Source organism: Mauremys mutica, chromosome 2 (genome assembly GCF_020497125.1).
Source record: "Mauremys mutica isolate MM-2020 ecotype Southern chromosome 2, ASM2049712v1, whole genome shotgun sequence".
In the NCBI taxonomy this organism is placed as follows: domain Eukaryota; kingdom Metazoa; phylum Chordata; order Testudines; family Geoemydidae; genus Mauremys; species Mauremys mutica.
The window spans coordinates 84,061,552-84,205,730 of record NC_059073.1 but is presented as its reverse complement, the minus strand read 5'-3'; the positions used below and the strand labels follow the sequence as shown (position 1 = coordinate 84,205,730).

Here is a 144,179-nt window from a genome sequence, read left to right as displayed (position 1 = left end):
AGGAAAACACAGGCAATTAAAAGCACTGTAACCAGTGCACGTCACTCCTGGGCAAGGCAAAAAACACTACTGTTGGCTTTCAGCCTCAAATTCCTCCCTCAAGGCATCCCTAATCCTTGTTGCCCTGTGGTGGGCGTCTCTAGTAGCCCTGCTGTCTGGCTGTGCAAATTCAGGCTCCAGGACTTGTACCTCGTTGTTCCATGCCTGGCTGAATGTTTCACCCTTCCCTTCACAAATATTATGGAGGGTACAGCACGCGGATATAACCACAGGGATGCTGCTTTCCCCCAAGTCTAGCTTCCCATAAAGCGCCCGCCAGCATCCTTTTAAACGCCCGAAAGCACATTCCACAGTCATTCGGCACCGGCTCAGCCTGTAGTTGAAATGGTCCTGGCTCCTGTCCAGCTTCCCTGTATAGGGTTTCATGAGCCAAGGCATTAATGGGTAAGCGGGGTCCCCAAGGATCACAATGGGCATTTCAACGTCCCCTACTGTGATCTTTCGGTCTGGGAAAAATGTCCCTTCCTGCATCTTCCTGAACAGGCCACTGTTCCGAAAGATGCGTGCATCATGCACCTTTCCAGGCCAGCCTGTGTAAATGTCAATGAAACGCCCACGGTGATCCACAAGCGCCTGGAGAACCATAGAGAAATACCCCTTGCGATTAATGTACTCATAGGCTAGGTGGGGTGGTGCCAGAATAGGAATATGCATCCCATTTATTGCCCCTCCACAGTTAGGGAAACCCATTTCTGCAAAGCCATCCACAATGTCCTGCACGTTCCCCACAGCCACGGTTCTCCTTAGCAGGATGCGATTAATGGCCCTGCAAACTTGCATCAAAACGATTCCCACGGTCGACTTTCCCACTCCAAACTGGTTCCCGACCGATCGGTAGCTGTCTGGAGTTGCCAGCTTCCAGATTGCAATAGCCACCCGCTTTTCCACCGTCAGGGCAGCTCTCAATCTCATGTCCTTGCGCCGCAGGGTGGGGGCGAGCTCAGCACACAGTCCCATGAAAGTGGCTTTTCTCATACGAAAGTTCTGCAGCCACTGCTCGTCATCCCAGACTTCCATGACAATGTGATCCCACCACTCACTGCTTGTTTCATGAGCCCAAAAGCGGCGTTCCACGGTGCTGAGCATTTCCATTACCGCCATAAGCAATTTCATGTCACCCGCATTAGGCAAATCCAGATCATCGTCGGACTCCTCACTGTCACTTTGGAGCTGAAGGAATAGCTCAACTGCCAAACGTGATGTACTGGCGACAGTCATCAACAAAGTCCTCAGCAGCTCAGGCTCCATTTCACACAGAAAGCGTGCTGCACTCACAATGGCTAGAAACGTGGACGGGGAAACTGTACTGCTGGGAAGTGAAGCGATGCACCACGGGGCGTTGGAACAGGAAGCGGAATGACCCACACACTTTCTTCCCCTTCCCACAATACACAGCGCCAAAATGGGACGAGGTGCTCTGTGGGATAGCTGCCCACAATGCACCTCTCAGTACAGCGCTGCAAATGCTGCAAGTGTGGCCACACTGCAGCGCTGGTAGCTGTCAGTGTGGCCACACTGCAGCGCTGGCCCTGCACAGCTGGACGACCAGCGCTGCAAACTACCAGCGCTGCAACTCGTCAGTGTAGCCATACCCAAAGATAGCACTGGAAGCAGAAAGAACACAGGAGTCAAACCTGTCAGGATCAGAGTTCAAAATTCTTATTTTAAATTGCAAAAGAGGGAAAACAAAGTGAAAATCAGAATGGAGAAGGATCATCAGTTTGTTTTTCATCAGTTTGTTTAATAAAGGAGCACTTGGAGTTGATGTCTTGCAAATGGCAGTGGCTTGATCTGGGTAAATCAGTCACAGGACTAATTCCTCATGGCTAATCTGATCTTTGTTTTTCTGCAGCCTCTAGATCAGCACAGGTTCTTATTATAGAAAACCATAGCATGTGCTTCACCTAGTGTGGTTTTTAAACTAACAGCCGGGAGTAGAAGTTTCTTGGGTTCCAGCATTCTCTTGGACTAATTAGTGTCCTGTTTGTATTTTTGTGGTTTGCTTAATTGTTCACAGGTCTATATAATGTATCGTTATATACGTGAGTTGTCTGACTAAAATATAATTATGCCCACAGTTGTTGCTACCACTGTTATATATTGCAATGAATCTTGTACAAAGTGGAATATATGGCCAGAAAGGGTTAAGCAGCTTGCAGGCTAACCCAGAACCAATTTGTAGAGACATGTTAGAAATGGTCATTAGGGCCATTCTAGGATACATAGGCTAGAACTTTGAGATGCAAACCTATATTGTTAGCATCACCCCTAACTTCTAATTGTATATGTATACTCATAAATGCCAACAATGTAATCAAACAGTCCCTGTCTATGCTGTATTCTGTTCATTCAGATCAAAAGAACATCTTAACACTTAAATGAACTGTAAACCTAGGATGTCACTGTATACATCTCTCCACCATTCACAGATTTGCTATACATTTTCAAAGAAAGACAGGCAATTGCCTTATGTTAATTCATGTACCTAAGTACCAGTGATGGATCTACTTCAAAGTTGCTCTGATTGCCTATTGTAAGCCAAGGGACTGACCTGTCAAAGAAGGCCTGAAATTGTATAAAATATCTTTAGGTCCTGATCCTGTAATCTCAGAGCTGCTTAAGTTTCATCAGGGGATGTTTGAGTCACAAGACTGAGATACCAGTTAAGGTGGAATACCTTGAATATGATATTGGACTATAACCATGGACTATTTCTAAAAACTCTTTGCAACTACAGTTTTGCTATGAATCTGAACCTCCAGAATTGAACTCGTGTCTTTATGTATACTGATCTTATAACCATACACTCTCTCTCCTTTTTTTAATTTTAGTTTAGTTACTAAGAATTGGCTGTAATGTGTATTTGGGTAAGATCTGGAATATTCATTAACCTAGGTGGGTAATGTGTCCAGTCCTTTGGGATTGAAGAACCTTTTTTGATTTAAGATTTTCATTAATCCTCATCATATCTGACTTGGGTGCCTAAGTGGAAGCCTGAGGCTGGGTTACTTTAAGGGAACTGTGTTGTCGGCTTCTTAGGCCTGGTCTACACTAGGACTTTAAATCGAATTTAGCAGCGTTAATTCGAATTAACCGCTCAACCGTCCACACCAGGAAGCCGTTTAATTTGACCTAGAGGGCTCTTTAGTTCGAATTCGGTACTCCACCCCGACGAGGGGAGTAGCGCTAAATTCGACATGGCTATCTCGAATTAGGCTATGTGTGGATGCAAATCGAACTTAGTAGCTAAGGGAGCTATCCCACAGTGCACCACTCTGTTGACACTCTGGACAGCAGTCCAAGCTTGGATTCTCTGACCAGCCACACAGGAAACGACCCAGGAAAATTTGAATTCCTTTTCCTGTCTGGGCACTTTGAATCTGATGTCCTGGTTGGACATTGGGGCGAGCTCAGCAGCACCTGCAACGATGCAGAGCTCTCCAGCAGAGGAGTCCATGCAATCCCAGAATAGAAAGAGGTCCCCAGCATGGACAGACCGGGAAGTCCTGGATCTGATCGCTGTGTGGGGTGATGAGTCTGTGCTTTCGGAGCTGCGCTCCAACAAACGGAATGCAAAGACCTACGAGAAGGTCTCCAAAGCCATGGCACTCAGAGGATACAGCCGGGATACAACGCAGTGCCGCGTGAAAATCAAGGACCTGAGACAAGGCTACCAAAAAGTCAGAGCGGCAAACGGACGCTCCGGAGCCCAGCCCCAGACATGCCGCTTCTACGAGGCACTGCTTGCCATTCTAGGTGGGTCTGCCACCACTGCCCCACCAGTGACCGTGGACTCTGAGGATGGCATAGTGTCGACGGGCAGTTCCTCGGCAATGTTCGCCGATGGGGAAGATGAGGAAGGGTTTGTGGAGGACGACGCAGGCGACAGCGCTTACAATACCGCTTTCCCCGACAGCCAGGATCTCTTCATCACCCTCACAGAGATCCCCTACCAACCCTCCCCGGCCGTTAACCCGGACTCAGAATCAGGGGAAGGATCAGTCGGTAAGTGCTATAAACATGGAAACATTTATTTTTTAAAAAACAGGAATAAAAAATGTATAAAAACTATATAAAAACTTTTCCCTATAAAACTATATAAAAAGAAGGTCCACACATATAGGGATGGAACAGAAATCCTCCTGGGACACTTCCACGAAGCTCTCGTAGAGCAGCTCGAAAAATCTCCGCAGGAGGTTCCTGGGGAGAGGTGCCTTATTTGGTGCTCCGTGGAAGCACACTCTTCCGCGCCAGGCCATCCTAATGTACAGCGGAATCATTGCCTCCACCAGCATGGCAGCATACGGTCCTGGTCTGTGCAGGGATTCTCGCAGCATCCTCTCTCTCTCTCTCCGAGTGACCCGCCTCAGGGTAATCTCGTTCGGCGACTGCTGCATCTAATTAGGGCAATTAGTGTACTGTTACTATTGTGAATGCTTGACTTTTACTTTGCATAGCAATGACCTTCGTTTAACAGCCACGTGTTGGAGGCCACAGAGGAAAAGCATACAGTGATCTTTCCCGGGCACAGCCGCGAGGGGCTGGAACAGGGTCAGATTTTATGCTTTCCAGATTGCCTTCAGCGGGAGGGCACAGCTATCCATTAACTGTTAAGCAGCCTATAGTGTAGTGCTTACCAGGCCTGGCTGCTACACGGATTCAGCTGTACCGCCCCGCTTGTCCGATCTCCTGTGCAAGACCGCAGCCAATGAAAGCGTATTCCGAAATCTCGAACTTGTCCTGAGAGCTCGTGAGACTAGGTGCCCTGTATGGTCTTGTTCACAGAAACTGACTAGACTGTGTTCAGTGTTCGCAAACATGTATCTTTTCAAGGAAATCACTTCCTTTTTCCCATCACACAGCTGCGGCTCTTTCACGAACTGCCCCGGCTTCCCCCTCACAGAGGCTGGCGCAGATTAGGCGGCGAAAGAAAAAGACTAGGGACGACATGTTCTCGGAACTGATGGCCTGCTCCAGAGCCGAGGCGGCTGAGCAGAGACAGTGGAGGGAGACCCTACGTCAGCACCAGCGCTCACACAGCGAACGGGAGGACAGGTGGCGGCAGGAAGACCAGCAGGTGACTCAAACGCTGCTTGGGCTAATGAGGGAGCAAACGGACACGCTCCGGCGCTTTGTAGATGTTCTGCAGGACCGCAGGCAGGAGGAGAGAGCCCCCCTGAACTGTATCTGCAACCGCCCTCCCCCGCCACAAAGTCCTGTCCCCCCCTCACCCAAAATAACAAGAAGGAGGGGCGCTAGGGGCCGTGAAAACTGTCACTCCACCCCAGCAGAGCGCTCATGTACCAAACAGCTCTCAAGCCATAAATTTTGAGAAGTGCTTCCCTTCCTGGATCACCCAGTCCCAAATCCAAGTTTCATCCCCCCACTGTGTAGTTGAGTATTAAGAGTAGTTTGTTGTTATTCACTGTTTCCGTCATGTTTTCCTTGTCAGAAGACTTTGTGTGAAGGGGGGGGAGGGGTTTTTTAATTGCATAGGACAGCCTCCATTACCAGGGTACAGACTTGGGGGCAGGATCAACAGCAGGACACACACAGACTGCAGTCACTAGACACCAGGGTCAGTCTGGGAGGTGTATGCTGCCCCAGGGTCCTAGCGCCTGCCATCCACAAATGGCAAGGCAGGCTGCCCTTACCATGCCCTTCCACCCTGAGCCCCAGCAAGAGCCCTCATCCACGGACACATACTCACCCTTCCCACACACCCCTCACCCCTTCCTACGCCCCAACCCCCAGCCCAGAGCCTGCATCCAAACTCCGTCCCAAAGATGGCACCCCTCACCCCTTCCTGAAAACCCACCCCTTCCTGCACACCCACCTGCAACCGTCCTCCCCCCAGAGACCGCTGTAGGAGCAGGAGCCTGTCATTCCTCTAGTGTAGAAGCGGTCTGTACATCAGTGCACACCGTACCCACCACAGTCTGCGTCCATGTTTCAACCCTTGAACAGGAATTCATAATTAAAGAAAACTTTGTTAATAATCAGTGTTCCATTAAATTTATTTTAAAACGTGTGTTGGAAGGGGGGAAACCTGGAGAACGGGGTATGTAACCGCAGATCGAAGTCAACAGTCACTGAAACAGGCTCAGGTTCAGCTTCTCTGTAAATCAACTGGAGAGTCATAGGTTACCCTGCTCTCCGAGGAACCTAGCTTTCAAAGCCTCCCGGATGCACAGCGCTTCCCGCTGGGATCTTCTATCGGCACGGCTGTCTGGCTGAGCGTAATCAGCAGCCAGGCGATTTGCCTCAACCTCCCATCCCGCCATAAAGGTCTCCCCCTTGCTCTCACAGAGATTGTGGAGCACACAGCAAGCAGCAATAACAACGGGGATATTTTTTTCGCTGAGGTCCGAGCGAGTCAGTAAGCTCCGCCATCTCCCCTTGAGACGTCCGAAAGCACACTCCACCACCTTTCTGCACTTGCTTAGCCAGTAGTTGAAGAGTTCCTTCTCACTGTCCAAGGCGCCTGTATAGGGCTTCATGAGCCAGGGCATTAGCGGGTAGGCTGGGTCCCCGAGGATCACTGTAGGCATCTGCACATCCCCAACCGTTATTTTGTGGTCCGGGAAGAAAATACCTGCCTGGAGGCGTCTAAACAGACCAGAGTTCCTGAACACACGCGCGTCATGAACCTTGCCCGGCCACCCGACGTAGATGTTGGTAAAACGTCCCCTATGGTCCACCAGTGCTTGCAGCACCATAGAAAAGTAGCCCTTTCGGTTAATGTAATGGCTGGCCTGGTGGGCTGGTCCCAGGATAGGGATGTGAGTCCCATCTATAGCCCCACCGCAGTTTGGGAATCCCATTGTGGCAAAGCCATCTCTGACGACCTGGACGTTTCCTAGAGTCACTACCTTTGAGAGCAGTTGCTCAACGATTGCGTGGGCTACTTGAATCACAGCAAGCCCTACGGTAGATTTGCCCACGCCAAAGTGGTTCGCTACTGACTGGTAGCTGTCTGGCATTGCAAGTTTCCAGAGGGCTATGGCCACTCGCTTCTGCACAGTCAGGGCTGCTCGCATCCGGGTGTCCTGGCGCTTCAGGGCAGGGGACAGCAAGTCACAGAGTTCAAGGAAAGTGCCCTTACGCATTCTGAAGTTTCGCAGCCACTGTGATTCATCCCAGACCTGCAGCACTATGCGGTCCCACCAGTCCGTGCTTGTTTCCCGGGCCCAGAATCGCTGTTCCACACCATGAACTTGACCCATTGCCACCATGATCTCCACTGCGCGGCGTACCCTGCTTTGTGAGAGGTCTGCGCCACTCTGTGACTTCCTGTCCTCACCGCGCTGACGGAGCCTCCTCGCCCGATTTCTCAGCAGCTGACTGTGGAAGAGGTGGACGATAAGGTGCGAGGAGTTGACAACGGCCATAAGTGCAGCGATGATTGCAGCGGGCTCCATGCTCGCAGTGCTGTGGCGTCCGAGCTGTAACCGACCAGAGAAGGGCGCGAACAGATTTCCCGCCGGCGCTTTCAAGGAGAGAGGGCGGGAGTGACGGTTGAATGATGACAGTTACCCAAAACCACCCTCGACACATTTTTTCCCCCAGCAGGCATTGGGGGCTCTACCCAGCATTCCAGTGGGCAGTGGGGACTGCGGGAACTGTGGGATAGCTTCCCACAGTGCACCGCTTCCAAAGTCGACGCTGGCCCCGTTACTGTGGACTCAGACAGTCGAATTAGTGTATTTAGTGTGGATACACAAATTCGACTTCATAAGGTCGATTCCACAAATTCGAATTAAGTAGATTCGAAATAGTCTTGTAGTGTAGACGTACCCTTAGTAACCAGTAAGGTAATAAAGAAGCTGTTTTGTGTTGGCTTGATAAATCTAAGTATTGGAATATCCACCATCTTTGGGGATTATCTGCCTCATTCTTTGCAGTTCACCCTAATTGAGTGACCTCAGCTGGCTTCCCTGGGAATCTGGTCACAATATATCTGCCTTCCAGTGCATTTGTACCCCTACCACCTTGTCTACTGGAAGAAAGACCCACTCAACCAATGTGCAATCCTATTTTCCCCAGGGGCTAAATAATAGTATGGAAGCTAAACTCTGTGTGAGCTCTCATTAGCTTTTCCTGCCAGCATGGCTGTAGCCTCGGGGGTAGAGCTGGAGAAGGCTCTGCTCCTCCAGTGAGTTCTCTGGGTGTAATGGTGGGCTAGTTTGAAGACTGTTTCTGTAGTCTGAAGTTACTTAGCACAGACAGGTTCCACCAGTCTGTGCAATCAGTTGGTTTGGCAACTGATGTTATGAGCCTCATTCCTGGGGTTCCTGCAGGCTTGTTCCTCCAGGCTGAAGGTACTTTAAGTAGGGAAGCCAGCCTGGGAAATGTGGTGGAGATCAGGGAGAGAGATGGTGTGAAGGGCCAGGCGACAGTAGTACACATTGTTCAAAAGAAAATGTTGTTTTTCAGCTCCCTGCAGTTGGGGAGCAGCTGCTAGAGGGGCTCCTGGTACAGATGTGGTAAAACTTGGTTCTCTCACTCTAGGAAACAGTTTTCAGGGTGTGTCCTCCATGTCAGACTCTTCAAGGCATAGGCTCTGAATTCATGGGTGCTCCAGGGCTCAAGCACGCATGGAAAAAATAGGGGGTGCTGAGCACCAACTAGCCGCAGGTGGCAGGAGGAACTCATGGGAGGGTGTGGGCAGGGTGGGGCCTTGGGACAGGGTGGAGGTGGAGCACCCACCAGGAAAAATAAATCACTGCCTGTGTTTCAAGGGGTCTCAAGAAGGGGCAAGAATACCATGGAGCTATGCCACAGTTGAGGTGTACCAGAAACACACACAGGTAGTGGGCAGTTTAGCTGCTTCCCCTTCCCTATAAGTGAAGGGGGAGGGGTCATACTAGGCTCTTCTCGGTGACAGGGGTTCCATTCAATTTAAGGGATTCCACTCAGGGGATGATTAAGTGTGCGGGGTGACTGGAGGGAAAAGTGCCCCCCTGACACCCCCCCACACACACACACACAAAAGCCTCTCTTAAGAATCTGAAGTCGAGTTCTTTGTTTTTCTTGAGCCTGAGGTCTTGGCAATAGAAAGGGAAGCCCCAGTGCTGATGAGGGAGCACAGATGCCTGAGTATGTGAGGGGGAAATGACAATAAGGAAGGACCTGAGGGGTGTTTCCAGCCAGGGGTTTCCCAAGGGGCCACCAAGGAAGAAATCCTATGAAGCAGTCGCTGATCTAGATCAAGCCTCTAGCATGATTCTTCACAGTGGAAGCACTTTCCTTGGCTAGACTTTTGCCGAGTATCTTCTTTGAGACCCTCACAGTTAAAAGCCGTAGTTTTATATTGCCTGTGGCAGAGCCACAGTTTGGCCTGTTTTCAGGAACAGGATGACTCATCTGAAAGCTGAGTTTGAACTATCTGTGTGGTTGTTCATTTGCTAGTGATGGCTGAGAAAAAAAACAAATGAGTTTGGCAAAATGGCAGTTGGCACAGGGGGCTGTTATATCAAATTGATTTTAGCTCTCAAGATAATGGTTTTTAGAGTGTGGAGGATTGGGGTGGGGGCTGCATTTGTGTACTGTCCCCTTTGTAATTTCTGGTTACTATTCTGAAGCTTTCATTTCATAAACCTGAACACAGAGCAATCATGTTCCCCTCTTTTGGAAACAGTCAAAGAATATAAATCTCTTACTTTGCTTTGAGGTAAGCTTTTAACTCTTGCCATCAATCATTTTGTGGGGTTTACATACACTATCAGAGGAGAGGGGGAATAGAACTGAATGAATAGTGGGGGAGGGGAGCAGAAATGTCCAAAAACATCTGAATCCAAAATCAAATTTCAGTTCAACCATATTCACAACCTTTTTGTGTTTGCTTTCTAAGAACACTTCAGGAGTTGTTTGTAGTAGCATGAATACTTTTGAGAAGTGAATATTAAGCTTGAAAATTTGCCAAAAGCAAACTTGTCTATTTACTGTAAAATTCAGCATTTGAAATTTTTACTTTGGCTAGCTATCCACTCCAAGAACAGAACCAGACTTGTCTGTCGAACCAGACTTGTCTGTCTAACCAATACAATGCTAATTGAATAGTTTCAATATCAAATATTCATTATGAATTGTTTGCAAGCTGTTCATAGAAGGACAGTTTTCATGAAGGCATTCATGAATAATTTCAAACAATTCTGTGATCTGCCTTAGATTTTGCTTACTGAGAAATTACTCAAAATTAGTTATGAATTTTCTCAGCTGTGGTAGGGAAATGTGATCACTAAAACTGGGTTATCTGTTTCCTATTGCCTGTTTTTTTTCCCTGCGTTGGTAGTCAAGATGATAAAACCTCAAGGCAGAAATGAACTATTAGATGACCGAGTCCATTCCTCTGCAAGCACAAAACAGTCCTGCAACAAAAGATGCATCAGATATTGTGCCTAGCGCAAAGGTTTCCTGGTCCATGACTAGGGCTCCTATGCATGATAATACAAAACATAAACTGACTCCACACTTCATTTCAGTAATATCTATAGATTTCATTATTTTTACTGACTACCAATTCAACAAACTGCTGTTTATATAGAATTGGATCCTTTTGCCTGTAATGTAAATAAAATCCCGTTTCTTTTAGATACACGAATTACAAAGTAGTAGTAGTGGCAGTAGTAATGACATATAGCAGACCTAGATCTCTTTTTACACCAGTAATGCACCATTGATTTTTCAATAGTTATTCCCAATTCCCACCAGTGTAAGTGGGATCAGAATCTGGCTCAATCAATGTTCAATATGTAGAATGTTATGCAACTACCAAGTGGCGAACCAAGGGTAAATAGAGTTAGACAGCTGAAGATGTTAAGCTAGATGTTTTTTGAAGGGGAAAAGAGGGAAGCAGAGTTTATAGATTAAAATTCTCAACAGCACTTTAAAGCATTAACTCTTCAAACCTAATGCTCTATCAACAAGATTATTCACTTGTTTTTATTCCATTTAATGTTCTCTTTAAATTCAGCTTTTAATATTTGTAATTCATTTTAATATCCTCCATGATAATTTAAAAACAATCTACTCTGTAAAAACTGAATTAGTGTTTGTTAAGCTAAAGATACATTTTAAGACCCAGTTTTATGACTTAATGAATCATAAGAACAATGCAAGGTCCTTTAATTAAAAATGTTAACTGTTTAAATATTTTATAAAGAACAATCACGGTTTCATTAATGTTCCAGAATGGGATTTGTTATTGATATGTGCAAAACCAAATGTGTAATTTAATATTGTCTTTCTTGGACAGTTGGATTTCCATGCTAACTTCTTACATTTTTCCTTGAGCAGCAGAGACAGCCAGTGCTCCCTTCTAAGAAGGGATTCTACCCTATTCTATCCTAAAGAACATACACATTGGTCTAATCAATAATAGCTATTGTTTGGTGATCTTGCTAGCTATCACCCTGAACTGAACCTCCCTTTTCTAAGCAAGCTAATATCTTAGAATATGAGGGTTGGAAGGGACCTCAGGAGATCTAGTCCAACCCCCTGCTCAAAGAAGGACAAATTCCCCAGACAGTTGTTTGGTTTTTTTATCTCAGTTCCCTAAATGCCCCCCCAAAGATTGAACTTACAACCCTGGGTTTAGCAGGCCAATGTTCAAACCAGTCATCTGCTATTCCAGGAGTGGCTAAACCACATGCAGCTCTTTTACAGTTAAAATGCAGCTCGCAGAGCACCCCACCCTATTCCCAACTAACCAGACTGGGGCAGGGGGAGCTTGGGGCTTTGGGCCCTGTGGGGGAAGGGTCTTGGGGGTTGGGGCTTCAGAAGGAGTGAAGCTGAAGCCCCAGTAAGTGTGCCCAGCTCTTGAACTTCTGAAGATTATCGTATGCGGCTTGGAGGGCCATTAAGTTTGGCCACCCCTGTGCTATGCCCTTGATCCCTTTCACTCAGGGTTCAGGCCCGGAGGTGGTACAGAGACAACACTTATTGTTCCTTTAGGTGGCCTCCTGTCTATAGACCAGGATAACACATCCATGGTCATCCTGGATTACCATTTATGACATTTCAATACTGTTGATCACTAAACTCTCTTATTTCAGTTCTATGAAATAAGGATGCATAGAAATACACCAAAATGGCTTGAGTCCTTCAAGACCAAACTCAGAGGGCTAGTGCACTCACTGGCGGACTCCCATCAGCTCTAATTATTCTTATAGTGGCTTCATATAGTTAACTAGATGTCATGGGCTCAACTATCAGTGATATACAAACGATATCCAACTGCATACATCTCTTTGACATCCAATGCAAATAGCACCCTGCTCCCAGCTTTCCCAATACCTGAGAGAGCAGCTGCTCGATGCAATTGGACCCAGGCAAGACCAAAGTAATATTGATAGGTATAGGAAAGCACTTTGAGAAACTTCTTCATAACAATCCTTTGATCAAAAGCATCTTCCTATTGATTGTAAGGTTGGTTTAGAGCATCAGGGACATTTTGTATTCCTCAGTGCTTTGGAATGCCAAAATAACCACAACTGTTGAAAACTTGTGAACATGGGAGTTTTTCTAACATTGATCCGACCATAGTGATTCACAACCTCTAGGCTCAATTAGTACAACTTACTCTATTTGGGAGTGAAACCAGACTGAGAGCACTTTGACTGGTACAAAATAATATAGTAGCTCCTCGCTATTTCATTAGGATGCGTCTATAGAGTATAACTAAGGGAATATTGTTGTGTAACTTTAGCCCATCCCTCAATGCTTTCCAAAAATCTGATTATAAAGGATATATAGATATAGAGCCATGACTGACCTCCTGGCATTAGCCACTGTCGGAAGACAGGATATTGGGCTAGATGGACCTTTAGTCTGACCCAGTATGGCCATTCTTAGGGCACTTTAAAACTTATGCCCACTTATTAACACAAATCACCATCTCAGTCACCCAAATGCTCCTCTCAGACCCATACTATTCCAAACCCAGTCTGTAAAGTTGCATCAGTGTACCTGTGATAGGATTTGGCCCAATGTGTCAGTAAGTCTATAATACACAAGGAAACTAAGGGCACTGGAAAAACATAATTTTTTTCCTGTCTCTTAAACAGTGGAAAATTAAAATGTCTTTTGTCCCAGAGTGAAAGTTTTCACCTCCTCCAAATAAAAAAATCTGTACCCAATCAACTGGGCTACAGATCTGAATCCAGATCCAAACCAAAACAAATTCTGTGCAAATCCGATTCAAGGCCCTGATTCAGTAAAGCATTAAGCATGTGCTGAACTTTAATCATACAAATAATTGGGCTGGATTGGGGGCTGCTAATTTCCTGGATTGAGGCCATAGATAGTTAACTGCCCAATAACTAACAAGTGAGTTTTACTTTTTTTCTTAAGCAATTTATAGTATGTTGGTCTTTTTTATCATTACTGCATTTTTTTGGATAGGAGTTTTGCTGTTGATTTAAACAGGTTTGTGCATGGCATAGGTCTTCCATTTTTACCTTAAGTAAATAGATTAATCTATGCAAAAATGAAAGCTGCTGTGTTCAGGCTTTTTTACTCTAACTTAGGTGTAACTTGTTGGCAGCTCAGAGACAAGAAAGGACAGGTGACAACAATCCCAGCTCAGCACTATTGTATTCTACCAAGTTATGTTGCCCTAGTCACAACACTTGGAGGAAGTTCCACACAAACAGAGGAAGCAGAATTTGTTCTGAGAAGAAATTAGTAGCTGCATTACTACCCTCTCAGCACTGATGCCTACAGAAGATAAAACCTGGGAAAAGTCCTCAGGTTCCTATTCTTTATTGTTGCTGCCTGGGATTTAACTTGTATGTCTGAACTATGTACATATTTCACTGACTTTGGTGGGGCGCCATTAGTGCATTTACATGGGCTGAGACAGTGACAGGACTGCTGATGTTTACAGTAACAGGTTAGGCCTACTTTATGCCAAAGTATTCTTATTTCTTAAAATAATTGGTGCAACCTGACCCCTTTCCCCCTCTCTATTGTTTTGTCTGCTGGGGTTGTGGAAGAAGGAAGCAGTAAATTACTAAAGAAAATAGCTTTTATCTTGCCAGGACGTGTTGCTTTGAACTTGGATGATATCAACATATCAATCAGATTCGCTGATGTGTTAAACAAGGTTGTCCCTGGTTTATGGCTCGCTGAGGTTGGAAGTTGAAATGAGGGCTTGACTGCATTAGGAACCCTTGCTACAAGTGTAACTATGCCAGTGTAACTCTCTCTCTCACAGTGTAAATACATTGCACTATTAAGTGGGGCACCTGGTTTCCTTTTCCTTAGTCACACTGGTACAAGCCCATTTTACAGAAGTGCCGCACATCAACACTGGGAATTTGCTCCAGTGTAGTTGTTCGGTATAGCTACAGCAATGCAAAAATCCCTAATGGGGACAAACCCAGAAATCAGAAGATACTTGTTCCCCCATATAAAATGCCCTTTAGAGTGCACTTACAAAAGGCAGTATTCTGAGACTAGCTGTCCAGGGCACATCCAAGTCTTGGCCAATGAGGTGGAAAACGAACTAAATAGCTGGCATTGGTTGGACTTTAGTGAAGTTACTAATTCCAAGCCTTTATGTGGCTTCAAAGAATTGCCAGCTCTGTTTTTTTTTTCTCTGTGGTATGGTATTTGCATTAGTTCATGACATTTTAGGCCTGGGGTGGCTTGTTTAAGTGCATTAAATGCTATTGCTTTCTTTGTGAATGACAGCAAATTGTTTTGTTTTTTAAATGCCGAGTAGCTGAACTAAAGTGGCTACTCAGTTGAATTGGTCCAGATTTGCCATGCAGAGAAGTGACATGCAGGGATCAAATTGGTTTAAAAAAAAAAAAAGTGGAGGTACTAATCCAAGCTCCTCCCATTTGTAACGTCAAAATAACATGCCTAGGTCTGCCAATTTTGGCTGGATGTGTTGCTGGGGGTTTCATCACATGACAATCTTTAAAGATTAATCTATAATTCCTGGAGTCTCCAAGACAACCTGGACGGTAGGCAACCCCATGGACATGCCACTCGGAGTAGATTGTACTGACCTTCAAAGTACGATTGCCTTCTTCCTTCTTGCATATTTTGATAAGCAGTAAAATAATTAAGAATGCTGATATAATTAGGCTTCAGAGTCAACATCCCAGTGAGAGAGAGGGAAGTGTATAGGTCTGGCAGAGCTATTTCAGGCTGTCTGTAGACAGCACAGTGATTTATGTTCATATTCCATTTTAAAGCTCCTTTCTCAATTGACAGCATTAGAGACTTTGGGCCAGATCCTCCTTTAGGATAATTCAGTGTAGCATACTTCAATTCAGGGGAACTATGACCATTTATAAAAACCAATACTACAGTTTTTTAATGAAAACTCAGCTTCTGGAGCACTATGCAGTCAGCCACCAAGGAAAATTCAGTGCAGGAGGTCATCTAGTCCAACTCCCTTTTCAAATCAGGACCAACCCCAACTAAATCATCCCAGCCAGGACTTTGTCAAGCCGGGCCTTAAACCTCTGAGGATGGAGAATTCCACCACCTCTCTAGGTAACCCATTCCAGTGCTTTACCACCCTCCTAATCTCCAACCTAGACCTTCCCCTCTGCAACTTGAGACCATTGTTTCTTGTTCTGTCATCTGCCACCACTGAGAACAGCCTAGCTCCATCCTCTTTGGAACCCCCTTCAGGTAGTTGAAGGCTGCTATCAAATCCCCCTCATTCTTCTCTTTTGCAGACTGAATAATCCCAGTTCCCTCAGCCTCGCCTCGTAAGTCGTGTGCCCCAGCCCCCTAATCAGTTCTGTTGCCCGCCGCTGGACTCGCTCCAATTTGTCAACATCCTTTCTGTAACAGGGGCCCCAAAACTGGACACAATACTCCAGATGTGGCCTCACCAGTGCCGAGTAGAGAGGAATAATCACTTCTTGATCTGCTGGCAATGCTCCTATTAATACAGCCCAATATGCCATTAGCCTCCTTGGGAATAAGGGCACGCTGTTGCCTTATATCCAGCATCTTGTCCACTGTAATCCCCAGGTCCTTTTCTGCAAAACTGCCGCTTAGTCAGTCAGTCCCCAGCCTGTAGCAGTGCATGGGATTCTTCCGTCCTAAGTGCAGGACTCTGCACTTGTCCTTGTTGAACCTCATCAGATTTCTTTTGGCCCAATTCTCCAATTTGTCTAGGTCACTCTGGACCCTATGCCTACCCTCCAGCATATCTACCTCTCCCCCCAGTTTAACATCATCCACAGACTTGGTGAGGATGCAATCCATTCCATCATCCAGATCATTAATGAAGATGTTGAACAAAACCGGCCCCAGGACTGATCCCTGGGGCACTCTGCTTGATACCAGCTGCCAACTAGACATCGAGCCATTAATCACTACCCATTGAGCCCTGACGATCTAGCCATCTTTCTATCCATTTTATAGTCCATTCATCCAATCCATACTTTTTTTAACTTATTGTCAAGAATACTGTGGGAGACCATATCAAAAGCTTTGCTAAGGTAAAGTTATATCACATCCACTGCTTTCCCTATATCCACAGAGCCAGTTATCCCTTCATGGAAGGCAATCGGGTTGGTCAGGCATGTTGACTGTTCCTGATCACCTTCCTTCCTCTCCTCCAAGTGCTTCAAAATGGATTCCTTGAGGACCTGCTCCATGATTTTTCCAGGGACTGAAGTGAGGCTCACTGGTCCATAGTTCCCCAGATTCTTCTCCTTCCCTTTTTTAAAGATGGGCACTATATTTGTCTTTTTCCAATCTGGGACCTCCCCTGATCACCATGAATTTTCAAAGATAATGGCCAATGGCTTTGCAATCACATCAGTCAACTCCCTGAGCACCCTCAGCTGCACTAGATCCAGACCCATGGACTTTTGCATGTGCAGCTTTTCTAAATAGTCCTTAACCTGTTCTTTCACCACTGAGGGCTGCTCACCGCCTCCCCATACTGTGCTGCCCAGTGCAGCAGTCTGGGAGCTGACCTTGTCTGTGAAGACTGAGGCAAAAAAGCATTGAGTACTTGAGCTTTATCCACATCTGTCACTAGGTTGCCTCCCCCATTCAGTAAGGGTCCCACACTTTCCCTGCCATTCTTCTTGTTGCTAACATACCTGTAGCAACCCTTCTTGTTACCCTTCACATCCCTTGCTAGCTGCAACTCCAATTATGCTTTGGCCTTCCTGTTTATACCCCTGCATGCTCGAGCACTATTTTTATACTCCTCCCTAGTCATCTGACCAAGTTTCCATCCTGTTTAGGAAGCCAACCAGGGATTGCCAAAGGGCTATCTAGCAAAACCAGACCAGGGATTCCTGTGATGTGTTGAACCCCCCTCTTCTGGGCAGGGCCGCCCAGAGGATTCCGGGGGCCTGGGGTCTTCGGCGGCGGGGGGCCCTTCCATTCCGGGACCTGCCGCCGAAGTGCCCCGAAGACCCGCGGCGGGGACCCCCCGCCGCCGAATTACCGCCGAAGCGGGACCCGCCGCTGAAGTGCAGCCCGGTCTTCGGCGGTAATTTGGCGGCGGGGGGCCCCCACCACGGGTCTTCGGGGCACTTCGGCAGCGGGTCCCGGAACGGAAGGGCCCCCCGCCGCCGAAGACCGGGCTGCGCTTCGGCGGCGGGTCCTGCTTCCCCCCCGCCCCGGCCCCAGCCTCTTACCCCCGGCTCCCTCCTCAGCCGGAGTCTCAGTGCCTCGCCGGAACAGCCGCAGCCTGTGGCCGGCGGGGCCTGAGCTCCGTCCCGCTCAGAGCCGCGTGGGGAGGGGGCGGGGCTGGGAGCTCCACGCCGAGCGGAGGAGCTCCCAGCCCCACCCCCTCCCCACGCGGCTCTGAGCGGGGCGGGGCTCAGGCCCTGGCGGAGACTCGGCGCTTGATGCGCTGAGGCTCCAGGAGGGGGACGGAGGCGGGAGCCTCCGCTGTTCTCTTGGGGGCCCCTGCGGAGCCCGGGGCCTGGGGCAAATTGCCCACTTTACCCCCCCCCCTCTGGGCGGCCCTGCTTCTGGGATGCCACCTGATTTACTGGGATTTCACTGAGCCTGCCTGCTCCATTAGCCTGGGCTCCTGCTCCCTGTTTTGCTGAATCAGGTCCTCTGGCAGCACAAACACACAGGTAGGGATGCACCAGCTGTAGAATCAGTCTGCAAACAGCTCTCTATGAGGAGATTCAGCTAGGAAATCACCCAGCACTCAAGTGCAGCTCTCTTCTGGGAAGTACACACAAAATAATATTGTCTTGCACTGTAGAGAAAGCTATACAGTGTAACCTCATACATTTGTCCCCTCCCTCATTGTGGGGGAAAATATATACAACTTCTTCTCTTCTCCCCGCCCCCCCAGTTATAAATTGCATAAACTGGGTTTAATAAACAAAAACAAGTTTAACTATAAAAGGCAGATTTTAAGTGACTATAAGGGACAGCAAACAGAACAAGTCAGGTTACTAAGCAAATAAAACAAAACACGCATACTAAGCTTAAGATCTTAAAGAGACTGGCTTAAAGAGGTAATTTCTCACCCTAAATGTTTTAGGCAAGTTGCAGAGTTTCTGTAGCTTAGAGTTCCAGGTATTTCTCTTTACAGACTAGACTCTTGTCTTAGTCTGGACTCAGCCCTTGCCTTTCCCACAGCTCAGTTCCTTTGTCTCTTCAGGGACTTTCAGCTGCCTTTCTTCTTGGGCAGGAAGACAATGGAGAAGAGTCCTGTTTGCCTTACTCCCCAGCCTTAAATAAGATTTACATAAGTCAGGAATCATTTGTTTCACAGTCTTGACCTCCCCCTCCTTTTAGTGCAAAATTACTAGAAGTCTAAGATGGTGTTTAGTGTCAGGTGACAGGACCACCTGACCTGGTAGTACAGCTACATCCCAGGACACTAATCTCTCTCTCCTTCCTGAGAGATCTTCAACATCTTACTGTTTCTTCCTACTGGCTCATCAAGGCTGATGGCCTGTTCTCTGGTGGGTGTTGCTCAAATACACACAGATATAACTGTTACATAGTCAATATTCCTAACTTTAGATACAGAAATGGTACATGAATACACATTGGAAAGGTTATGATTTACTGAATGCAATTAGCCAATGATACCTTACAAGACCCATCTTGCATAAAATATCTGTTATGCCATATCCATATAAGCATATTTCCATAAAGAATAGGGGGTGTAACGTCACAGTTCCCTCCTTAGTAATAGTAGTAAAGACAAATAAATCCAAGAACTGCTAAATCAGGACAGACAATAATAAACCAATGAGATTGCATTACACTCTGAAATGCACACAATTCCCTTCCCAGTTTACACATCCCCACCTCACCCACATTCATGATGGTACCATTGGACAGAGTATGAAAAAACAGGAAATGCACAGTAAAATATCCTGTAGAAGGGACAAGACCAAAATAAGGCAATCTGGAGTTCTAGACACATGCCCTGCCCTCCCCCATGACCCGCCTCCTGTACCTTTTAAATTGCTGCCTCTTGGGCTTTCAGGGGGCACCCATACAAGAGCTATCAGTTAGGCAGATGGGAGACCCACCATTCCTGTTTTAGTGGGATGGGCCTCCCCCTTCTCAGACCACTGCTTCTTGTCTGACGTTAGGAAGGGGCCTGCTCTTGAAGGAGAGAGCGGGGACATTGCCCAGATGAGTGGAGCCAAGAATTCTGTGTGGAAGGACACCTACTGACACCAGCCCAGCAGAGCCATGATAGGAAGGCAACAGAGGCCTCTTCTCCCACAGACACTGTCTGGTGTGGTATTCATGATGACTCCAAGGCCAATGGATTTCCATATTAGCAACCCACTGAGGTTTCACTTCTTAAAGCTATTGTTTCAAGCACACATCACTGTATTGATTGCACTGGGGTCAGCTTTTCACAACTACAAGGGCTGGAAACATTTGTTTGTTTGTTTTTTAATAAAAAGAGAAGACTCCGCTTAAGGGACTTGTCCCAGCACTCAGGTGTCCACCTCCCTTGGAGTGCAGACCCATAGGTATATTGTCTTGCGCTGCAGTGAAATCTATATAACATAAGCTTGTACATTTGCCCTTTCCCTCAATGTGCAGGAAGATGTGCACAACTTCTTCCCCACCACTTCCCCATTTAGAAATTACAGAAACTGGGTTTAATAATAAACAAAACAAATTTTATGAACTGTAAAAGGCAGATTTTAAGTGGTTAAAGGGATAGCAAACAGAACAAAGCAGATTACTGAGAAAATAAAACAAAACACACAAACAAAACTTGATTGACTGAAGAAACAGGTTACAAAATGCAGAATTTCTGTAGCTCAGAGTTCCAGTTATTTTTACAAACTGGACTCCTGTCTCAGTCTGGATTCACCCCTGCCTTTCCCTTCAGGTTAGTTCCTTTGTCCTTTCAGGTTCTTTCAGCAGGCCTTCTTGGGTAGCCATTGAGGAGAGTGGAATGCCTTCCTCCCAACCTTAAACAGAATTTACATAAGGTGGGAAGCTTTGTTTCCCAAACTTGACCTCCCCATCCTTTTTAGGAGAAAGTGACGAAGTCCAAGGCCTTGTCTACACTACAAGACTATTTCGAATCTACTTAAGTCGAATTTGTGGATTCGACCTTATGAAGTCTAATTTGTATATCCACAGTAAATACACTAATTCGAATTTCTGAGTCCACAGTAACGGGGCTGGCGTCGACTTTGGAAGCGGTGCACTGTGGGAAGCTATCCCACAGTTCCCACAGTCCCCGCTGCCCATTGGAATGCTGGGTAGAGCTCCCAATGCCTCCTGGGGGAAAAATGTGTTGAGGGTGCTTTTGGGTAACTGTTGTCATTGAACCGTCAATCACGCCCTCCCTCCCTCCCTGAAAGCTCCGGCGGGAAATCTGTTCGCGCCCTTCTCTTGTCGGTTACAGCGCGTACGCCACAGCACTGCAAGCATGGAGCCCGCTGTGATCATCGCTGCACTTATGGCCATTGTCAACTCCTCGCACCTTATCGTCCACCTCTTCCACAGTCAGCTGCTGAGAAATCGGGCGAGGAGGCTCCGTCAGCGCGGTGAGGACAGGAATTCACAGAGTGGCGCAGACCTCTCACAAAGCAGGGTACACCGCGCAGTGGAGATCATGGTGGCAATGGGTCAAGTTCATGGTGTGGAACAGCGATTCTGGGCCCGGGAAACAAGCACGGACTGGTGGGACCGCATAGTGCTGCAGGTCTGGGATGAATCACAGTGGCTGCGAAACTTCAGGATGCGTAAGGGCACTTTCCTTGAACTCTGTGACTTGCTGTCCCCTGCCCTGAAGCGCCAGGACACCCGGATGCGAGCAGCCTTGAGTGTGCAGAAGCGAGTGGCCATAGCCCTCTGGAAACTTGCAACGCCAGACAGCTACCGGTCAGTAGCGAACCACTTTGGCGTGGGCAAATCTACCGTGGGGGTTGCTGTGATTGAAGTAGCCCACGCAATCGTTGAGCAACTGCTCTCAAAGGTAGTGACTCTCGGAAACGTCCAGGACATCATAGATGGCTTCGCCGCGATGGGATTCCCAAACTGCGGTGGGGCTATAGATGGGACTCACATCCCTATCCTGGCACCAGCCCACCAGGCCAGCGAGTACATTAACCGAAAGGGCTACTTTTCAATGGTGCTGCAAGCACTGGTAGACCATAGGGGACGTTTTACCAACATCTTCGTTGGGTGGGCGGGCAAGGTTCATGACGCGCGTGTGTTCAGGAACTCTGGTCTGTTTAAACGCCTCCAGGCAGGTACTTTCTTCCCGGACCACAAAATAACGGTTGGGGATGTGCAGATGCCTACAGTGATCCTCGGGGACCCAGCCTACCCGCTAATGCCCTGGCTCATGAAGCCCTATACAGGCGCCTTGGACAGAGAGAAGGAACTCTTCAACTACCGGCTGAGCAAGTGCAGAATGGTGGTGGAGTGTGCTTTCGGACGTCTCAAGGGGAGATGGCAGAGCTTACTGACTCGCTCGGACATCAGCGAAAAGAATATCCCCGTAGTTATTGCTGCTTGCTGTGTGCTACACAATCTCTGTGAGAGCAAGGGCGAGACCTTTCTGTCCGGATGGGAGGTTGAGGCAAATCGCCTGGCTGCAGTTTACGCTCAGCCAGACACCCATGCCGAGAGAATATCCCAGCGGGAAGCGCTGTGTATCCGGGAGGCTTTGAAAGCAAGTTTCCTCGGAGAGCAGGGTAACCTATGACTCTCCACTTGCTTTCAAGAGAAACTGACCCTGGGCCTGTGTCTGTATGTGTCGATTTCGATCTGCGGTTACATACCCCGTTCTCCAAGTTTCCCCCACTTCCAAAGCACGTTTTAAAGCAAATTAATTGTAACACTCATTATTAATAAATCTTTGTTTTACTTTGCATTTCTGTTCAGGTGTTGAAACATGGACGCATACTGTGCTGGGCACGGTGTGCACTGATGTACAGACCGCTTGTTCCATAGAGGAATGACATCCTCCTGCTCCTACATAGGTCTCTGGGGTGGGGGACGGTTGCAAGTGGTTGTGCATGAAGGGGAGGGTTTGCAAGAAGGGGTGGGTTTGCAGGAAGGGGCGAGTGGTGCCTTCTTTGGATAGGGGTTTGGATGACGGCAGTGGGCTGCGGGTTTGGGCGTAGGAAGGGGTGAGGGGTGTGGGGGAAGGGTGAGTATCTGTCCGTGGATGAGGGCTCTTGTTGGGGCTCAGGGCAGCGGAGAGGCTCGTTGCTACGGTGGAAGTGCATGGTAAGGGCAGCATGCCTTAACATTAAGGGGGTGGCAGGCGCTAGGACCCTGGACAAGCATACACATCACAGAATGACCCGGGGCAGCATACACCACACAGAGTGACCCTGGTGCCTACTGACTGCAGTGTGTGTGTGCCCTGCAGTTGATCATGGCCCCAAGTCTGTACCCTGGTAATGTAGGCTATACCGTGCAATTATAAATCCCCTCCCCCCCCATACACAAAAAAATCCTCTGACACGAAAGACGTGACCGAAACAGTGAATAACAGCAAACAGCTTTTAATAATCTAATACACACTGGGGGGATGAAACTTGGATTTGGGACTGGGTGAGCCTGTAAGGGAAGCACTTCTACAAATTTATAGCGTGAGAGGTATGTGGTACATTAGCGCTATGCAGTGGTGCAGTGACAGTTCTCATGGCCCCTACTGCCCCGCCGTCTTGTACTTTTGGGTGAGGGGGGGGCAGGACTTCTTGGCGGGGGAGGGCGGTTGCAGATACACTGCAGGGGGGCTCTGTCCTCCTGCCTGCGGTCCTGCAGAACATCAACAAGGCGCCGGAGCGTGTCCGTTTGCTCCCTCATTAGCCCAAGCAGCGTTTGGGTCGCCTGCTGGTCTTCCTGCCGCCACCTGTCCTCCCGTTCGATGTGTGTGCGATGCTGTTGACATAGGGTCTCCCTCCACTGTCTCTGCTCTGCCGCCTCGGCTCTGGAGCAGGCCATCAGTTCCGCGAACATCTCGTCCCTAGTCTTTTTCTTTCGCCGCCTAATCTGCGCCAGCCTCTGCGAGGGGGATGCCGGGGCAGTCCGGGAAAGAGCCGAAGCTGTGTGATGGGAAAAGTAACTGATTTCCTTGAACAGATACATGTTTGCGAACAGTGAACACAGTCTAGTCAGTTTCTCTGAACAAGACCATACAGGGCAACAAGTCTCACGAGATCTCAGGACAAGTTCGAGATTTCGGAATATGCTCTCATTGGCTGCGGCATTGCACAGGAGAGCGGACAAGTGGGGAGAGACAGCTGAATCCGTCTAGCAGACAGTCCTGGTAAGCCTTACAGTACATTCTGCTTATCAGTTAATGGATAGCTGTGCCCTCCCGCTAAAGGCAATCTGGAAATCATATACTCTGACCCTTTTCCATCCACTCCCGCCAGTGCACGGGAAAGATCAATGTATGCTTTTCCTATGTGGCCTACAACACGTGGCTGTTAAGCGAGGGTCATTGTTATGCAAAGTAAAAGTCAACCATTCACAACAGTAACAATACACTAATTGCCCTAATTAGATGCAGCATTTCATGAACGAGATCACCCTGATGGGGGTCCCTCGGAGTCACAAAGAGCGGATGCTAAGGGAAGCCCTGCAGAGACCAGGACCATATGCGGCCATGCTTGTGGAGGCGATGATTCCCATCTACATAAGGATGTCCTGGCGCGGAAGAGTGTGCTTCCACGGAGCACCCAACAAGGCACCTCTCCCCAGGAACCTCCTGCGGAGGCTTTTTGAGGACCTAAATGAGACCTTTCTTGAATTGTCCCTGGAGGATTATTGTTCAATCCCTATATGTGTGGACCTACTTTTCATATAGTTTTTCATTGAAAATTTTATATATAGTATTTCTATTTTTTTATACCTGTTTTATAAAAAATAAATGTTTACATGTTTATAGCACTTACCGCCTGATCCTTCCCCTGATTCAGAGTCCGGGTTAACGGCCGGGGAGGGTTGGTAGGGGATCTCTGTGAGGGTGATGAAGAGATCCTGGCTGTCAGGGAAAGCGGTATTGTGTTGGCTGTCGCCTGCGCCGTCCTCCACAGACCCTTCCTCATCTTCCACATCGGCGAACATCGAGGAGGAACTGTCCAGGTTCACTATGCCATCCACTGAGTCCACGGTCACTGGTGGGGCAGTGGTGGCAGACCCACCTAGAATGGCATGCAGTGCCTCGTAGAAGCGGCATGTCTGGGGCAGGGCTCCGGAGCGTCCGTTTGCCGCTCTGACTTTTTGGTAGCCTTGTCTCAGGTCCTTGATTTTCACGCGGCACTGCATTGCATCCCGGCTGTATCCTTTCTCTATCATTGCTTTGGAGACCTTCTCGAAGGTCTTTGCATTCCGCTTGCTGGAGCGCAGCTCCGACAGCACAGACTCCTCGCCCCACACACCGATCAGATCCATGACTTCCCGGTCAGTCCATGCTGGGGACCTCTTTCTATTCTTGGATTGGCCGGACTCCTCTGCTGGAGAGCTCTGCATTGTTGCAGGTGCTGCGGAGCTCGCCCCGATGTCCAGCCAGGACGTCAGATTCAAAGTGCCCAGACAGGAAAATGAATTCAAATTTTCCCGGGTCATTTCCTGTGTGGCTGGTCAGAGAATCCAAGCTCCGACTGCTGTCCAGAGCGTCAACAGAGTGGTGCACTGTGGGATAGCTCCCGGAGCTACTAAGTTCGATTTGCATCCACACCTAGCCTAATTCGAGCTAGCCATGTCGAATTTAGCGTTACTGTCGGGGTGGAGTACCAAATTCGAACTAAAGAGCCCTCTAGTTCGAATTAAATGGCTTCCTGGTGTGGACGGTTGAGCGGTTAGTTTGAATTAACGCTGCTAAATTCGAATTAAAGTCCTAGTGTAGACCAGGCCCAAGATAATGTTTAGTATCAGGTGCCAAGTCCACCTGATCTAGTAGTCTCACAGTTACGTCCCAGGATGCCTCTCAGGAAGCAGAGAGATTAGTATCTTCAGTCTTGTTGCTTCTTCCTAATAGCTCATCAAATTTGATAGCTTGTTGGCTGGTGGGTGTCTTCCTAATACACACCCAGTTGTAATTGTTACATAGTTCAGATTCCTAATTTTAGATACAGAAATGATACATGCATACAAATTGGATAATCACATTCAGTAAATCATAACCTTTCCAATGATATCTCACATGAGCCATCTTGCTTAAAATATCTGTTATGCCATATCCATATCATAAGTATATTTTCGTAAAGAATATGGAGTGTAATGTCACAATGATGTAAGGCTTTTGACAGAGACCCACATGACAGTCTCACAAGAAAATAAAGGAAATGTGTTCTAGATGAAATTACTATAAGGTGGGTGCACAACTGAAAAGTAATTATCAGTGGTTCACTGTCAGATGGGGAGAGTGTACCTACTATGGTCCCAAAGGGATCTATCATGGGTCAGATACTATTCAATATTTTCATTCGATATTGAAGTGGAGAGTATGCTTATAAAATTTGCAGATGACACCAAGTTGGGACAGTTGCTAGTACTTTAGAGGACAGGCTTAGAATTCAAAACAACCTTGACAAATTGGAGAATTGATCTGAGTTCAACAAGATGAAGTTCAATAAAGATGTGGAAACTACTTCACTTAGGAAAAAAATCAAATGCAAAACTACTAAATTAGGAGTAACTGGCTAGGTGGTAGAACTGCTGCAAAGGATCTCAGGGGGTTATAGTCAATCACAAATGGAATATGAGTCATCAATGTGATTCAGCTGCGAAAAAAGCAAATATCATTCTGGGGTGTATTACCAGGAATGTCATATGTAAGACAGGGGAGGTAATTGTCCTGCTCTAATCAGCACTGGTTATAAAGGGTTTAGAAAACCTTACCCATGAGGAAAGGTTAAAAAAACAACTGGGCATATTTAGTCTTGAGAAAAGAAGACTGGTGGATGACCTAATAACAGTCTTCAAATATGTTAAAGGCTATTATAAAGTGGACAGTGATCAATTGTTCTCTATGTCCAGTGAAGGTAGGACAAGAAGTAATGGGCTTAATCTACAGCAAGGGAGAGTTAGAAAGTTTTCCAAAAACCCTAACCTAACTATAAGGGTAGTAATGCAGTAGAGGGGGTGTTATGTGACCTACCCAGTGCTAATCGGGCATGTGCTTCACAGTTAAACCCTCCAAAGAATTTGAAGATTTACTCATATCAGGGGAGGCTAATTCTTACTGTGGAGATTCTGAAACATACCTGCAGGAGCGTCCCTGTGCCCAGGGCAGCATAACTATCTCCAGGAGGACAGGAATTGGGGGTCACTATCCTGTCATCCTCCAACTTTGAATGGGAGGGTGGTCCAGTCACCATCCACTCTTAGCCTGGCAGGTTATGGCACTAATCATCTCTTGCCACAAGGAAAAGGGATCCCCAGAGTACAACCGGAAACTGGGGTACTGCAGTGCCCCCTTAATTCTCCAGTCTGGGCTGTCTCACAATGCTTTGCTAGTGACAAGCAGTGAACCCCTCCAGGTGCTGTTATCACTGAGCCCCAGCATGTGGAGCCCCACACCCAGTTAAATTACGTGAATGCTCCCTGAGCCACTCACAAATGTCCCAAGCCCCCAGCCTGGCACCTCAGAACTATACTATTTTGCCCTGGTCAGAAGCCTTGTTACCCAGTCTGCTCCTCCCTTGATGTGGCGAGGACACACACACTAGCCTTTTTTAAACTGAGCTGAGATTTCCCAAGTGCTTCAACCAAAACACACTGTTTTAGGTAAAATATAAAACAGATTTATTAACTACAGAGAGGTTTTGTCATAAGTGATAGTTACCAAAGAAAATAAAAGGTAAGCAGACAATCTAAATCTTAAACCTTATTAAATTAGGCAGTATTTGGATCAAGCAGTTTTCCTCACCCCATTGGATGTTGAAGGTAGGCTAGTGATTTTAATACACAGGCTTCTCCTTTAAACCTGGGACTAGTCTCCTTGGCTCAAGTCTTTTTGTCTTCTCTGTGTTGCTTCCAGCATAGGTGGGGGAGGAGAAGTCCAAAGCATGATCCCATTGTCCCCTATTTATATCCTCAGTCCAAGTGCCTGAAAAACACTATCGCAGATTTGTCCTGGTGGATTTTGCTGAGGCATAGTTGAACAATCCGCCATTGTGTCATGCTTACACAACCCCAGGGTGGATAAAAATCAATGCTATTTTTTTTATTTATTTAAATTGGATGTTTTTGATAAGTTTTTTCCTCAAAAAGCATTTTATCTAAAGATAGTTTGTTTAAGATATCTTATAGCTCAAAGATATCTCATCATGGAATAGGGGTTATAAATTCTAATTCTATAGTATGAAACAATATATTCATGTAATGTTTAAGAAAAGTTTTGTAAATGAGTTCCAATAGTTCATGGATTAGGGACTCAATCTTACGGGATTCCAGGGGCTTCTGTATAGATTTAGGTTAATCTTTCTATCTATCTGGGTAGATAGAAAGTTTAACCTAAATCTATACAGAAGGGACTCAGTGCTCAGTCTAGAAGATACTATCAGAGATGCTTAGTTTTGCAGTTCTCAAACTGTGGATTTGTGTCTCCAGAGACGACATGCTTGTTAACAGCAAAACTGTTTTAAAATAAAATATAGAGGTGAGAAATAATAGACCTCAACCCTGTTGTTCCTCTGCAAATTTGTGTACATAGTCAATCCCTTACCTCTCTCTAAAAGTGCAAAGGTTCAAAAAGTAAATGAATAGAAGATTGTTGGGGGCGGAATAGATCTGGACAAGGAGAAGACATCTGGAGATAAATGTAGGAAGGGAGAGACAGGCAGTAGAAACAAAAGTGAAACTGCTTGAGCAGCATATTCCAGAAGTCTGGAGGTCTTTCTGAGTGTAGCCTTCATTGATTTGAGATCTACCATACCATTCTCTCACTAGAAGGGAAAACCTATAATGGCAGCAGGCCATAAAAGAGACCCAGTTTGGGAATATTTTAATGAAGTTCCTCTACCTGTAGGTAAGACAGGCATGCGTGCAAAATGCAAACAGTGCAACAAAGAAATGCAAGACCTGGTTGCCCAAATGAAACAACATCATGAGAAGTGTTCCTTCTCAGGAGGAAGCTGCATGATGGAAAGGAACATGATGATGGAAAGGAACATGCAGGATCTTCAGGTTGGTAAACTTTTTTTATTTCATACTTCTTTCTTAAGGACTGCTTGTCTTCCTTCTGGACTATTCTTGAATTCTGCTTTTTGAGCGAAAAATATTGTTACTCTATGGTACTATCATTTTAGATGCAGTTGTGATAAAATAAATAGCTGAAATAAGCAGATCTTCCTTTTTACAATTTCATCTTTAAAGTAGTATTGGGTGTCAGTGAATGCAATGAGTAATACTAAATGAGCAGTATGGTAATAACTTATTTTGTTTAGGAGAATCCATCCTCAACATACAGGATTCTGAAGACTATCCACCTTCAAGACCACCATTTTCTATAGTTTCAGAGTTATCTGCCAATGATAGTGTTTCAGTCACATCATGTATGTCACATAGCCACAGTATATCACCTGTCGCAGAAAGGGAAAAAAAATCTCCATCTTCCAGAAACAACCATAGATAAGTTTGTGATAAGAATGAGCAGATTACAAAAAGAGGTACTTGATGAAAAAATTGCCTGGTTTGTTTATGCAACAAACTCTCCTTTTGGTAGGTATGATTGAGAACCCACACTTCATTAACATGGTTCAGTCATTAAGACCAGGATACAGTCCATCCAACAGAGCAGATGTCACAGGCAAATTGCTGGATAAAGTGTGTGAAAGAGAAATTGAGCAGTGTGCAAAAGGTCTAGAGAGTAAAATTGTTAACCTGATTCTTGATGAGTGGAGCAATGTCCACAATGATTCTGCGACAACAGACGAAGAGAATGTCTTCCATACAGAAACAATTGATACATCAAGAAATGCACATGCAGCAGAATACTTAAAGAAGTAGCAGTAAAAGCTATAACAAACTGTGGGGGGAAAAATCAAATGTCTAGTGCGCAGCTTGGTCACAGACAATGCTGCAAATGTATCCAAGATGAGAAGAAATTCATTAGAGAATGGAGCATCTCAAGCTAATAGCATACAGTTGGAGTGCTCATTTGATGCACCTTCTAGCCAAAGACTTTAGTGTTCTAGAAATAAAGGCTAATGTTGAAATTGCAAAATACTTCCATAACAACCACTTTGCAGCAGCTGCACTAAAAAAAGTGGGAGGAACCAAGCTAACTCTCCCACAAGACATGCGATGGAACTCAGTAGTGAACTGTTTTGAGCACTATATCAAGAACTGGCCTAATCTTTTGACAGTTTGTGAACACAGTTGTGAAAAAATAGATGGCACTGTCACAGCCAAAGTTCTCAACGTTGGGCTTCAAAGAAATGTTGAATGTATGCTGAGTACCCTGAAGCCTATTTCTGTAGCCTTGAACAAAATGCAGGGAAAAAGCTGTTTTATTGCTGATGCTGTCGAAATTTGGAAGGATCTGAGTGAGATCTCAAAAAGAGAAATATGCAATGACAGTTAAATTACAAGCATTAAAAAAAGAATGAGACAAGCACTATGTCCAGCTCATTTTCTTGCAAATATTCTCAATATTTGGTACAACAGTCAAACCTTAACTGCTGAAGAAGAGGAGTTGGCTATGACATGGACATTCAGCAATCATCCCTCCATAATGCCAACTATAATAAACTTCAGAGCTAAGGGTGAACCGTTCAAGAAACCTATGTTTACTGATGTTTTAAAGAAAGTCACACCAGTGAACTGGTGGAAGTCACTTAAGCACTTGGATTCAGAGACTGTTGAAGTGATAATCCCACTTTTAACAGCAGTAGCTTCTTCTGCCGGTGTAGAACGAATATTTCTTCCTTTGGAGTAATTCATTCCAAATTGAGAGATCGTTTAGGACCTGAAAAAGCAGGAAAGCTTGTTTTTCTTTTCCAGATTATGAACAAACAGGAAAATGAAGGTGAAGACAACTGAGTTAGCAGCAGAAGCCAATATTAAATTGACCTGGCTGACATAGTTGATTTGATTTTTGTTTCTGTTTTTTTTTTTAATATTTCATTTAACTATTAGTTAAAATCAGGTTTGTTTTTGTTAATTGTTTTTAAAGAACTTGAATGTTCAATTACATTCAAAAATTCATATGCTTGTTTTGTTAAATATTTGCTGTTAAAGAAAATCCAGAATGCATAACATTGTTTTAGTTTCCCTTGATGGTGTTCCTTGAATAGATATGCGGACAGAGTTGGCACCAGGGTTTGTTGTAGAGTTTGGTTTCTGGATTAGTGTTTTTGTTGTATGGTGTGTAGTTGCTGGTGTAGTTGCTTCAGGTTGGGGCGGCTGTCTGTAAGCGAGGACTGGCCTGTCTCCCAAGGTCTGTGAGTGAGGGATCGTCCTTCAGGATAGATCTTGTAGATCTTTGATGCACTGGAGAAGTTTTAGTTGCTGTCCCCGCGGCCCCCCCCCCCCATGGCTCCTCTGGCCGTGCCACCCCCCCTTGCCTGCAGGAGCCTAGCGCCGGCCCGGCAAGCAGAGCATGGACCCTGCCCGCTGGCGCCATGGTAAGCCCTAACTAAGGCGCCGCTTTTGGAAAATGTGCTGAGGGGAAGCAGCTGCTTCCCCTGCACCCCCCTAGCTATGCTACTGCTTCCCATTGGTCCAGATGGTGTCATCAATCTAGCGCAAGTAGGGGAGGGGCACAAGGGGATTAGAGCTGAGGAAGTGTTCTAAATCAGCCATAAAAATGTTGGCGTACTGTGGGGCCATGCGGGTACCCATAGCAGTTCTTCACATTTAAAAAAAAAGTATCTGTCCCCAGGGACCCTTTTTTTTTCTCTTCCCATGTTGCCTGCTAAATATCTTGTTTATATTTTTTAATTTCTATTTTTTTCTCTCTCTCCCTGACTATCCCTTGTGTGTCTCCATGGCTATGGTCATGAAACTGTGCACTTAATCACTCTGATCTCACTCTGCTCTACTGCTGTGTCTCTTCTGCCAGGCTTTATCCCCTCCCCTAGGTACAGTGCTGATCTTATCCCTGACTTTGCAGTGCTGGGCTTTATGCTGATAGCATAACATCACAGATTCCTTCTCTCAGGGAAGAAAATAGTCTAACACTCACTTTCATTTGAAGTCTTTTTCTAACAGATAATGCAAAGAAGTCACTTCCTCACTCCCTGCATTCTGGAGCAGGGGAGCAGACAATGTCTCTAATATTTTTTCCTCTGTCGCCTTAGTCTCACAATTGTCTTACTCTGGGTTTCCACTACATGTTGTCTCCCAAGTTTTTCCAGTCTGTGTGTGGTTCTGCTTTCTTTTCCATATCTCACTGTGATGAGAATCTTCTTGTAGGAAAATTCAGGTTAGGGACTTGTAGAGATCTCACTTCTTGTGATTTCTGATCTTTTCCATGATGAGCCAAGATGGGCGAGGTAATATCTTTTATTCAACCAACTTCTGTTGGTGAGAGAGAAGCTTTTGGGCTTAGAGACCTGAAGAAGCGCTCTGAATGACTCAAAAGCTTGTCTCTTTCACCAACAGAAAGTTGGTCCAATAAAAGTTATTACCTCATCCCCTCCACACACACACAGTTATCTCTCGGATATCCTAGGACCAACACGGCTACAACAGAGCTACCTACAACTTTTCCACAATGGTTATTTTATTTTCTTTTTTTATATTTGATTAGTATTTTGAAAATTGTTTAATTCTGAGGTTTGAGTGCTGCAGAAACTGACATGTCCTATCTTAGCATCAATCCCATCACCCACAGCCTCAGCAGTGGGACAAATCTTCATCAGCTTACTGATTTAGGATTTCCCCAATTTAGCTCCCCTGTTTGCACACACATGGACAGTGAGAATCCCATGTCAGTTGTTCAGCAGAGGAATTGGCACTTACTATATCTGTTCTCAGGAACGCAATGACTTTGTCCCTACGCCACATGTTGCCTCTTGAATCCTTCTTTTTATTTTCTCTTTTCTTTCCCTCTCTCTTTCCTCCTGGTGCACCACTGGTCATGAGGACTGTATCTGGCTACTTTGTCCCTTATATGAACACTGAACAGTCCCTTCTGGAAGGGTGCTAGGCTTCAGCTCCCATTAAGGTACAATGCCAACCTCTGGATGTGAGTGCGCCGCAAAAATTTAATGAATCTTCACAGCACCCTTGTCAGGTGAGGGGATATCGTTAGTCCTACATGGGAAACAGAGGCACAGAGATTAAGGCCAAAAATGCCAAAAGTTCCCACAAAGTTCCTGGGTGCCCAATTTGAGATACTTTGAAAAATCAGGCCATAGGTACTTGACATTTTTATAACATTGGATGCTCAAAGCACAGCTCCCATAAATTGCAGTTGTGAATGCTCAGCGCTTCTGCAAGTCTGGACCCAGGTGTCTCAAATCAAGCATTCATAAATTGGTTAGGGGCCACCTGTGACTTACCCAGTATCACACAGGAACTCTATGGCAGAGGCAGGGATAGAATCCAGTTATCCAGGCAGGGGCGGCTCTAGCAATTTCGCCACCCCAAGCACGGCGGCACGCCACGGGGGGCGCTCTGGCGGTCGCTGGTCCCACGGCTCCGGTGGACCTCCTGCAGACGTGCCTGCGGAGGGTCTGCTGGTCCCGCAGCTCTGGTGGAGCATCTGCAGGCATGCCTGCGGGAGGTCCACCAGAGCCGCGGGACCAGCAGACCCTCCGCAGGCACGCCTGCGGGAGGTCCACCGGAGCCGCCTGCCACCCTCCCGGCGACCGGCGGAGCGCCCCCCGCAGCATGCCGCCCCAAGCACGCGCTTGGCGTGCTGGGGCCTGGAGCTGGCCCTGTATCCAGGTCAGCATTCAACTGCCTTAACCATGAAACTATCCTTTCTCCTCTGGTCGTTCCCTGATTTATTCACTACTCATCCATCTTCCAACTTCCTCAACAAATGAGGCAGGGATCTTACAGACACCAGCCTCCTTTGCTACACGACCCTGATTCATTGCCAGTGCACAGTCGTTCAGGTGGAGACGGGTCACTTCCTGTTGGGGTGGGGGACGGTAGTGGGAGGAAAGTAAAGTAATTAAAGACTGTTTTATAATATACAAACAAGGGGACTGACATAAGATTGCACAGACAACCTTAATTCTGGTATTTTGTAATTTTCTTGTGCTTGATTTTTGCAATGTAAATGATCTTTTAATGTAATTTTCATATGTAATTTCCTACTTTTTTTTTAAATCGGATTGCTTTCAAAACTCTATGATGAGGGACCATATTGACCCCAGTATGGATCATCAGCAAAGTTCAGACTTTTAGATCCACAGCACAGACCTTTGACTCAAGTTAATGGAGTAACTAGTAGCCGAAGAATGCTCTCTGTATGGACCAGCCACAAGACGGTGATAAGAGGCACATTTACCAGTATATTTCACAGCTATTTCCTAGACAGCAGAGGAATGTTAGAGTCAGAAAACCTGGGTTCAATTCGAGCCAGGCTCTGGAGGGGACTGTGGATAGTGGTTATAGCCCCGGAAGCCTCTGTTCCCTTGACTCCTGCCTCTACTCCTATTTCTCCTCTGCTCCAATTCCCCAATCTTACAATAGGAGGTCTTAGGTAATCCTAACTACAGGTGTAGCTACCAGTTGCGCCTCTATTCAAGAGGATAAATTCTCAATAAAGATTGTATTATACTTGATTTATGTTCTTGTACTACCGGTACATCCATCACTGATATATCTGAGGCTTCTAGTCAGCAAAGCATTTAAACATGTGATTAACTTTATAGTGGCTTAAGTCCATCCTTATTCAACAAAGCACATGCTTAATTTTAAGAATTCATTAAGCCCCAATGAAGTTGAGGAGACTAATTGCATATCTACACGTTTCCCTGAACCAAGGCCTGACTGCCTAATACTACATGTATATTTGACAGAGCCAATAGCTGTACATAAAAAATATAGTAATTGTATAATAGATACTATTTCCTTTTTTCTTTTCTTTTTAATGCAGGGAGGTTTTCTTTTCCATTTTGTTACACCTTCAGAAGTCAAATAAGCTCAAATTGTTGAATGCTGGTGTATTCAGACACATAATAGTTACTTGTGTGCCAGGTCCCCTCCTCTGTAAACTCTACAGTTTCCATGCACACACAGTGGAGGATGGCCTAAAAAAGTGTCCACTGCTTTGTGCAGGCTTTGTGCATTTGGTACACTAGATGGCACAAGTATCCTTTTGTGAACTGACAATAACATAACCAACATAACGTACATCTATACTACCCGCTGGATCGGCGGGTAGTGTTCGATGTATCGGGGATCTATTTATCGCGTCTCGTCTGGAAGTGATAAATCGATCCGCGAATTGATGCCCGTACTCCACCTCAGCAGGAGGAGTAAGCGAAGTCGACAGGGGAGCCGCAGCAGTCGACTCGCTGCCATGAGGACAGCCAGGTAAGTCGAACTAAGATACTTCGACTTCAGCTACACGAATAGTGTAGCTGAAGTTGCGTATCTTAGTTCAAACCCCACCCCCGCTAGTGTAGCCCAGGCCCTAGAAACAAAGCTGAAAATACACCACCCATAGCTGTCTATTGCTTCCTTGTTTAAAGATAGTGGTCCATGGGAGAAATATAGATCTGTCATGGTTGGGGGAACAAAAGATGAAGGCACAGCAGTTCAAAATAATAACCTAATCATAGTTAATGCCTGCAGTATTTATTGTATTACTATCAATCCTGATGAATTCTTTAGGTATTAATTTGAACATTGGTAGCGATTCTATAGGATTTCAACTAGACTTCAGCATTAATTGCATGCATATTTTGAAGTGTTAGCAACAAGTACTATCCAGCATGCAATGCCTACTAACCATGGAGAATTCCAATTTGGAACAGTTCAGACTTTTGAGGAGCTGAGAAAAGGAGCTGACACAGCAGGGCAGGACACTTTCCAAAAGAACATGCATGCTCAGGCAGGCTGAGAGGACTACACTATGCAGGCAGCTGCTGGGAGATGAGCAAGTCCCCTCCTTTCAGAGATGAAGCAGCCAATGATTTCCTCAAGACACTAATGTAAAAATTGCCAGGCCCACTCCTCTCACTTCATCCTCTTTGATAGTCACTTTGAAATTTTACCCCTCGAGATACCCATCAACAGGTAACTAGCTATTAAAATAAGGAGCAAATAAATATAGTTTGGGGATTTGTTACCCAGAACTAATACCAGAAAATGATGACCAGGAAGAGTTCTCTTCCATGTTCACCACTATCACTGCAGCATGAGAGGGAGAAATAAAGGAAGAAACAGAAGGAGAAATAAATGGAGAGCAGGCCTGGCTAGTAAATTGAATTAAGTGGCATTTCATCCAGCTAACAACCTACATTACGTCTATTAGGTCATGCAAATGCCACACCCCGTGGTATCCTAGAACAGATTTCCAGTACGGATTAAGGCAATCATCTTTAAAAATACAAGGTTCTGTGCTGTTATGTTTAGATTCTTCTACTGTAGATTCTTCATCATGGTATCAGAGTTCCACACTGAAAACATACAAGGTGACTTGCACTAACAATGTACCTTACAAGTAAGTTCTTCCATTCAAAATATGTTTTTTCTATATCCAGCAATGGAAACAAGCCATTAAAGTCTTAGCATCAGCTTAGTTCTTCTGTAAGAGGCTATCTACTCCAATCAATTTAATTTCAGCAGCACTATATCCTCTCTGTAGCTGATAGTAATGAACATATCTGGGAATTAGATCAAGAGGACATGTTACAAACCCTCAAATTTCAAGCCCATAGAAACTAAAATGCTAGTGAAAAAGGTAATAAATTGCTACCAGTTGCTCTGTGATATTGGATACTTGCAGAATCAAGTAAAGTAAGATCCTGAACCTCAATAGTGCATGAGTACTTTACAGAGCAGGATGCGTCAGGGGGCAGTGGAGTTAACCAGAGGAGCAGGTGATTTTTCTTTGTATTTTTCATATCTGTTGACCAAACATAATTTCTAAGAAATAGACAAACCTCAACCAATATTTGTTCTGCACAATGGAGACGGCATAAGAAGAGGTGAGGTTTGTGAAAGGATTCACCAAATGAAGCCAAAGCAAAGGAGAGCATGAACTAATTTATGTGACTGGCTGCTGGGAAGAAGATACTGTAGATTTCTCCTGGGCTAATCTGACTTGTCTGGAAAAATGTTCAAACTTTTCATTTCTGTATCAGGAATTTATGTATTTACTTTTAGTTTCACCCCTAGCCCCAGTATTCCTGTCAGGGAGACTTCTAATTGGAGTCCGCTCATCTAATTAGGGTGACCAGACAGCAAGCGTGAAAAATTGGGACGGGGGTGGGGGGTAATAGAAGCCTATATAAGAGAGAGACCCAAAAATCGGGACTCTCTCTATAAAATTGGGACATCTGGTCACCCTACGATGATCTAATGCTAACTCTTCTGTTTGTTCAGCAGCCCCAGCCACACACAGAATGGTCTCAACTTCTTGCAGAGTATGCCAAGATGAGCCTCCTGCACAGGATTATTCTGCAAATTGTGTGTGCTATTGTCTCAAACAGAAGAATGATGTATTCAGAGAGGTGTTTCATTATATGCTGCTTTTAATCTTTCCATGCATTTTTTTGTAATGGCCCGGGTCTTAGGAGCCATACACACAAAACACATATACCAGCACTGTCCATACACATTTTAACTAACCTTGGTTGTCTTCTCTTGTACAACTGAGCTAGGATGAACTGTATAAGGTAAACTGCTGTTATAGCAATACCACTGATATGATGGTCTGTTGCTTTGTTTGTTTGTTTTTTAATAGGTAGCTGTTTTGAGGTGGTTGGGTCTCTTACCTTATGCTGCAAAGTTTCTCCTCTTAATGTGAGTGAAAATAAATGCCCACATGGGGAAGGATAGACTTGGGGCTAGAGCCCAGGGAGGGGGGTCAGGACATTTGCTTTCTACTCCTGGCTCTGGCGTGGCCTTCCTGTCTGACTTTGGACAAATAGCTTAGCAATCCTGTGCTTCCATTATCCTATTTGTACAATGGAGCTAATACTTTCCTCCCTTCCAGGGTACTGTGAGGCATAGTGTAAACTCTTTGGGCCAGGGAACATCTTTTGGGTCTATGTTTGTACAGTGCCTACCATGATGGGCTCCTGGTCCATGCCTGGGGCTCCTAAGCATTATGGTAATAGTCCTACTACTAATAATAATGAATAATTACTTCATTTCTGTTTGCAAAGTGCTCTGAGACACTTTCACGGAAGGGTGGTCTAGTGTGAATAAAACACATTTATTTCCTCCACCTCCCACACCTGGTTTCAGGAAATAAAACCACTCTAGAGATCATTATTATTCATGATGATGATTTGATTTGCATGGTTAAAAGCAAATAATTTTGAGGATGCAAATCTAATCACTCATACTGGTAGGTGGTCTTGTAGCTTTAGCTGTCCCAGGATATTAGAGACACAAGGTGGGTGAGGTAATATCTTTGATTGGACCAACTTCTGCTGGTGAGTGAGACAAGCTTTCAAGCTTACACAGAGCTCTTCAGGTCTTATTTGTCTGAAGTAGAAACTTAGCTCATGTCACTAGAGGGTGCTAGAAGTACTGAAACACACACACTTTACTACTGTTTTATAAATACTTTACTAACCCTGTGGGACTATTCTAGGCAGCTCCATGTTTTCATAGTTTTGAATTTTAAAGTAAATTTTAACTAGAAGGTCACCCACTTCAGAGTGGTTGTAGGCTGAGCACATGGCACACACCAGTGGCTCCTGGCACCCATTCACTCCACACCACAATCTCCCCCTCCTACAGCATCCTCTCATCTCTATTTCAGGGACTCACTGCAACTCTCCTCCCTCATGCCTGGGGCTCTGTGTGTGTCTCTTCACATCTCCTCTCCCCATCCATGGCCCGGGCTCTATGTTCCCCCATTTGCCTCTTCCTGTACAAGGGTCCCCCTATCATCCCACCGTCCCAGGGGTTCTGTCTGCTTCCCATTCCAACCTTCCCCATGCTGGATACTCTGTGTGCCTCCTTTCTCCCCTCTCCACATACCAGGGTCCCACAATCTCCCCTGCTCCTGTCCTGGTGTTCTATATGTCCCATTTTCCCCCTTCTCCTACTAGGATCCCCCATGCCAGAGGCTGTTTGCACACCTCCTTTTCCCCACTTCTACCACCTCCCCACCATTATTCTGTTGTCATTGTCTTGTGCCACAGTAATCCCATCGGGCCATGAAGCTTGAGAATCAATTCGGCAACTCTTGTGAGGTCCTCTGTAAGGGCTTGATCCAAGGAATCAAAACCAATGAGCATCGTTTGACTTACAATATTACATTAAAAAGTGTGGGCAGATGTTAGCCTGCTCCCAACGCATCTTGCAGAGTGGCTATATCTTGGTCTCCTCTCTATTGATTTTCATTCCTGCATGTGCCCTGTCTGCAATCCTACGATAGTAAGATTTATTAGTATAGATAGTATTTTCCAAGATGTTTTGATATCGATCAGAGGCTCTTTTATCTTTCAACCATTTATGTCAGCTAATATTTCCTTTGATAGAGTGTCAAAATCCTCAACTGTTGTCGTTCCTACCCGAATTTCCAATCCTCCACCTTTGGTTAGATCATCAGCAACCTCACTTCCATATATGCCAATGTGCAGTGGAATTATTGTGAAGTCAATTGCCTTGCTCTCAGATCCTCTGAGCATCCTTATGAACTGCATTGTTGATAGAATTCTGATTTCCTTAAAAAGCTCTGAGGATTGCCACCTGTGAGTCAACAAACAGCACAACATCCGTCGCTATTTCTGCTCTGTTTATTTCTTGCAGTGCAGTGAGAATAGCTTTCATTTCAGATATATCCCTGACTAATGCGCTTTCTTGTACTCTCTCCATTAGGCCATGGGGTAAAGACACCACCACCACCATTCCTGAAGGATTTTGAGCCATCAGTGTACACATGAATCTGTTTGCCGTGTGACCCCCACTGTGGTAGTGGGGTGTTCCTAAAGGAACTCTCTGGCTACCATATTCCCACCATATTCTGAAGCTGCAGAAGAGATTTTGGAAACATGAGCACCCTTATCCTTCCTTTTGTCTGGGATAAGTCATTCAGGGTATCAACATGTTCTGTATTGGGAAGCTAGACAGAGATGATATGGGATATTGTTATCATGGAAGTCATTAATGGGTGCCATCAACCAGTTAGTTGATTTATAGACCATTGCAGAAATGCTTGAGCATGAAGCTATACTAAAGAGCTTACAGAAACTTTGTGTGTCCTATGGATTTTCCAGTTTTTCCCCAAATCAATAGGGTTCTGGCCATTGATCTCTAGAACCTTCCCTGAAATTTTGGAATTGATCAGAGGTCACATTCCAAAGTTATCACACGAAAGGCAGATAAATACCCATGCTGTTGAGTGTAAAGGCAGCAAGTTATTGGGCAGCAAGCTAGGGTGTGACTCTACAGTAAGCACTGCAGTAGGGGCCATGTGGCAAGTTACTGCACAGCAAGCTAGTGCTACAGTAGAATCATACTCTGGTTTGCCATGAAGTAAGTCGCTGCATGGACAAGCCCTAAAGCCTTTGCAAGCTTGATCACTAGTTAAGTGAGGGGTTTTTTTTCATTATTGTTCAATGTGCTGCCCAGGAGAGGTGCAAATATGCAATGAGTTTACCTATACTCAATTATTTTTGCCAGAAAACTAACACTTAAAGCTAGTTAAAAGCAAGCTGTCTTGGAGAAATCCATGTGAGACGTGCTTAGAGGTTTATTTCTGGCTGTAGCATCACCATCTTTGGATGCTTTTCTCATTCAATGGGCAGGAGCAATCTGCTTACCCCATTGAAGTTTCATACTGAAAATTCAACCAAAATGGGATGACAAACTAGAGAGACTATCTATGAAGGCAAGTACAAAAAGGAAATCAAACTATCCCAGTGGCAGACTCGTTTTCTTACAACAGGCAGAACTTATTACTGTTTGGAGAGAGTAGGAGATTGATTGATTCTCTGCAATATACCCAGCAAAATCAGGGACAGTATATAATCATTGCACAGAATGCTAGACAAGAAAACATGCCATCTGCCAGCTAATTTTCTCCCATTGAAGTCAATTGCAAAACTCCCAGTTTCAGTTTTTTATTCTATCATTCAGTTTGCTCACAAAGTTATCTTACATTTAGATAGCACTTTTCATCCTTCAGGATACAGAAGTGCTTAATTACTTATGCACTTACAGGTATCACTTTGCCAATCGCTGACATGCAGCCACTTCTGGGATTGAAAGCAGCATATAATAGGTACACAGTGTGTCGCACAGCAGAGCTCTGTGTTTGGCTCACATTTGGAACTATAGTAATGGCTGGAATCTTTAGTTTCAGTGCAAACAAGACTGAAGTTAACAGGACTCATTAATTTCAGTGGCAGCATTTGCAAGGTCACAGATCTTCTGTTATTTGGCATCTGACAGTTTAAATTTAGCATAAACTAATGGGGACACTAGAAAACTATCATTATGGCATAACAGTGAGTATTGGCTCTGATCCCTGGCTGTGCATTTGACTTCACCCAAATTACTGTGGGTTTAAAATCTGCAAAGGAAACTGTAGAGAATTCCATTTATCTAGTTTTGGAAGGATGAAGGGCCCAACAGTTCTTTATGGGATTAGAACCTGTGGCATGCCAAATCTGAAGCTTAAACTATCCTTGGATAACTTGCCAACAGTTCATCATTTTAAAGTGTTGTGCTGTTATCATCTGCTGAGGAAAAATGTGTGTGTACATATAATAATGTATAATAAGCACCTGTGCAAAGCATAACCTAGACCAAGTAGGCTATTTTGTAATATTTGGAAGTAGGCACAAGAAATAGGTACCTTACAGGTAGAGTCCCATGCACAAAATAACTATAGACTATGCATTAAAAATTCTCACTTCTGTTTGCAGAGGAGAATTTTGCCCTTAGGGGCAAAGCCACTCCCTAGCACCCAGCCTGAGCGTCTCCCTAATGCCCAGCCAAGATCCTCCCCCTCACGGGGAAGAATCCTCCCCCTGAGGCTGATAAGCAGGAGTGAAGCAACTCTGGGAAGGCTTTCTTTTTATTATTATTATTTTTAATTTACTGAAACATCCTTGTGGTAGGATACGTTGCAGAGCTTTACGATATGTTACTTTTGGATAGAATGATCAAAATGAAAACTTTGATAAAGTTCATGTCTTTAAAAAAAAAAAAAAAGAGACACACAACTGTGTTTCAGAAATCCCTTATTCTGTTTCTGTGAGTCTGATCATGCCACTCCTTGATTCATTAATATAACATTACCTGGAGCCATGTCATACCATCAGCTTTTAAGCAGAAATCCTTTCTGAAGCCAATAAGGAATTCTGCCTACAAAGCAATACTATAATATGACTCATAAAAATAAATTTATGCTAGGTCAAGCAAAGCCATTTTAAATAACAGCTGTAATGATCTGCATTCAAACTGAAAAACATTCACTCCACTGAAGTATATTACTATTTTTTATTTAAATATGTTTTGTTTAAGGCCAAATGTAAGAGTTTTCCAGCACAGAACAAAAGAAATATATGCTACATAGTATAAAAAGTGCATCATGCCATTTTGCATATTGTAACTAGCGATATACCAACAAAATACAGGTGAAAACTTCTTTGCATATAAGTGTGTGTGTGTAATATACATTTTTCTGCACAAATTACTCAGCAGAAACTCCAAAGCCCTGTATCTCTCCTTGCTTTCCCCATTCAGTGTTTTCCGTGTCAGACAGTGTACGACTTATCCCTTTACAGTACATCATTTTTTTTCCCCATGCCATTTTTTGTAAGCTGCCGATTGAGCCATAAACATAAATCATCCCTAAGAGAAGCCCCATTAGAAAATGTATAATTTTATAAGAGATGTGAATGTTTTACTTGGCAGTTTGGTCCACTTCCTAAATATTGCTCTCTTTATTGTTTATTAGCCTGCTGCAAACTGTAAAGTGAATTCATCCTCTGAAAAATGACTCTAAAAATAGTACTGTGGGTTTTCATGTTTATGATCTCCCAGTGACTCCAAAACAGACTCAGTTTAAAAGTAAAAAAAATTATTTTTCTAACTATCAGTGTTGCAAGCTCAGTCTGGGATCTGAAAGTCAAGCTGTGTTCTTTTCTGGCTCATGTATTCTCATCTCAAGTAAAAAATTATATTGACAATCAGAGAACCAGACTGGGATACTCTCATTCAAACTGAATAGTGGCAATTTACATCATGAGTAGTGACATTCAGTGGAACTTCTTGTGATGTAAGATACTGGTCAGCATGGGTAAGGGGATCACAGTCTGTCCCAGAATTTTTAGATGATGTATTAGCCAGAAAAGAATCCAGCTCCCTCTCCCATAGCTGGTCAAGGTTGCAATACTTGCTGGAGAAAAATGAAGCAAAAATGTATTTTTTGTCAGAAAACTAAACACCAATTAGTCTGATCATGACACAAGATTTCTTAAGTAAGAAAGTACCAATTTTATTTAATCACTTGCTTAACACCTATTCCGTTCTATTCCATATAGGTTTTTATGCCACACATCATAATATTTGAGTACCTTCCAATAGTGCATTAAGTGATTCCACCTCTATCATATGTTGTTTGTTCTTTCATCCTCTCCCCAGAGGGAGAAGCATTTAGAGAGGAGTGTCTTGCTTTGCTAGTTTGTTTGTTAAATATACTTGTTGATATGTGTTTATATTAGAGAAGGCAAGGTCAAAGAAATGCTCCTTGCACTTGGAGCAGAAAATGATGAGGCTTGTGGTAGTTCTTAGTTCATTCCTCAGTCTCAGAACACTCCCAGAGAAGGTGCTGTCTCCCACACAGACAAGCTTTACTTCTACTGTTGGGAGTTCCATTGTGTCAGAGGAGCGAAATTGTCAACCATGGTCTTCATTCCAGAGCTTTAAATAGTCTTGTAGGTGTCCTGGGCCCAGGACATGGAACACTTTGAAGATAAAGACTGAGACCTTGAACTTGATTTGAAAATCTATAGGAAGTCAGTGTAGACAGCAGAGGACAGGTGTGATGTGCTCATGGTAGCCTGGGTTGCTGGGCAGACATGCTGCAGCATTGTATAGTAATTGGAGTTTACTAAGTGCTGAAGGTTTTATACCCAGGTATATTGCATTGCTGTAGTCCAGCCAAGAGGTGATGAAGATACAAATAACTGAAGCTAGGTCCTCCTCTGCCAGGATGGAATGAAATCTCCTAGACCGCCAGACAGTAGAAAGCATTATACACGGCCATTGTGATATGAGAGCTTAGCAGTAGCAGCAAGGAATCCAGGACTATGGAGTGAACTGACCAATTGTGCATGTGTATCTTCAGTCAAGAGACTGCACCATAGCTGCATATTCCTCAAAATACTTTCCTCTATTTGGCTTGAGTTCAGCTTCAGCCAGCTGTTCTTCATCCGCCATGATAAGACTTTTCCCCTTCCCTTAATACAGCACAATTTATAAGATCTGAAAGAGGTCCCCCAGCCAGGAGAAAAAAAGGACTTGACCAGTCTGCTTTTGCTCATGTTTTCTTGATTGTTCTCAGATATTGAGTAATATGCCAACACTTTTTTCATTTTTACTCAGAAAGCAAAGTGGCCTTGAGCCATACCGATGACAGATAAAAATTGTGTTAACTACACTTAACCCATAATATTTACTGTTAGCAATGGGTAAAATCATGCATTGGTCTTCATTTGGTACCATCTCCTGACTGTGTTGGTCAGATTATTTTCTTTTGCCGTAAGTTACTTTTTGTTTTCAGCTAATTGTCTTCAAGGTGCTTTGCACAGGGTAACTAAATAGGAATCTTGTGAGGTCTATTGCGATAGGTAAATAAGTAATATTTACACTGTTCTATAGCTGGGAACACTGAGGTGGAAAGATTATGGGTCAGACGGTGACCTTCTTACACAAATCGGTGAGCAGCTATTCACATAGGTCATCCCATTGACCTTAACTTGGATCTAAATGAGTCACCATAAAGAGAATCAGGATCAGAGCTGTGATTTAGAATTATGGGATTCTTTGCTGAGACCACTAGCTTCCCTCTTAGTCCATATCTCTCTTCCAACTCTCGTGCATACCTCTACTCACACACAAATTCTCATCTCTTTTCCCCAGCAGCATCCCTTCACCACTATTTACTGTCTTTTTTACAGCAAACGTACCACTGCAATACAAAGAGGTCAGATTTGTTAAAGGTTTATGCTACTTCTTACCACCATGCTGCCGCAATTCAATGACTCTAGACAGGCCTAGAGTCCTAGTGTTAAGGAATGCAATTTGAGCCTTTGCGGGCACAGGCATGTCACTGATGCTACTAAAAGAAAACTTGAGCTAAAATTCACTTCAAGTCTTCACTTGCTTGCAGTGGAAAGTTTGCTGGCAGCTGTTGTCCTCATTAGCCTTCTGGCTATGTTTTTTTTCTGAAGTGTCTTGTGTCTCATTGCAGCTTAAAGCTTGTTAAATTGGGAGGGGACTTTGGTCATCTGCCAACAGCAAACAATAAAGTGTTCTTTTCTCCTGTTGTAACAGAGCTGTAAGTTTTGGTTTATGGATAATGGAGGCTACATACAGTAAATTAACAAAAAACATAGAAGAAAACAGGTGGTCTTCTAAGCAGTCCTCTTAGCCCATCATAGATGCTCCCAGAATTTTAAATATAGTAAAAAAAAAAACCCAAAAAACCCTATTTTTTCACCATTAAATATTTTATTTTCCTGTTGTTCTCTCTGTGGGATATGGATTTCTCCCTTCCTGGGGCCTTTGCTGGGATTTATATATGCCTCTTTGTCCTTAAGGAGGGTTTAGATACATTGTAATTTTACACAGCCCAATTATTTTATTAGGAACACCACCACCTGAGGAGCCAGAGCCCTGAGACCTTCTGGCATAAAACATACCCCATGGCTGAATCAGGCCATCAGCTAATTATGACTGGGGTATATGTCCTTTGGTGCCCCCTGAAGAGGGTCCCTGGGAGACATGCTGCAGCATTGTGCTCCTAGTGGGAGTCTCCACCAAGTCAGACTGTGGCTTGGGGATTTTGAGATTAAATTCCAGCTTCCTACTGTATCTGAGATAATAGTTGGGCTGAGAACCTCAAGAAGTAACTGGGCTCCTTTCAGGAAAAAGAGACAGGGTGTGCTGACTAGAAGCCAGGACAAGGAGTGATGTGCATTGCTCTGCATAGTGTTGTTTGCAGTGCCGTCATAGCTGTCGTGTTGGTTGCAGGATATTAAAGAGACAAGGTGGGTGAGGAATTATCTTTTATTGGACCAACTTCTGCTGGTGAAAGACAAGCTTTCAAGCTACACAGAGCTCTTCCTCAGATCTTGTTGCTCTGCATATGTCATTTTCATTGGAGGTTAGCTTGTTTGTCTGGATTTTTAAAGATGATCAAGCTGCAAGCTGAAGGGATTGTGGCCAGGTATTCTGGTTGGTGACGGATCTCTGGCCCAGTATGGGATGTAAGATTAGGAAGCCAGGGGAAGGTGGTGGGGGTGGGGAAGGCAGATGGGGAGAGGGTCCCCTGCCACAGGGGGTGGAGAAGACCAGGAGAGGATTGCCAGGGACAGCTGTAGGGAAGCTCCTTATCAAAATTAATCTCTTTACTCTGTTAGAATGTGTTTCTCCTAGCTAGACTAGATTCACTGATCCTCCCTAGCAGGGGCGGCTCCAGGCCCCAGCATGCCAAGCGCGTGCTTGGGGCAGCAAGCCGCAGGGGGCGCTCTGCCAGTGCCCCGAGGGCCTGCGGGAGGTCCTCTGAAGCCACGGGACCAGCGGACCCTCCGCAGGCAAGCCGCCGAAGGCAGCCTGCCTGCCGTGCTTGAGGCGGCAAAATGCCTAGAGCTGCCCCTGCACCCTAGCTCCTATGCAACGTTTTGACTGTGGGAAACCATTGTCAGACTGACCTGACCAGCCAGTTACATTGGGTTTATGGAGTGGTCCAAAAGTAGCTGGAGCGTACCACTGAATCTTTATGGGGTAAGAGCAAACCCTATCTGAATAGTGTGTGCATCTTAGAGGCACTTAGAAATGTCATCTGTAACATCTTCAATGATATAGAAGCAGACATACTATAAGTGCCCGATGCAGTAATGTAAAATGGACTAGGTATCATGATCTTTGAAAAGTGCTGAGGATGTAGCCTGTTCTTTTTGTTTCCTTTCTTTATGCCTGGCAGTACAGAGCCTTGTGTTTGGTTTCTGTGACAGAGACCCACATTTTCAAGAGTGGTCTGTACATTTCTGACAACTCTTGTTTGCATTCAATGCCCAACCATGGTGAATGCAAAGCAAATGTTTTTGTGCTCAAATCGCAAAGTTTTCCATGGGAAAAAAAATGTGGGTTCATATACAAAGATTTTAGGCTTGATTTCCCCATTGCATTACTCCACTTTCTCCATTCATTTAGTTCCAGGAGATGCACCAACTTGAAACTGGAGCAACATAGTGGTGACTCAAGCCCCCAGCCTTTTTGACTAATTACATGTGTGCTTGGACGTGCCTTGCTACTTAGTTTAAAGTTTGGCATATAAAAGCTGCATTACACGTGTTTTATGTTGATACTAATATGTGTATGTATTTCTAATGTTTGAAGTCTCATAACTAGTGTTGCACCCATCACACGCACCCATCAATTAGATAAAATTTACTGGTAAAATGTTAGGTTTGGAATATGGGTGCATTATTGTATGATGACACCACACACAAGATAGATTTTGGAGACTCTCATGCGTGACAGAATTACCAACTTGGGATCATTTCTGCAGGGCTCCTATACTATGAAATTTAGCACTACATCACTTCCAGTGAACATTTTGCATAAATGTGTAACTAAAACTTTTCAGTGTGTAGATAGCTTGCATATTGTGTTTGTGTATTTACAGATAAGCTGGATATATTCTGATGGGAAAGGTAAGTACAATTTTAGATTTCAGACTTGGAAAGGAGGTCCCTAACCTATTCTTGCCTTGCTGGGCCTTGCTACACCCCTGTTCAGGAAGGCAGAATGTAATTAACCAGTTGGAATTTGGCCATGACTCCAGATTTAGTACAGATTACCCCTCAGCTATAAGACACGTAACTACCATTTTATTTCCATTGTATGCTTCAAAGTATAGGAGAGGGAAAACGTCTCTCTGGAACAGACAAGATGAAGGACTCTGCTAGGCCAAATTCTTTTTCCCCTTATACTTCCATTTTTTTAGATAACATTCTCCCCTTGATTATGCAGCACATAAAAATCTTAACTTCCATGTTGGTTTCTGACAGCAGTACTCATGCCACAAGCAATGGCATATTTATGGGCTACATGTGGGCATAAATTCTTCTCAGTCATGATATAATAGCCTTTATATAACAAAGCAAAATTTGTCCATGTCATGAACCAATTTAAGTAACCCTCTCATGGTAATCCTGAAATCTCAGATCTACCGGAGAGCAGTCTAAGTTATCTGATTTTTTTTTCAAAATTGTAGTCTTCTATCAATATCTTTGCATTCATATTGGTTCCGATATGTTTTAATTCTGGAAATACTTCACCTGATATTCCCATCCTGGAAAAACACATCACCAATTTAAAAAAAATTAATTGTTTGTCCAATTATATTTATTTCTTCATAACAATGAAGAAATGTTATGTATCCTTCCCTGGGAGGATGGGAATTCCTATCTTGTGGTCTACTTATGCAGCACCAGCAAACTCACACTTGAAGTCAATGGGATGTGGGGTTGGGTTCTCATGACTTTAATCAGACAGTTCAATCAATGTGTATAGTCTAATTTTTTACTAAAGCCAGGATTTTTCAAACACAGGTGCCTAAAGCTAGGCTCCTGCATCCATACTTAGATGCCTAAATAAGTGGCCTGATTTTCAGAAGTGTGGAGCACCCAGAGCTCCCACAGAAGCCAACTGACCCCTTGAAGCCAATGGGAGTTATTGAGTACTCAGCACTTTTGAGGCACCCAAATATGGATTTAGGAGTATGATGTCTTAAAATCCTGGCCTTTTAGGTAGGGGCAATGGCCTTTCTACTTTTGAAGTTTATCTGCGGCTCAGATGACTTTATTCTGGTGCTAACAATCTGTAGGCAGCAGTTAACATATGGATTTCAAACATCAGTCAGTGCTGTAAACACAATGAACAAAGAGCCATCAGAAAAGGAGGAAAGAACTCTGAGCCAAACTCTTTCAGGTCATATGCCAGGTGGGATGACAGTAGTTCAGACTGTTCACTTGTCCAAAAGCCCTGCTACCATCTGCCCACATATTTCCATCTTTCCGGTGTCGTTGCCACAGCAAGCCCTTTATTCTTTCAGCAAGCAGCCACCTGAACTATTGTATGTGTATGGATTTGGTTCATTTGCTACCTGTATGATTCAGAGCATCATTAATCTGATACAGAGAGCACTGTTTGAAATGCTTTGACTGTGTACAATATCAAATGTCACACTGGGCTCTTGAGTACAAAAAGTACAGCTAGCACAAACTAAAGGGCCGATTCACCCCTGGTCTAACTCTAGAGACTTCACTAGCATAGTTATAAGGTGACTTCACAGGAGTTAGACCAGGGAAGAATTTGGCCCATAAGTTTAGTAGTAAGAGAAATGAGAACAAGCTGCTTGGTTCCCTAATTAGGATGTTTTTAGGATTTTTAACACTCTACTTAACTGATAACATTGCAAACTGCGGTGATTTAAGAAATGCTGATATATACAGTTTTAGATACTTGATTTGTTTGACTTCTCTGAAGCATGTAACATTTTTAGCAGAGGGTGACCATCACTTCCTCTACACAGACAAAATGAATTTGTCTTTTGAAACTGAACCCATAAGCTGCTTATGATCAGTGAATTGCTGCTTCTGTTAGCACTTTTTAGGGAACGAAATAAACACCCATGAAAGCTGTTGTATTTTTTTAAAATCATGGAGCAATGACCATTTTCAGTCTTGGGAAGAAAAGCTTAAATCTTAATTTGGACTGCCAAGCCCCTTTGTTCAGGCTGTCATCATCTCATGCTGCCCTCAACTTCTGTAATTTCCTCCTCCTTCCCCCCAAGTCCAAACCCTGCTGCTAGGATCAGCTTTCTGGCCTTTCAAGTAGTGGCCTCACCAACACTCATTAAAGGATGGCTGGTAACCTTCTATCACTGATGCCACTGTGAAGTGTTGCTGTGATTGTTGTGGTACACCAGTCCCCTGCAGATATCTGGCAGTATGTTTTGTGCACCACAAGCTCAGAGGTAAACACTGTCAGTGCTTCAAGCACTAGGCTCTGTCCCTTCATGGCTTCCCATTACACAGTCACACACTCCTAGTAAGGAAAGGAGGATTATTTTACTGTGGCTGTAAGAAAAGAGAAGATGTCAATAGCTGAGGCACAAGGGCTTGAACAGTTACAACAAAGATCAAGAAAGACATTTCTGACCTAGCCCATAAGCAAAGCAATAGAGGGAGAACTGGGACAACAAGCCCCAGCAGAGCCCCTCAGGCTATTATCTGGGCTGCTCCTTCTTCATGTCCTGACTAGGGCAATTTAAATGCTGACCCATAGGTCCTACCATCTGGAGCTCAGTCCCATACTCTATGATGATATTATGAGTCTCTCTGCACTGTCCTCATGGAACATGCAGCCACCTCATGCTACCTGCTTGCAGGCCGATGGCAAGTGTAATAACAAGACAATAAAATACAATTTAATACCCTAAGCTGATGTCATCACCAAAGGGAATCCCCTCCCGTCCCCCCCGCCCTAAGAAGTAACATCAAGAGGATGAGAAATACACTAACAATTTTTTGATATATCTAGGCAGACCCTGCTGAGACAGCAAACGCTGGATATGCTTAAACCAAAGTTCATTCCCTACTGTGTGCAAGCTGCTGCCATATCTTTTCCTGCAGAACAGCAAATTATCCAGGGTGGGGTGAAATATTTTATGACTATGATGAAGCTAAATATTATTTGAATTCCATATTAATTGCCTTCCTGCCCCTAGGGTCCTGATGGAGAGCTTGATGCATCTTCCAAAGAAGAGATTATTACAGACAGTTCCTACTGAGGTTTTGCTAGTGGTGTCTCTTACATAAGAACAGCCATACTGGGTCAGACCAAAGGTCCATCTAGCCCAGTATCCTGTCTTCCGACAGTGGCCAGTGCCAGGTGTTTCAGTGAGAATGAACGGAACAGGCAAGCACTGAGTGATCCATCCCCTGTTGTTCACTCCCAGCTTCCTCCCTGAGGAAGTCAGAGGTTTAGGGACACCCAGAGTATGGGGCTGCATCCCTGACCATCTTGGCCAAGAGCCATTGATAGGCCTATCCTCCATGAACTTATCTAGTTCTTTTTTGAACCCAGTTATAGATTTGGCCTTGAAAAGCTTATGTTAGGGACTACCTCAGAAGGCTTAATTTCATTTATTACACTGTGATTCCCACTAATTTACTCATTTTTATATTAAATGGGACATTTATATTTGAATATAGAGTGTGGGCCAGATTCTGCCTAGCCCTTTTGCAAGTGTGTAGTGCACCAAGAGCCTGCCACCTCTTGCACAGCCCATATATGGGTCAGGCATAATTCTAAAAATGACTGTTCAGAACAGTGGTCCCCAAACAATGGGGCGTACACCCCTAAAGGGGTGCAGAGGAGCACTCATTGGGCTGCAGCAAGGCCTGGGCCAACCCCCACCAACCAGCCCTGTTCTGCCCCCAGCTCCACTCTGGCCCTGCTCCCAACCCCAGCTATAGGTCCAGGCCCGGTCTTGGCCACTGGCTCCCAGCCCTGCTCCCGACCACAGACCTGCTCCCAGACACAACCCCCAGCTTCTAGCCCCAACAGCAGCCCCAGCTCCTGACTGTGTCTCCCAGGGGAGTGCAGACCAGGTAAGGGGGAGAGGTGCAGACAAAAAAGTTTGGGGATGACTGGTTCAGAGTAACTTTCTCTATTACTTTCCAACAGAACAAGAGTCCTACAGCAACATGTTGGGTGATTTTAAGCATTGCTCTAATGCTAAAGTGTGAAAGAATGTTTACATGGGGGAATATATACCTTCTTTGACACCTTGTCATTAGTTTCTCGTTGTTGTAACTTAGGGGAAAAGATAACAGAAATGTTAAACCCAACATCTATAATACATTAGAGCATCTTCCTGGAATCTCTAAGGTCTTAATGTTTACAGCTGCTCATGGCCATTAGCACAACCTTGAATCTGCCAAGTAATATTGCAACAAAGATTGTGCAGTTTTAAATTACACTAATTTTCTGGGAAGAAACTCAGCAATATACTGACTGCTTTTATTTCATGGCCTGAAGGAAACAAATTAGTAGATGCATTGAGGGGAAAAAATTGAGACATCAGCTCCAGTTCTGATCTAACTCTAGCATTATACTGATATAATTCCACTGACTTGAATGGCATTATTCCTGAATTTACACCTATGTATGATGATTCTGACTAGAGCTGGTTGAGAAAAGGGGGATATTTTCATGCTCTTTTAAAAAAAATCTTTCTTTTCCACCCAATATCATTCCATAAGTCAGAACCAGGCCTCTGATTTTTTGGGCAAACATGTACTAGTTACTGTGTCCTACCTCTTGAGATGTTAAAACTACAAATGGATGTACTGAACTGGTTTAGACTATATTTTTGATGGACACACAGAAGACCATGGGCTCTATTCACACATACATACATCCCACTAGTGGTAGAAAGTCTTGCCTGGGTGGGACCCTCACGACGGTGCAATTTGCCCTAAACCCTGCTGCCAGGAAGTGGTTAGGGAGCAGGTATCACTAGCGTGATTAGAGGATGTGGTATGGTGCCATGACTGTACATTAAAGCTGCCCTCCCCTGGCAGAATAGTTAGGTACAGGGAAATACCACTCATGTTTTGAATTCGTAAGTGTGAGTATTCACACTAGAAACTTGATTCTAAAAGTCACACTTATCCAGTAGGGGAGCAGAATCATACCACTGGTGTAAGCAGGTAACTCAGGGAATTGGGCCCAGAAAGAAGCAGTATCTCCATGGCATGGTCCCACTTCCCTTGGATTTCTCAGAAGCTCATGCATACCTGAGGAAATAACGATACTCACATTGTGACTGTCTTGCACTTGATTTTTTGATTATTAGAGTATTGAAAACATTTAGTGTTATGCACACCACGGTAACCAAAGAGCATAAAAATACTTGACTAGCAACATGTAATAAAGAATCACTTCAAGTTAATTTAAGTTAATTCTTTCAAGTGCAGGTGAGAGTTTATATTTTAACCATCCAGCTTTCCTCAGGGAGGAAAATAAATCAGACCCATAAGGAAGAGTTAAATTGCAAATACTTTTGTGTGTGTATATTTTAACTGATCTGGCCTCTTTAGTGAACTTAGATAAATAAGCTGGGGAGGGGGAAAAAAGTATATTATACCATTTATATATGTAACCAAATGGTGCATCTACATTGTTTCTACACAACGTCTTTGAGTAGATAAGGCCTAAGCAACATCAGAATCACAATTTTAAAAGAGCTGGCTGAGGAGCTCGCTAGACCAGTAGTGTTGATTTTTAATAAGTCTTGGAGCACTGGGGAAGTTCCAGAAGACTGGATGAAAGCTAATGGGATGCCAGTTATTAAAAAGGGTAAACAGGATGACATGGGTAATTACAAGCCTGTCAGCCTGACATCAGTCCCAGGCAAGATAAGGGAGCAGCTGATCTGGGACTTGATTAATTAAGAATTAAAGGAGGATAATGTAATTAATGCTAATTACATGGGTTTATGGAAAATAGATCCTGTCAAACTAACTTGATATCTCCTTTGATGAGATTACAAGTTTGGTTGATAGAGGTAAATGTTGATGTAATACACTAAGATTCTGTAAAGCATTTGACTTGGTACCATATGACATGTAGATTAAAATCCTGAGACGCAATGAGACTGAAAAAGATTTGGGGCTTATGGTGAATAATCAGATGCACGTGAGTTCTCAGGGTGATTCTGTGGCCAAAAGAGCTAATGCAATCCTGGATGTATAACAGGGAATCTTGAGTAGGAATAGAGAGGTTATTTGGCACAGGTGCATCCACTGCTGGAATACTGTGTCTAGTTCTGGTGTCCACAATTCAAGAAGGAAGTTGATAATTTGGAGAGGGTTCAGAGAAGTGCCATGAGAATGATTAAAGGATTAGAAAACATGCTTTATAGTGATAGACTCAAAGAGCTCAATCTGTTTAGTTTAACAAAGAGAAGTTAAGAGGTAATTTGATTACAGTCTATAAGTACCTACATGGGGAACAAATATTTAACAATGGGCTTTTTAGTGAAGCAAAGACATTTATAGCGTGATCCAATGGCTTAAAATTGAAGCTAGACAAATTCAGTCTGGAAATAAGGTGTACATTTTTAATGGTGAGAGTAATTAACCATTGGAACAATTTACCAAAGGTCATGGTGGATTCTCCATCACTGACAATTTTAAAATCAAGATTGGCTGTTTTTCTTTAAGATATGCTCTAGGAATTATTTGGGGGAAGTTCTATGGCCAGTATTATACAGGAAGTCAGACTAGATGATCACTGTGGTCCCTTCCAGCCTGGGGAATGTATGAACAGGAAATATACTTCTAATTATTGTTTAAGATCAAGATTTTCAAAAGAAGTCAACTCCCATTTATGAAGTGGACAGATCTTCAAAAGTGCCCAGCATAGAGCAGCTCCCACTGAGCCTTTTATTTTTAAATGAAAACTTAGGTTCTGAATCTACCCTCTGTGGCCACATAAATACATCAAGTGACTGGGATTTGGCTCATGGATTGCTTGTTTGACACCTCTGCTCTAGTAAGATCTTGAATAAGCAATAGCACTCTTTCTTTCCTGCCCTGGACAGTCTGCAATTAATCTAAGCAAGTGTCATTTGTCCTTATAACATGGTAGTTTGAACAATGATTTGACCATTGTGTCCTCAGCATACTCCAGAGAAATATACAAAAGTGGTAGTTTGAAAATCAACAACAGGTTCACAAACTTACATGTACGACAGCTAATCTGTTTATCTGACACTCAGTGTAATTCATGGAAGTTGGTTTTCCAGATCCACTGCTCAGAATAGAAACACTCAGATGTAAATTTTCTGTGTTTTTATTTAATTACACTGCACATTAGGGAATTTAATTTCCTATGCAATTTATTTGCTGCTCTCTCCAGCTTGATAGATACTGGTAGTTAACTGATACCTGAAGCAGGATGTAGAAGGAAAATAGTAGCAGGTTGTTAAGTCAAAAGAACAAGCTGCCCCATTCAACCTATTTCAGTGACAGAAGTTCTGGTCAGAATGTCTTTCTTTAAAAGTTATCCTGAGACAGTTGAAAGCTAGATACAGATTTTTCAGTGAAGACAAAACTATATTACAGTTGCTAAATAAAAATGGTTAATAATAAATGACTGAATAAGTAGGAGTGGGGGGGAGGTAGGGAAAAATAGCCCAAATTCATTCCTGGTTTAACTCCACTAAATATAATGGTGTTACTTGAAAGATTAATTGAGCCCACTATGACAATGCCAAGGCTTAGGTTATGGTCCATGTAGTAAAATAGGACTAGTGAGTGCCCAATGAAGAGGTGACCAAACTAAATTCACTGTGTGTGAGGCACAAGGATAGACTAGATTTATTGTGAAATAAATAATGGCCACCAAAACATAAATATACCTCACTCTCCAAGCAAAGAGCAAAAGTTAATGTTGTGCAAGCAGAGCCTGTTTCTTTTTAATTTCCATGAGAAATACAAAGAGCATTGTTCAGGAATGGAACATATGAGCTAGGGAAATGCCAGTTTCTCCAAGTCTTGTCTGGGTTACTGTTTTGTTCTGAGAGTGACGTGTTTTTGAAACAACGGTGATTAGCTGTGGGTTTAACAAGCCCCACTTGTAATGACCTATAATTTAAAAATATTAGATTGTGACTTGCAAGGTTGGTTAAAAGCAGATTAGCAGCTTTACAGATACGGTACAAATACTGCTTCACTAAACTTATTTTTACTACTGGATATATATTTATTAATCCTTGACAAATTACTTCCATTTAGCCCTACAGAAATGGTCATTGAAAAGCAGAAGACAAAAAGCAGAAAACAAAATAGAGAAATAAATTATCAAATTTCAACATGGCAAAAGGCTAGCAGTGGGATTCCTCAAGGTTCCATACTAGGACCATTGTTACTTAATATATTAATGATCTGGAAAAAGGGGTAAACAGTGAGGTAGCCAATTTGTAGGCAACACAAAAATATTTGTTAGTCTAGAGTAGAAGACAAATAATAGCCAGTTATTAACCTTGATCATTTTTATAACAAATACCTGGCTTTCCTGTAAAGATGAATTATTACAAGGAGAAGATAAATCTTATAAGCAACAAGTTTTAAAAATCTAGAGAAGGGAGCACTAGTAACTGCAATCATATCACTGCATAATAAGAGTTGGGGTGCTCTGATAAACTAAGGAAGGTCAGATCTGGTCACCACTTGGATAGGAGACCCTCAAGAAGATCTCATCTCCTTTGAAGGTGGAAAGGGCCTTGGAATCTCACTGAAGTAAATCATACAGCCCTGCTTCTCCCCCATTCCAAATCTGCCTTCTCAACAGCCCACAGGAACTCCATGCTAAGCAGGGCTTGATATCACACAACAGTGCATAAACTCCCCAGACCCTAATTTCCTCCCTTTGATAGATAAACTGCACTGGTTCTGCTACAAGAGGGCCCTTTGCATCTGTGGAGGAAGAGGCAGAACTGGAATGCAAAGGAATAACATTTCAAAGTTTGTTTCTCTGAGAGGAAAAATTCCCCCATTTTTGTTTCAAACTCACTCCTGTGTTGAGAGTAGTGAAAATGATAGTTCTCTTTTTCTGACTTGGCTTGATATGCTACCACTGTCCAGCCCTGCAATACCTGCTCAGGAAATACTTGAGAAATGGTCATCAGCAAATTATCCGCAGTAGCAAATGCTAACCAGGACCCAACCCAGTTCCTGCTTAGAGGAGCACCAAAGTATATTCATTCCCTGGCCTACCTTGAGGAATCCCCTGGCTGGCAAGATTTCCTGTAGCAAAGGGTTAGATCCACTTCATTGCATCACCCAGGCTAGGGCTTGGCCCATTTATCAGGTTATTCTCTATGCTGCAGTTTGCATCAAAATTCTCTTTGCCCTTACCCTGCCACATAACCTGTCATGAAGAGAGATATATTAGCTAATTCCGATAGGGGTATTTGTGTGTGTTATCTGAATTTGTTCATGAAAGTACTGAGCAGCTTTTGATAGCTACAGGGAGGTATGTTGTAAACTCTCTGTAATGAATACTTGCAGATATGAATGTGCATACTTTTACTATAAGAGCAAGTTTGCGCCTGCACCATTTAGGTTGTTTTACTTTATATTTGTGTCACTTTTTGAGTCTTTTATCTGTGAATGTTACATAAACTGGAAGAGCTTACAGATGATCATTAGTGTGGCTTTTAAGGAGTGAAGCTGAAGGGTCATAAACAATTGAAGGTAATTTTTTTTTCAGTTGCAAAGAAACATAGCAGTGTGTTCAAGTTGAAGCAGTGTATCTCTGTGATGTTCCCTTACAGTAGCCTTCTTTATTCAAAGTTCATCAAAACTGACCGACTGGCTAAGCAGCAGTTCTGCGGAAAAGGACCTGGGGATTATAGTGGACGAGAAGCTGGAGATGAGTCAGCAGTGTACCCTTGTTGCCAAGAAGGCCAGTGGTATATTGGGCTGTATTGGTAGGAGCATTGCCAGCAGATTGAGGAAAGTGATTATTCCCCTCTATACTGGTGAGGTCATGTCTGGAGTATTGTGTCCAGTTTTGGTCCCCCCACTAAGAAGGGATGTGGACAAATTGGAGAGAGTCCAGTGGAGACAACAAAAATGATTAGGGGGCTGGGGCACATGACTTACGAGGAGAGGCTGAGGGAACTGGAGTTATTTAGTCTGCAGAAGAGAAGAGTGAGGGGGGATTTGATAGCTGCTTTCAACTACCTGAAGAGGGTTCCAGAGAGGATGGGGCTAGGCTATTCTCAGTGGTGGCAGATGAAAGAACAAGAAGCAGTGGTCTCAAGTTGCAGTTGGGGAGGTCTAGGTTGGATATTAGGAAACACTATTTCATAAGGAGGGTGGTGAAGCACTGGAATGAGTTACCTAGGGAGGTGGTGGAACCTCCATCCTTAGAGGTTTTTAAGGCCTGGCTTGCTAAAGCCCTGGCTGGAATGATTTAGTTCATGTTGATCCTGCTTTGAGCAGGGGATTGGACTAGATGACCTCCTGAGGTCTCTTCCAATCATAATATTCTATGAAAAGTGACTATCTGAAACAAGAGAGGGGAGATCTTAGATTTCTGTGTTTTCAGGATGAAGCAATTGTGTTGCCTTCTTTAGTAGGGAAAAAAAAATCAAAATCTGCATCAAAGAGAACCAAAAGCACAATGTAACTTTGTAACATTGATTTCTAACAGTATATTTTGGAGACCTGTTGTAAATTAGTGGGCTCAGAGGAAAAATCAGGTCATTGATTTCACAGTTTGTCTTTAATAATCACAATCTGCCATGACCTCTGTTTTATGTTTTGACTGAAATATGGCAGCACCCAATGCCCCTATCATATATGGCATTGATTCGTTACTACTCAGTGAATCACTAAATCACCAAAACCACTTCCTGCAGCAGATTTACTTGTAAACCTCTTATCCAAGTACTGACCAAGCCCAGCCCTGCTTAGCTGTATGAAATCATAGCCTGAGGTTGTGTGACTGCAAGCATAAACAGTGCACAGCTGTCATTTCAGCTGAAATGTACCAATCTGGTTGCTTTCTTCACAGTTAGCTCCTACTTTCCAAATCCTTCACAAAACATAGTCTCACATTCTGCTTCACCGTCTCACATGAAAACAAATATTTTCATGGGTCTCGTGCTAACACGTCTGTTCCTTTGTCTTAGCTATCCTGGTCTATGATAAAAACGCGAGGGAGGGTAATTTCTTCTGCACTTTGCACTAGATCTCTAATAGCTGTAATTAAAATTGATAAAAATGGGGATCTATGGCAGTATAAAAAATAGCAGGGTTAGATCACATCATGAACAAACACACATCTGTTTCTAACCTAGGCCAACATTTTTGTCAGAAAGAATAGGGTGACATTTTTCAAGCCAGGATGCCTAATGTTAGGCTCCTAAATTAAAGGAGCCTAAGTATGTGCTTAGAAGTCTAACTTTAGGTACCAGTGGGATAATTTTCAAGGGTGCTGAGACCCACAATTCTCATTGATTTCTGTGGTAGTTGAGGGTGCTCAGCACTTCTGAAAATCACGCCACCAGATTTGAAAATTATGACCCGTGTTCTTACATGGAAGAAAATACAGGTTTATAAGGACAAGATTCTATTGAGGAAAATCCTGGTTCCTTCCTGCAGCTTGAATAAATATGATGTGCTCAGGGCAATTCCCAAAAGATCCTTGGTCCCAGGCCATGAAGTGCCTGGCAGCAGTGCAACAGGCCATGAGCTACAGTAGCACTGTCGGAGTCTGTGCCCCCTATATGGAAGGAGGGTTGTGTTTGGCAAGTAGTTCTGGATAGTTGTGGACACGCTGCCCATACCTTGCCCCTCCTCTGACCTGCCTCACCTCCAAAAAAACCCTGCAGTGAGGCAGAAGAAACCCAGCAGACACAGCTCACCAGACCCCTGTGCAGGCTCTGAGCATCATGTCCCCCATGTGCAAAGGAACTACTTTGGTTCCAGTACACAGGGTAGAACTCATGAAGGGGTCTGCAGAGTAGGGCAGGACTTGACTTTAGCATTTTGTTTGTGCTAAAACTTTACTGTCATTTAATTACAATTAGCCTGTGTTACTTTTGCTTTAAAATAAATGGTTTTCTTCCCTGTTTCTCTGTGTTGATGCCAGTGAAAGGCAAACCTTTTAGACTAGTGCATCTACATATGTAATGAAGGAGAATTTACAATAGGATCTTGCTGTATGTGACACGGATATATCATACCCCACCCCTTGGTAAATTATTTTGCTGGAGGCTACATCATTCTATCAAAGTAGTAAGTTGGGAGTTGATGGAGGCGTGAATGATTCACCATGTACAAAGCCTAGCTCCTGTTTTTTTAGCTGAACTGAGTTAAGCTGCAGCATGTTGGGCTGGCCTTTGATGCAGACTGGTTGGACAGGTTCCTGGTCTGCTGAGAAACCGGTTTGACAGGCCTGTTATGCCAACAAATTCTGGTATGATTCCATGTTCTACAGAATGTAGAAACCTGCCCAGCCAGTTAAATGAAAGGCATATTAGGTTATCCATTGCACATTGTATGTATCTTAGGTGCAGCAGATCTCTTCTCAGCATTCTCTAGTGTGGTCCACAGCAGCTTCCTCATTTCATTTATGCCTGCGGTTTATAGCTTGAGAGAAAATCAGCAGGAAATATTCATCATCCCTGATCGAGAACAGAACTTTTCACACTTAAAACAAAAGGGTGAGTTTTAAAAATCTTTCTTTAAATATTGAACTTGTTTAAGAAACCCACCATAGAAAATCAATGTTACCACACTTAAAGATGTAGAGTATCTGTTTCTTTAATTTATCTATTTATTAAATAACATTAATTCCAGCTTCTGTGGTTGTTGGTGACATCATTTTTGAACGTAGAACTTTTGACACTTCTGTATCTAGCTGAACATCAACTATTCTGTCTATAATAATATTAGATGGGGAGCATAGTCTACTAGACTAAGCACAGGAGTGGGAGATGGGTACTCCTGAATTCTAGTCTAGGCTCTGACATTGACTTGGTGGGCGAACTTGGGAAAGTCTCAACTTTTCTGCCTTAGTTTTCTTATTTGTAAATGTGATAATATCTAACTCAGGGGGCTGTTATGGCAAAGTAAAGTGCTATACAAGCACAAAGTGCTACTACTGTTATATTTCTTCTTAGACCAACTTTTAAAAACATATTCAGTTTTATGGAGGGTTGTTAATTCACAAACCTTGAGTTAGCATAACCATAATTGACTTAATGGTCAATGTTAGGAAGCCTGCTGTTTCTTAGATGTAAGAAGCTTACTTTAAATATGTTTTGATGTGTAATAAGTAATTCACAGTTACAATATGAGTAAAGCCCAAATCAGAACCCCAGATTCATACAGCCCTGAAAATTGTGTGTGTCTGGAATCTGAGTATATTCACATGTACAGTGTCAAATAAGAATAAAATAGTATAGAAAACAAAGGCTATGGAATTTGGTAACTGATTAACTACTGGCGCTCAGAAGTACTTGAGCTGAATAGAAAGGAATGAAGACAGGTTTTATCATGCCTGTTAGAACAAATAACTCTTAATCTGAAGTAAATGTGAATCTTCCTGTCATCTATGTAACTATACTTTTGAAAACAATCCTATAACCACTTCCCTCTCCCCAGGAAGCTTATTTAAGTGTATCTTTAGAGAAAATAATTACAGGTCTTCTGTGAGATGTAGAGAAACATTCTGTACCTAGTGGGTTATGTTTTAGAGCAGCTTGTGGGAATGATGATCTATACAGAGTATAGGAGAATTTAAGATAACCTCACAACAGGAAGTCTCATCCCAGTGATTGCTTACTAGATTGGCACTCCAGGTTGATGTAAAAGTGAACAGTTATCTTTATTACTCTCTGATAGAATGCCAGTAAATAGGCCTCCTGAACATCATAAAAATGCTGTGAATGACAGGCTGAACTGACCTTCTCATTGGCAGCACTGTGTCTGCTTGATAAAAGAAGATGTTTTCTTCAAAGTGTGGGGAAAAGGAAAAGAACAAAAGGAAAGGTTTTTCACTCTCCTGGAGACTAAGAATACAGTTCAGAAAACTTGGTTCATTTTTAGGGGCTAAAATCTGATTGTCCTTTGCTGCTGAAAATTGTAAAATATTAACAATCTACATATTTTAAAGAATAAATATTTTTCCCAAAAAAGGAAATATAAATATACCTATTGTGTCAGATGATATGTTTCATTCACAAAAATGTTTCCTGTATCAGTATTTGGAAAAGTGCATTTGTGTATACAGACAGGTAGATCAAATGTGTTTGACCCAGCATTCTAATTTATGGGAATTGTGTGGCATTGTTTTCTAGTAGACACACACCATGGTGATGGGTGCTATAGACAAACCAAAATCAGAGAGTTAGGGAATAAGAGTTAAGACTCCTGGGCCTCCAACTCTGGCAGTGGCTTGCTTGTGACACTTTGGACAAGTCAGGGCCCAAGCTTGCAAAGGGCTGAGTGCCTTTTGTGTAGTACTGAGCATGCTCAACTTACATTACAGTCAGGATCTAGCCTTTGTCTCTTTGTGCTTAAGTTCCCCATCTGTTAAATAAAGGTGGTAATACTTTGCAGGGTTGTTCCAAGGCTTAATTAATATCTCCCAAGCATTTTCAGATCCTTAGACGACAACCACAATAGAAGTTTAAAGTATTATGATTATTATTGTGTTCTTATCATAGCAGTGTATTACTTGTATATGCCTACAGCCCTGCTATATTGAAAGGGATATTGTCAAGCAGTGTAAGTCCAGAGTTTGCTCTAATTTATAATATACTGTACAGTCTGGCAGGGGACATGTTGTAGATTATAAATTACTCCAGTAGCCCTTTGTTTTCTAAATCTAGAGCACTGGAACACAGTACATTTTTAAAATTCCAACTATATAAATCGGACTTTCAAATACTACTTGCCCACTCACCCAGAGTGACTTTTTTGTTTGGTTGAGTTGGGTTTTTTGGAAGGTGGGATTAGAGTGGGGGGTGGACAGGTCAGTATTACATGAGGGTTTTGTTTGTGTTTCTGTTAAAGTCCCATCATTCATCACAGTAAAGGATGATGGTAAATGTTCATGATGATTTTGCAAAGCTGGAGTAAATCAAATCTGCCATTAAAACAGCTACACAATAACGTATTTTGCACTTTTGGTTCCTCTCTCTGATCTGTCACTGATATTAACATACACTATTCCCAAATCTGTTACTAGGCATGCTTGCCAAATATTCCAAGTTAAGCTCCAGTGGTAAGACAGAGGTATAATAACTGTGTAATAAAGGAAGAGGATCAAACTGATAGGGAAAAAGAATTTTTTTTAAAAGGGCTGATCTACCCTACCGCTTAAGTCGATGCAACTTACACCGCTCATGGGTGTGAAAACGACACCTCCCTGAGCAATGTAAGTTACATCGACCTAAAGCAGTGTCCATACCACGCTATGTCAGCAGGAGATGCTCCCCCTCCGACATAGATTCCACCTCTCACGGAGGTAGAGTAATTATGCTGATGAGAGAGCGCTCTCCCGTTGGCATAGCGTGTCTTCACCAGATGCACTACAGTGGCACAGCTGTAGTGCGGTAGTGTCAACTTGCCCTTTGTTTTGGAAGTAACTATGGAGCTGGTCCTTCTAGCAAGTGTAGTTATTACTATCTTAAGTAGTCCCACTGAAACAACTGTAATAAGCTCTACAATTGGTAGCCAGTATGTGCAGAACTGGGTGCTATCTAACTGTAGGACTGGGATGCTATCAGAGCTAGTATCACAGTCCTATGGCTCATGTTCCTTAAACTGGCATGATAATAACCCTAAGCAATCTGGAGAGGGAGCCCATTCAGCCTTCTCTCTCTCCAGGTTTCTCCACTGTGCTAGAAGGGAAGAATTGATGCTGACTAGGCTTCAAAAGTGGTTGGGGAAACTGGTTTAAGGAGTGTTCCTCTGAGCAGAACTAGAAGGAAGTGTTGGTGGAGTTAGTCCTCCCACCAGGAGTAACTGTTTTCAGCACCACAGAGCTGTAGCAAACTCTATCTGCTCCCCAGCAGAGGGGATTGGGTGGCTCAGAGAATTGCCAGTTTCTAGGCTGTTCGTTCAAATGCCATCTAGTGTTTCCATCTCTTTGTGGTTTGGTGATCTCAGTCCAGTGCCCTGTGGCCCCTGTGGCAAAAGACCTAGTTACAAAAGCATCATTACAGCTGAGGATAACTGACATCCTTACTGGCTGTCAACAGACAGACCAAAGAATTAATGGGCTTGGACTACACATTTACCCAGGAGGTGGATCTTCCAGAGTTCAGAGAGGTCATAAACACACTGGCCATGCAGTGGGGAGAAATGTACTTTACTTGTTATGTGGATAAATGGGGATTTCACTTGCTAGAGCGGTTGAGCCAGTAGCTTTCATGAGCACAAAAATGCATACACACGGTTTTTAGAGTAAAAAGGAAGCATTTTCCTCATCCTTTTGATAATATGGCAAAATAAAATTCAAATGTAGATTTTCTAGGTGATTTTTAAGATATGTAACTCAACGTTGTTTTTAATCTTTGCATCTAAATTAAGCTAATAAAATCACAGGATTCTGAGTTATCTGCCCTAGCCCTATTGCACTCATGTATATGATCTATAGGATCACTTAATGTTCTAAGAATGCCTACTAGACATTGATGCAGCACCTAAGCTTCTGGTGCAATAACAGGCTTTTCATTATATCTGTTCTTCTGGGAGCACTGCAATAATAGTAATTCAATCAATAGCTTGACAAAATTACTGGTAAATAATCCAGGTCACTCAGTAACAAGGACGTTAATATTAGCCTATAATTGATAACTAACAGTTCCATACTAACAGCAACCCTTACATCGATTTAACTAGACTCCACCTCCTGTTTCAGAGTTGTTTTTAGATAAGTATTCTAACACCAAGGTTAATGTGTCAGGTAAAGGGCTCCTCTGAAATCTGGCTATGAGCCATGAGTCTACAGAAACTTTTGAATTTGTTCAGAACAATGCCAGAGTCTTTTCCCACAGTTTTATTGTCTAGGTGTGGATATTTACTCCTGTTAAATGAATGATATGGTGTTCCAGTTCAATTAGTAAACTTAAACATCTAGTGTAAATGAATTTGGAATAGCATGCTTTTCAGTAGTTCATTAGTACATTTAATTAGTCAGGTAACTCAGTAAGTTGTGGCCAAGTTTGTCACCATGGGTCAGGTTTTTCTGCAGAAATTCAAATAAATGACTCTAGTGGAAAGTAGGTACGGGAGGAAAAGTTCACTGTAATATGATTTTCAAACACTATTATACTTATACTTGTATCAATTACTGCAGTTTAAATTAGGAGTATCTCCAACGAAGTCAGTGGAGTTACATTGCCTTAAAAACCAATGAGAGAATTGGGATCATGCAGTTTATAGGGAAAAAAATTGCAGAAGTGTTTGTAATTACCAATACTAATAAAGTAGTGATTTGTTCTGTGTGTATTGCAATGCTTTTTGCATACTGCCATATCATACTTCTCATCATAAATTTAGCAGATCAATTTATTTTATTTTTGTTTTTAAATCTTCTACTGGATCACCTAGATTCCTCATTGCAGTGTTAGCTCATTAGCTATAAATATATATTTGGAAGTAAAATTACTTATGAAATATGAAAATTCAGAATTAACTTTGATGAACTTTACAGCTCACACCATGTAACTGAACTATAAGATTAATGGCTATTAGCCAGGATGGGTAAAGTTTGGTGTCCCTAGCCTCTGTTTGTCAGAGGGTGGTGATGGACGGCAGGAGAGAGATCGCTTGATCATTACCTGTTAGATTCACTCCCTCTGGGACACCTGGAATTGGTCACTGTCGGTAGACAGGATACTGGGCTGGATGGACCTTTGGTCTGACCCAGTATGGCCATTCTTATGTTCTAAGATGTAGGGTTTTGTGCAAATATACTAGGACAGTCCTATTTCCACAAACTTTGAGATGCATTGAAACTTGACTACCTGTGAGAAAAAAGTTATTTTCTCATGCTTAAGAGAACCAAGACATAATTAATTTTACTAAGCAGTTAATTCCTAAGAAATCTGAGTCCAAGCATGGTGATGTGTATAATCTCTCCTAGAGCAGCTTTATAGACCAAAACATGAGTTTGATTCATGGTAGCATTACTAACCTAGCAACTTAGGGTGATTTTTACTGTTACTTATCAGAGTTTAGCATAACTTCAAGGACAGCTTTCCTTCTTCAGTATGAGAAAGCTGCAAGCAAAGTCTTCTTAGTCCTGAACTCTCAAAGCTTGAAGGCTTCAAAAGAAAAACGTAGGAGCATATTTTCGGTTTTCAGATGATATGGAAGTCACAAAAATCTCTACAGTAACTAACTGCACTTCTGCTTTAGCTGTTGCGCTAAAGTCAAGTTTATTTTTGTTAAAAAGTGATTAAACAAACAATATTGAGGAGTGAGAAGGAAAATGGGCTACAAAGATTTTCAAAGCCCTTGTTAGTTATAGGTATGTACCTAACTGAGACTTGTAAAATCTTCAAAATAGTTAAAGTGTATGCACAAGTCCACCTTGATTCTAATCTGACCATATTTCAGAAAGCTTTTCTTTATATTTTAGATCTAGTTGTGATTTAGAAACGGTTTATCTCTATCTTTACTTTCTAGTGCAGTGATACTCAGACTGAGATTCCTGAGCTGCAAGTGGCTCTTTAATGTATCCTTTGCAGCACATACAATAAAACAGTGTGAATTAATTATTAACCAACGTTATTAACCAATCAAGATGCTTTTACTATGTTATTAACTCATTTTGTAGTTGATAAAATAATACTTGTTCAATCATGTTGCTGTATTTTATTTATATATACAATTTTCCCTGCATCATACTGTTTAATTATGAATACATAGTACTATAGTAAGAGAAACAATGAATTCACACTCCTATGGCTCTTTTGGGTAATGTTGATCACTAATTTGGTTCCAGCACAACTGAGGTCTGAGTATCACTGTTCTAGTTACTTAAGCTTTCAAGTATGTGACTAAACTGAATAATCTAACAAGGGAAAGGTGAAATAGCAATTAAGACCTGATATGGTAAACATTAAAACATATAACTCATTTACTAATGTGAGTAAAATAGCATGTGTTTGAAGGACGGGCCCACAGCCAAGCAAGGGCATGTCTTCCAAGCTCATAACTAAGCCGTATCTACAACATTCTTGATGTTTTTGTGTGTGTACAATGGAGCACTGAAAAGGAAGAATATAGTTAGTAGAAAGTTGGATCTGATCCTTTGGTTTATACATACGTAAACTTCCAAATTAAAGTCCCTTAGTTTTGCTTCCCTGCAGAGAACAGGTTTGGACTCAATAAGTGTTTCCCTGTAGTTTGGGTGAAGATGTTCTATGGGCTAGTTCCTCAATAAAGGTTAGTAAGTATAGAACAGACTGCAGTAGAGTTTACAAGGAGAATCCAGCCCTACATGTTTATACCCTTATATAAAACATAAGAATGTACCTTTCCTGAGCTCTAGGCACTTCTGCTATACTAACCATAAATACAGAGCCTCCCCCAAATCAGGAAGGGAAAGAAAAAATACTCTCAAACAACAGCCTCAACTGTCATTATACAGATCCCAGCCTTCAATGCACCTTTCCCTCCCCAAAAGTCTGGGGAAAAGATGGATTTTTCAGCATGACCTGATGAGAAACAGATTAAGGCTCTAGCAGCCAAGGGAATTCCAAAGCTTGGGGCCAATAAATTCCAAAGCTCAGGGCCTTTTATGTTGGATACCACAGGGGTGAATTTGTTCCCTTTTCAGGTAGGGCCTTTTCTCGTGGATTACATTTTTCAATTAAGGTTAGGCTCCCAAACTGCAACCTCATTTTCCCACCAGGATGGATTTACACGAGCGGCACTCAGCGCTGTCTTGAGCTAGGCGCAGGCTCCTGTTCTGGGGTTTCATGATGGTTCCCGCGCCGCCAGCTCCGTGATTCTTCGCTCGCTATATGGTGTTGTCCTTTAAGCCCACGGGTCTGGAATGCAGAGCCCCTCACGTGGGGATCTCACAAACGCAGGGGGAAATCCAGAGGCCGCGTGGGGCGCTAGGGGACCCGCGGCTAGGAGCGGGCGTGGGGTGCTCTGGGACTAGGAGCCGGGCACGGCGTGGGGCGCTATAGGACCCGCGGCTGGGAGCCGGCGTGGGGCGCTCTGGGTCCGGGAGCAGGAGGCGGCGTGGGGCGCTCTAGGACCCGGGACTTTATAACAAGTAGGTTGTGGGGAACATGAGCGGCGCCCTCCAGGCCGGTGCCAAGACCCCACCACTCACGTGCTGGCTATTGCACCCCATGATGACGTTTAGCGGGCTGGGGCAAGGGGGTTCTGCTATTCGCCCCGCGACACGCGCGCGCCACGCCGCTCCGCAGAGTATCACCAATTATCACTCCCCAAAAGCCTCCTGACCCAGGGGCCAGGAATTCTCGCGAGAGTGCGAGGGGAGTCTCGCGAGAAGTCGCCGGCCGACCGGCCGGCCGCCGGCGGTCTCCGGCCAGGGGCAGCTCCTGAGGCGCCCGGCAGGGGGCGCAGCGCAGCGCTTTGCTCCGCCCGCCTTTCTCTTTCCCGCCGTGTGCGCCGAGCCGCCGGAGACCAACCAGCCGCCGCCAGGTAACCGCCCCCGTCCCTCGCTGGTAGCGCGACCCGCGCGCAGCTCCCGTCACCGTGTCGCTGCCGGGGCGTCTCGCCCGCCGCCGAGACCCGGGCGGGGCAGCCCTGCCGCGCGGCCGGCGGGCTCGGGGGAGACGCGCGGTGAGGCGGGGCCTGGGCGGCCCCTTCCCAGAAACAGCCCCTCTGTGCCGGCCCCGAACAACCGCCCCCAGGTGCCCCCCTGGGCTCCCCGGCCCCGCCCCACAAGAACACGCGCCCCCGCCCGCCCCCCAGCAGCCAGCTCAGAATACCGCCCTGGGGTCCCTGAATCAGCCCCTCGGTACTGCCCCATGCTCGCACCCTCCCCCCCCCCCCGCTGTGACACTGCAGTCCGCCCTGCTCCCCGCTCAGACCGGTGTGCTGCTCGTTTGTTACTGACAGTGACAGTCACTGTAAGGAAGTGAAGATGAAATTGGGCCCTCTCAGCCCATGGACAGGGCTGCAAACACAGCTGTCCCTTTGGGGCTCCTGCGAAGCGCACACACCTCTCAGCCTGGAGAAGAAGTGATGCATCCTCTCTGGGCAACCTTGGTGGCTCTAAAGGCTGCATGTGGCCTTAAAGCTGATGCACTCAGACTAAGGCTGTGCCTGTTCTGCAAAAATACCTACTTCTGGGAGTCCTTGTATAGACAGTTTTTTTGTGGCTGTCTGCAATTTTAATAGTTGTCTAACTGCTGGAGTGTCAACAGTATCATGGTGTTATGAATGTTACTGGCTGCAAGAGCTTTTCTTAAGCTAAAGCAGGAAAGAGTCCTGTGGCACATTATAGACTAACAGACGTATTGGAGCATGAGCTTTCGTGAGTGAATACCCACTTCCTCGGATGCATCCCATGCAAGCTCATGCTCCAATACGTCTGTTAGTCTGTAAGGTGCCACAGGACTCTTTGCTGCTTTTACAGATCCAGACTAACACAGCTACCCCTCTGATACTTTCTTAAGCTAGTGCACCCAACGTTGGTAACAAACAGAGAGCAGCACCAATACAGCTGAGTGAAGGAACTGCCCTGTTAATCTCAGTGAAGTGTTAACACAGACATCTAGTTACAGTAATTAAATTGTCAATCTAGTAACTGCTACTGTTGATGGGAAACATGTAAGAGAAGAGATGGACAATATCTTACAAAATCCTGCGCAGCGTACTGGGAAAGACCTCTCATTTTGATGCCAAAATGGATAGTGTTTAAGGGAAGAAAAATTATCCCAATTTGAGCTATAAAGACAATGGGCTAGAGGAAAGGGTTGGAACCCCAAGCATTAGGCCTTTTCTTCTTTAGAGCAGTGGGTAATCAGGCAGCTTTCTCCTGCTCCTCCCTCTGCTGGAGGCAGTCATGCATTCATATACATTCAGTTCAGTGTTTCAAGCTCTTTTTCAGAGCCATGAAGGCTGTTTTAGAATCAGTTCTTAATATCCAGACTCAGCTTTTTTCATTTTTATCATGTGCCCATCGTGCTTATGGAACTGCCCAGCTTTGTCCAGGGATATTCCTGTACACTGACTGCTAGAGGCAGGAGAGTAAGCAGAGTATGCATGATCATGTGTTGAACATTTGCCATGAGTGGCATCTCGTTTTGGGGTCACAAAGCTGATGGAGCTTAGGACAATTCCACTACTTTTATTCTTTTAATTTCAGCATTATGTACCACTGAAGATAAATGTGGTGGGAAACTTGTGCAGAACAACCTTAGAGACAATCCCCAAAAGTAGAAGAAAATTCTAGAATCATGTGCCCTCCAACTGAAAATGACAGACCCTAGATGTTCACATTTAAGTCTGTAAGCAAGGGCACATCATCTGAGCTCCACTGTCCTGACTGCTCATAGAGAGAGAGGTGATTTGTCAGGCAGCTCTATTAAAAAGCTAATGAAAACAAATGTCTAAAAGACATTCCTAATGTTATTAGGCAATGGGTTCCACAAAGAAGCATTGTATGATGGCTCAAAGTGAAGCATTTCAGCTGTGAAGATGTATGGAGACCTCTATCACGACTTCAGTTGGTGACCATTAGTTATTCCTAATTCTAAAAGGTAACTTGTTTTCTGATGAGCTGTGTTTAATATGAGAACCGTCGCTAACTTGAAACTTATAGCCAGTGCAATAAGTCACATAATTCAATCTGCAAGAGCCAAAGCAGATTCAAGCATATTTGGGGCTGTCTGATGTCTGTTTTATGTAAGGTGCACGTTTTGAGCCTCCACACAGTCTCTTTTATATGTATTTATCCTCAAACACTGCTGTAAAATAAAGTACTACTAATATCCCATTTTAGTGATGGGGAAGTGAGGCACAGAGAGGTTAAGTGGCTTGCCCAAAGTCATACAGGAAGTATGTGTTAGAGCAAAGACTTGGAGCCAGGTATTCCATGTCCTAAGTTAGCCCTCAAACCATTGAACAATCCTTTCTAATATGAAGAGTTTAGGAGACCTATTGTTTGTGAGAGAGGTTGCAGCCTCAATACATATGTTTAGGTAGCTCATGGACTTGTACATTAGGAAGTACAGCTGCTTGGTTACTCCTAGGTCTTGCTGGGTATGAGGAGAAGCTTTGCATTTTACCTCAGAAACTCAAGGAGCCCTGGCCCCTTCCAGTTGCAGGTCTTAAAAGTCAGTCTCCAGCATGCTTGGTCAGAATCGTTGTTTAAGAGTATCTCAAAAGGGCTGGGGGATTATTCATGTACTTATTTATTATTTGTACTACAGAACAATAACCATCAAGATCAGGACCAATTGTGGGTAGGTGCAGTGCAAGCATATAAGAAGAAACAGTCCCTGACCCCAAAAGTTTACAATGTAAAGAGACTGGGAGAGAGGAAAGATAATTAACCACAGTTTCACAACTGAGGGACAGATTGCATGGCTTTTGCAATGTCACACATCTGTGTCAGCACCAGGAATTAATCCAGTTCAGATTTCCAATGCAGTGCCCTAACCACAGCACCTTGCTTCCTCTTAGATTACCTGAGGAGATCCTCTGCACTGTGGAACCCCTCATAAGGCTGCAGGACCAGCAGTAGGTGGGGAATTTCCTTGCAGTGTGACTCCATCTGAGTCATATTGCTGGAGTCTGAGAGGAATCCGATTCAATGCAGAGACACAGGACTCTGTGACTTTGATGGATCCAAGATCCTTATGGATTTTGGGGGATCTGCAAGTTCTGGGACCAACCTCCTATTCTGTGATGAGACAATCCCATTCCTGGTGACAGAATTTAGAGGAAAACTACCAGGGGAACCTGAGTGTTCATCTTCATCTGATTTTCTCTTTTAGGAATGAGCATTCTTGGCCTGTGTCTAGAATTATATGCATAAAGAAATACATGTGCACACCCTGCGGGGTTTTTTTAAGCCAGTTGGCCCCTTGTACAAAATTGTATTGAGGCATTTTCAAATTGTAAAATGTGGGAATCATAAGGTAATTTTGGTAATCAGGAATTAGATTAAAATGTTTTCAAACATGGAAAAAGTGTGAACGATCCTTAAAATCTGTTGTCTAATTTGAATTTGGTAGCTGGTTTTTTTTTTTTTTAAATAACAGCTTTTATTATACAGTAGTTTTTAGCTTTTGGCAAGATAATTAGCACTTACCAAGCTTTTAAGGTGAATGATTGTCATTAAATAAGCACAACTTGACAATGACAGGCAGTGGGCTTTGTATTTCATCCATGGCTGCAAGTCATACTCTGATACATGCAAATGTAAATGTTGTCAATCTGTCATTACAGGCATGCCGCTGTCTTCAGAAACAAACTTCATAGCTATGTAATTTAAAACTAAAAAAGATAGTGAACAAGTACCATAGATAAGATCAGCGAAAAAAGTTACATTGCAAAAGACAAAATGAATGCTTCTGGAGGAGGTTGTGGAAGCCCTAGCTCTGCTGAATCTACTGGTGACATCTTCAAGGATCTGTGGTCCAAACTAAAAGAATGTCATGATAAAGAAGTACAAGGTAAATTATTCCAACTGATGCTGTATGTTGATGGAGTTTGATTGATTTATGAACAGGATTATATGAAGGGGTTGCCTTTGATAGCAGGGGACTGGACTTGATGACCCAGAAGTCCCTTCCTGTGCTATGCCCCTGTGTACGTAAAATGGTACTTGTTAGTATGAAGAAACTTTGTTTACAGTTCGATTAGGAGGCTATTTGTAGCAGCTGTGCTTGTTTTTAGAAGTAAAAAAGTTTACTCTAAGGCTCCAATCCTGCAGGTGAGCCAGTACAAAACATCTCTGACTACGATAGCTTGTGTTATGCAGGAGGTCAAATTGGATGATCACAATGGTCTCTTTTGGCTTTAAAATCTGAACGTTCTTGCAGGGTTGGAACCTAAGCAAATAAACTCTATAAATGAGCTCATAAACATACCAAGTAAAGTTACTTAACCTGAACTGACTGTTACAGTTGCTTTGGAGGCACTTAGTGCTATTTGATAATAATGCTTCATAGTTGAAACTCACTATTTTTAAAGGAAAAACAAGTTACCAAGCCCAATGTCTTTTCTCCCTTTTTTTTTTTTATTTCCCTTACTTCTTACCTCTTCAGATACATAAAACCAATGGACTGTATATATATTAACACTAGTAGTTCTGACATGAGAAAATGCCAAGTGGTAATGCCTCTAGTTTTAAATATTCACAATGAAATTTATAATAGAAGCAGGAATTTATAATTTGTAAATTTATAATAGAAGCTATTTATTCTTGCATTATATTTTTCAGCCTTTGTGCTACTGGTTGTACCATGATTATGGCTCTTAGAAGGCATTGTACATCTGCATTCTTGAGTATTGGGGAGAATTAAAAAACATCCAAAAATGAGAGGAATTATCACAGCCTATAATTTTTATATTTTATAATATTTCTTTAAATGATTCACATGTGTGTTTTTCTCTTTCCAAAAATGTGGTCCAAACTTAAAACCTGGTCTCTCAAACCTTAAATCACATGAATAGTTGTTAATGCATGATTAGTTCTTTTGAACTTATTAAGAACAGCATTTGACTTGAATGTCAAAAAATGCATTGTTGTACATTAAAGACAATGCAAATCACTTTGGAAGAGCAGCAGATGACTTATTGGGAATTAACGTAGGCCCCAGTTGTGTAATTAGATCCTCATAGGCAGATGGTTCCACCTATTTGGAGTCTCACTGATTTCAAAACGAGTACAGGGATCTGTCTATGGAGGCCTGATTGCAGGATCCTAGGATTGCAGGATTACAGGGATCTGTCTGTGGAGGCAGGATTGTAGAATCCTTAGTTTTCAAATACCTAATGGCCCAATCTTATAAGATGCATCTGCCCTCAGAACTCCCACTAATTTCACTGGGATGTTTGATCCCACTCAGCAACTTGCAATGTTGGGCCTTGAGGGTTTGTGTACATGGTCAAAAACATTTGTTAATTTGTTGTTCGCTAAAAGGAAATTAATTTGACATTAATTAAAAGAAAAAGATTAACCAACCAATTGCATTCTGGTTACTTTAAAAAAAAAATCTTAGTTTGTATCCTGAGTGAAAAAATAAGTTTATAGAATGTCCTGAAAAACTACAACATTGTGTTTATTTCTTAAAATATTATCTTTATCCTGGTTGATTTGATTCAGTCTTCAGCTGGGTTTCAGTAGTGGATGTGATGTCATCAGCAGATCATATGTTGGAGCATCAGAGAGGGATTGTCTAACCGTGAACTTGAAAAAACTAAGACTTATGGGTAGTGTTGAATGCCCCTTTCTGTAGTTATTTGGGACATTCAGTGCATATTTCTAAAGTTTTGGTTTTCTTTATACATTTGCATGTTCTCTTTAAAATGTATATTGGGCAGGGCCAGGTAATTTTGCCACTAGGCAAACTTTTTCATGCCTAGCCCTTCGGTAGTGTGGCCCACAGTGTTGGGTAAAATTAGATCTTCCATGATAACATCAAAGACATGCCTGAAGGATAGTTAATTTTTTCAAAAGGTGGGGAGAAGAGAATATTTAAGACACATTAAACACAGACTTGCCTGGACTTTGCTTGTTTCTGAAGTCTATAAATAAGAATTAAAATTGATTCATGAGTTTCAAATCTAGATGTCAGCAAAAAATATATTACATATGGTTATGTTTAGGAGAAATAGAGTGTTTGCTCAAGAAGTGAAGTACTTTATGTGTGCTTGTTCTGCTAACTATCAAAGGACAGTTAGTTCTGTTACAAATTCTGCTTTCTAGGGATTTGCAAGTTAACAAATTATAACTGCCTGAAATTTTATAAAAGTTGTAATTTTTTTAGAATGCTTTAAATTGGTTATGTTGGATTTTTTTTAGTACATTGGAGAAAAAAATGTCTATGCACTCTTCATTGTGTTCTTTATCACACTAAATGAAAAACAGCTATTTTTTAACAAATGTAATTTTCCAGCTTCTGTACTTTCCATTTAGAGGATAAATGGAGGCTTTTTCATTTTTTATCAGGCCAATTTATTCACCTTTGAAAAGCTGCTTCTCTGCTGACAAAATAGCTAGTAGTTTCTGCCACAAACTTCCTGTGTTGCCTTGAGCAAGGCCTAATTATCAAATGGGCTGTGCACCTGTAGTTCCTATTGACTTCAGTGGAATTTGTGGTGCTCAGTACTTCTGAAAATCGGTCAATAAATCTCTGTGCCTCCGTTTCCGATTTGTGAAATGTTTATGGCAATTAATACTTTCCAACTTCACACAGGATATTATCTAATACTAATATTTGTGAAGAGTCCAGATCCTCCTACAGATATTAGTACTTACATACTAATTACAAATTATGCCTGGTCTACACTAGGCGTTTAAACCGGTTTTAGGAGCGTAAAACCGATTTAACGCCACACCCGTCCACACTAAGAGGCCCTTTATATCGGTATAAAGGGCTCTTTAAACCGGTTTCTGTACTCCTCCCTAACGAGAGGAGTAGCGCTAATATCGGAATTACCATATCGGATTAGGGTTAGTGTGGCCGCAGATCGACGGTATTGGCCTCCGGGCGGTATCCCACAGTGCACCACTGACCGCTCTGGACAGCAATCTGAACTCGTATGCAGTGGCCAGGTAGACAGGAAAAGCCCCGCGAACTTTTGAATATTTCCTGTTTGCCCAGCGTGGAGCTCCGATCAGCACGTGTGGTGATGCAGTTAAAAATCAAAATAAAGAAAGAGCTCCCGCATGGACGATGCGGACGTAATCGCTGTAAGGGCAGGCAAATCTGTTCTATCAGCGCTCCGTTACAGAAGACAAAATTCAAAATCATTTTTAAAAAATCTCCAGACAGACGCCATAGCAGGGGCTCAGCGCACTGCTGCGTGACAAACGTAACGGAAAGCCCAAGAATCAAATGGACGCTCATGGACTGGAGGACTCAAGCTATCCCACAGTTCCTGCAGTCTCCGAAAAGTATTTGCATTCTTGGCTGAGCTCCAAATGCTTCTAGGGTCAAACACAGTGTCCGCGGTGGGTCAGGGCATAGCTCGGCAATTTACGCACCCCCCCACCCACCCCCAGAAGTGAAAGGGAAAACAATCCTCTCTTGACTCTTTAACATGTCACCCTATCTTTACTGAATGCTGCAGATAGACCCGATGCTGCAGCACTCAACACCAACATCCTTGCTCTCCCCCGCCATGGGTGGCTGATGGTGCAATACGACTGGTATCCGTCCTCGTCATCAGCCTATTGGCACATGGGGCAGTGCAAAAGGACTGGTAACCATGCTGACTAGCATCGGTGAGGTCTATCAAGGGTGCCTGGCCCTAATTTTTCCTGGTAGATGGTACAGTATGGCTGATAACCATCGTCGTCATAGCAACAGGGGGCTGAGCTCTGTCAGCTGCCACCCTTCATGTGTAAAAAAAAAAAGATTCAATTGCCCCTGGACTAGCAGAGGGATGCTGGGCTCCTCTGCTCCACACTCCTTACTGTCCTGTCTGGACTATCATAGCAGCTGGAGGCTGCCTTCCACTCATTTCTCACTAACAAGTCAGTGTGTCTTATTCCTGCATTCTTTATTACTTCATCACACAAGTGGGAGGACAATGCTACAGTAGCCCAGGAAGGCTGGGGGAAGAACGGAATCAACAGGTGGGGTTGTTGCATGCGCACCCCCTGTGAATAGCATACAGCTCATAATTTCTGCAGGATCTGACACAGAGCAGCTGCACTCTCTGATACAGTGGTTCTCTAGTACACTTGCCCATATTCTAGCCAGGACTGATTCTATTTTTAGATACCAAAAAGGAGGGATTGACTCTGGGAGTCATTCCCAATTTTGGCTTTTGCGCCCCTGGCTAAGAGCAGCCAGGGGCACTTATGACAGCAGCAAATGGTGCAAAACGACTGGTAACCATGCTCATCTTTTTACCAATTTATGGATTGGTAGATGGTACAGTATGGCTGATAAACATCTCTGCTGTCATGCAAAAGCATGCTGCTGTGTAGCGCTGCTGAATCGCCTCTGTCAGCGGCATCTAGTACACATACGGTGACAGTCACAAAAGGCAAAACAGGCTCCATGATTGCCATGCTATGGCATCTGCCAGGGCAATCCAGGGAAAAAAGGCGCGAAATGCTTGTCTGCCGTTGCTTTCCCAGAGGAAGGAGTGACTGACGACATTTACCCAGAACCACCCGCGACAATGATTTTTGCCCCATCAGGCACTGGGATCTCAACCCGGAAATTCCAAGGGGCGGGGGAGGCTGCGGGAACTATGGGATAGCTACGGAATAGCTACCCACAGTGCAACGCTCCAGAAGTCGATGCTAGCCTCGGACCGTGGACGCACACCACTGATTTAATGTGTTTAGTGTGGCCGCGCGCACTCGATTTTATACAATCTGTTTTACAAAACCGGTTTATGCAAATTTGGAATAGTCCCGTAGTGTAGACGTACCCTTAGATACATGATATGAATAGTCTCTAAGTAGGTGTAAGATTTGTCCCTCATCAACTTTGTATCTGAGCATAACCTTTAAAACTAAAACTGAAGCTGTGTACTAGAGGAAACAAATATACCTGTAACACATCGAACAAACAAAAGGAGGTTTTTGTAGAACAATAAAATAAATAATCCAGTTCTTCCCCATTACACCCATAGAAAAACAGGAGCCTGTGGTAAAGAAGATGCGAGTCTTAAGACAGATAGGATCATGAAAAATAAAACACATTTTTGCATTGAAGGATTCCTATAGGAGATGTGAAGGTTGAAGACTATGGAAAAAATAAATAGAATTATGTTGAAATTGCTATCTTCATGCTAATCATTACTGCATTATATCCTTACCTTCAGCATTAACTTATCCTCTCATCCATTCAGAGTAAATTTTCTGTTTCTTAGGTGCCTCATAAAAGATATTTTTGATATCTTTAGAAGTATTTTCAAAAATTTGTCCTGCAGAATTTAGCACTTCAGTAGAATAATGAAAGATTATTAGAAATATAAATTTTAAAATTACATAGTAAAGTGATAGGTAATGAAACTGCAGAACTGGAATTAATTTGCAAACTGGACACCATCAAATTAGGCCTGAATAAAGACTTGGAGTGGTTAGGTCATTACAAAACCTAACCCTAATTTCCCAAATACTGATTTCTCCCTACTGTTACTCACACTTTCTTGTCAACTGTCTGAAATGGGCCACTCTCATTACCACTTCAAAAGTTATTTTTCCTCCCTTGGTATCCTGCTGTCAATTGAATTGTCTTGTTAGACTGACCTCACACTTGGTAAGGCAAATCACATCTTTTCCTGTATTTATACCTGCTCCTGTATTTTCCACTCCATGCATCTGATGAAGTGAGTTCTAGCCCACGAAAGCTTATGCCCAAATACATTTGTTAGTCTCTAAGGTGCCACAAGGACTCCTCATTTTTGCTGATACAGACTAACACAACTACCACTCTGAAACTTTTACACTGAATATCTTCCATACGTCATTTTAAGATAACATAAGACACATGGAAGTCTTCAAAAGGTTTTCAGCTATCACCTGTTTTCTCATGTGGAAGGGGAACTGTAATATAGGAGAGAAAGCAAGCAAGAAGGCATTCACCACAATTATGAAGGTTGTGGGCCGCATTCCATTTTGTTACATCCTGTTACTTAAAATGCTTGGCTTTTTAGGATAAGAAAGAGGTGCTATTAGGAAACTGTATGTATAATGGAATTTGGAACCTTTTCCCTATTAGGTCACTGTTTAAAACACAATCCATGTTAATAAAGATCAGAAATTGTCACCATATGACAGATGTGGTCTCAGTACAATTGTTTCTGGACAGGCATCTGCATAATATAATTATAACCCAATCAGCCAATTATGACCCAATCAGCCTATAACCCCTCAGAGGGAAGCCCCAGAACACACTAGTCCCATAAGAGAAAGAACTGCATTTTACATTCCAAGAACTGCAGTTCAAATAGATTTGTTTGAATGTAAAATTGCATACATTTGAATGAACTACTATAGCTTTTTCTCTGGTTTCTCTTAACTATTTCCATTTCATTTTTTTCTCATACAGTGGAGTTAGATGCCAAGCCATATGCTAATGCAATGTTAATACTGAAAACTTAAGTACACAGGTCAAGAAATGAAAATGCTGAAGTTCCTGTAGCTATGATAACTCTACTGTATTTAAGTATTCATTAAGGTATAAGTCACAATCCTTAATGAAAAATATTATATATATGCATAATTTAGCCTAGTTACAAGTCTCATAACATTAACTTTTAAATGTTGAATGTTGTGTATTTGTATTAACCTAAATGTTAATTTAAAAAATAGATTTAAAACATATAAAGAGCTTTAATAAATATTCATCAAGTCACCTACATATTGTACACCTTAAAACAGTTAAAGCCTAACATCCCAGCAGTAGATCCCCTGCACCAAATCATCCACCTGTTTCGCAAGAAGGTATCTGGAAAGGAGAAACTAAGTGGTTGTGATTAAATTGAGGCTTTTTTCCACTTTAGACAAATATTTGGTATGCTATATGTTGAATACTGGAAACATAAAACTTTTTTGGAAACACAAGCATAGTCCTATTAGTTAGCTCAGTCAAAGCTTTCTGGTACCCTGAAAGACAAAAAGGAAGAGATTATGGGTAACGTTAGTAATTCTACACTCTCAGATAAATGTAACAAACTGGATTCCTGCCTTCTCATTGTAGTCATTTGACTTTTAAAAAAAACTTAAGTAACCAGTTTAGCTCTTCCTGAATTCAGGTGAGAGGGGAGATAGTGTTACTTGTAGCATAGTACTTGGCCTTTTGAGCACTGCCTCTTCAGTTGGCGGCTCAGGTTGCCAATGTTACAATCCTAAATACTTTGCTGAACAGACTACCTGTTCATACAGGAGCCACATTGTTGTGCAGCCTCATTCCTTCCGATGGGTGTGGAGTAGGATTAAAGCACACTTTTTATAGGGGTTCTAATTGTTGATGTCTAATTGACTTTATCAATAGCAACCACTTTAAAAAATAAATAACCCCTCTCTCTGTGCTGCGTGACAGAACATAAAGTCTCACAGGTGTTGAGTTCTTATGAGATAAGAGAAGTCTTTACCTATGTCCCAAGAACTTTTTTTTGAAGTAGTCTCCATGGATTTTCTATCTCGTTGTTACTTCATCATCTTGTAACAGTCTATAGTGTGTATTCACTGAATCTTTGTCTTGACTATTACTTTCCAAGTGGAAGCCTGAATACTGGAAGGTTTGCCAGAATAAAGAGTAGCATATGTGTCAGCAAGTAGACTTTTTTATTCAGCTATTCCTGGGGTGGGAGGGGAGAAACTTCGACAGTCCCAACCTCTACTTCTCCAAGCCAGGTCACAGTTTTTATTTTTGTGTTTTTATGTTACGTCGTTTTTATGTTATGTTGTTACTATGTCAGCACTTTCTTAATAAGGATTTCATGAGATTATAACATTAAAGAATATCCTTTTTTGTGAATGGCATGCTGGCACAGACATTTTTAGTTCAGAAGTTTTTTAAAATATGAATTAAACTGGTCAGTCCTTTTTTGGTAGCATGTTTGAAGAAGGTATTGGGTGGGGAGGAAATTTCCTTATTCATTGGCTTCACGTGTTTTATTTTTCCATTCTTAATTTTCTTTGTCATGTACTTAGCATCTGATTTTCCCCAACAGTTACATTTGGAGGGTCCCCTACATATGTGAATCTTCACTCTCCTACACAGAGTAGATGTCTCAGATCCTCTGCAGGACATGGATGACTGAATAGGAGAAGAGTGAGGAAGGCACAGAATGAAGTGCATCATTCCTCAGATCATCTTAAAGAGGCTTTCTGGGAAGCTTCAGCCTGAGGAGTCCCCAGCAGCATGGCTCCATTAGAACTGGGAGAATAGTAGTAGCCCCAGAAGCATGCTCTCCTTGTGGACTTGGGAACCTTAAGCGGTGGTCCCTTAACGTTGCTGCTTTGTGTGTATCCATGATTCTGGCCTTAATTACATGACCGGATACTGTCATATTTGAAAATTAATGTGAGAAATCTTTTCTGAAATTTTATATATCCACGTAGTACTGTGTACTACTCCATGTCTGCAAAGTCCAAGAAAATTGTTCATATGAATAGTACACAATACCCCCTACCTTTACAGCATAGTAGAGGTGAAGTATATTTTTTACAAAGGAGAAATTTGTATATTAATTTAAAAGGGAAGCAGGTGTTATTTATTAAGGATCCTGAGATAGCAAATAATGGGATCTTTATAGCTGTTCCTGAACTCAACCAAGAACTAATTCAGATATCCTGGCAAGGTCCAAATAGGCGCTACCCTCTTAGTCCAGGAGCCACTACTTTCCTCCTTCACTAGTTATGTTGCAGCATTTTTTCCTCTTTCACAGATGGCAGGCAAGCATATTTCCATAGAGATTGACACCAGGAAACACTCATGGAACAAAATGACTTTTGCATCACATACACCTGAATAAATCTCATCCCTCATGTGACTAAAACCCACTGGAATGGAAAAATGGAAACTGAGGCCATTTCCAAAGTAGGGCTTTGCAAACAACAATTCTGCTTCCTATCTGATGGGCCAATTTTAGAATGAGTTATAAATTACCTGTGGACAAGAGAAAAGGAAATGGTTAAATGTTATGAATGATTTTTAAAGCTTTCATAACTGAAAGGACAATTCAGCTATACAGTTGTTTTAAAACAAGTCAAAAGATAATCCATGTTTTTTCTTTTTGCTTTCCAGGATTACAGTTGAAAATATCCAAACTGAAAAAGGAAAGGTGTTTGTAAGTACCTATTCATATGCCAAACAGATATTTCATAGGAGGAAAATTTAGTATAGTTAATAAACTGTAATTCCTACATGATGAGTTGAGGACTTGAGGCCTGATCCTGCAGACACCCATGTGCATAATTTGACTCATATGAGTAGCAATGTTGAAGTCAGTAATATACATGTATAAACATTTGCAGGATCTATAACCTGTACTCCAGTTCTCCATCGCTTGCATGAGCAGTTGGTGATGCAGTCTTCTGTGGTATTTCTAAGGTGCCCATCAAGGGTGTTGATAATTCAAATATGAAAAAAAAGGTTTCCTACTTATTTTTTTTCATAAAGGTGAAGTCACTTTTGTACATTATAAAGGAGCAGCAAGTGGCATAACCATATCTTAAATTTTTTTTCGCTTAGCAGTGTACCTTTAAATGCTGCCTCCCCTAAGCTGGGTCATAGTGATTTGTATAAAGAACTCCAGCCTGAAGTAGGGATGTAAATACTGTTTAAAAAGTTAACCATTTAAATGTTTAAAAATGTTTAAATGTTTAAGCAGCTGGGGGCGATCGGCCAGTGCAGCTGGGGCCCCTCAGGCCAAGTGGCGCATCTGGGGGCTGTGCGGCCTGCCAGAGCGGGACAACTGGGGTCAGCTGGGTGGCTGGCCCGGGGTTAACGGTTAAGGCAGGTTAACCGGTAAGACTAATGCTTACCGGTTAACTAGTTAACCTTTTACATCCCTAGCCTGAAGGTTTATGCACTCCTGTGCTGTGAAAAATTTATTTTTTCCTCTTTAACAATATTGAACATAGCTTATTAGACACGTGAACTAGAAAATGTGTATTTTAACCAAGATAATAAAAGTAAACATAGTAAAATCCATGTACTATGTTTACATATTTAAAACAGCTTGTTTTTAGTTCTCACACCAGATTCCATAATTCAGTTAAATGCCAAATCCTATGTTAATTCAACATTATGTTTGCAAATGTTAACCCCAGATTTCAGGAAAGGAAAATGAAAGTTTCAAGAACTTGACTGCATTATAAGTAGTGTATACTATGTTTGCTATATGAAAAAATGTGTTTGTATTATAATTTTCTTTCCATGGAGGGGGGGAAACTTAATTGCGTTAAACACACTAAAGAAGTTAAGTTATTCTGTTCTAACCAGTAATCAAAATACTCCCTATGTGCAATATGGTCAAGATATACATTCTTTATTTTTAAATATGCAACCATAATACTCTTAACAAAGTTTTCTGTATTCAGTTTCTTTGTGCTCTTCTAAAACAAATTATACCTTATGAATGTGTACTTATGTTAACTAGTTTTTCCATTGTTAATTTCAGCCACTGCATTTTTCCTAGTTGTGCCATTTTGAATAAATAATTCCTCTCCTTCCTTTATAGTTGCACCTTTCAAATAGATATGAACCCTCCCCAACATTGTCCAAATTTACTCTTTAGTATCTTTATTAGTCTTCCAGTTATGTATTTATTTGTACAATGATAACTCCCAGAGGTGTCATCTTTCTGGTGGCTCTTTTATGACTTCCTCCAATGTATGTATCATTATGGTAGTGAGGGTCTTGGAGATCAAGGCAGATTTCCAGGGCAGCTATGCACCAAAGCCCTATAGTATGGAATTATTACTTCCCTTTTCTGTGATGAGAAATCTCTACATGTATATCAAGATTACATTGCCCTTTTGTGCTGTCCTATTGCATTGCAAAATCATGCTTAACTTGCTGTCCACTTTTAGAACTACTACTTTTCAGTTATTTGCCATCTATCAAATTCGTTACTTGATTTGTATTTCCCCAGCTGCATTAGCTTGCATTTTTCCAAATTAAATTAAGTTTGATTTTTGTCTATAGGCCCCTGTGCATTTTGTCTATCCTCACTGGTGTTTGCAGTAAAATTTTAGTGCTGTATGCATATTCCGGCTAAACACACCCCACTTAGTTGTCTTAGTTGTCGTTATCCTTTCATGCTGCCAAATGTCAGGCATTTCAGTTCTGTCACACATTCCCTTTTCTTAGCTGGGTTCTTACATATCCATCTGAGCTGCTGTCCTATGTTTTGGCCACCCGGTGTCAATTTGGCACCTACTGAGTAGTCATCTGCCTGCTGCCTCTCTTGCCATTCCCTCTGCTGGATCAGGATCTGAAAAGGGCAGCTAGGAGGATTTAGCAGTGGCATTTGAAGGAGAAGGCAGGACAGCAGCACAAGGTGAGGGATGTATTATCCTCAAGTTCCCACATCTGCAGCCTGCCCATCCTCCCTCTAGCATCCTCAGCACTCTCTAAATCTCCCCAGCAACCCACAAACCCACAGCAGTACCAACAGGCCCAGTAACCACACATACAGCTACCTCTTAGCTTCCATCTTCAGCACTCACCCAGCTTTGCCAGCCAGAGTTGCCAAGTTTTGTGCAGCTGCAAGTCCTACTCCCATCTCTGATTGGACAGCGTGTGTTGACTGTCAGCTTAGGCTTCAGTTTATAGTACATGCAAATTATTTGCTACTATGCAAACATTAAATTTGTATAAAACACAATGCATGGAACAGAACAAAATTTGGCAGATTGGGCTGTGCCTTTTTAGTCCTTCAGCCAGTTTTCAGTCCATTTGACATTGGTATCAAAATTAATTTGAATTAATTTTGAGAGTAGGATTTCATGAAACACCCTGTCAAAGATGTTTTGTGAAAATCCAAATAGTGTATATCTACAGTTTATATGTCAGGAACAAAGTAGCTTTGGCAATACAGTGACTGTGTAACTTCACAGACAATAATGGAACCAAGCTATAAATCAAATCAGACTTTACACTACAACACTTGTGTACCATCAGTTATAGTATGATTTTCAGCTGAGTTATTTCTTGCTTTGTGTAAGTCACAAATATCTTGAAAAATCAGATTAAGCACCACCCTTTTTATTTATTATTATGTACAGCTTCCAAAAAGATATTTAGATGTGCTTCAGTTCCAGTCTAAAATTGTGAGATTGACTGTTGGTGCTGTTACTGACTTAATCCTGACCTGTTTCTACATCCATGTAAAATGAAAAGTTTACATTCTTGGGCAGTTTAGTCTCTAGAAGATTTGTATTATTGATGATATTTTGTTGTGATTTAATACATATCAAACCAAATGGCGTAATTATTGTTTGCTGGAGTCGTTCTACAAGTACCACATTGTAGCTACAATAGTCTTACATAGGGGTTTTTGTTTTCCCTGATGCTTTTGAATAGCTGAGGTTTAATATTTCAGACTTGATAACCAGCCTGACAATGAGCTCCTTATGTTGTACCCTGGTTCAGTGTTGGAGCTAATGATCTTGTAAATGCAGAGTCAGAGACTATTCATTACAAAGACTAGCTTCTTAGCCAAATTGTCAGTCACTTTTGTCAAGCAGCACCAAAATCCTGAAAACTTCTTTCTGTTCCTTCCATTGTATTTCTTTAAAACATGAACATAAAGTTTAGGATCAGATCAGTAAATCTGCTGAGTTTTAAAAGGAGATGGAAGTGTACCTTTATATATCCTTTTAAGTATTTTTTATGTAAAACAGGATTCAAGTCTATAGCTTGATAATTTAAAGATGACCTATAAATGACTTTTAAAAATTAGATTTATTCCTTTTTTGCATGTTTATGAATCTCAGACTTTAAGGCTAGAAGGAGCCATCATGATCATCCATTCCAGTGGTCACCAACCGGTAGATTGCGATCGACTAGTCGATCCTGGAGCCTCTGCCAGTAGATCTTGATTTCCAGCCACTAAAAGTCCAGCGGCACAGCAGGACTAAGGCTGGCCCCGTGCTGCTCCCAGAAGCAACTGGCATGTCTCTGCAACCTCTGGGCAGGAGAGGATGGCAGCTCCGCGCACTGCCCCCGCCCCCCAGCGCCGACTCCGCAGCTCCTATTGGCCAGAAACTGCGGCCAGTGGGAGATGCAGGGGTGGCATTTGCAGCCCTGGCGGTGGGAGGGGGCAAGCAGATAAGTGCCTCCCGGCTGGGGCCTGCACCTCACACCCCCTCCTGCACCATGGCCCCTTCCTGCACCCCAACTCCCTCCTGCATCCCAATCCCCTGACCCAGGCTCAGCCCAGAACCCTCTCCCACACTCCGAATCCCTCAGCCCCTGCCCAGAGCCTGCACTCCCTCCTGCCTCAGCCTGGTGAAAGTGAATGAGGGGGGGGGAGAGCGAGTGATGGAGGGAGTGGGGAATGGAGTGAGCAGGGCAGGCAGATTCTGGGTTGATCTTAAATTTAAAAAGTGATCTTGTGCATAAAAGGGTTGGAGACCACTGATCTAGTCTGACCTCCTGAACACTGCAGGCCACAGAACCTCACCCATCTACTCCTGTATTAGACCCATAACTTCTTGCTAAGTTACTGAAGTTCTCAAATCATGATTTAAAGACTTCAAGTTACAGAGAATCCACTATTTACACTGCAAGTGACCCATGTCCCATGCTGCAGAGGAAGATGAAAAACCCCAGGGTCTCTGCCAATGTGACTGTAAGGGTCCCCCTGTCGAGCGAGGGGTTGCTCTTCGCCCTCTGGGTGGCTGGGGACCACGCTGCCCCACTACACATGGGTAGTACAGTCTGGGTACCCGCAAAGCCCACGGCCCAGCTCAGGGCGGGCAACAAACCCAGGTGCAGGGCTCAGCCCCTCAGGCAGGGCTGAGCAGCAGTTTAGGTCACGTCTCTAAAGCCCAAGCCCTAGCTCAGGGCGGGGCAGCAGCACAAGTACAGGGCTCAGACCCTCAGGCAGGGCTGAGCAGGAACTGGTAAGTCCATGCTTCTACGCCTGAGCGTTGGGGTGAGGGGGAGACTGCCACCCGTGAGGGCGGTGGCAGGGGGGACACAGGCCCACCCACTCCACTGCATCCCAGCCCGGGGCCCTAGCAGCGGCGTGGATCCGCTGCAGTCAGTGGGGATCCTGGCCGCAACACACTGACTTAGGCTCAGGGTTGGCTACTGCCAGACTGGGGTCGGCTATCCCCGGGCCACTTCCAATCTCCCCCTCCATTGGTACCTGTGTTGTTGTGGCTTCGGCAGGGGGGTCCACCAGCATCGGCTCCTCAGGATACGGGTGCAGGGTGGGCTCGACTCCTCCTCTGGGTAGCGGGAGCGGGGCAGGCTCGGCCAGCCCTCCTCTGGGTAGCGGGAGCGGGGCAGGCTCGGTCCAGCAGGAGCTCGGGCACCAGCGTCTGTCCTCTCCAGCGGCCAGCAGCCAACTGAGCGTTGGGGCTGGGCCTTTATACTTCCTGTCCCGCCCCTTGACTTCCGGGGGGTGGGGACAGGTGGCTGTGCTGGCTCGGCCTCCTCAGGTGCAGCTGGGAGCCAGGCCACCTCACTACAGTGACCCAGGGGAAAATTCCTTCCCTACTCCAAGTATGGTGATCTCTGGTGGACCTTGAGCATGTGAACAAGACCCACGAGCCAGAATTCTCTGTAGTAGCTCAGAGCCCTCACCATTACCACCAGCCTTTGGAGATACAGTATTTGCTACTAGCAGTTGCAGATTGGCTACATGCCATTATAGGCAGTCTCATCATACTATTCCCTCCAAAAATTTATTAAACTCAGTCTTGAAGCTAGTTAGGATTTTTACCCCCCAGTACTCCCTTGGAAGGCTGTTCCAGAACTTCACTCCTCTGATGAGTAGAAATCTTCATCTAATTTGAAGCCTAAACTTCTTGATGATATCCATTTGTTCTTGTGTCAACATTGGCGCTTAACTTAAATAATTCCTTCCCCATCTTGGTATTTATCTCACTCATGTATTTATAGAGAGCAATCATAATCCCCCTCCGTCTTCTTTTGATTAAGCTAAACAAGCCAAGCTCTCTGTCTCCTCTGATAAGGTAGGTTTTCCATTCCTTGGATCATCCTGGTAGCCCTTTTCTGTATATGTTCCAGTTTGAATTCATCTTTCTTAAACATGAGAGACCAGAATTGCACACACCATTCCAGATGAGATGTCACCAGTGCCTTGTATAATGGTACTAACACTTCCTTGTCTATACTGGAAATACCTGATCTGATACATCCTATGACTATATTAGCCTTTTTCAAGGCTGCATCACACTGGCAGCTCATCAACCAGTGATCAACCAGTACACTCAGGTCTTCCCCCTCCCCTGTCGCTTCCAACTGATAAGTCCCCAGCCTACAGCAAAAATGCTTGTTATTCCCAAAGTTCATGGCGTTGCACTTTGCACTATTAAATTTCATCCCATTTCTATTACTCCGGATTTCAAGGTCATCCAGATCTTCTTTTATGATACTCTGTGTTGGCAATACCTCCCAATTTCATGTTGTCTTCAAATTTTATTAACACACACCCACTTTTTGTGCCAACATAATTAATAAAAATGTTAAATAAGATAAGGTGCCAAGACAGATCCCTGAGGAACTCCACTAGTAACCTCAGTCCAGCCTGACAGTTCACCCTTCAGGCATGAGCCGTTGTAGTCTCTCCTTTAACCAGTTCCTTATCCACCTTTCAGTTCTCATATTAATCCCCATCTTCTCCATTTTAATTCAAACTTTCCCATGTGGAACTGTATCCAATGCCTTACTAAAATCCATGTAGATTAGATCTACTGCATATAGTAGGCCTGAAAGGTGGGCGGGGGGGACAGAGGGCAGGGGTTTCCCCCTTAAATATCAGGAATATCTAGACTACTCGTTCCTGGCTTTTCACTCCACAAGGAGATAAGAGTCTATATTAGTGCTTCTAGGGGCATTTGCAAGATCAGGCACTTCAGACTGTAAACTCCTTACACGAGAGGATAATTTAATTGTATTGTAAAGCACTATTTGGATCTATGATAGTGATCTGAGTAATAAGTGAAGTTGGAAAGCATTCAAGGTATTAATTTGTTTTAAAATTCTAAATCAGTAAAAGAAGAAAATCTGGGTAGTACACTGCAGAAGCATCTTCCTACCACATTTGTGAATGCCAATCCCCAGCAGCCCAAAATCAATGAGTTGTAAAATGTACTAGATGTTTTCAAAAGGGACAGCATCAACTTGAAAATTGTATTTGTCTAAAAAAGCCCCCAAAACGCTATATTGACTAGTTACAGGTAGCCCCCAAGATAACAGAAAGGCATACAATGAGAGGGAGAGATTGCCTCTGTCCCTCTCGCTTTTTTACTGCAGCTCACTGGCATGGAAGTGTAGGGCTTTTTATTATGCAGGAGGCAGGCTAGAGGCAGAAATGTAGCAGTCTGCCTACGTAGTAACATTGTTAATGTTCCTATTGTTAGTTAACTGTTCCCATGCTCAGTCAATTCCCCCAGGAGCATAAAACCTGTGAAAGTTTTAAGGTCCCTACATTGCTCGAGTGATGTAAAAGAGCCTTATTATAAATGACAGAAAGGGAATCCTCAGCTAGGAAGATCTCTGTGTTTTCTCACTTTTTTTCCTGTGCAAAAGTGCCACAATAGGGTTATAGTACATCTCAGGATTTATTTTACTTACACATTTAAAAAAAATACTAAGGGCAAATAAAATATTTACCAAGCAGTCAATAAAATGTCAGGACAGTCAGAACCAAGCACTTCCTGAAGTACCCAGCCAGGTCCAGGACAATGATTAGCAAAACTGTATGACTTTCATGTGTGAAAGTCTGAGCAATTTAAAATGACATTCTACCTTTTTTTCCTTCTCTTTGGTTTTCTGTAATGTAATTTAAATCCAGCGTTATAACTGGAATGCAGTGTATTTAGTTACCAAGTGTTTGTAACTTAGCTGAATAGTTATTGAGACTTTTTCTGTATTGTAGTTTAAATAAATTACCAAAACAAATGAAACTGGTGTGATTATATTGCTTTATTTTGACAAAATATGCAGAATTTTGAATTTGTTGGTGCTGAATTTGGATTTTTCTTGGTGCAGAATCCCCCCAGAAGTAGTATGTAAGGTGCCATAATTTGGGTGAATTTGTCTGGTTTATTTGGAGATTTGTAGAAAAAATTTGCTTTGGCCCCAGATCTAACCTACCACTTTTAATGGCCCTTTTAGTGGCATAACTCTTTTTGTGGGTTTAAATGGGGGAAGCGTCCAAAATCAGACATTAGTGGAAATTCAGTTGCAACATGAGCTATGGAGTACCTACTATTTCTGTATAATTCAAACATTTATCTTAAGTTACCAGCCATTCACAATAAACACATGCAGATTATTTCATTTATTGTCTTCAACTTAATATTTTTGCTGATTATCAATCACACTGCTCAGATAGAAGAAACATTACAGAGAGCAAAGTTGCCATAACCATAAACAGAATTATCTATTGAAACTTAATAGCTTTTATTCACAACTGAAGAGATTTTTTTTATCTATTTCTAAAAGCATTTACCTGTTTCTCCTTTATTTTAGGGATGCAGAGAGGCTTGAAGAGTTTTATACCAAAAATCAGCAGCTGAGAGAGCAACAGAAAGGACTTCATGACACTATCAAAGTTTTAGAAGACAGGTGAGTGAGGTTTGGTTTTGTTTTTGTTTTGCTGGGGGGAGAGAAGAGAAGGGCTGAACCAAACTTTTTTCATGTATACTCAGAACATCATAGTTAAAGGGAGAGGTAGAAAGTGTAAATCCTCTTACATACACCTCTACCCTGATATAACGTGACCCGATATAACACAAATTTGGATATAACGCAGTAAAGCAGTGCTCGGGGGGGGGGGGGGTGCACTCCGGCAGATCAAAGCAAGTTCAATATAACACGGTTTCACCTATAACGTGGTAAGATTTTTTTGGCTTCCAAAGACAGTGTTATATCGAGGTAGAGGTGTAATTGTATTCATTCCCAGGTACCACAGTGCTTGGTGCAATACAGATACATAGAAATGAAAGAGGTCAACCTGGAAACAATGTGGCAACTTCTAAACAAATTCATATCCTCTACAAAAATTGCTGTAAGAGGTGTACATTAAATGGGAAATTGAGAACTTAGCACGTTTGAAGATTGACAAAACTCCAGAGCAAGACAAGACCCTGCCCAGGATTCTAAAGGAAATGGCAAAATAAACTAGAAAGCATTTATTAGATTACATTTTCTATTTTAAAAATCTCATGACAACTGATTAGACATCCTTACAGTAGATTATGATTTTCAGGGTTCTTTTCAATCTCCTTTAAGCTTTGGCTTTTTCCCGCAATCTTTTTTCATACTCAGCTGTTCACTGATCAGTACTTGCTCCATTCTGTTTTTTTCTTTGTTTGGATGCCATGTGGCTTGTTTGTTTAATCTATTAGTATTGAACAAAACTAGTATGCATAAAATTATATCAAATCTCCTATTCATCTTTAAAAGTGTCTGGGACTAGTATTATGTTACTTGTGTATAAAACTCACTACTAAAAGGCTTTTAGAATGCATTGAAATCAGGAGTTCATAATATATTGGGACTATTTTCCTACTTGTCTGCAAGGTGAAAATCCACAACAAGGTAAAAGCCTTATAGTTTGCTTTATACCTGGAAATTCTTTGTAAAGGGGAATAGGACCATTGAATAGTGTAAGGTACTGAACTTTTGACCCTGCATGGACAAAGTAAAGAGATACAAATGGATGAACTTGGGTGGTTACTTAGCAGACAAGGTACTCTTGTTCTGAAAAACCAAGAGTATTTAAGACTGTTTGATTCAAGGAGGACAACCGTATTACAAACATCAGTTTTACCTTTCAGAATACCATGTGTTTAATGTGGTTATGATAAGAAGAGAGACTACTAAACCATTCTTTTTACAGTCATTCTCCATTGCTGTAGTATCAAACATAATCAGTTTAAAAGCCAAGAAAAATCAACCTAAGATCTGAAAATTCAGCTGTATTCTTTCTGCGTCTTAAGTTACCAGGAATAAATTCTTATTGCAGGAATAAATTCTTATTGCAGAAATACAGTATTAACTGCCAATTATTTTGATAACCCAGGTTAAACAGAATCCAGCTCTGTGTTCCATAACGCTTTTGGTTCTTCATTGCTAACAGTAGTAAATAAACACTTGGTTTTGCCTACAAAGTGAACAAATATAACGTAATAGGGAGAGAATATGTCAAGTAAAAAAGTGATATTCAGACAAAATCCTTTTCTGACCACAAGTATACTTTAAGGGCCTGGTCCAAAGCCCATTGAAATCAGTGGAAGCATTGACTTCGGAGACTTTGGATCAGATTCTAAGTATGTGTGTCTGAGTTATTAGTTACATGGGGTTATTTTTCCATACTGAGTGGTTATTATTGATTACTGGTCCAACTTGCATATTCTTTTGCTTCATTTATCATGTTCATATTTTATTTCAACGTGTGTTGTTTTTGCATAATTTTGGGCAATTTTTTTAGATAGAAAATAATAGCTAAACATTAGAATTACAATTATTAAATGTCTAATACTTCATTAAACTGAGGCTTACAAGAAAGTGATCTACTTATCTCATTTATTTACCTTGCATTCGGTGAGCTGCTCATTTAAGTGGAGAGAAGAGGTTGAATGTTGGTAGAGAGAGGTGTAAGAACAACAGAGTTGAACCTCTTGGTTTTGCAGTGGCAATAAGCAGGGAGGGTTTCATGGCGTCGTACAGCATAGTGTGTGTAACTTAACGTTACTTATAAAAGTAACTCCTTTTATATATTATATAATTGTATTGTATATTATAACCCTGATCGCTTTGCTTGTATGTTGTATCATTCTTTTTAGATTGTATGCTTAAGAATATGTCTCTTGCCTTGTGTTTGAAAATTGCCTTACACATTTTGGATGCTGCTGAAATAACTGGAATGCATATATACAAATATTAATATCGGCTCTCACTGAAATAAATCAGCATTCTTCACTAAATGGAAATAACTTGATAGGTGTTTCAAAAACCCTATTTTGAAAATTTGTGTATATAATTACACAAACTCACATAGACTACATGTAGTAATTTTCTCATCTAATAATTCCTTGGCTATTTAACATATGACTAATTACTGAAGTCTTCCTTTAAATCTCAATTCAAAGTAAACGTTCAATTCTATTTTATGTACAGTTATTCAAGTATCAATAAATCAAAATATGGAATGTCTTCAATTAGCAACCTTCTGCATAGTTGTCAACAGCTTTCTACTTTTATTGTTTCAAAAGCCAATTAAGTACCAATGTCAGACTTACGTATGACTAGAGCCCTACCAAATTCGTGGCTATGAAAAATGCGTCGTAGACCATGACACATGCTTCCCCCCCCCCCCCCCCCCGTGAAATCTGGTCTTTTGTGTGCTTTTACCCTGTACTATACAGATTTCGTGGGGGAGACCAGCATTTCTCAAATTAGGGGTCCTAATCCAAAAGAGAGTTTCAGGGGGGTCACAAGGTTATTTTAGGGAGGTTGCGGTATTGCCACCCTTGCTTCTGCACTGCCTTCAGAGCTGGGCAGCCAGATAGTGGTGGCTGTTGGCCAGGCACCCAGGGGCGGCTCTAGGTATTTTGCCACCCCAAGCACGGCAGGCAGGCTGCCTTCGGCGGCTTGCCTGCGGTAGGTCTGCCGAAGCCACGGGACCAGCGGACCCTCCGCAGCCATGCCACCAAAGGCAGCCTGCCTGCCGCCCTCGCGGCGACCGGCAGAGCGCCCCCCGCGGCTTGCCGCCCCAAGCACGTGCTTGTGCCTGGAGCTGCCCCTGCAGGCACCCATCTCTGAAGGCAGCGCCCCCAGCAGTGCAGAGGTTAGGGTGGCAATACCATACCACGCCTCTGTTACTTCTGCCTTGTTGCCTTCAGAGGGTGGAGAGTGGCGGCTGCTGACTGAGGGCCCAGCTCTGTAGGCAGCAGCACAGAAGTAAGGGTGGCAATATCATACCATGCTATTGTTACTTCTGTGCTGCTGCTGGTGCCAGCTGTGCCTTCAGAACTGGGCTCTCAGCCAGCAGCCGCTGCTCGCCAGCTGCCCAGCTCTGAAGGCTGTGCCACCACCAGCAGCAGCATCAGAAGTAAGGGTAGCAGTACCACAACCACCCCTAAAATAACCTTACTACCCTCCCCACCACGACTCCTTTCTGGGTCAGGACCCCTACAATTACAACACCATAAAATTTCAGATGTAAATAGCTGAATTCATGACATCTATAATTTTTTTTTAATTCTATGACCGTGAAATTGACCTAATGCACCATGAATTTGGTAGGGCTCTATGTATGACATTCTTTCTAACAGATGGAAAATTTAATTTTTAATTTTTCCCATAGATTAAGAGCAGGATTATGCGATCGCTGTGCAGTAACTGAGGAGCATATGAGAAAGAAACAGCAGGAGTTTGAAAATATCCGGCAACAGAACCTTAAACTTATAACGGAACTTAGTGAGTGTTATCTAGTATAATGGTCCCCAAAACAAAATGCAGTCTGTTGTAAACTTTGCTATATTGTTTGTAAATTGGTGATTATACACCTTGCTATAGGTTGAGCGAATTCCCATATTGTGCCTTTAATGAGCCTGAAAAGTTCAATAAAGCAAGAACACTCCCATCTATGGTCCGCAAAACAAAATAAATAAGAGAGAGTTTTTAGTCATTTTTCTTTCATATTAACATGGAGTGAAATCCTGTTGCTGTATGCATTTTGTTTTTATTCTCTCATGGTTATGGCCCTACCAAATTCACAGTTCATTTTGATCAATTTCAAGGCCAGAGGGTTTTGAAATTGGTCAATTTAATGTTTTCAGATATTTATGTCTGAAATTTCAGGCTGTCCTAATCCTGGAGGTCCTGACCCAAAAGAAGATCCATTGGGGTCGCAAAGCTGTTGAGGGGGAGGGGTCGCAGGATTGCCACCCACAGCTTTATGACACACACACGCCCATGATCCCTTTTTGGGTTGGAATCCCCAGGGTCACAACACCCTGAAATTTCAGATGTAAACATATGAAAATGTGAAATTGACTGATTTAAAAACCCTCTGGCCCTGAAACTGATCAAAATGGATTGTGAATTGGTAGGGCCATAACCATGAGAGAATAAAAACAAAATAAATACAAAGAAAATATATAAGAAGAAAAAGGAACAGAAGCAGCAATATGGGGCATTATAGGAAGAGGCATGGAGATGAGTGTGTGTGTTCTAAGTTTGAAGTGTTGGCAGAAATAGGAGAGATGGAAGAGATGATATCGAGATGTAAGTCAGCGAATTGTGATGAGTCTTTCTAGTTTTAATTTCTACTATTAAAGCTTCCAGTATCATAGTAATGCATTATTGTTTCTCAGATCTGGTTATTTTGGGGACCAAAAAGTAAGCCTTGATTATGTTGCTTTTCATGGTCTCTCTGTCCCCAGTCTAGGCAGTTATGTCAGGGAACCCAGAATTAGCTGTTCAGTTTGACTGAGAAAAACTCACATCTAAAATTAAAGTAACCACTAATTACATGGAACTAATTAATGTGATCCAGTAATTTAAAATAGCTTTGCTGTAAAAAATTAATTTACAACAATGACTCACTTGAATACTTCTGTTTTTGAATGTCAATAAAAGAGTAGAAGTTTACAGTTTTACAATTGTGTAATAATCTGATCTCTCACTTCCTAGTCATGTTAGACTCAGAGGAACTAACAAAGGTCAAATGCAACATAAGATTAGTGTGTGTGCTAATGTTTCACTATATATTGCAGTGAATGAAAAAAACAACTTACAGGATGAAAATAAAAAGATATCTGAACATCTTCAACAGTTGCAGAAGCAGATGGAGTAAGTTCCTTTTTCTCAACATTTATTTCAGAAAACGTTATGTCTGTTTAATTCCTCAGACTTGAGTCAGATCTCTTAATAAATTGTCCAATGAAAGTCCACTTTCATTTGGAATTAATAAAGAACTGAAAACAAATATCTTGCTATCTCAATATGCAGCATTTTCCCTTATTTTACACTGTGTGTGTATGTGTGAGAGGGAAAGAATTTCTGTAACCAAGTGATTGGACTTATTGATAGCTTTAAGAGATCTTGGTCTTTATGAATATGGATTTTAAATTCATATTCACTTATACCAGTGTAAATATTCAGGTAATTCTTTCTCGCCCAGATGAGATTTTAGAAAAGAGATTTCTAAATTAGATATTTAGTGAGAGGGGGAAATCTCTGGCAAGCAGGACGTTTTGCAAGAGACCCCAAGTATAAATGCAATCCAATGACCTACTTATTCGCCAATGTAATATGATAGCACATGTAATATTGTACTTAATACAGAGATGATGTTGCATTGTGGGAGAGCGAGCTAGTATTCTTTCATGCAGCTGTGATGCAACAGCACTCAAAATATTTTGTTCAGTTCTGGTCTTCTAGGGATCAGTCCTGTGATGGCAGGAACATAGACTAGAGAAACTAATAGGTCTCCTTTTCAAGCATATATAATGAAATTAGAACTTTACTGCTTGGTTGTCGTCTTAGCAAGGTCTAAAACTGTCTAAAATTACTATTTCCAAAGAGACTTATGAAGGTATAGGGGAAGGCAGTCTAGATTATAGGAAAACTGTATTGTGTGTTCAAATCCTATTTTACTAGTGGTCTTGCTACCATCCTTGGATGGAGAGATCAGAGACTTCCATGTTCAAATATTTTGGGTGGTTTCTGGGAGTCTTTCCATATTTCAGGAATTATGTATTTGGTGTAGTGTCTTTATGGGCACTCTATGTTGGAGATCCTTTTCAGCAGTTACTGAACTGAACTTTAAACCCTTCTTCTCTGGCTGTTTTATCTTATACTATTTTGGAAGTCTATCTGAAATAGATCAGGAGAATGGTAGAGAAAAATATTTCATACATGCTATTTCAGTTTCTCAGTTATCTTGTACAAGACTGAGTAGCCTACTAATATTGAATGGAGATTGCAGCAGTAGTTCATGTTTGCAGGATAACTGAATGGATAAAAGTTGAGAAAATATGTAGCCAGTATTACTGCTTTCGTAACTGGTTCTTGATAGTACTTAGTGAATTTCATATAGAAAATTTCAAGTCAAGCAAAGTCTGTTTGATAACAGGTGGCATAGCTCTAAGGTTTCAATATTTTCTGTGACCACCTATTTGAAGAGAAGCAGCATAACCCACACATAAGTACTCACCTTGAAGTGTTCAAAGAAACAAACTTAGCAGGTAAAAAATGTACCCAAGTTGACACTTAGACTGCCTTCAGACTTGTCAGACTAATTAAGCCTAAGTAGCTCAGTCGTTGTTGATTGAGCTGATAGATTTCTACATTTTTTTTCATTGTATTTCCAGCTTCTTTTACAGAAGTCATTACAAGTTACCTTAATGCACCCACAACATTTTTTCCCCTGTCGGTTTGATCAAATCTTGCTGTGTGACTTTACACAACTCACTAACCTGTGCCTCAGTTTTTGTGGGTGGTGATAATTTATCTTTGTAAAGTACTTTGAAATCACCAGTTTAAAGGCACTATAAACATACAGATTTTTATTTCCTCTTTTGTTGTTTTATTTTATTGTATAGCTAGATAGCTCCCTCAGTCACTGAAGAGGATTTTGCTTGGCAGTTTCTCCACACTTCCTCCTCCTCTTCCTTTAGATCTAAGTCCTTGCAACCTACTGTCTAAAGACAGAAAAGTGGTCTCCAGTCTCTGGTTTCTCTTGAGAGGTCAAAAGGAGAAGTAACATTAAGGAAAAATGATGAAAGTGGCCTGACTGAGTTTGATTTCCTTAACTCTGTCTTCACTTTTCTTTCATTTTCTTTTCCCATGTGACAGTGAAAAGTACTTCCCGTAAGAGGACAAAAAAGGATAAAACATTCTATTTATCTAGTTCAGAGCTCTCTAATTAGAGCTTGTTCTTTCCCTCTGTGATCCCTGCCACTTCTAGATATGATTTCTTGGGAGAAAAGGTTTACCACCTTATTAAACCGGTTTTTGCACATCATGTGAGTAGGCTCTGAGACCACACAAAATAGGGCCAAGTGAACTTCACGCTTACTGATCTATGCATTTTTAAACATGTTTCAGGTGACTTCTTTCTCTAAAAGGTGGCACAGCTTGGGGTATAGGGCTCTCTTAGGAGTTGTCTTAATCATCTAAAAACAAATTAAATAAAGATCTCTATAGGGCAGTCAGTAAACCGTAGCATGAAATCATATGTGGGAGAAGATTGTCTCTGAGCAATTTTAGTAACATTAAGGAACTTCAAATTTGCCTGGTAGCATCTCTCTTATTTTTTTATGTTCTTGAGGAATATAGGAATTGCCATAATGGATCAGACCAGTAGTCTGTCTATCTTCCAGATCTTGTCATCAAAGGTGACAAGTACTTGATGGTTCTTACTGCAAGAGATTGACTTAAGCCCTGAAGCATGAAAGTTTATGAAGTTCACAGGATGATCTAGCCCAGGGGTTGGCAACCTTTCAGAAGTGGTGTGCCGAGTCTTCATGTATTCACTCTAATTTAAGGTTTCACGTGCCAATAATACATGTTAATGTTTTTAGAAGTTCTCTTTCTATAAGTCTTTCTATAAGTCTAGCATATATAACAAAACTATTGTTGTATGTAAAGTAAATAAGGTTTTTAAAATGTTTAAGAAGCTTCATTTAAAATTAAATTAAAATGCAGAGCACTCCAGACCAGTGGCCAGGACCTGGGTAGTATGAGTGCCATTGAAAATCAGCTTGTGTGCCGCCTTCGGCACACATGCCATATGTTGCCTACCCCGATCTAGCCTTTCTGAATTTCTTGTTAGGTCCGTCTCTTCTAATAGTCTGGAGTCATGATATATATTCTGAATCTGTGATTATCATTTTCTTAAGCTTATTTTCATAAATTTCTTAAAATTAAAGATTTAGCTCTTCATGTTGCTGTTTTTAGGTTTTATTTTAGCTCTGAATTCTGTCCTCAGGGGGAGAGAGCAACAAGCAATGGAATTGGAGGAAGGGGTCATTCCAGATTCACCAGTTCAATCTTTTTCACTATCAGTGGTTAATCGTATCCGAAGAAAGAAAGAGAACAGGCATGTCCGATACACAGAGCAAACACATACAGACCTGGAGCATTCTGACAGCACTAACGGTAAGAGTGTTTTTAGTCATCTTTTTCTATAGTGGCTTTTCAAGATTTTAAAGGGGAAAAGAAAACAAAAGCCACATTTAATTTGGAATTCATAAGATTTAAAATGTATACAAATTCAAAAAAAGTGAATTGGTTATGTATAGTAATAATTGTGCCTGTGCTCCAGGGTGAAAAGTTGTTTTGATATTAACCAGTATGCTAGTGGTATGTTTAAAGTGTGTCCTACTCTCCCAAGGTTTCTGAATTCCCATATTAGTATATGATTTTGGCAGACAATAGTTTTTTCTGAATCTTACCCTTTCTAGAACTCCTAAATAATAAAAAAAAAAATTGAGGGGCTGAATCCAAATCTTGTTCAGATAATTAACAGCTGAGATAATGTACTCATTGTTATATAGATCAATTGATTTACATTTTAAATGGAATTTATTTTAAAAGTAATTGCAAAACATGGCGTCTTAGGGATACATGTTTAGGTTTCAGAGACTTCAGAATCAAACTTGTTCAGTTTGTAAGCAAAAAGATTTTTTTCCCCTCAAATCAACTCTGAAAACTGTGCCTAGAAATCATAAATTCATAGACTTTTTCTTTTTTTTCTTTCTTTTTTTTTTTAAAGTCCAGAATCATTATGATCTAGTCTAACATTCTGCATAACACAGGCCAAAGAACATCACCCAATAATTTCTGCATTGAAGTCTATAACTTCTGTTTCAGCTATAGCATATCTCTTAGAAAGACATCCAGTCTTGATTTAAAGACAAGTGATGGAAATTCTATCATATCCCTAGGTAAATTGTGCCAATGTTAATAACCCTCACAATTAAAAAGTTGGAAGTCTAGCTGTATTCTTTCCTTCACATACAACCTTGCTAGTAGTAATTTATTTAGTAAAAGCTGTACCCTCAGTTAACACCTGTGTAAACCAGGTGTTACTTATTGTTAGATATTTGTTGTTAACCATTCAGGACTTCACTCTACCATCTAGGCATCCCTGAATTAGTTTCTTGGAGTAACACTTACTTGAATTTTTGAATTGCACTTTCTGCAGTATGTGTGCTTGTTGCATCACCTAGTGGAGAACAAAAGAAAAGCCAATCTGCCATGTTCAGTTATTGCAGAGAAGCAGCATCAAAATTAACAAAACAGCCACCTGAATTGAGCAACTGCAAAACATGTTTTTCTGCTATAGGAATCCTGCTTACATTTGTCTTGTACACAAAGCCATTAATACTGCAGGCATTTGGATTAATCTAAACTTGGTCTAAGATATTCACTTAACAAATGTAAACTACTTTAATAACAATATAAACTATTTTTAGGTGCAGTAAGATTTCCTGCATATATTATTATGATACACAGGATGCTTGTTACTAGATTTGAATATTGTATTCCAGATGCTCATACTATGTTAATTTATTTCTTGTGAAATAAGAATGTATCCTGCAAATATAGAAGCCTCTGAATAGTTATAAATATAAATTTTAATAGGCTCTTTTCTTTTCAGGAATAAAAATAGAAAATATTAATCACAAAGTATATTAACTATTCTTACAGGCTGTTGGTACCATGCTGGAAAAGGTTAACTATGTATCAGTGTATAACCATACAAAATGTCATGCTTGTAATCCAAAGTGAAGTTATTCACTATATTCACCATTGTCTTAACTGACCTGCTGGTGAGACAGCTGAAAATTATTCCCTCTAATAGTAAAATTTTTAAGCAACTGCCTCCCCTTTCAGCTGGCAGGTGTATAGAACATAGGCTTTGAGTAAATGGGGTCTAACTGTAATGTGTTACATACATAACTGTGATTTGTTGCATCAACATAAATGATAATTATCTGTTAGAATATCTTTAGTGTTATTTGGCTGGCTTATTTTATGCTTGCATGTTAAAATACTCTTCTTGAGAACAATTTCATCTCAAGAAATGTAACTTCTATTTTTTTGTTGTTTTTGTTTGTTTTTCCCTTCAAGTCTTGATCATGGAAACACTTTAATTTTAAGCATGTAAAGATAATGGGACTGCTCACATACTTAAAGTTAGGTGTGTGCACAAGTGTTTACAGGATTGAAACCCTAGTCTGTACCTATTCATAATTATGAAGCCAGGTCATATCCAATTTAACTTTTTTTTATTTTTATTCCTTTATCTAGCATTTGGAAAAGTTCCATTGTCATCATCCACTCAAATTCCTAAGCACTGTGGAAAGGAAATACTAGTGGCAGACACCTGTGACCAAGAACTGTCCCCTATAGCAAGTAAATACTAGGTTTAATCATATTTATTTCATAAGGGAAAAAACACAGGCAGTTATGGGTAACCAGTAATTCAAATTCAATTTGTAGTTTTCAATTTGAGCTCAGGATCCAGAAAAAAGGAGTAATCTTAATCCCATAATTAATGTGGATATTTCCTCAGTGAGCTGGCATACGCTCCTGAGATCTAGTTCCCATTCTTGTTACCTAGTTCCATTGTCATTTTGGGAAAGTCTTTTAAGGTTTCTAACCATTAGAGGAGTGAAGTCCTAGAACAGCCTTCCAAAGGGAGTAGTGGGGGCAAAAGACATATCTGGCTTCAAGACTAAGCTTGATAAATTTATGGAGGGGATGGTATGATGGGATAGCGTAATTTTGGCAATTAATTCATCTTTGATTATTAGCAGGTAAATATGCCCAGTGATCTGTGATGGGATGTTAGATGGGGTGGGATCTGAGTTACTACAGAGAATTCTTTCCTGGGTGCTGGCTGGTGAGTCTTGCCCACATGCTCAGGGTTTAACTGATCACCATATTTGGGGTCAGAAAGGAATTTTCCTCCAGGGCAGATTGGCAGAGGCCCTGGAGGTTTTTCGCCTTCCTCTGCAGCGTGGGGCACAGGTCACTTGATGGAGGATTCTCAGCACCTTGAGGTCTTTAAATCACGATTTGAGGACTTCAATAACTCAGACACGGGTTAGGGGTTTGTTACAGGAGTGGGTGGGTGAGATTCTGTGGCCTGCGCTGTGCAGGAGGTCAGACTAGATGATCATAATGATCCCTTCTGACCTTAAAGTATATGCGTCTAATGTCTATAAAATAGATTAAAATACTGAAAGTGCTAAATCTTACTATTTTTGTAGTCATCCAACGCTGTCTTCAGTACAAGAAGTTATAACTAAAATCTTTTCTCCCATTTGATTCCAAATGTTTAAACTTGGTTTCTGTTCCTGTATTCTTGGCATAATCATGAGTTGGTGTAGCTTAATTTTTTTTCTCCACTTCATGTTCTTTACTTTAGAAACAAGATGTCAAGCTTGTAATTTCCAGAAATTTCAGTTTTCTGGATTTTTCTGGGAAATATTTAATTAGATGACTGGAGATGGCGCTGTTTCAGAAAGTATTCCTGTAGGACACTTTAGTGTTTGTCACCTGAAAGCCCATTATTTCCCCCTGATTTAATGAACTGAGCTGTTGTACAACTCTGTAAGAAGGCAAGTTTGCCTTTCTTTATTTCCCTAATCTAAATCTTTAAGGGAAAAAAAACTACAAGTATTGAATGGAAATATGCATTCAGTCAGTTCACTGTTTCATATAATGCAGTGAATAAATTGTGTAAAAATTTTACAAAATTGTGAACATTTCATATTCCATATATAAAGTTAAATAATTAGAAATTCTGTAAAACAATATGGCATTAAAAATAAAATTTAAGTTGTCAGATCTAACAGGCACCTGTTTTAGAGCAGATCATTCCCTCATGTCTGCCGCCATGTTTGTTTTTAGCAGACAGCGTAGATTTCTTTCAATGTGGGATTATTTTTAAAATTATTAACTGTCTGGAGCAATAATCTTAGTTTGAATTTTAAATTCCTCTATATTAGAAGCAGATAGTAAATGTTTAGAGATAGCAAATACTCTAAAATATGTTAGGACAGTTAGAATAAGGTCTTTCTTTTAACCTAGTTGCAGTAATTTGCCCCTAGATTAATGGGCCATCCTGAAATGCTGAGTTTCATTGGCAGTAAATTTACTCTGGATAATGTTTTCAAAATGGAAAAATTCTTCACTCAAAAGAAGAATTTCCAATAAAATGTGAAATAACAAAATGTGGTTTTGAGCACTATGTAGCATAACATCATACTGAAATGCAATATAATAATTAAATTTAATGATCAGTTTTAAAAAATCTGATGTTAAATAAGCCTGGTAAAACTGCGTTACTTGGGGCCAAATTTTCCAAAATAGCCAAGTTTCATGTTCCTAATTGGCATAGTCAGGTGCAGATAATTGCATGTTACACTACCTATTTTGTGCATGTAGCTGCACGCTTTGGCCTGCAGTTACCTATTTGCATTAGCAAATGAGTATTTAAATTTACAGTTTATGTAGCTAATTCTAAAATCTTTTTCAATTAGTTAATTAAAGAGCAGACTGAAGATTACAGCCAATTAGCGTATTATCAGTTGCTATGTCTTCTGCAGAAATTTAAAATGACTGTGGTTGGTGTAGGTGTAAAGGATATCATGTATCCCAACATCCTTAAAAAGTCAGTATATGACCATATAAAAACTGTTCTATTATTACTTCAACATACTTTTCCTAACACCACTTCCTAAACTCAATTTTCCCTTGAATTGAGATGGAAGTACTTAATTTGGTACCTGGGAGTAGAGTTTTGGGGGCTTTTGTCACAGAGGCATGATGATACCATATCATCTGCTTTCCCTTCTCAGGATTTTTCTTCCTTTATGATCGACAAGGAGGGGTTTTGTGGACAATGCAGAAATCAAAGGGAATCCATTTTTCTGAGTCCATTTGCTCTGTGCTTCTATCTCTGTTTAGATATTACTGCTATGCTCAGCACTTTACTTGTTCTGCCTGGCTACCAGAAGAGAAGTGTGTTGGAAAAGGTAGCCATTTCCAGATATGCAGAGACTTCAGGAAAAAAATCTGTGGCAGCTTGTGAAGCATAGTCTTTGAGGCTAGCCGAAGGCAATGACTCTTTATCTCATTAGTTTGACTGAAATCTTAATATTCTTATTTTCTGCTGTCTACTTAACCACTAAAATCAGATCAGATATATTTAGTGCTTAAGCCTGTAGTGAGATTTTACAGTTTATATTTTATAGATGTAATCGTTAAGACTGAATTAATTAGGTATCTTAAGTACAGCTTAAAAATGCAGTAACTAAGAAATAACCTTGCATAGAACTCTGCCTCTGTAGATAATGTTCCTCTTATTCTAAAGAATGTAGAATGTCATGCTTTACTTCAGTCTTCCCAGTCACTGAGAGTGAAATATTTTATAGTACATGCAATGTTAGAAAAGTTAGACTTTAAAAAGTTTACATCTTCTACATTTACTTTCTGGTGCGCTATCACCATTGACACATATGTACTGCACCAGTCCACTTGCCACTATAATGGCACTCGTACTGTAGATGGGAAGCTTGAAAGGGTAATTTCTGCTCAGATTGTGTCTGTACAGTTTGATTTTGGGGGACTGCATATAAATAGAAGGGATATCTTCCCTTCTGTATAGACAAGAATCCCAAGTTTTCACTAAATTGACCATGTCCCAAACAGCTTAGCACACTTCTGTCACTTTGATGTGGTTTTCAATTTATGGACTTTTTTTAAATCTGACTCAATTTACACTGTCTCTGTGTAAGAGTAGAATAAAATTATCATGTATGTATAATGTATTAATTATGCTTTTTTCTATCCACATAGATAAACAAGGAAGCTATCCTGTTGCAAAGCCATCTTTTAACTTGGCTGCAGTTGTTGCAGAAACAATTGGACTCGTTCAAGAAGAATCTGTAAGTAATGTTCCCGTATTTCTCAAAAAATAAATCTTATAAGCCAGTTATTGTGTAATGCAGTGTTTGTCAAGCTATGTAACTGACCTTATTGGGGAACTGCTGAGCTCCAGGAAGGTAAAAGTCACCCTAAAAGGAAAAGTAATTGTTTCTTGACTATTTTCACTTTAAGATTAAGCAAAAGCCTTCTGAATAATGCATTTTCTAAGGGCAGTGATCGATTCAGGAGGGATCGATTTATCGCATCTAATCAAGACGCGATAAATCAACCCCCTAGCCCTCTCCCGTCGACTCCTGTACTCCAGTGCCGTGAGAGGCGCAGGCAGAGTTGACGGGGGAGCAGCAGCAGTCGACTCACCGCAGTGAAGACACCACGGTAAGTCCATCTAAGTACATTATTCACGTAGCTGAAGTTGCATAACTTAGATCAATTCCCCCCACCTAGGTAGACCAGGGCTCAGTATTCTAAATACTGTTCTGTCTTTGCTTACTCCTGATGTAATGGCCTAGCAAGAAAGAGAAATGAACAGACTTCCTGTCCACAGGCTTTAAGTAGCTTTATAAAATGCATTATTTTCCCCGCTACTTACAACTCTTCATTTGAATAAAACAATGAGCTAAGTCCACAGATCTGGTTAACCTGTGTTCAGTGCAGAAACTGAGGTGATGGGATGGGGGAAGGGTGGTTCTCAGTTGCATTTATAGTACCCCTGGTCTTCAGGGCTGTCTGGGGACTGAACCCAGCCCTCATTGTAACTTGGAGCTACCACTAGAATAGTCCCTAAAGGACCCAACTGCCAGGGATCACCAGAGTACAGCATACTTTTTACCATGCAAAACTTGTTCTTTGGGAAGTAGAAGGAACTGTTGGCATAGAGGTAACTAGGGTGGCTTCGTGGCATCCCCAGAATCCAGCTACCTGTTTAGATTTCTGGCCTTGCATCATTGGCGCAGTCAAAGGGAGTGGAACAGGTGGCCTCAGTCTGGCTCAATACATTCACCTTTTCTGATAAATAAACTTTAATTGTAGTAACTGTATAAATTATAGTGGAACAATTGAAATTCTCTGTTTTACTTCTTAAAACAAGTAGGAGCTTAATGAAAAAAATCATCCTAGAGATCTCTACACTCACTAGCATAAGTGTAACACTCATATGTAATGGAGTCAGAACTTTCGGGAGCTGTTCCAAGACATTGGAACAAACTCCCACAGGAACAAAGGACCATCACAAACCACCTCGCCTTCTGTTTCACTGTTTTCAACCTTCCCTACCCTGACAGACACGTAGCAACATACCCATTTCAAAACAAAAAAGCCAAATCCTACCAAAACAGTTCACTGCACATGCAATTCTTCTTTTTTCGGGAAGGTGGAGGGGAGAAGGGAGAATGAGCAAATGTTGCGTAGTTCTGTATGACATTAGTCACGTTCACGTAAAGAACTATTGGAAGGCATGTCTACACTCTAGTGTAAGCCCATACTCGGGCTTGTACCTAAAGCTCCCTTCTGTCTGCACACAAATCTCTTGGACTTGGGCTTGCACCCAGGGTCCTAGGACCCCAAAAGTTTGGAAGGGTCAAGCCAAGACCCAAGGTTCAAACCTGGGTAAACATAGTCTCCCCTGGACTCGGGTCCTAAGAGTCTGCCAAAAGTATCCCACAATCCTTTGGGCTGACATTCTTTGAGAGAGAGGACAATCAACTTGAGGGAAACAGAAGCAATCCCCCGGTTCTAATACAGCAGCTCAGCAAGTTGGCGTTTAGCCTTTCCATTTTATTCTGACCACTGAGCTGCAAACACAACTTTGGAGAGCCTTCTGCATTTGCAGCGGATGCTGACCAGAAGGAGTCCTTTGCAAAATGCGTTGCTTCATGGTTGTGGGAGCACAGGCAGATTTTGGTTAATCTCTCCAGTGAGTCCAGCTAAACAGTGGATTTTTGTAAGAGTACAAGGAATGACCACGTATAACACCAAATAGCAAAGAAGCTGGCAGCATTGGAAACTTACCACACCAGTGACCAGTGCAGAGAGTGAATTAAGTGACTCAAGACTGAGTACCAGAAAAAATAGCAACAAGAGCTGCATGTCAGGCAACCCACCAACAGTCATGCCTGTTTTATGATGAGTTTGATCAGATGCTATGTGCTGCATTGAGCATAGAGCCAATGGTGGTGCATGATGACTTGATCAGCCAAGAGGGCAACCTGCGTCCCCCAGAGTTCAGCATGGGAACCAGCAGTTGGCACCAAATGAAGTCAGTAAAGTGACTGCTGCTGACACCAATCCCAGGGAAAGCTTTGCCACAGGAGCAGCTGCAGCTCATCTCAGGGATGTACTCAGAAGAGTTTTTTGGGCCCCATAGAGGAACGGCCTGCCACAGAGCCTGGTAAGTTTTCAGCTCCATTTTAATGTTTGTTAATATAGAAATAGGAGCAATTTCTATTCTATGAATGAATGCAAAAGTTAGTACTAGCCCTGGGTAGCAGTGTGTATCCACTAACGGCAGATTGTATGTCAGCGCCTCGGCTAGGGCTATAACAGAGAACTGGTTAAATTCATGGAGGTTAAGTCCATTAACGGCTGTTAGCCAGGATAGGCAAGGAATGGTGTCCCTAGCCTCTGTTTGTCAGAGGGTGGAGATGGATGGCAGGAGAGAGATCACTTGATCGTTACCTGTTAGGTTCACTCCCTCTGGGACCCCTGGCCTTGGTCGCTGTTGATAGACAGGATACTGGGCTGGATGGACCTTTGGTCTGACCCAGTACAGCCGTTCTTATGTTCTTACAGTGTTTACCACCAAACAGAATTCAAAATGGAGATCAGGAAATGCAAACAGTTAAAAACACATTTAAAAGTGAGTTGTTACTGGAAAGCCACACATTTTTAAGATTACATTCCTCTTGTTAAAAATAACAACTTTACGTTGCCATCCCCATAAGTACACTGCTCTGTAACCACTCAACAGTGTAATGAGGCACTTGGAAACAGTGAACTGGGGGGGGATTATGAAAATGTGTTCCATTTACAAATCTGGTCCATTTCAGTTAAATGTAGTTCATGCAGTCCATAGGTGGCGAAATCATTTGTCCCAAATACGACTGGGGTTTTAAGTTTGGTCCAGAAATGTGCCGGGGATGTGGCTGTGGAGTTCTGGGTATTTTCATGCAGTCATAACAGGCTCAGTCATGTGGATGCTAACACATCATCTTGTTGATTCCCTCATGAATTCTGGCCCAATCCCAGGTGCTGATAGCTGAAAACTTTTCCCATAGCAGGAGCTCCAGATAGGTAGTCACGTTTTGGGGAAGGGCATATTTTCCAGGGCCATCTTGGTAGCTGACCATCCCACTCTACTCGTAGAGGAGCTGTTCAGTCACTACTTTGCATATTTCGTTGGCATACATTCCTGGTTTCCCATGCTCAGCTTGCAGTAACACCTCTATTTGCCAATTGGGAACCACAAGAATTGGTATGTCCTCCAAAACGTGGAATGTCTGAAATGATAGAGCAATCTTTTGTAGAATAGCCACTAACATCCCCATTGCCCTCCCATAGCCCAAGTTGTTCTGCAGTTCTTGGGGGAGGGGAGAAAGCAAAGATTTTTGACTTGTCTTTGTCTCTGTACTTATTTCATTGTGATCAACCTGGTTGTGTCCAGGGAGCTTCTGTGGGCTGAAGCATCCCCCTCACAATATATTGAAATTCAGTTTTTAAAAGTAACAGTTTGTCATTGAAATTCCACAAGGATTTTTACTGTGCTCCTGCACTGAGCTATTTGAGACAATAACCCTCTGTGTCTTGCCGTATTCCAGGCCCCTCAACTTCTACAGGCTGGTACTTCTACAGCACAGAAGAAGCTTGTGTCAGTGTACCTTCATGGACCATTCAGAAAGGAAGCATTTCTGTGATGAACTGATAGTTGTAGTTTTGGACAAAGCCAACAAGGAGGTCTATTACTTAAGATAGAGGGGCTTATGGCTAGAGGAAAGGCATGAAGAGAGGCAAGCAGAAAGGTTCAGGCTGGCTGTACAGCTTGAGGACAGGGTTGCAGCATGGGAGCTGACATTTGCTTCCTAGTTTCTAGAAAAGGAACCGGGGCTAAGGGAGGATGACAGAACTCAGCAGAAAGAACTGTTTGAATGTCTGCTATCACTAATGTCTGCATGAGTGCTGGCTCCTGCCACACCCGCATCATGGCTTGAGTCCCCTCTGCTGTACCCTGTGCTGCAGTCCAGGAGCAGCTTGGACAACTCCATGACTGGGTGGCCCATGCAATAGTGCCCCATCAGTGGCTGGGCAAGGCAACAATGCCCCATTCAGTCCTCCGTACTGACATCCTCCCCCATGGATGCCTTTACTGCCCTCCCCAGCCTAGCACTTGGGAAACATGGGAGGAAGGGAAAGGAGATTGGGGAGCCAGGGGACATGCAACAGTAGGGGGTTTCTGTCTTGTAGATGGTTTCACTGTTTGCATTTGTTCATGCATTGTTTGTTTGTAAGGTTCTGTTACTGGTGTTTTGGTGTGGTGATGGCAGCTGGCCTGCCTGGCAATGTGTTAATGTTGTATTTTTCTAATAAATGTTTCTAAATAAAGCTTTTTATTTTAGTAAGAAATGTCATTGCTGTCATTGCTGTCACTGCATCACATCATATAATGTGTGCTTCAATAATAAAGGTAAATAAATACATGATCAGAGATAATTGGGAATTGGTATATGTGTTATTTTTCAATACAGTTAGTTACATCAATACATACATCAGTCACTTCCTTACATCAGTTCATACTGTGAATTAACTTTCTCTCATCCTCCATTTGATAAGCTGTCCAGAAATGGAGCTTTCTTCATGCAAAAATTCTGGACCTGCTGCTGGTCATCCTAGATCTGCAAGCAGTCTGTGCTTGTGGCCCTGCTCCCAGAAGCGTCAGTCTATGTTGGAGTTAGCTGCAGCTATACCAAGTGTCATGAGCAACATCAGCCAGTTCAAGTCTGCCATGTCTGTGTTCTCCCGCTCCGTCATTAGCTCTGGCAGGTGCCTTCAGTGGGTCAGAAAATGCCTCAGAAATATCCACCAGCATCTCATGGAACCTCTGCCTGTTTCCTGGAACAGGAGTAAAAGTGCATGTGAGAGAAATTCTTCAAATGGCGCCTTGCTGGCTTTGGTTTCTGGGAGCATGCAGAACAAAATGAGAGGTCTTGGCTGATAAATGTTTGGTAGGATGTTTTGGTGGGCTGTTCAAACTTCCTGTAACATGTAGGGTGGACAGTCAAGTTTTCCTATGCTGTACCACAAAAAAAGGCTAGAGCAATCACATTTCAGGAGAGTGCTAGGAAATCTGGGATATGGCTGGTTAGACTTGGATCTGCATACTGCAGTGTGGATGCTAGAGCCCTGGTTTTGGGCCTAGGGTTGACAATCAGTGTAGATGCTCAAGTCCTGGGTCCACGACTCAAGTCCCACTAACCCTGGACTTACACTGAAGTGTAAACATGCCCTCGGATTCCACCATGGAGAGGGTAGTAAAAGAATCTGTATAGAATAGTATTTTTCTTAGGAGTACAAAATGAAACAAGTTCTTTACTGGTTTGCATGCATGAAACATGGTAGCTAACTGTCTTGAAAAAAGTTTTAAAGCGCTTTTTTAGGGCTCATTTAAAAGCAGATTGTTAAAGTAGTGTAATTAGCTGGCTGGTAAACTTCAGCTACTTATTCATCCCAAGAATTTCAAAATTGAACTATTTAGTTTGAGATTTTTAGTGTTCTAATTTTCAAGTCTAATATTTATAGTTTTAATTCTTTTCTATTCTTTCATACAAATGTACTTTATTTTTACGGCATTCAAGGAGTCCCAGAGTGTACTGAATGCTCTTAGAAGTAACATTCCGATGACCCAGGTGCCTCAGAGCCCACAGCAGGAAGAATCCAGGAAACAACTAGCTCATGAATCATTGAGAAATGATGACAACTTGGGGTGAGTTTCTTTTTAATTTATAGCAAATAAAAATGAATAGAGTAAACTGGCTTATATCAAAGCTTAGTTTTGATAGAATATGGTGTCTGTCTTTAAAGTTACGGCTCTGCAAAACCCACTAGTTTCATTTTATGTGGGCTTCATGGACCCAAACAGGTTAGTGTTCTAAAAACCAAACAAAATTCTTTATGACTTGGAGAGATTTACAAAACCGTTGATTTTTACTTCTTTCTTACCAAGATGACATCAAATGTTTGAGGGGGAAGTATCCCAGTGCAATGAATCCCACTTCTGAGATTTCCTTAGCTATTGCGTGGTGCGTTCTGGGGCACCTTCAGCCTCAGACTCTGGTAAGATAAATGGCACCAGGATTTCACTCGTGCTGAAAAGAGACAGGCAGGTGGCCCATTCCCCTTAATTTCTTCTCTGAGGTGGCATGGGTGGGAGTGGCCATTTGGTAAGTGAGCTGGCTGCCACCTGAAGATCCCAAGAGGGAACCATTGACTGCCCCACAGACATTATTGAGGTGGTTATAGGTCTCATGCTGTTGAAACAGTCAGTTACAACAGTAATACGGTTCATATAAGTACCCAGATAGGCCTCTCTCCCAGACCTTCTCCACCTTCCATCCTTTGAATAGATTGAAAGCCAAGGCCTGTTGGGTGAAGAGATTTCTATGTCAGGTTGACTCCTCTTCCAGATTTGAGAGAAGCCAGGGGAGGACTCAGGGTCACATTGAAACAGAAAACCAGATCTGTTTTTGCCTTGTTTTGGTCCTCTGGTTTTAACTCTGATCATTGACCAGATTTCATAAGCGTACAAACAATGCTCATTTCTCATCTTTCCTTTTTATCCAATAAGAAATACAGCCAGGAATAGTGTTGTATTACAGCTATCAGGGAGGGTAACCCTTTACTAGTACTAACTACTAAAATTGTAGATAATACTGTACTAACAAACTAAAGCCATTACAACTTTTTAATTTTCTGTTCAGCTACTAGAATACATGCTGCTAAATGTACATACTTTCCTCCTCAATTTATACAGTTGCTGCCTGACAGTTGCTGAATAATGCTCATATTTTAGGGGATTGAATTTTTTAAAAAAATCATTTTTCCCAGTGGCACAAGGAATGTCTTTCATCTCTCAATATGTTCAGACTTTCAGATCCATCTCAGAACACTCCAACAGATGTAGATTGGGATTCTCAGGTAGCTTCTCCTGTTTTTGGAGCATCTAACAACATGAAGAACAGCCTGACTTCAAGTCTTTCCCCTTCTGTTTTAGAAACAGGACTAAAGTCCAATGCCAAAAAAGACTCCTTCAACAGTACTTTCAATTCTAGATCTCATAAAGTTAGATCAAAATCTGAAGATGTTGCTTTTGTTGCACCACTTAACCTTGGGACTGAAGTAAACTCTGTTATCAGCCAGGTCTCAGCCAGTAGACAGATGGTTGTGAAAAGGGATGCAAATGAATCCATAACTTGTATGGGCAACACTTGCTCAGGTAAACATGAGATAATCAAGAATGACTTCCTCCTTGCACCCCACAAACATTTAGCGGACAGATCTGCTAAAAGAAAGAAAACAGAAGATGAGCATGTGACTAGCTGTGAAAAAACATCTTTCAACAAAGAAAACTCTTTTCCTTTTCAAGCAGACATTCAACCTGTTAATGTAGATCATATAATTGATAAGCCTCTGGACCTGTCTGATCGTTTTTCTGCTATTCGCTGTCAAGAAAAAAGCTCAAGAAGTGATGAGATCTGTAAAAATAAACTAAGACAGGTGACGCTGCGTGATGTTTTTTCACAGCTGGTGAAGCCCGTTCCAAAGGGTTCTTCATCCATCCAAAATACCAACAATGGAAGCTATTTGTCAGGAAAAGAGTCACAGGAAGATCCCTATGAACAGGAGATGATTCTCCAATCACGTGGCAAAACATGCCCAGATAAAAAACCTTTGATGCAAATAAAAGAAGAAATCTCTGCTTTCAAAATCCCCTCATTGCCAAACACAGTGGAGACAGAACTACTTTTTGATGACATGAAGGTATGTTGCTTCTCTGAGGGAAATGTGTATTTTATGTTTTTCCTTTCCAAATGTTGTATTTAAAGCCTGAGAAACGTTAAAATTGTAGTATGTTGTTAGGTTGTCAGTGGCCACGAACCAATCAGAAAGAAAACCAGGACAGGACATGGAGAATGTGAGCTGGCATCTGTGCTTCAACCAAACCCTTGTAGAACAACAAAAACTAAACCACTGCAAAATGAACAAGGTAACTTATTCTTCAGCCCATGCCTATAGTTTAAAGGAGTGGAATGTTCACATTTTCGTTCTTGTGCTCCTATTGTTGTTCTTTTCCTCTAATCCTGCTCCTAACTTCATGCCCTTTGATATGCCACCTCTTATTCCTAGACCTCTACATTAACTATCTCCATCCTCGTTTGCCTCAAATCACTTTTTAAAAACATACCTGTTTCATGAAGCTTTCATCAATAGTGTCCCGTCATTCTGTGTTCACTAGACAGTATTTGTTCATGGCTTTAGATTGTTACGGGCAGGAAAGATTTTTTTTTTTTTAAATCTAGCTTACTTTATATTATAACTGCATATAGCACTTTGCTGCAGTATATGAATAAGATGTTGAAACAAAATAAGTTTGATGTTTTATTGTACAACAACTTTCTCATATATAGATAGACATTTAAAATTGATAGCTGGCTATAAGTCTGTCTGAATGTTTGTTTGCATTCATGTTATCCTTTCTAAGAAATTCCTGTTCTTTAGTAATGGAGAGCATTACTACCAAATACCCCTATTTACAGGAATTATACTATATATTTTCACTTTTCTAATAGGAATGTCTGAATCACTCTCTTGATAACTCTTCACTCAGCAGCATTCTTTTGGAGCCAACTCTGAAATAAAAGAACTCAGACCACCAACGTAGCTATTCGTTGAGTAGTATCTTTACTTTTATGGTCATCATCAGTATTGAATAGATAGAATGAGCTGACAGACCACCTGAAACTTTTTATTGTAATATTATTTGACCACCATATTTATGTGTACTATACAAAAGAGAGAGTGCATCATTACAGTAACAGTGTATACGGTGAATTTACAGAAGAATCTAAAGGATTATTTTAATATTCTTTATATCCAAACTATATCAAATTAGTTTACTTACTCTACACTATTTCAACCTTGTTATGAGAAAAATCAAGCCTAACAAAAGAATGAATAGCTAAAAAGGAAATACACCTAAGGTTGGCATTAGATGTCAGTAGTTTGATTCTGATTTGTCTTTTCTCTCTTGCTTCCTGTATCCCCACCTCTAAGATAAACCCTCCTTAGAAAATATACAGTGGAGTATAGATCCAGGAGCAGACCTTTCCCAGTACAAAATGGATATTACGGTTATTGACACCAAGGTAAGCAGAAATTTGAGTCACACCCTCATATCCCATAAAATAAATAATAAACTTAACTTTTTTAAAAAGAGTAAATTAAGCTAATTTGATAATAGGCTGCATATCTAAAACATGGTTTAGAAAAAATTGAAAAATGTCAGAGTAGACTTAAACATTACAAATACATTTTACTTATTTTTAGAACAAAACTTTGCAAAGCGGATCCTCAACTTATCTCCCAAAGCTTTCCAGTATCCATTACAAAGATAGTGCCACATTCTTCTGAGTGCTTTCCCAGTAGCTGTGGAAAAGGGAACAGTCATTACTAAAATGTTTTGTAAAAAAATTAAAGAATGTTCTTAATTACACAACTTGTCTTTTGTAAGTGTTCACAGTGAACTCTATTGTAAATAGTTGGAGACTTACAAGACTTGACTATATTAACTTTATTTGGATAACTGACACTTAGTCAGTAAGGAAGCATGGCTTTGTTGAGTGTTTTCCTGAATGGTAATTGTTTTTGTCATTCTTGCTTGTCTTAAAAGGTTAATTTGTTTGCAAATGTATTGGTTCTTCATGTAATTGCAGGAATTTTTTCCATGAGATTTGACAGTTTGATGAATTGCTTTATACATCCATAAATAAATTTTTCTTTCATAAAACTTTACAGAAGGTACCTGTAGAATGTGATCTCAGTGACTAGTGATGTTCGCCAGATTACCCCAATTTGAAATCTAGTTGCTAATGCCAGGTTATACAACAAGTTTCTGTATCTCTGCCATGCAGACGTTTACTCTCTGAAGACAACTGTGAAAAACTTTTCCATAGATTCTTAGTTCCGCTAGTGGGGAACTTGTTAAATTTCTTTGGGAGACTTGTCTGAATTGTATCTTAAAGGAACTTTTCAGGTACCTGATATGAGACTGAAATATGTCAATTAGTTGTAACTTTTAAGTGTGATTACCATTATTATACTTCATTTATTCAGGAAGGCTCTCAATCAAGAGTAGGAAGAGAAACTGACATGGACTATACATACGTTAGTGAAAGCATGCTATTAAAAATGAAAACTCAAGAGCAGAAAGGAGAAAGCAGTCCAAGTATGTATTTTTCTCCTCTTCATAAATTGATTGAAAATTGGCTGATGATACAGTATAGTTTGTTTTTGTAGCATTGCAGTAAAGACTATAGGTTTATCGTGATGGCTTAATCTATTTCCTGTTGAAGTCAATAGAAGACTTTATATTGAGGTCAAAGACTTGGCTAGGGTTCATAGTTTATGGTTGAGATTGTGCTTCCTTTCTACACTTCTATAAACAAATTAAATATACCTCAGATAGTACTTGCTGTCTAACTTGAAATAAACACGTTAAATATTTAAGCACTGTCATGACACAAAAAATACCCCATTATTGACCCTGTCAAACTTCCTTTATCTGTAGAAAGATCTCATTTTAATATACTAAATATATACAATTATTGTGTGTGTGTGTGTAGAGATAGATATAATTTTATTTCATGTCATATATAAATCAATTTGACTGTATTTAAAATACCTAAGTCGGATGGAGGTGTTGTGTTGTTTGGATAACTCCACAATAGTAGCTATCAACAAAATACCTCTATTCATGCAGTGCTAAGGTTGAGGATTTATTATTGTGAAATCACTTTGCATATATGCACTTATACCAGTCAAGAAATCTTTCTGAGGTAGGAAAGCATAATCCATATTTATAAGATGAAGAACAGGCACACACAGATTAAGTGAGTTGACCAAGCTGTTGTAGTGAGTCAGTGACAGAGCTGGAAGTACAATATACTTTTGACTAATGTTCCACCAAAAACATGTTTTATTGAAAGACTGATTTGGATGTTTGTTCTGACCTTTTTTATAGAGGGAGAAAGAAAAATGAATGACAGCTTAGCAGAAATGTTTGATCAGACCTCATATGAAGAATATAAATCTTGTTTAGAAGATGATAGTCCTTCAGCATGTAATGAAAAAGAAAATCCTCTTGAGGAAGAAAATGAGGAAGTGTCATCAGCAAGCAAACTAACGAGTAAGTAGTACACTTGTTTTTCCTTTAATTATAGTGTTAATACAGTAACTCCTCGCTTAATGTTGTAGTTATGTTCCTGAAAAATGCTACTTTAAGCGAAACGATGTTAAGCAAATCCAGTTTCCCCATAAGAATTAATTTAAATAGGGGGGGCTAGATTCCAGGGAAAAAAGTTTTGCTAGACAAAAGACTATATATATCAGGGATTCTCAAACTGGGGGTCGGGACCCCTCAGGGGATCACAAGGCTATTACATGGGGGGGAGGGTTGCGAGCTGTCGGCCTCTACCCCAAACCCCGCTTTGCCTCCAGCATTTATAATGGTGTTAAATATATAAAAACGTGTTTTTAATTTATAAGGGGGAGTCAGACTCAGAGGCTTGCTATGTGAAAGGGGTCACCAGTAAAAAAAAAAAAAAAAAAAAAAGTTTGAGAACCGCTGATATACTGTGTGTGTGTACAGTATTATTAAGACTTATATATATGTCTTAAACAATTTAATACTGTACACAGCAATGATGATTGTGAAGCATGGTTGAGGTGGGGAAGTCAGACGGTGGAAGAAGGTGGGATATTTCCCAGGGAATGCCTTATTGCTAAATGATGAACTAGCACTTGGCTGAGCCCTCAAGGCTGTGCTGTCTTGTAGCCTCACACTCTACAAGACAGCACAAATGGAGGGAGGGGACACAGCATGGCAGAGAGAGACGTGCATTGCCCCTTTAAATAGGCTAAGCCCACTCTAAGTACATTGTCTTTTTAAGTAGATCAGCAAGTTGAGACAGCTGCTGCTGCCAGCAAGCTCCCTCTGTCCTGAGTCCTGTCATGCCCTCCCCCCCGCTCTATGGAAGTAGGGTAAGGGGGGGGGGAACACCCTGATATTAGCACCCCTCTTCCCCCTGCTCCCGGGAGGATCTCCAAGGCAGAGGGCAGGAGCAGCACACGGCAGTGCAGGGAGGGACAGCTGAACTGCCAGGCAATTGATAGCCTGCTGGGGGGCTGCCGCACAGGGAACTTTTGAGAGCAGGGAGCTGATAGGGGGGCTGCCAGTCCACCCTAGTTCCAAGCCCCCACCAGCTAGCTCCAACAATCTGCTCTTTCTGCAAGCAGTGAACAAAGCAAGGCGGCTGCCAAACAACATAATAAGGGAGCATTGCGCAACTTTAAATGAGCATGTTCTCTAATTGGTCAGCAACGTAAGAACAAACCAACATTAACCGGGACGACTTTGAGTGAGGAGTTACTGTAATTAGATTGGTCAAACTAAAGGAGAATCTTCTTAATTGGGACACAATCCCACTAGAATCAGAAATATGCCAAATAAGTGATTATTCTGTTTATCAGAAACTCAAAGGAATTCATTCGGGATTCCAGAATTTTAAGAGAATAGAGAGCCATTTAAAAGCTGCTGCATTAAGTGACTTATTTCGCATTCATACAGAAGCAGGGAAGTATCACAGAAGTTAACATAGGGGCTATGCAGTAGGATGGCTGTTCTAGGAATCCCCGATTCTTGGTGTTAGTGCGTTGATTTGGTTGCAGTTACTAACTCAATTTAATGTGGGGGGAGGTAATTCTTTTTTCAAGGAGCTCTTTCTAAGACTATTTGAATATTTTGCATCCTAGCAACCTCTCTCTTCTTTGTGCTCTCTTTTCCCTGCTCTTCCTCATTCCACTTTACATCTCCCACTATATCTCTTTACTTTTCACTCACACACCATTTCAATCCTCTTGCTCACACTATTTCATGCTTCCCTTACTGCACTGTATCTGTTGCCTCAAAGCTGATTGTGTATTTCATGAAGCTTGATCTCATTCAGCACATTAGAGGACATTGTCATTGTCATTCAGCACATTAGAGGACAATTAGATAATTGTGAAATATTAAAATTGAGAAATCTGCATATGGTTTTGTTCAGGTAGATAATGCTTAACTAAAATAATTTTATGCTAAATTTTTAAAATTAACACTGTTGTAATTTATGCAGTATATCTTGCTCAATCATTTTATGGTCATTCTGCCTAGGCAAGTTCATTAACAGACTTATGGCATGTTTTTATTTATTTACAGAGCATGAGAATAAACAAGATAAAACCAAGCAGAAAGCTTTTGTGGAGCCATATTTTAAAAGTGATGAAAGGTAATGCAACATTTTTGTTAATGTGAGAGGATTGGGTTTTCCCCTCTGAAGAGACCTTATCCTTTCATAAAATAAAACTGCGAAATCATTCCATACATCATTCCAAAAAAGGAAGATGAATCGGAAAGAGAAACTACAGAAAGTTGGAAGAGAGGAATGCTTGTCACTTTTTAATAAAGAGAAGGAAATGTTACTCTTTTACTAAAAGCATGCTTCTGTAATCTGTGATGTTTTTCCAAAACACATAGTAGCTCAAGTTATGTATTATCATGTTTATTATGGTAGTGCCTAAGGGCCAGCTAAGAACGGGGCCCCATTATGCTAAGCACTATATAAATATATAGAGTAGTAGATGGTTCCTGCCCCAAAATGTTCACAATCTAAATGGATAAGACAGACACAGGGTGGGAGAAGAGATATAACATACAAGGAGAATAAACAATGTGATGGTAGCAAACATCAGGTAACATCATGTTTGCTACATGACTGGTGGGGCGGGGAGTGGTACTTAAGAAGGGATCAGCTAAATGGAAAGAAAAGGGAAGGAGAGCAAGATGGGGGACAGGGCCGGGGAGAAGGGAAGGAGGGGCAGGTATGGAGTGAAGCTGTGGTGAAGAGACTGGAGAGCGGGTAGGGTTGGCGTAAATAGGCTGTCTGCCCAAGGAAGAGAAAGTATGGTGACCAGATGTCCCGATTTTATAGGGACAGTCCCAATTTTGGGGTCTTTTTCTTGTATAGGCTCCTATTACCCCTCACCTCCATCCCAATTTTTCATGCTTGCTCTCTGGTCACCCTAAGAGAAAGTCAGAGAACTTCCTACAGTTTTGAGTGGAATGTCCAAACCTGAAAAAAGTCCCTACTTTGGCTGCTCCTATTTCTACTTCCTGGAGTCGCTGGCTAGCTCCTGTATTCAATTCTTCTCCCAGGCCAAAGAACATACAGATTTCTTATAAGTGAGGGTTATTTCAGTGTCTCAATCTTTTTGTTTTGTATCAAGCTTTTTGAAATTCCTGTGGACATTAAATAAGGAACATTCAACAGACCACTATATATCTTAGTGCTTTTGCCATTCGTCTCCTGTTTTCACCATAACCTCTTAGTCTTCATTTCATAATACCATTAAGCACTCAATTTACTGGCTGGCTCACACATTCTATACCCAGACTGTTTTAACTTTGCAAAGGAAAGAGACTGACATTGTGTCTTGCTAAAAAGAAAATGCAAAGTTGAAAAGTCCCATACAGTTGGAGCAAACACGTAGAAACATCATGGCACTCATGAAGCATTTACTAAAAAAACCTAAAACCTTAAGTGGGGCAGGCGATAAATTAATACAATTCAGGATTAAGTAGAGATGAGATGGTCAGCAGCTCCTCTTTCACAGAGGAGCATAGATACATGTAAGACAACTTACTTTAAAAAAACCAAACATCAACTTCTTTTGGCTACAGATTATTCCTTTATGTTCTGATGTGAAAGATAGCTTTTTATATGCCAGTTGTCAGGAAGCTGAGGTTTTTTCAGATAATCTGTTAGATTGTCCCAGTGAAATGCTATTATTTCCTTGCTGCTGTCTGCTTCATTGGGTTAATAAACACTTTAACTTCCCAAAGAAATACATTATCAAATGAAAACCTAGGCTATGTCTGCACTGCGTGACAGTGCAGACTATGATGGGTGAATCACAGAGTGCACCAGACTGTTGCACTCTAACTGCCCCATGTGGATGCTGCTGACGTGAACTAAAAGGTGCCTGGTTTGCATTAACATAGTCCTATTTGAAAGAGTTGAATGGGGGCAGTTAGAGCACAGAATTTTGGTGCACTCTGCAATTAACAAACCCTGTAGTCTGCACTGCGGAGTAGTGTAGACATGCCCCTAGTAACTTTTCCTTTTGCTTTCCAGAAAAAATGCTGTGTTAGGTTTTCCTCATATTGAGGTTGTTCGGAAGAGAGAAGAGAGAAGAAAATTGCTGGGCCATACCTGTAAGGAATGTGAAATAGTAAGTAAAACTCTTAAGTTTTGGTCAGTCTTGCATTATTTTCACTTGCTTGCTACCAGAGGCCTGAAATGCTTTTCAAATTAAAAACATAGAAGCGTGAGTATTGGTAAATCAAGTGGCAAAGAAGTCAGTTGTACTAAAGCTGTTGGCCATTGCAGAGATCCATAATAAAAATTAGGTACTGTAATAATGGAAAATAATTAGATAAAACAACATCTTGGAATGATAGCATTGGCATTTACTTACTTATCTTTCCTGTATCTACTAAAAGGAGTAGGCATTGCAAATCCTTATGTCAGTGAGGCCTCAATTAACAAAAAATAAATCAACTACCCCAGGGATTCTCAAACTGGGAGCTGTGACCTCTCAGGGGGTCGCAAGCTGTCAGTCTCCACCCCCCAAACTCCACTCCACTTCCAGCATTTATTATAATGTTAAATATCAAAGATGTGTTTTTAATTTCTAAGTGGTGGATGGTCACACTCAGAGGCTTGCTGTGTGAAAGGGGTCACCAATACAAAAGTTTGAGAACCACTGAATGGTTGATCCACCAGTATCTCAGCAAGAGAGTGATAGCACTACTTCTGCTAAAGCTGAGATATCCAGAATTGGGTCCGAGATAGAATTGTAATGTTAAGCTGCACTTCATGGTATATTTATGTTTTGTTTTTTCTTTCTGAATGTATATACTGGAACAAGTATTCAAATAAAATTGCACCTGCACATGCATGTATATGTACGAATGCGTACAAAACTTGCCTGTCAAAATTTCAGGTACCTTTATAAACCAGACTGAATATTTAGCCCACCGCAACTGCTTGTCATCCTTTTGAAAATAACGTGATTTGTCAGTACTGACTGTTACAGTATAGTTTTGCACATTGACTGTCAGAGCAGCAGGCTGACTCTTAGTGATATCCGGTACATATCTGCAGTCCCCAAAACTTATACATGTTATGTTGTATAACTCACCAATTTTTTAGATTAAGCAACAAGTGTAATGTAAAGTAGAATGCAAGGCAGTGGTCCCCAAACTGTGGGGCATGCCCCCCCCCCCATGGCACAGAGGAATGTTCAGGAGATGGTGTGGCAGGGCCCAGGCCAGCTCCCAAGGGAGGCAAGGAGGAACGCCACACTTCCAGCCCCACTCTGCCTCCAACCCTGTTCAGCCTCCAGTTTTGCTCTGCCTCCAGTCCCACTCTGCACCTTGATCTGCCCCCATCCCAGCTCTGCCCTCATTCCCTCTCCACCTCCAGATCAGCTCTGCCTCTAGCCCCAGCTCCTTCACTATCCCCAGTTCCACCCCAACCCTCCCTATCTTCAGCCCAAGCTCCGCTGCTGAGGAAGCCTTGGCTGTGCAGTAATAGAAGGGGGGGGAGGGGCATGGACAGATTCCGTTAATGATAAGGGGGAGGGGGGGGGCCACTGGAAAAGTTTGCAAACCACTGATGTAAAGGGTAGAGAAAAAAGTTATAAAGACATTTTTACATTTTTTTCTCCCTTTCAAGTAATTGAAATGCTTTCAGGCACATTATAGATGTGTTACTCTTATTTTATGTGTATAATAGATTGTGCTTCATTTGGTCATTAATATACTTTTCAATCTGCTGGAGATATTGAGCTACAATCTCATAGTTCACAACATGTCTGAGGTGTGGATTAATGAGCTAATAAGAGTTCCTGTTGAGTTTTATTGCTTAATTTCCACTCTTATTTAGAACCAATATTTTTCTTAACATCCATTCTGTCCAACTGATAGCTAAATTTCTTCAGCTGAGTAATGTGGCTTATTTGTATGTTCTTGAACAAAACAAGTTCATGAAAAATCCCTTTGATAAAACCTTCACTAAAATGTGGTTTTAATGCAAATAGTTTTATTTACAGCTGACTGTAAAAGTAAATTTTCCATTCCAAAATATGTGAAATCTAGAGAGTTTGAATGAAAACAGAGCATTAAAAAAAAAGCAGCTCTATTCTGTTTCTTGTGCCAAGAGCCATGCATTAACAATTTTAATTTCCTGTCTCTGCATGCTACAGGACTTTTCCTCTCAACGAACCCAGTTCTCATTATATTTTGGCAAGTAACATCGTGGAAACATTTGTAGACTTTATTTCGTAATGTACAAGCATTCGAATTCTGTTTTTATTCTAATTATTTATTTTTGAGGAAAGATTTTTATTTATTTATTTTATTTTTAGCGTAAACCATCCAAGATTGTATGTAATACTTGGCAATAACATTGCACTAAAATGACTGGATTTGAAAAAATTCTTAACTGAAGCTGCCACTTGGTTAATTGTCTGCATAGGTCTGCATACCCGGTCCATTCACAGTTCCAAAAGAGAATCAATATTGAAAACATAGTCCTCATTAGATGAGAAGCCACTTCCATATCCGGTTCTGGCACCTAACACTACAATATATGTTAACATCAGATTTTGGCTCTCATTTTTACTCAATATGTAGATATCTATAAGAGCTACTCCAACAAGACTGCTCCCAAACAGAATTTTTGCAAGTTAGTGGTAACTCCCTATTATATTTTTCCCTGATGATACTGCATTCTCAGTCATGATGACTTTATACCCAATTTTTAATGAAAATACATATTTTGGGTTTGAAATGGCATCTTTAATAGGACACTGGCTGCTTGTTTATACTTTTTTTTTTCCTATCCTTTAGCTACACTGCCCCTTTAGAAGCTTCTGTCAATGTTTTCCTCTGCTGTTTGGCAAATATTCACCCCTGTCCCCAGTGTTCTAATGGAGCTAAAATTTAAAAGCCTTACTTTCTGGTTCTTTCAAAATGATGACAATTCAGTTTGTTACTGTTGATTATTTGTTTTTTAATTTCCACAGAAAATAGTACTGTAGCTTTTAAATTGTTTTAATCCCAGTTCACTCCGTTCCCCAGCAGTTCAGACAATTTAGTAGTTTAGGCCTAAAATTTGTTTACAACAAGCCTGATAGAGAAAAATATGAGGTTTTTAATATACTGTTTTAAAATTCCTAATCTGTTTTAGGACAGTTTAGGATTTAGACCTATTTCTAATTATCCTTAAGTAATATTTAGCTATCATTAATCTGATTGGCTGATGTGGATTTTCTTTTTAAACAGACATTGTATGATATCTCTTGTTAATTTAGTTGGCTGCTTTTAAAAAAAAAAAGTTATTCTGATATGTTTTCTAACATTGGCCACTGAAAGCTGACTGTACAAAATAGTCATTACCTGTTTGCTGTTCTGCTTTTCATCAGCCTATCTATAATCTCAAACACATACTGCTAAACTTCTTTTGTGGATTTGTGTGGTGGGGAAGAAATTTTAATCTAGCTTTCTAAGCATAGTACTGTAGTTTCAAAGAATGTCAGTGTGTTCTCCAGATGGAAGTGAGCAATGTCTAATTACATACAGTTATACAAGTTAACAAAACCAGTTTTATAGCACCTATAAGACATCTTGACTGGATGTAAAAGAGAGGGGCAAACATTTTTGCATCAGTAGAGCGATTAAGACACAGGTAGATTCCTGATGTTTAAGTGCTTAGGATTTCTCTCTTGGCAGATTTTCTACCAAAACCTCTGTTCAAAGCAAAAAATAATTTTAAATGAATCATGTCTGCAGATCTAGCTCTTCTGTGTAACCTGCAAACCAGGAGTCTTGCAGGATAGAAAGGGGAAACTCTGAGCGTCTTGGTACAGCCTATTAAAGAACTGAATCTCTTTAAGACCTCTTGCTTCTTTGATGACCCAGAGAGCCTGCATGCCACCAGATATGTACTAACTATGACATTTAGAACTATGACATTTAGAACAGATTTTGTTCTGCTGTCAGATTGATGCTGGATAACACCAACTCAACCTTTTATATCATATACAATACTTTATATTAAAGTACCTCAGTCTCAGGCAGGCCTGCACTTACCCCATACTACAGAAACAGTACAATCAATCATCTCTTCATCTTACTGTATGTCGTCTCTCATTAATAGCCCTCTCTCAGTGCTCTGGTTGTTTTGCTGTCCACACCATCATCACTACTGACATCCTTTCTTTTTTGGTTTTTGATTGCTTTATGTTTCTCCAACAAATATTGAGAGAATTAGTTTGCTAGTATTCTTTAGCATTCCCAGTAGGCAGGCCTTGTGTGGCATCTTACTAGCACTAGATGGAGATGGGAAACAAAACAAAACTTTGGGGCATCCCATTAATAAAAGCAATCCTGTACTGGATGAGCATTCCATTTCTTTCCTGTCTCTTACTCCAGGTTTAGTCCAGCCAGGCAGAAAGTAGATTTTAACTTGATTTTTCTCTCTTCTGGTCATACCATTGTAGTATTTTGGCAAGATTACTTACTCTTTTGATGAGCTCCAACTATAAAAGTTTGGATAGCACAAAACTGTTGGATTGCTAATCGAATTAAATCATATATTCAAGCTTTGGAAAGACAGTGCTGGATGCATAAATACTGCAGTACTTCATAATGTCTAAATTGCAGACTGGCATTAACAGGAGCTTTTGGCCAGAAGCATGGTCTATAATGCTAGAAGAAGGATGAAAATTATTCCCTTTCATGATGCACATTAGAGACACTCTAATAAATGACTGAACCATGTAAACCAGACTCTTAAAAAAGTTATTTTTAACTATGGTATTACTCAGGGTGTACTGGAATATATTGTGTTCTTTCTGAAGTCAGTGACATTGCGCTAGTGTTAATGAAGGCAGAATTTGGTTCAGTGTATGTAGGGCAGATTTTCACCCTGATCTAATTCTTTTGAGTTGTTCAGGTAGCACAAACGGAATATAGAGAGTCACCATAATTCTCCTGCATGGGATTCTCCCTGTGAGTGGGGAGTTTCCAGCTGGCATAGAACTAACTGCTATGCCTTTCTCCCTGCAGCCCATAGCACAGTTGCTGGGGAGGGGAGAAGAGGAGGAAACCAGATCACTGTGTGCTCCAGATAGTTCATCAGGGATCATAGTTCGTGGGTATAGGTTAGACCAGCTTCTTAGCTGCTCTAATTTGTGCCTTGTGTTTACAACAGAGAATCTGGCACATGGACTATTTGTGTTTCATTAATACCTGAAAATGCAATTATCTTGATCTGAATATTACTACTTTTATTGGTTAACTTTGATTCTTCTATTGATCTGTCTATATTCCAAACAGTTTTAAGCCCCAATTCTGCAGAGACTTATGTACATGCTTAATTTTACACGAGTAGTTACACGTGTGTGAGTTTTTGTTTTGTTTTTGTTTTGTTTCATATTGCAGTGTATAGAACTAACACAGTTGCTTGTTTAGGGTGCATTTTTAAAGTTATAGTAATAAGGATGAAATATGTAATAAGTCAAGTTTAACAAACTAACACTTGAGGTCAGGGATATGCAAACCTAAATCTGTAATTTTGGCCAGCCTCACCAATGTGTATATATTTAAGCACAATAATCTGTAGTGATAGTGCGATACAAGTAATGTAATTGCCTCTTATATATCATTGTTCATTTTTATGACCTATTTCATATTTTCCAATGTCTGTTTTTAGTATTATGCAGATATTCCAGAAGGGGAGAGAGAAAAGAAGCTAGCTGCTTGTTCAAGACATAGATTCCGCTACATTCCTCCTAGTACACCAGAAAACTTCTGGGAGGTTGGATTTCCTTCCACTCAAACTTGTGTGGAAAGAGGTGAGTATATAAAATTGTTGTGTTGGAAAGTTTGTATGTTTTTGTTTTTAAACTTGATGCTGAGAAAACAGAACTATTAAAAACACTAAGATGCTCATTTCATAATGAAAGATTCCCTACACAGCCCTGTCACATTCCATTTGACCACCAGCTAAGGTCCCGAGTAAATGTTGCCATTTGTTCAGTGGCTTCTGGGATATTGGGAAGGGGGAATGTGAAGAGAAGTCCTAAGAACTGGGATAGAGTGGGAGGATATTGGAAGAATTCCCACAGAACTAAATTAAGACCATATTTATTTCTAACCTAGAGCTAGACTTGAACTGAATTTTTAGAGGTGAAAACCTGGTTGATTGTGCTACTTAAGGCCTCAAATAACAAGATGAATTGATGTGTCTTCATAGCTGTCTTAGGTACCACAATGAATGGGGATGTATGATAAAATGGCTGCACTGTCAACAGTTGTTTGTGGTTGCCTTCTGAACATTGTGGTTTGTTCTTTCTTATGCATATATCCTGATTTATTGCAAAAACACAAACTGCTCTTAAGACTTTTCTTTACACAGATTATTCTTTCTTTGTATAAATAACCTACAATGGCTTCTTTAAAGCTAGCACAATAATGAGTTACTAACACATGGATCTACTGTTTGGATTAAAAATGTGTGGATTTTTTTATTATGCTGTTCTAGAGTAATGGTGCTTCAAAATATTTCACGTTTCAAATGCTCTAGCCTTAAAACCAGATTTTGCAGGCAGCTTGCCTTTAGCGTGGATCCAACTACAGTGAAACCCCACTATAACGCGACCTTTGGGATCCAAAAAATTACATCGCGCTAAATGCGGGTTCGCGGTATAGCGGGGTTTCAAACCAGTCAGGTTTTAAGTGGTCCCCAAAGCGATGCATTGAGGTGCCCCTGGTGCCTAGTGCCCCTGGTGCCTAGTGCCCAGCAGGGGAGAGGAGCCTGCTTGAAGCGGGAGAGAAGCTGCGGCCCCGTGCCTGCGGAGGACAGAGAGCACCGGCGCCCACAGCCAGAGTTCTCTGTCCCCAGCAGGCGGGGAGCTGCGGCTCCTCTTGAAGCGGGAGAGAAGCCATAGCCCCACACCTGTGGGGGACAGAGAGCACTGGCGCCCGCAGCCGGAGTTCTCTGTCCCGGGCAGGCGGGGAGCCACGGCTCCTCTTGAAGCGGGAGAGAAACTGCGGCCCCATGTCTGCGGGGGACAGAGAGCACCGGCACCCGCAGCCCCAGAGTTCTCTGTCCCCAGCAGGCGGGGAGCCGCGGCTCCTCTTGAAGCGGGAGAGAAGCTGCGGCCCCACACCTGTGGGGGACAGAGAGCACCGGCGCCCGCAGCCCCAGAGTTCTCTGTTCCCGGCAGGTGCGGGGCTGCAGCTTCTCTCCCCTGGCATGGTGTTGGGGACCATTGGTACAGTACCTACCTGTATTATACTGTACCTTAAAGGGGAGCCAACCTGTGATCGTGTTATATCCGATTTCGCGCTATGGCGGGGCGCGTTATGACGGGGTTTGACTGCACTTAGATATTTTGAGTGGAAAACAATGAAATAGTTGAAAGACTTGTTTGACAAGATGTTCATGTGCTAGAGTTTTCACTTTGATTATACCAAACAATCCCACCATTCCCTTGAATGGGGTAATGGCTTTAAAACGTACATTTTGTAAGGAGTTGCATCTATATCTTCAAAGGGACTGAAATTCTGAATTAAGAGCCCCATGCATTTCTGAGCTCTTTATTATCTAATTACCACAGTACATCTACATTCTAAATGTTAATAAATTATAACATAATTATAGAGGTATGCAGAGCTATCTGTTCTCCAATTTTTAAGGTGGATTGCAGGAAAACTTGGCCCGGGATAATTGGTTGAATCCCCATATTTTCCAAGTAGAATGTTAGGCAACATATATTATGCATACTGCACATGACATTAATATGTATTACACATTATATCATGTATGAACATTGGGTAGTTTATGCTAAGCTATACCAATGTCAATTGTATTATGCTTTTCCTAGAGTTCTGTTCACTCATACAAAAATATATCCCATAACGCTTTACAACAGCATAACTCTGCTCTTGGTACAGGCAAATACAAAACCTGTCAGAGACAAGATGTGTACACATAGTGTGTTCTGATACAGTTAGTAGGCCATGGAGACACCTCCTGGTACCTGGAATGTGGTATCCAACACAAAGATAAGGAAGGTAGAGGACAATACAGAAAAACAAGACAAAAAACTGGTACAGACTGGTGGGTTGAATCTTGGCTGATGTACAGAGAAACAACTGTAGTATAAATATAGGTAATGTCAAACACATACATTTGAAAAGACCTGTGTAAGGTGAACGCTGCAAGACTGATTGTCAGTATGTATGTCTCCTTTTCGTATTGTACTACTCTGTCTTTGACTAATTAACTGACACAGCTTTGCTTGAATATTTTCAACATTAAACCACAAGTGTAATTAAGTGACTGGCTATACCTCGTCAAAAAGTGCTATGGGATCTTCAGCCCACTCTCAGAAGAGATGGAGTTTTGATCATTGTTCCTCCTAATTTTTTATGTGCAGAATGAATTTTGTTATGTGCACTAATATGGAGGTGGTGTGTGGTGGGGGCGGGGCCGAGGGGTTTGGAGGGTGGGAGGGGGCTCAGGACTGAGGCATAGGGTTGGGGTGTGAGGGGGTGAGGGCTCTGGCTGGGGATGCGGGCTCTGGGGTGAGGCCATGGATGAGGGGTTTGGTGTGCGGGAGGGAGCTCAAGGCTGGGACAGAGGGTTAAGGTGCGGGGGGGGGCTGAGGGCTCCAGCTGGGGGTACAGGCTCTGGGGTGGGACCGGGGATGAGGGGTTTGGGTGCAGGCTGCCCCAGGACTGTGATAGGGAGAGAGGGCTCTCCCCAGCCCTCTCTCGCTGCAGCAGCCTGGGGCCGGGGAAACAGCGTCTCTCCCCTGGCCGCAGCAGCTCCAAGGCTGGGGCCGGGGGAGAGGCGCCTCTCCCCGCCTGCACGGCCCTTAATAGCCTTCTGCGCGGCCGCACAGCTTAGAGGGAATTTAGGTTTTGATGTCTTATGCAATAAACTGTCAAACAATGAACAGCAGTGCTAATTAAGCTACTTAAAAAGGATAAAGGGCTAAGTCAATCTTACTGAAATTTGAACCTGTTGTTTTAAGGAATTTCAAACTTTGGGCTCAGACCATTGGTCCTATTAGTAGTCATAAGTCACTGCTGCGTTCCCTAAATGGAACACTATATATAATGTGATATTTGAAATTGTTATTCAAAAACAGAATGTTATTTAAATAGGTGGTACGTTATGGCTCGTCCTTGGCAATCCCTTGAAGTGATTTTGTATATTTTAATTGTGGGTCACACAAAGCATTTCACCATTTGCAAAGAAGGAATCTACTAGTAAACTTGATTTTAATGAATTAAGTACTTGTGAACAGAGCAAAGTTGACACATATGAAGGCAAATATAAATCCTGTACTTATCCACAAAAATAAGCAGAGACAGCAGCCTTTTTTTAGAGGCCTGTGTTATGTTAAGTATGATACATGTGTCCAGAGAAGTTGAATTGAGTGCTTTTGATAAATTAGAATGTGGCAAATATTTTCAGAAACAGATTTCTTGTGTTAAATAACTCATATTTTGCAGTGTTTCTATATATCTTACAGAAATAACCTACTAAAATAAAATATAAAAGCTTCTATTAGGGAGGACAGTGAAATGTGTAATGAGTTGCAAAATAGTTGAACATTTGACAGCCTGATTTCTCAGTAGCCCTTCAGTATATTCAATCTGAATTAGCTATTAGGAAACTAGTGTAAATCAATATAACTAAATGTTTAATTTTTTAATAGATAATGTTTTCATTGGCTGAGGGCATTCTAAATGATCCCTGGCAGGGTCAGATTAGTTTCCAAAAATAAAAAATACTTTAAACAAAAATCTTTGTGGTAGGCAAAACTTAGTGGTCTGTTAAATGCATTTTACTTTTGCTTTTATACTGTACCGTCTCTCAACCAGATTGTTTTGAAATCTTTACCTTGATTTTATTCTTATTCTTTTAAGGCTATATTAAAGAGGATCTTGCACCCTGTCACCGTCCAAAAAGAAGGCAGCCTTACAATGTGATGTTTTCTCCAAAAGGCAAAGAACAGAAGACATAAATGATGGGGCAACAAAGCACATAAATGTGGGGAAAGTGTTTCCTGTCATTAGATATTTATAGTTAATATAAACTTGAAATAAAAATACTATGGATTTTTCCAAAATGATAAATCATTTCATTAGATATGTAAATCATTTCCCTCTTAGAAAGCTCATTTGAAAATCTGAAGTATGTATCAGGAAACACTACTATTTAATGTGTCTTTGTTTCATTTTGTGTTAATGTTTTGTCTTGATTTTGCACCTTTAAGACAGTGGATCTGCTCCTGTTTCCTCCCATTGAAGTCAATGGCTAAATGCCCACTGGACCATATCCAAACTTTAAGTAAGGTGGGTGTGACTTCTTTGAGCTCAGTGGAGTTCTACCTGCTCATTCTAAGTCTAAACATTGCTTATAAATTTCAGTGGGAGCAGGACTGGACCTGGTGGGGTGCTTCCATTTTGCACTGGATAACTTAAAGGATTTATCACCTTCCCTTTTTTGTAATAATTGTGATATATCTAATTGCAATAAACAAAGTAGTATTTATTAATGATTTCACCACCTCAAAACTTTCCCCAGCAGAGATCGCCAATCATAATTTCTTGTCCCACTGGTGCATATCAAAATGGTACTTATGTCCTCACAATTTCAGTGGTTTAAGTTGGAATCTTAAAATTTTTTGCTTCAGCTTATCATATATTGCTGTCTTTTTAATTCAGTGTCATCTGTATACCTTTCCTTCATAGTACCCAAAGTTACAGTGTCTCACCTATCGCTAAGAATGTCTGAATTGAGGGAAGAGTCAATACCATTTGGAATGTATTGTGCCCAGACTCCTCTTAAAGATCTTCAACACTATCCACTAGACTGAGTGGTCTCTTAAGACATGCATTCTAATGTAGTCTTGTAAATTTCTATGTTGCACTACAAAGTGCACAAGTTGATACCTTACCATATAGTCCAACTGTCTCAGTACTACACTAAATTAAAAGGTGGAATGTAGTATTGTGAAACATGGTTAAGATGACAGAGCTGCAATATTTAAACCTCAGTGGAATACGTGTACAATGCCAAAATGAGATTTTTCTAGTTTAGAAATACCTCCTATATACAGCACTATAAGGGAATATTCCTTCCACTCAAAAAGACTTTTATCCAACTTGTGTGAATAACAAAAGCAAAAGAATATAAAGCCAATGTTATTTTTAATACAATTACTAAAACAGCGTTTATTTATGACCCCTAATCACAACTATCTTTATCAATTGAAAAGCTATTTTGCGTGTACTATGTTATGCCTGGGACATGTCACTTATCTCCATTTTACCGAAGAAAGTTAATACCTACCTCAGAGCAGTGTTGAAGACTTTTTTTTTTTGTTGGCAAAACGCTTTCAGATCCTTGCATCAGAAGCTGTAAGTGTGTAGTATGTTTCTAATTAGTTTCAGAAGGGCTCTTGGATGGTTAGAGACAACCTTATTAGACACCCATTGTAGTAGGCACTGTACGTATAAATAGGAAGACACCATCCCTGCCCTGGAAATCTTGCAGTATAAATAACTTGAAATATCCAGACAACTGTAAAAACACATTTATAAAAATTAAGAGACAAACTGTTGTGCTACAGTTATTGGGCCCAAATCTCATTTATACTAATTCTTTACACTTACCTGGCAGTGTAAAAGGGGCCTTTAGTGTAAAAAAAATCAGGCTCGTTTTCTGAAACGTTTAAAAATTATTGCACTCTAACAAAGGTTTATTTTCTCAGTATTTGCAGATATATAATAAAATCCTAAATATGCAGTGCTTTAATTTGGTATTTAGAGGCCATAATGGGTATGCTTTAGTTTTTCTCTTATTTTCATCAAAATTTGGGGTGTGCTATACCTGCTTTAAATCCTGCCATTTGAGTACTATTGCATACATCTATAAAGTTGCTTTTGTAACACTTTTTTATACTTTTAGAAAATTGTGAACTTTCAAAAACTTGAAACTAAATTATTTTGGAACTACTTGGTTTAGTTGTTCCTCCTCAGATCATTATAGCCATGAAATATTGTGACAAAGCTTTTATATCGTTGCTGCTGTTTCACTATAATGGTTACTCCTGGGACTGACCCAGTTTTTGTGCTGTGTTAGGGTTGGGTGCAACTTCACCGCCAAATCTGGGTCCCGGGGTCAGGGGAAGCTGTACACTGATCTCCCACCTCTGTGCAGCCAGTGGCGTGTGCTCCCAATGCCTGAGGAGTAAATGGTATCTTCACAACCGTACTTGTTTACTGCTCACTACTGTAGTTCTTCAGTGTGTACTAAATTAGGTTCTTAATTTTAGAATGTTTTCTTTACAGCCAAATTAGTCCCCTAATGACAGTCACCTCCACACGTATTAGTTGAGATGTCAAACACATTAATTGTTTAAAATGAATTTGATTAAGAAAGTAGGGATTGACAACACTTGAACTTGTGAACAAATATTTGTTTTCCTAAGGATGCTATTAGCAACAAAGACTGTGAGGGGAGAGAATAACTGAGAATGTAAAGTATAGATGCCGCTCAGAAACAATTATAAGAATTATAACAATCATTTAGGGCTTGATCCTGTAGTCTTAACCCAATCTTGAAAGCTTTGCCTGGGTACTAAAGAGTTTGGCTTCTCCCTTCCATGCATCCAGTTAGCTTGTACTTCTGCAGGACACCATTTTCCACCATTCTGTGGTGATTCTTGTATTAAGAAGTGACCAGATGTCTGTGGATTAACTAGAAAACTCGTAAAAGTGTGAAGGTGGTGGGTGCTTTATTTTCCACTTCAACCTTCATGCATAGAAATAATATGGTTTTAAAAAAAGAGCATAACAGGAAAGGGCTTAACTCCCACTGACCGTGTCCCCACCCAGAACTATTTCTCATTTCTATGTCTTTTTAGATGTGGGAAGATTCTTGTCTGCTAGTACTATGTCCATCAAATGTTCACAGTGCCAACAAGAGGCCGCAGTTCTCTTGCTTGGGCATAAATGTTAGAGATACCATTCCTATCTCTGGGAGGTTCCTATATGTGCATGTGAGGTATTAAGTCACCTGGTCTGTACACCAACACAGAAATAGGTTAGACAACTAGAGTTAAGGTTTGCTGCATATTCAATGACACTATGCCCCCTAAATCTTTAGCTCTAATACTTAATGTTGAAACATCCCTCTATTTGATTATTGGATTTTCTGCCATTTTTAATAGTAATTTCTGCTTATTTTAAAATCACTAATACATCCAGTGTTTCTAGTGTTGCTTAAAAAGTAGAAGGGGAGGGACCCTACATAATTCTTCAATACATAAATGTCTTCTGCAATATAAACCAAAGTCTAATAATGCAGTTTGCTTTAAAAGGCAGTTAATTTCTAGGAGGCTATTACTCCACCAGAGGACAGCAAGGATCTGCTCTCTATTAAAATATGGGGAAGAAACTGCCATTGTACTTCCAGTTAACCAAATCTTTTAAACTGGGCAATTATTCAGAGAGTTATTTTTTAAATCTTTGTTTAGAAAAATAGAAATGGGAGCTAGCTATGTCATCTTCTCAAAGCCCTCATAACCAGTGAGCATGGGTGAAAGTTAATGCTGTTGTAAATAAGGCACATTGCATGTGTTAAACTGCCCAATTGCATTAATTGGTTTCGAGTATTTGATGTTAAGCAGAAGTACAATGTTTTGATAACGTAGACTAGCTAAAATGACTGACCTGACAGAATTTGAGTTGCAAGTGGAGGAATGCTGGTCAACCAAGTCAAAGGATTAAAAAAAACATACTGCATGAGAAATATGGTAGATAAATGAAAGGAAATATGCAATATTCTATTGCTGCTAAATTCTTAATTTTAGGACAACTGAATTTTTTTAAAGTAATTGAAATATCCAAGAGAGCACAGAAACCACAGTACTTGGGAAAGTTTTATCTAAACAATAAAAAGACAGGAATAGTTAAATTATAAATAGTACCCAGTAAGCGTGTCTTTTTGTTAATAAACTTATCTGTGCAAGACACTTACGGTCTCAATAGAAAACTTTCCCAGTCAAAGGGGAAAAAAAATCAATGCTTAAATTCTGATGCTGATGTACATCTCCTGCTGTGTTCATGTGTTAAATACTATTGATATTCTGTCATGGAAAGATGAAATACTATCACATAAGTGCACAGCTGGTTGAAAATCCCTACTCAAAGGTAATTTCCAATGGTTCACTGTCAAACTGGGAGGATGAATGTAGTGGAGTCCTGCAGGGGGCCTGTCTTCTGTCTGTTGCTAGACCACATTTTCATTAATGACTTGGATAATTAAGTAGAGAGTATGCTTATAAAATTTGCAGATGACAGCAAGGGACTGCAAGCACTTTGGAGGACAAGATAAGAATGCCTGACAAATTAGAGAATATGTTTGAAATCAAGATGAAGTTCAATAAAAAGACAAGTGCAAAGTACTCCTACTTATGAAAGAAAAAAAATCAAGTGCACAAGTACACCATGGGGAATAACTGGGTGTGTGGTACTTCTGAAAGGGATCCAGAGGTTAAAGTGAATCACAAATTGAATGAGCCAGCATTGTGATGCAGTTGCCCCCCCCCAAAAAAAAAGCTTATGTGCTGAGGTGAAATAACAGGAATGTTGTATGTAACACAAGAGAGATTATTGTTCTGCTTTACTTGGCAGGGGTGAGGCCTCAGCTGGAGGTGTGTGTCCAGTTTTGGGCACCACATTTTAAGAAAGCTAGGGACAAATTGGAGAGAGTCCAGAGGAGAGCAACAGAAATGAGAAAAGGTTTAGACAACCTGACCTATGAGAAAAGGTTAAAAAAAATTGGGCATGTTCTGTTTAATCTGGAGAAAAGATGACTTAAGGGGAAACCTGATCAATCTTCAAATGCGTTAAGGGCTGTTATAAAGAAGACCGTGCTCAATTGCTCTCGGTGTCCCCTGAAGGGAAGACAAGTAGTAAATGGCATCAAGAGAGATTTAGTTTAGATATTAGGAAACACTTCCTAACTGTAAGGGTAGCTAAGTACTAATGTAGGTTGCCGAGGGATGGTGTGGAATTCGTGTCACTGGAGGTTTTTAAGAAGAAGTTGTTAGACCATCCTTGACAGGTGATGTCTAGATATAGTTAGTCCTGTCTCAGTGCAGAGGGGTGGTGGACCAGATCACCTCTCAAGGTACCTTCCAGCCCTACATTTCTATGGAAGTTATGCCTATTGTCATGATCTCAGTTGCAGCTGTTCTTTGGAAAGTTTTTTTTTTAAGTCTCCTTTTTACTTAGAATTTAGTCAAATTGCTTTTTAAAAAATTTTCTGCCTTCAGTAGCCAGTGCACAAACTAGGGGTTTACATACAATAAAGATGAGTTGCACAGCTGTCATTTTCTTACAAAAGGCTATTTTGCTATTATAAACTGGACTGCATCTTAGAGAGACAAGGAGGCTGAGCTAATTTTTTTTTATGGGACCAATTTCTGTTCTGTTGGTCCTATAAAAGACATCTCACCCACCTTGTCTCTCTAATATCCTGCGACCGACACAGCTACACCACAATGGACTGCACCTCGACAGCTAGAAAAAGCTAGAGCAGGTAATGGGAGAAATGAGAAAGATGATAGATGTACATCACACTTTCCTGAAATAGAAAAAAAAAATACCCAGGAATTTTCAAAAACCTGGGGTAGCCTTATGCTTTTTTTAAAAATACGGTGTATGTTTAAACACTGAGCAATCAGGTTTCCATCACTCTCCAAAAGGCACAGTGCTGCAACCATTTATACATTTCTAATGATTTAAGAAAGGTTAATAGAACAGCTTAGGGTACATCTACACTGCAATGTAAACCCATGGTTTGAAGTCAGGTTCAAGCCTAACTTCCATCTACACACAAATCACGCTAAGCCAGGGCTTGGTACCAGGGTCCCTTGTCCCAATGGGAGAGCCTGAGAACCCAGGGTTCAAGCCCTATGGCTTTGCAGTTTAGATGCAGCTTCACTGGACTTTGGGAGTCTGCCAAAAGTATCCCACATGCTGATGGTCTTTGTCCTCTGGACAGTCAAGTTTCCCCACACTGCACCATGAACAAATGGCTAGAGTGGCCACATTTTGAGAGGGCATCAGGAAGTCTGGGATATGAGTCGATGGACTCAAGTCCTCATAATGCAGTGTAGATGCCGGCGTGCCAGGTTGGAGTCCAGGGTTCAAAAATCCCTAACCTGCGGTTACAAATGACTGTAGCTGCTCAAGCTCTTCATTAACAAACCCCAGGTTAGGGTGACCAGACAGCAAGTGTGAAAAATCGGGACGGGGTGGGGGGTGATAGGAGCCTATATAAGAAAAAGACCCAAAAGTCGGGACTGTCCCTATAAAATCGGGACATCTACTCAGCCTGGGCTTACATTGCAATGTGGACATATCCTTACAATTTACTTCTAATGAACAATCCAGGTAAAATTTCCATAAAAATTATTTCAGCTTTAAAAAAAAATCCCTATTTGATTTTGGTGCCCTGCTGCTTTAACAGTGGCTTCAAAGTCTTCAGGATTTAAACCCTTCACCTCCCAGGATGGCTTCATCTCACAGTCATAGCTGCTGCCTGGTTTGTTCAAGTGAAAACCATGTGCCTGACCAATGTTCCCATCTGCTGGTACATCTTATCAAGAACAAGAAAATCCACAGAGACAAGGCTGAAACTACATCTTCTGGATAAATCCAAGGGGCATTTCCAACTAAGAACAAGCCCTATATCAGGACCTTTTGTCTCAAATTCCCAGTCAATTCCCCTGTCAGCCAGGATGCCACTCTCACTACTGGTAGGAGATCTGATTCAGCATCAACACAGAAGCCATGGCTGTCAAAGACCAGCTGAGCACCAATGGCTGCCCTGACACCAATTCTTCCATTCTGAGCCAAGGTATATCAAAGCACCAGATGGCTCTCTCTTCCATGAAAGGGAAAATTGAGAGGTCTAAGGTGAGCTACTTGCCTTCCCTCTCTTCCCAGGAGTTAATCAGAAGGCCTTCCCATACTGTTGGGGCACATGATGAAACTTCGGCTTCTGAATCAGCACAGAGGAGTAGCAAGACAACCCCAGTACCTACATCCAGTACCAACTACTCAACACAGCGACAACAGGTACCTGCAACACTGCAGGCTCCAACAATGGAAGCCTTTGTCATTCTGGCTAACTCAGAGTTGGAGAATGTCACTACGTATCCAGTACCGTCCACGGTACCAAGAGCTCTTCAGTAAGTATCGGCCTCGATTTCTGAAGTAACTTCATGCCCTTGTATGGGAGCACGAGGAGGTACAGGGCACATGCATCCCGTCTCCCGCACCCACCTCACACACTGCTATAAAAAATCCCAACGACACTGTTATGCATGAGGCACATGTACATCTACAGTGGATACCCACTCCAAGAAAAAATAGTTTCCAATCACTTTAACCCAATTTAATTCAGTAACTCAGAAGTAATTGTTTCTTTAACAGTGCCTGTGTATAAAAAGAACAAAAATAATGAAGCAGGAAGCAGGCCATGTCCTTCTGATGATGGATCATGCCAGACACCTGCCAGGGACGCAGGTTACAGCAGAAGACCTCCACAGTTCGTTTTAGATATTTTATGTATTTTTTTTAATCCAGTATGTGATATCCTCAGATTTTTATCATGGGGTCTCAAAGATCTGATTTCTCCTTGTTAACTGACCCAAGGAGATCAGCCTTGTTTTCTCATCCCTGTTCAATAAATCAGGTTCATGTGCTAACCCACAAATCAATTCAGGTAATAACTGGAAATAATAGACTGGATACATACAAAGGCACTTGTAATATTAAAGTCAGACTGTTCATGCCTTGTCCCCATACAGAAATGATGCAAAACTAACACATCAGAACACTAACACTCTTTGTACAAATAGAAATAGCTACACAAGGAAGGGGCCAAGGCTGCGGAGAATCACACCTAAATTCAGGCTCTGTGGAAGATGTAACTAAATGATTAGATAGGCGAAAGGTCTGCAAGGTAAACTATTACTAAAAGTGTTCCTGTTCCTTTGGTTTACACTCTCTGAGAGCAATCTGCATCCTCTGCATATACAGGACATGGAAAAATTATGCAGCTGAGGATGATACATATTCATGTCCCATATGAAACATTTGACAGGTTTCAAAGTGGCATCTCACCATAGCCTGGGTTAAACCACTACACTCCTGTGACCATGGAGTGCCTTAAATATACCACCATACATGAAGCGTGAAATGGCAACTGCTGCAAGAGGTAGAAAGTAAGGTCTTAAATCTCTTTTCCTCCCAAGGTGGTAGCACGAACTAGTTTTCCTGAAACACACTTTTGTCAAGCATTTCCATAAATCCAGTGGGCCTGCCTGGACGCTGGTTTGTCCATTGTGTATAGTCCTTTAGCCCTGCTTAGAGTGGAGGTAAAGTGTTACCAGCTCAGTGTTACCCACTGTCCACAAGCATAAATGACTCCACAAGAAGCTAGGCTGTGCAGAATTGAACCAGAATAGATACTAAAGTGATATTCCTTTTAATCTTAACCAGATGTCCTAGAATTGATAAGTTACAAATAATATTAAAAATTTCAATTATAAACTACAATTATTTTGAGGAATTGCAGGCACTGTTACTATAACTGTATTAGTGAAATAATAACATTAATCCTCACAGGTAGGCAAGAATTACTTCACAATTTTATCATCATCTTATAATTACCATTCTCTGGGAAATTCCAACTATTCAATTTCTTTTTGTCCCAAATGGGAATAAAAAGTCAAAAATTCCTGCAAAACAAAGTTTCTGACTGACTTAGTTTTGGAACTATCAAACCAACCTTTTTGAAATGCTTTGTTTTTTTCTTTTATATTAGTGTGAATGGGATCAGTATAGCACAATGGAAGTAGACCAAAAACTCAAACCTACTCTTCAGTGAGCAGTCCAGCCTCCCCATCATACGATTCTCCCTTTAAATTAGTCATTGTGCCATTTATACATATCCTGAAAGTTTGCTTAGTAGGATTTAACTGTTACAATTTTCCCTAAAGAAAGGTATTTACTATGATTGACTGCAATTTTTTTTACAGCAAAGATAAGTTGGCACTGAAACAAAGCAATTGGTGATGTTATTGTTCTTCTTTGAGTGATTCCATATATCTGTTACACTACATGCTTCTGATGCACCAGGGCTGGGGAGTTTTCCCTAGTGGTACCCATAGGGCAGTCTCGCATGTGTCCTGGCGTGATGCTTTATGCTCTGAGCCCAAAATATAAAGGGGCAGAACCACCTCACCCATCCTCCAATTCCTTCTTCCCATCTGTTGTCAGCACGTGCTGTCAGCTCATTCCTTCTGTGAACATGCCATTAGTAGTGTTCAGTTTTGGATCTTCTTTTTCTTTCTTGTTCTTTCTTTCTCCTACTAGTTGTTCCTGCTGTCAGTAGTCAGTGGACTCTGGGGCTCCACCCAGTACCAGGGAGCCTATGCCAAGGTCCCCTGGCTCCAGGTGTTACAAGCCAATGCCTGTGAGTGACCCTCACTCTTGCTGTCTGAAGTGCCTGCATGAGGGTCATGTTGGGAACAGGTGTCCAATTTGCCAGGGTTTCCAGACGAGAACTAAGCAGCAAAGAGAAGAGCATCTCTGGTACATCCTCCTGGAGGCCACCCTTCACTCAGCATCAGAACCCCTTGGGGGTCAGCTCAAGGGAGTTCGATCATTCCATCCAGGAGTGCTCCCTTAGCCTTACCTGGGGACGGACACTGGAGAAGACCCCTCATTGAAGAAGTCCTAAAAGAGGTACAAGTGCTCTGAGCACCCTCAGCCTCTGAAGCCAAAAAAGAAGACAGCTTCATCATCAAAATCTTCAGTACAGGACTCCTCAACCACAGAGGCTAGCCACTTGGGTACCGAAGGCAGAGCATGTCCTTTGGTCTGGTGCTCCGTGCTACCATGTTCCAATAGCTCCCTCAGAGCAGAGTTGGTGACTCTCCGGTTCCCAGGCCAGGACATTCTAGGACAGCTACTTCCGTGGCACAGGCAGTGGAGCCATTGCCCCTGCTCACAGTGGGGCAAAGGCCCAACCACCCCAGAGGCCTATACAGCTGCAAAAGATCTGCTGAGCCTCCCGGTACCACCCTCACTGATCATTCAGAGACAGTGCCCAGGCAGGGCTGTCACATGTGGAGCACTCACTGGCTTCCATGTCGGGGCCTCTTACAGCACCAGCAACTTCAGGTCTAGTACCACTTCCAGCAATCTGTGTGCTATCCCTGAGACCACAAGTAATCACTCTGCCCCAGTCCACAGTATCGATAGCCAGGAAGCCCCAGATATTGCTGCTGGTACCACAGGCCCATCGCAGATCACAGTCCCAATCTCTGGCACCGACACTCAGTACTGCTCCGCCCTGTTCTTCCAGGTACTTTTCCTCCTCCTTGGAGTCTAAGTGAGTACCTATGTTTCCCACGGGGAAACCAGGGCTTCCTCCAGAAATCATCAACTCCTGCATTGTAGGAGTCACCTTGACAAGAGTAGATAGAAGGAATACAGTGCCTGATCTAGGCACAATTGGCCTTTGGTATCATGCTAGCCCTACTGGATACTGAGGGGGATGCCTCTGGCATCAAGGCCTCATCTCTGCTGTACTACAGAAATCAATATCAGAGAAGAAAATTTTTCCTGCTTGGTGCAGATAGTCAGTCCAAAGTCGGTACCAGGCAACCACTACACTAGCCTTGAGGGGGTAAGTTTCTCTACCTGATACCGACAGGCAACTCGATGTTGCTACTGAGCTCCTGTGGGGCACAGAGGATTGGGACTACCCATTACCTGCTTTGGACAGGCCTGCTTTGGCAGTTCAACACCAGCTTCAAGAAGGTTCTAACGTGCCTCCTTTGAACACCTTGTCCTTGTCACTGGGTAAGGCCCTGGTAGCAGAGATGTCTCTTCTGATACCAGATTACTTTAAGTCGTATCGAGAGCTCTTGAAAAGGATGGCTATGTCCCCAGGGCTACAGATAGAACTTGTGGTAGAGAATCAGATGTTTTACACTTGACTACAGCGGGGAAAGTTGCTCCCTCTATAAATGAGGCAGTTTTGCAGCCTATAAAGTCTTTATGGCAAACCCCATCATCTATCACGTTGGTGGCAAAGCGCAAAGAACACAAGTATCATGTCCCACCGCGGGGATACTAACAGTAAATAATCAGCGCCCATGCACATCTGGGATGAAAGCCTGGACCCATGAAAGTTAATGAGTTTTGTCAATGTCTTCAGTGGGGTCAGGATTTTACCCCCAATGAAGGAGCAGTGTGAAATCAGCAATATCAACTGGCTTCCTAATTACAAGCAAGCAATGCACTAGAGGGAGCACTCAGGAGCTCCTAGCAGCCTCTCGTTCAAAATTCTGCCACCTAAATTAAAGGTAGAGATGATTTCCCTGCCTTTAGCTTAATCGCCGCCTGCTCTGAATTCTGTTAGCTCACCTCTGTGAGAGATGGCTTTTATCCTAGGGCTCAGAAAAACATCTAAAGAGCCAGGGGAGGGGGTTCATTTTGGGGGGCTTTGGAATGTTCCTGATTGCACAGAGCATCCAGTAATTTAAAAACAAATTCTCACCCATGAACATTTTCATACCCCTTGCACAGATGGATTTGGTTTTGTACATAAGTTGAGCACTACTATACAGGTTGTTATACTCCGTGTACAGTTCAGGAACAAAATTTAAATGTTTCCAGCACGTGGCATTTACTTGGCAAGTGGCATTGGCTGCTTTCTTTGTGATTTGTTGTTTTTATTTTATTTTATGATCTCCCAGCACCTCTACCAAGCTCTGCACCCATAGAACATAAGCCAAGGCTGTCAAAATGCAACTAGTGATTTTGGATGCCCCCATTTTTTGGTACCCAACTTGACAACTTAAAGGGGCCTACTGTCAAAGGGTGGGAATTCAGCACTTTCTGGAAATAGGGCCCCTTTAAGGTACCTCAAAATTGAGCATGCAAAAAATTGAGGCATCCAAGGTCACAAGTCACTTTTGAAAGTCTTGGCCACAGGGTTTGTCACTGGCAAAGGGAACATATTTTTGTGGGTGCTACAGCTGAGTGAATTTTTATTCAGTTGCTAGTTTGTTTGCCCAAAATGCATTGTTTAAAGTCAATAGCATGTTTTAGACGCGAAGGGGAAGACACGACTGTTGTCATTGTTTTTTCAACCAGGGGTGGTGCCCTTATGGTTTTTCATGTGCAAAGTTTAGAATAAATTCTCACATATGCCCTTCTATATAATAAAAGGGGGAAAATCACAAGTACAAAAATAAATGAAAATTTAAAAGTAACCATTTTTGCTTTATTAGTTCCCCTGTACCAACACTTGACCAGGGCCATGCAAAGAGAGTTCAGCCAATTCCAGTAGGCCCAGGCAGGGCCCCTGATATTTTTGTGGGTTATTTTGTGTCCTCTCTCTCTTTTGTTCTGTTCTGAGGCTCTAGCCAGGTCCATTTAGTGCCCTGAATGGTGTAGTCAGGGCCCCATTTTGGGTTTTGTAGATTTCACTGATAGGCACCATAGACGCTGACTTTTCTTTTTCCCCTGTCGTGCTCCACCTCCACTATGCCCCAAGGCCCCAATGCCACTCTGACCTTTCTCCCAAGGCCCTGCCCTCACTCTGCCTCTTCCAGTCCCCATTCCACCCCTCCCTCACTCCTACCCCTCCTCAAGGCCCCACCCTCGCTCTGCCTCTTCACACCCCCTTCCTGAGGCCACTGCCCACTGCTCTCCCCCGTCCCCCCAAGCCTCCGATCAACTATTTGGCAGCGCCCCTGAGTAGCTGATTGGGGGCGCTGCCAAACAACTGTGGCTGGTGGGTGCTGAGCACTCACTGTTTTTTTTCCCATGGGTGCTTCAGCCCCGGAGCACTCGTGGAGTCGGCACCTATAATATGCACACAAGAACAAGGGATGGTAGTACAGAGGGTATTTTAGAGAATTGGCAAAATGACAGTTTAGATTTGCCTGATGTCCTAGATTTGTTCTTTGCAAACAGAGCTAACATGGCTGCAGCACAGACAGGATCAAAAATCAAATTCAGCAGGCAAATTAGTACACTTCTTTCATTCCCTGTGCTTCCCATTCACTGAATCTTGTTGGAGAAGCTACCACAACGGTTGTGCCCTCCGTTGTTCTATTTTTTGGAATTGTTTTCCACTTCTTATAAGCATTGAGATGTGTTGCAAAATCATACTAGCCTTACATTAATGTGCCAAAGCATGACAGGGAGGGAGGAGGCAAGCTGCCCACTACCAAGTCAGGTTGAGGGTGTTCATCATGTTTTAAACAAGATCAAGGCTTCACGCACTCTTATGCGAGAGCTTAAATCGGAAGCTGATAGCTTGTGAACAAACCTTTCAGCATTTTTGCCAAGATGTGGCATGCTATCTTATCAAAAATTAATGTTTTGAGCAAAAACTTGCCAAGTCCAGATCGTGACAGTCAAATGGCTCACAGTTTACTTGATGGCCTTTGAAATGCTTTATCAGAATGATAATCTGGGTTTGTTGCATGTAAGGAAGCAGCTGCTTCACAGGTTGAAAGGGTAGGAATAACCATGCAGTTCAAAAAGCCATGATCTTGAAGGAGAAAAGTAATGCCAGGAGATCCCGCAAAGGATGAAAGATCATCAGATCCCCCCAAAAAGGGTTTTGAATGTGAGGTTTTCAACCCCATCTTAGATGCAATATTAATATAAATGGACCATAGGATGCATAAGCATGATGGAGTTGGAGAAAGGTTTGCTTTTCTGATGAGCCAGAAACTGCGAAGTCTCAGCAGCAAAATCATAAAGCAGCATGTTCAAAACTTAGCAAGAGCTACCCTGAGAATTTAAACTCAACGTTTTGAGAACAAAACTGAATTCTTTGTGAATTTTTGCAAGCAAATCTTTAAGGGTGATTTGGAAATGAAGATGCCCATTGATCTCCTTAGCTGCATTCACAAAAAGATTTTAGATACAAGTTCCCCTAACACAGAAACAGCACCATGTATTTGTTGTTGTCTTCCTGTAACCATGGCTGCTAATGAAAGGGGTTTCAGCAAGCTAAAATTAATCAAGAGCTAGCTAAGAACATGCATGGGGCAGAAAAGGTTAAACTATCTGGCAGGCATTTCCACAGAGAACTCAGCAGCAAGGCGGATAGAGCTAATTAATGAGATTGTTTCAGATACAACTAGGAAGGTCACTTGTAAAAGTACTTAGTGATGATTGTGGGGGGTGGGGTTTGGTCAGAAGGCAGGGGAGGTGGGGGCATTTGAGTCTTTGAACCAGACCTGGCTCACCCTTGCACGGCACTACACTTGACTGCCATGCAGGTGGCTTCAGATTTGTCATTCTTTCAAATGGCAAGATGATTGACTGTGGAAAATCTAAAGCTATAGCATTACAAGTGATCCAAAGAGGAGTGTT

At 41.8% G+C, this 144,179-nt stretch overlaps 1 protein-coding gene across 2 annotated transcripts; it reads left to right on the top strand.

Moving 5' to 3' along the window:
- The first annotated feature begins 67,951 nt into the window (after window positions 1-67,951).
- RBBP8 (RB binding protein 8, endonuclease) lies at window positions 67,952-131,705 on the top strand. 2 transcript variants are annotated; one of them, XM_045005414.1, is made up of 20 exons: window positions 67,981-68,102; window positions 70,045-70,168; window positions 71,862-72,088; window positions 81,359-81,401; window positions 89,792-89,887; window positions 93,633-93,745; window positions 95,047-95,122; window positions 98,265-98,434; window positions 100,592-100,696; window positions 104,150-104,238; window positions 110,083-110,210; window positions 111,370-112,264; window positions 112,364-112,490; window positions 113,558-113,649; window positions 114,617-114,728; window positions 115,524-115,688; window positions 117,759-117,828; window positions 119,734-119,830; window positions 125,380-125,521; window positions 129,612-131,705. In XM_045005414.1, exons 3-20 carry the CDS (start codon window positions 71,977-71,979, stop codon window positions 129,707-129,709), a joined length of 2,730 nt encoding a protein of 909 aa, XP_044861349.1. In that variant the 5' UTR covers window positions 67,981-68,102; window positions 70,045-70,168; window positions 71,862-71,976; the 3' UTR covers window positions 129,710-131,705. The 2 variants fall into 2 exon arrangements, with proteins under 2 accessions (XP_044861350.1, XP_044861349.1); XM_045005415.1 differs by lacking the exon at window positions 70,045-70,168 and having other exon boundaries at window positions 67,952-68,102.
- Window positions 131,706-144,179: the final 12,474 nt, after the last annotated feature.

Excerpts from the sequence above, each read along its gene's own strand:
- RBBP8 (XM_045005415.1), top strand. The coding sequence starts at position 71,977 with ATGAATGCTTCTGGAGGAGGTTGTGGAAGCCCTAGCTCTGCTGAATCT. Across the intron at positions 95,123-98,264 it reads CAGTTGCAGAAGCAGATGGA|GGGGAGAGAGCAACAAGCAA; the intron begins GTAAGTTCCTTT and ends TTCTGTCCTCAG. Across the intron at positions 115,689-117,758 it reads ATCAGCAAGCAAACTAACGA|AGCATGAGAATAAACAAGAT; the intron begins GTAAGTAGTACA and ends ATTTATTTACAG.